At 43.8% G+C, this 144,179-nt stretch overlaps 1 protein-coding gene and 1 pseudogene across 6 annotated transcripts; one reads left to right on the top strand and one right to left on the bottom strand.

The window, feature by feature from the left end:
* Positions 1–52,762: 52,762 nt before the first annotated feature.
* Positions 52,763–73,216, top strand: LOC119821996 (annotated as a pseudogene).
* Positions 73,217–75,593: 2,377 nt separating this feature from the next.
* Ino80d (INO80 complex subunit D) lies at positions 75,594–132,006 on the bottom strand. 6 transcript variants are annotated; one of them, XM_038338777.1, is made up of 13 exons: positions 131,243–131,401; positions 123,544–123,645; positions 115,501–115,591; positions 115,146–115,301; positions 115,007–115,068; positions 107,863–108,593; positions 101,546–101,654; positions 93,092–93,316; positions 87,635–87,744; positions 85,466–85,599; positions 80,128–80,351; positions 79,310–79,467; positions 75,594–77,352 (listed from the first exon to the last, which is right to left on the bottom strand). In XM_038338777.1, the coding sequence occupies exons 6-13, from the start codon at positions 108,494–108,496 to the stop codon at positions 76,190–76,192; spliced, it is 2,757 nt and encodes a 918-aa protein (XP_038194705.1). In that variant the 5' UTR covers positions 108,497–108,593; positions 115,007–115,068; positions 115,146–115,301; positions 115,501–115,591; positions 123,544–123,645; positions 131,243–131,401; the 3' UTR covers positions 75,594–76,189. The 6 variants fall into 6 exon arrangements, with proteins under 6 accessions (XP_038194705.1, XP_038194701.1, XP_038194699.1 ...); XM_038338773.1 differs by lacking the exons at positions 115,007–115,068; positions 131,243–131,401 and adding an exon at positions 131,877–132,006 and having other exon boundaries at positions 115,146–115,392; XM_038338771.1 differs by lacking the exon at positions 115,007–115,068 and having other exon boundaries at positions 115,146–115,392.
* Between the last annotated feature and the right edge of the window lie 12,173 nt (positions 132,007–144,179).

Raw genomic sequence — 144,179 nt, 5'->3', positions numbered from 1 at the left:
TGTACGTATAGAGGACATAAGAAAGATGGTGGGCATTGGCAGACAATGTGTACGTATCAAAGCCCTGAAGAAAAAGTATGTTTTCTGTATGCTATCAACTCTCAGATAATCACTGATACACTGCATGCTATTTTATGCTTACCACTACCAAAGAAAATTGCAGCTAAAATATTAACCAAAGATCCATTATCCCTGACAATTTTTGTAATTCTTGAAACTTGACAGGATTTGGAATTACATAGGAAACACATACTTGAGAGTGTCTATGAGTGCACTCACAAAGAAGATTAACTGGGGGGAGAGGAAGGAGGTTGACCCCAAAGCGAGTGGCACCTTCCACTGAGCCAGCCAGATATGAAAAAGTTCACAAAAAAGCAGTGTGCACCTGGCTGCTTTCTCTTCCTCATGAGCGGATGTGTCTACTGCTGTTGCTGCCGCTGTTAAATTCCTGCTTCTCTACAACCTTCTGGTGTGGGCTCAACACCAGAGACTCGCCAGGAAGTTCCGGGTGTCCAGTGCCAGCATGGGACTGCCAAAACACCCAGCTCCACTGATGGAGCAGCTGCCGGATTCCTTGCCCCTCTAGAGTGTAAACAGCCACTGTTGAACTACCCAGACCCTATCATACAGGCCAGTATAATAGATGCCTTTGTGCTCTCTCTCTGTCTCTCTCTCTGTGTCTGTCTGTCTGTCTGTCTGTCTGTCTCTCTCTGTCTCTCTGTGTCTCTGTCTCTGTCTGTCTCTCTCTCTTTCTCTCTCTGTCTCTCTCTCTCCTCTCTCTCTCTCTCTCTCTCTCTCTCTCTCTCTCTCTCTCTCTCTCTCTCTCTCTCTCTCTCTCTCTCTCTCTGTTCTAGAAACGCTGTCTAGAGTACTCAAAGATTGACTATGGTATTCTTTAACACTTTTGGTTTGCCATTGGTTTGGTTTTTTTTGTAGATGTTTGTTTTGTTCACTTGTTGTTTTTTAAACAAAGCTTTATTATGCCCAACCTAGAATTCACTATGTAGCCCAAACTACCGTCAAGCTCCTACAATCCTCCTGCCTCAGTATCCTGAGTGCTGAAATGGCAGACACAGGCCATTATCATATTTGACGTCCTAAAACTTCTTAACATACAGAGCCCAGTTCATTATTCTCCTTCTAGAGTCATGGAATTCTGAATTTTCAATACTACATCTTCTTTCATGCTAACACAATTTCTTTGGTGGGTTGGGTGGGTAGATGGGTGGGTGGGTGGTTTTGAGGCAAAGTCTTACTCTGTAATCCAAGCAGTTCTTGAACCTCAGCCCTGTTCATGCTCTCCAGTGCACCATGCAACCTTTTGTAAGCGTACTCCCTAGCCAGGAGGTAGCAGTGCACACCTTTAACCCCACCAGAAGGCAGAGGCAGGCAGATCTCTGTGAGTTCAAGACCAGCCTGGTCTAGAGTGAATTCCAGGACAGGCTTCAAAGCTACATGGAGTGGCAAAGAGAGCACTCCCTAATCTTTCCAGACTCTCCCTTGCCCCTGCCACCACCCTACAGGTTTTCCTGCGGTCACTTTCTTTATCTGACAGGAAGTGTCAATGGAATATTTTCCAAGAACTTGTGTTCTTTCTACAGAGTCCTTATGGCTGTGTCTTTAAACAAGGAGGAGACAGGAGCTAGAGGGTGGGGTGTAGCCCAGAAGCAGAGTTTTTGGTGGGATATGCAAGGTCCTGGGTTCAACCCAGAATACTGTCAGAAGAGAAAAGCATTGAGAATATGCTGTGGACCAGTCCCACCACCAGGACAGCAGACTGCATTCCCAAAATGATAATGATAACCACATCTTGAATTTTGCTTAAAGACAGTGATTACAACACAAAGTCAATTCTAGAAAAGTTAATGTAAATGCAAAAAATATGTATGTTGGCATCCATGAAATGTTGTATATGTTTTGAATTACAGCAAATGTTTATGGCATGTGCATCACATTTTTGCTGTTTAGACTAGATTTTTTTTATTTACCTACTAGTCATTGTTACCTATACAATAATAATAATAAAACGATAAGAGAATGTTCTGGTTAGATTTTATATTGATTAGATCCAGGCAGAAGAGGGAACATCAACTGAAAAAATACCCTCCACCAGACTGGTCTGTAGGCAAGGGTGTGGTACAATTCTTACTTACTGATTGATGTGGGAAAGTCCAGTCCCTTGTGGGTGGTGCCGCCCCTGGGCAGGTAGTCCTGGACAGTATATGCACGGGAAAACAACTTTGACATTTCATCTTATCCCAGTCAGAACAGAAAAGATCAACAAAACAACCAACAACAAATGCTGGAGGGGGTGGAGGGAAAAGAACCCGTCATTTACTACTGGTTGGATCTCAAACTTATCCAGTCTCCCTAGCGAGCCACTGTGGATAATTCTTGAAGCTCAAAAACTAAATCTACCATATGGCCCAACTTTAGCACTCATTGATATATGCTCTGGTGTTTTGAAAGAAAATGGCCCTCAAAGGGAGTAGCAGTACTGGGAGGTGTGGCTTTATTGGCGTAGGTATGGCCTTGTTGGAAGAAGCGTGTCAATGTGGAAGTGGGCTTTGAGGTCTCCTATATATTCAAGCCATACTCAGTATCTCAGACCACTTCCTGCTGCCTTCCATGCTCGGCTACTTCTCCAGCACCGCGTCTGGCTGCATGCCACCATGCTGCACCATGATGATAATGAACTAAACCTCTGAAAATGTAAGCCACCCCATTAAATATTTTCCCTTTATAAGAGTTGCCATGGTCATGGTGTCTCCTCACAGCAACAGAAACCCTAACTGAGACATATGCCCAAGGGACTCAACACCCTACTCCGCAGATACTTGTTCACCGTGTTCCTCGCGGCTCTCGTCACAACAGCTGGGCAATGGAAACAACCTAAATGTCCTACAACCGACAAACAGATAATGAAAATGTGGTACATATATACTATGGAATACTGTTCAGCTGGAAGAGGAAAATGAAATCATGAAATTTGCAACCAAGGGCTGGAGAGATGGCTCAGTGGTTAAGAGCATTGCCTGCTCTTCCAAAGGTCCTGAGTTCAATTCCTGGCAACCACATGGTGGCTCACAGCCATCTGTAATGAAGTCTGGTGACCTCTTCTGGCCTGCAGACATACACACAGACAGAAAACTATATACATAATAAATAAATATTTAAAAAAAAAAAGAAAGAAAGAAAGAAATTTGCAACCAAATGAATGAAACAAAAAAGAAAAGTTCAACTGAGTGAGGCAACTGAGACCCGGAAAGACAGACATTGCGTGTTCTCTCATCGGGCGCTCCTAGCGCTGAATCTTTAGACCTGAGTACAGTTCCTGAAGTAACTGCAGGAGACATGAAAGTAAAAAGGGACCATTGCTAAGGTTGTGGTATGAGGGACCAAAAGAGCAGGGGTCAAGCGATATGATTCAAGAAATGGGGAAATGGGAAAAAAGAGGTCTGTAACTGGGGAGGAGAGAGGGATATAAATACAGAAGGAAGAGGGTAAAATAATAGTAATATATCTGAAAAAGTCATAAGGAATCACACTATTAGCTATCTACCTAAAGCTATCTATAATATATGTAAATCTGTGTATAAATATACATATAGAGTTTAAATGAAATATTCCCATCTGGACTGACAAGGCTCCTTCCAAGAGCCAAAGACCATCTAACAAAAAACCCAATACCAGGCCTGAGAAACCCTCTTTCAAGTTATTGATCAGAGTTCGTTCTCCAGGAGACTCTTCAAGTGTTACAGGATCGTGCTGCTACCCTTGGTTGCCTCCAAGAGTTGAAAGACAAGTACTGCTGGAAATACACTCTTCAGACGCAGGGCCTAGGGGCTCCAAAGTCTCCTACTTGAGGAAGAGCTTCCAGGTACCAACCAGAAGTCACCACAGAGACCTCCAAAGGAAAGAATCCAGCAGCTAGCCAGCTATGGCACCTACAAACTGCAACAACCAGCATAGAGGGCATCAGTGACTCATACACCTTGGTGGTAACTAACAGCTCTCTGTTTGGACTAATGACACATTCAACATGAGGGAAAACCATGCCTGCTACTGGAACCCTAGCCAGCTACTCAGGGCTAGTGACGTTATAGATCTTCAAGGAAAACCTACAATTGCCACTTTACTAAATCTGCATAATTCCTAGCTATATTCCAAACATTTGTCTCTATACCTACAGGATAAGTGTAGTCCTGTAGTAGGAAGCCTCTTGTTGGTTTCCCGGCCTCCCAGACTCCCCAACTAATCACACAGAAACTATATTATATAAATCACTGCTTGGCCAATCACTTAAGCATATTGCTAGCTAGCTCTTACATCTAGAATTAACCCATTTCCATTATTTTATATTTTACTATGAGGCTCGTGGCCTACTGGCAAGGTTCCAGCTAGCAGCTCACATCTTCCCTCTCTGGAGACTTCATGACGTCTCCCTGACTCTGCCTCCTTGCCTCCCCTCCCCACCATTCAGTTTACTCCCCCACCCCCAGCTCTACTCTGCCCTATCACAGGCCAAGGCAGTTTCCTTTTTCATTAACCAATAAAAGCAACACATACACAGAAGGACCTCCCACACCACACTCCTTAATTCCACACTGAGGAAACCTCTCTTTGCAACAGAAACCATTACAGAAAACCAAAATTCATCAAAATATACAGTTATGGGGCCCAATCCCAATGGCTACATCTACAGTACAGCCTGAGGCTCAGGAATCATTGCAGCGGAGTGTGCCGAAAGATCGCAAGAACAGGGAGTTTGTGTCTTCTAGGTACTTCAGAAACTGTACCTATGCAGTTTCACTAACATGGCTGCCGAAACAGGAACTGAACAAAGACAACAACAGATACCTACGCAAAGGTGGATGGGGGTGAGAGGGAAGCCCAGGAAGCCTCAGCCGTAGACAAAGAACTACAGACAACCAGGGAATGCTGAGAGCTGGAGAAACCGATTAGTAATCCAATACCAAATGGTCAGCCCTGAAAACACACACCATACACACAAGTAACAATATAGGGGCTTAGGAGATTGTACTTATATACATAGGTGTGTGTGTGTGTGTGTGTGTGTGGTGTGTGCGCGCGTGCGTGTGTGTGTGTACGTGCATGTGTGTGCATGTGTGTGTGTGCGTGTATGTGTGTGTGTGTGTATACGTGTGTTAGTGCATGTAATAACAACTAATAAATAGAGAGGCCGTGGATTTCAAAAATCTCAGATAGAGTCATATGGAAAGTCTCAGAGGGGGGGAAAGCGGGAATGATACAATTACATTCTCAAAAACAAATTTTTAAAAAGGGAGGAAGAATAAAAAGAGAGAGAGAAATAAAGTGGAGCCAGTTATCGAGGAGCAAATTGAGCAGCACCCCTCCCTGGCCTCTGCATCGGCTCCTGCCTTCAGGTTCCTGCCCTGCCTTGAGTTCCTGCTCTTATTTCCTTCAATGAGGGACTAGGATGTGGCAAGTAAGAGAATTTCCTTCCCCAACTGCTTATGAGAGTGGTGTTTTATCAAGGCTATAGAAAAAAGTGCCAGCCAGAAATTTGTCAAGAATTGTGTCAACCAGAGGCAGCTTTCAAAGAGAAGCCTCTCTTTTTAAGAGAGCCTGTCACCAGCATGTCACACCACCAGGACATTAGCTTGTCTTTGAGCACTCCATTTAGCAAGCTTAAAAATGAAAAGAAACTTATTTCCCACCCACCGGCATCAAGAAAACAAAAACAAACCAAAAAAAATTCTCTTCAACATATTTTTGTTCCCTTTGAAAAGACACAGTCATGATAACAAAACAATAGGAAGTAAGATTCTCAGACCAAATGCTTTTAGTTCAAAGATTATAATATGACCCGAAATAAATCAAGTCCTGTGTGAACCATGAGGCCCAACACAAAAGAGGCGCATGACTCAGAGGAAAGGGCCCACAAAGCCTGGGATGTGGTCAGCTTCTAAATTCAGCCTAGAAAGACACACACCACAGAGGGCACTGAGGCTCCTGCAGGACTCTCAGCTCTAGACAGGAAGCCTACCCTGGGTTGCTATTATTTGGGGAGGGGGGGTGTTGCACCCTCTGGAATTCAATGTTGTCGTGGCTGTTTGAAACAGGGCTGTGGTTTGGATGTGGAACAGCTCCCGCAGTGTGAAGCTGATGATGTTATTTGATGGGTTGTAGAATTGCTGGGTTGTGAAAGCTTGCTGGTAGAGGTAGGTCCGTGGGGTGGAACAGAGCCTCTGAAAGTTAGCCACACTTCTGCTTCTGCTGATTTCTCTTCTTTCTGGTTGGCCAGATGAGGGAAACTGAAATTCCTTAAAACCCTGTGCCAAAATCACCTGTTCCTCCTTTAAGTTGTTTCTGTTAGATACTTTTTCACAATGGCAGGGAAAAAGTAATAGAATCTTATTATGTAGCCCAGGTTAGCCTTGAACCTGTGATCTCCTTGCCTCAGCCTCCAGAGTGGTTTTCAGACATGCACTGTCACACCCCAGCTTATTGTAGACACTTTATAGTCATTGCAGAAGTGTTGGGGGTGGGACCTGGAAGCGTGATTCCATAGATGAAGGGCTTCCTGGTGGAAGCGAGTTTGCTTTCCATGGTACTGATTTATTTACCTAGTGTGGGGTTGTCTTGTCTCCTCCTCATTCACCCGTTTGTTGTTCCTCTATTCTACGATGTTACAACTGTGTCTGAAAGTTTCACCAGGGACTGGTGCCATGCTCCTGGGCTTCTCACCCTCCAGAACCCCAAACTTGCTCAATTTCTGTTTCATATGAATGATCTGGGCTTGCTGTGTTTGTTTACAGCAACAGAGGCAGATTTCGTTATTAGTTCAGCTGCTGAATACAGAGATGTGTGATGGAGGATTCTCATTGGCTAATAAACAAACTGCCTTGGCCAGCCCTTAGGTGGGTGGAGTAGACAGAACAGGAAGAAGGAAGTGAGGTAGATGGCTCAGTCAGATGCCACGCCTCTCCTAAGTGAGATAAATCATCATGCCTCTGCTCTCTGAGGCAGACCACCATGCCTCTCCTCAGAGAGAGAGATGCGATGAAGCCAGCTGCCAGGTCAGACATGCTGAAACTTTCCCGGTAAGACACCGCTCATGGTGTTACACAGATTATTAGATATGGGTTAGTCAAGATGTGAGTAAGAGGCTGGAAATAATGAGCCAGGAAGTGTTTAAATGAATACAGTTTCCGTGTAATTATTTCGGGTTAAGCTAGCCGGTGGCCAGGAGCCGGGCGGGATGAAAAGCAGACCTGCCCACAGCTCCTCACTACAGAATGGCGCCAACGTGGATGGCTGAATCCACAGAAGGCTTGGGAAAGCTTAGGAAAGAATAGAGTAAAGCATGTTTTCTTGTTAGCAGCAATTTCTCGGGTCTGCTCTGCTTGCTAGAGACAAGCGCTCTCATCTAAAAGAGGCTTCCTGACTCAGCTTCAGCTGCAAAACATTGCAGCTCTTTTAAGAGGTTCTGCTACCAAACACTTAAATGCTGTTGATAAAAGCTGACTGCATGCTTGTTTGTTTTCAGCCGCAGCAGGAAAAAAGTTGTGCTGTTTTAAAATGCCAGCTTTCTGGGCCGTTCTGCCAGGGCAAACTCTGACTCTTTCAAGCAGCCGGTCCTGACTCTGGAGCTTTTGAGTGTTGTTTAACACTGTTGCAGCTTGCTTGCTGGCAGGGACCTTGAACCGCCAAAGAGTTGTGGTACCTCTGCCATGAGGCTGGAAAGCTAGGGAATGGGCTGGATCTAGCCGCCAAAGTCACGGCTTTAGTCCTACTGATATTGTTTGGTAAAGACTCATGTAGTCAGAAAGAGAGATAGATATACAGTAAAAGAAAAATTCAAAGTCGAAGAAAATGTCTAAGTGGTTTACACTGTGTTAAAAATATATGCAGACTAAAGGTTAAAGTTCTTAAAAGTAAAAAAAAAAGAAAAAAAGGAAGTAGTTTGTTGTGGTGGACACACCTTTAATCCCAACACTTGGGAGGCAGAGGTAGATTGACCTCTGTGACTTCAAGGTGTGGCAGCACACACCTTTAATCCCAATGCCTGGGAGGAAGAGACAGACAGATCTCTGTGAGTTCTAGGTGTGGTAGCATACACCTTTAATCCCAGCACTTGGGATGCAAAGGCAAGTGGATCTCTGAGAGTTCAAGGACAGCCTGGTCTGGAGAGTTATTCCAGGACAAAGATATACAGAGAACTTGTCAAAAAATAAAAAAAAATAAAAGTAAAAGTAAACGAAATAGAGGTTAAAATAAAGCCGTACAAAGATGGAAAATACACAAAGAATCTTGATGCTGTATACTATTATGCTCTCTTTGAATTGTTTGAATGCTGAGGAAGGAGCAACAGCTGCTAAAAGAGATTTGTTTATAAATGCTGCTGAACTAATCCAAGAAAGATATTTTGAAAATACCTTGACTTCAGAATTTGGATCTAAGGATATGATACTTTGGAAAAGAGATTCTTCTTTTGTTTTTACAGATAATAAAACCCTGTGGATTGCTTCTATCCCAATATGGTATGATAGACCACGCCCTCCTGAAAGGTTGCTGTGAACAACTTCAGAAAATTACTTCACCCAACTGATGACTGAGATGAACCTGGCATACAGGTTACACCATGAAAGATCTGATTAACAGTGTCCCCATTCAGCAGGAAGCAGTTTGGAGAGAAATAACTGTGCCCATATTCCCAAATATTGTTTATAAATGTTCTTTTACATTTAAAGGGGGAGATGATATAGATATAAATAAGTTGGATTGTTGTGAATCTTGGTTAATGATATTAAGGTCAATCTTGTTATATGTATTTCTGATCTTGATTAAGGTATTGTGATTGTGTAGTTCTTTTAAAAATGTAATGTATAATTAGGAAATATAGGTTGTTAATGGATAATCGTCGATAATAGTAAAGCTTATAGTCATGTTAGTTAGATTTTCTAGATATATAGAGATATATATAGAGATTAGTTAGATAGGCATGCCTAATATCTTTCAAAGACTACAGAATATTCCACTTAAATGTTTTAATAACTTAAGGCTTTTCATGACAATGAGACATATCTGCTCCTGGTAGCACTAGCTACTTCAAGAGGAAAATGGGCATCAAAGAGGCTCCTAATGGAGTTTGATAGCCATTTGGGCAAGAAACTGCTCTTGCCTGGACTGATGCATAGACTGGACACAGAGAACCCTAAGAGAGAGGACTGCTGAACTTGCCTATAGGTGAGATGATCTTTCGGGGTTCCTGATTCATGAAAGAGTCTCCAAGACATTCTGCAGGACACAGCAGATACTGACTGAACTGCCTTTGAAATTTCCTGCTTTATGGAAATGTCTGCTGGAAACTATGGGCCTATAGGCTGAAGATGGATGCCCCAACTGTCCAGGCAGCGAGATGTCTCTGTCATTTCTAGAGTTTTGGAAGTAACTTACTTCTTATTTACTTAGGTAATATTATATCCTTCTGGAGTCTTTGATGGAGTTGAAGAATAGATAAATAGTTATAGTTTTCTTTAGTTATGATAAAAGATAAAGTAGATATAAATATTGTAACTGTAATTCTTACTTGATAACTGTTTTGTTATATGTAATTTTACTATGTTAAAGTTAAAGCCTTTCTTTTTTGTTTAAACAGAAAAGGGGGAAATGATGGAGAATTCTCATTGGCTAATAAACAAACTGCCTTGGCCAGCCCTTAGGTGGGTGGAGTAGACAGAACAGGAAGAAGGAAATGAGGTAGATGGCTCAGTCAGATGCCACGCCTCTCCTAAGTGAGATAAATCGTCATGCCTCTGCTCTCTGAGGCAGACCACCATGCCTCTCCTCAGAGAGAGAGATGGGATGAAGCCAGCTGCCAGGTCAGACATGCTGAAACTTTCCCGGTAAGACACCGCTCATGGTGTTACACAGATTATTAGATATGGGTTAGTCAAGATGTGAGTAAGAGGCTGGAAATAATGAGCCAGGCAGTGTTTAAATGAATACAGTTTGTGTGTTGTTATTTCGGGTAAAGCTAGCCAGGCGGCTAGGAGCCGGGCAGTGGGAAGCGGCCCGCAGCTCCTCACTACAGATGTGCTGCTTACATAGAGAATGAGAGCAACACCCACAGAGCCCAACCCCTCATGCTCCAGTCCAGAAGAGTAGAAAAAAAGGCGGTTTTCCTCTGGGACCACTTCCAGTCAAGGGTAACACACCCAGCCCTTAAGTCAATGTCCTACTGTCCATGCCTTGTAACCCTTGAGAGAAAGTAAGAGTGTTATCATTTATAAATCAAGGTGACCCAAGGCTGTGCCGGGTGGGCCACAGATGCCATGCAGAAAGAGTTTATTTAGTGGGCATTGAGAATGGTGTAAGAGTAAGGGGTAATGAATGGGGAGAGAGAGATAGGGGAACAGTGAAAGGAAAGAGAGGGGAGTGAGAAGAAAGAAGGGGAGAAGGGGAGGAAGAAGAGAGGCAGTAATTTTCTTCAGAAGAGGGCCAGACAGAGAGAGAGCAGGCTGGAAAGGATGGGGGGGGAGATCCATTTGCCTGGGGGCGGGGAAGGGGTGAGGGCGGGAATTGGGAATGGGAGGGGCTTGCCTCTTAAAAGGACAGGGTACCCAAGTGATTGACCATCCCGACAGATTACAACAAAGATCATCGGAGGTTATCAATGAAGTGCTACCTCCCAAAACTCCAGAACAGGAACTTCTGTTCTCTGAAGTCTGGATGATGGCAGTGTTGTCCCAGTTACCCACGTTGGGCAACGGTGTGGGAGGTCCCTCTGTCTATGTGCTTCTTTTATTGGTTAATGAATAAAGAAACTGGCTTGGCCTATAGCGTGGGAAAAGGAAGGTGGAGTCAGAGAGAAGCCATGGAGCCGCAGGAGACGGATACTGAGAATTTTACCCAGTAAGCCACAGCCACGTGGCGATATACAGATTAATAGAAATGGGTTAAATTAATATGTAAGAGTTAGCCAATAAGAAGCTAGAGCTAATGGGCCAAGCAGTGATTTAATTAATAAAGTTTCTGTGTCATTATTTCGGGTCTAAGCTAGCCGGGTGGCCGAAAACCAGTAAGCAGCTATCTCCTCCATTAAGATCACTGCTTTTAAGCTTTAAGTGGCATGACTTAAAACATATTTTGAAAGCTAACTACTACTGTCTTATATTTCTTAGAGTGTATAGGGCTGAGATTTTCAAATGAAAAGCTCTCTAACTAGAAGAGGAAGGCCAGGCAACATCTGGGTAGGGCCACAGATCTTCCAGGCTGCCGCTCAGCCACAGAAGTCCTCCTGACAAAACATACCAAGTGACCAACAAAAAGAGCCAGGCGCACCCTCTGCTGAATGCACCCCCTCATGCTGATCTGAAGGTGTGAGAGACCGAGAGCAACAGCAAGAGGAATGGGGAGGTGGGGTCACTTTTTCTGGTTTAGTTCGGCTGTAAATTTTCTGGGCTTTACGACCATGACAATTGATTTATTTTTCATTTAATACAGATTTATCCTGTGAAGCTTTGAATGCTCAGTGACTCGGGATGGAAAATTTTCAGGTTAGTAAAGCAAACACCCCATAAGTGTTATTGGGATGTGAAATCTGTTCATCTGCACGTCCCTTGTTTGGAAATAACCATATTTTCTGCTGCTCCATTTGACAGATCTCCAACCTTGAGTGGTTTCAGTGTTAACTTGAACTCATAAGTGATCAAAGCCTATATCCTGCTATATCCTGTTGTTTTCTTTTCAAACAAGACTGGCTTTTTTAAAAAAAAAAAAAAAAAAAAGTCATTTTCTTAAAACAGCCCAAAGACTAAGTCAAGAAGAGTCCCTGTGGAATCTAATCAGATCTACTATGCTAAGTAGGAAGACACCCCTCCCCCAGCCCCTTAAGACAAGATCTCAAGGAAGTAGAAATTAAATTGCCAAGTCTAATGGAGTCGATTCCCTGTGTGACTAACTTGAATTGTTTCTCGTGTTTGAGGAGATACGTGCATTTCACAGACAGGCTTAGTCACTCGTGCTTGAACAGCTGCTGCCCTGCTCCATGTCTAAGGTCAGGTTCATCCAAGGCAGGGCTCAGCAGCTCTCCCTCAAGAGGGATGAATGCATGAAAGAGTTTTCTGTTGACATTATTCTGATGCTTCCAGGGGACCAGTTCCTATCCTGGTTCAGGAAGATTCTGCCCCTTCGTGCTGGGAGGTGGATTCAATTAAAGGACCAAGGTAGATAAAAGCTTTCATCTGTGAGTTTGAATGCCAGAGAGCTTCTCAAGGTCAACCAGTTGTACCAAATACACCCTGACCATCATGGCTTCTAAACCTCCACCCTTATTTTCAACTATTTGTTTCTTTTGTGATCACCACATTTTGTGCAAAATCCAAAGAGAAAATAGAATGAACTGTCTTAAAACCTATTGGGGGAAGGTGGTGTAAATACATACCACAGATAACAATAGCAAGCCTTCAGCTTCACGCTTTCCTCAGAGTATGCTCTCTGGCTGCACGCTCAGCAGCCCATCAGATCATGTACATGATACTTAGCACCTCTACACTACAATTCTATTTGCTATATTTCCATTTATATATATATATACATATATACACGTGTGTGTGGTTTTTAGAAACTGTCTATTAAAATATATTAAAAGAAATAAAAATCATACCACTCCTAATTGTACATGTTTATGTGCATAATTCTAATACCTTAATGTGTAATTTAATTTTACAATGCGTTTCAAATAAGATTTTGAAAAAAGTAAGTAAATAATATTGGGAGTTGTTTGTTGGTTACAATAATGTAATTTCTTTGTCAGAATTCAGGGAGTGTCCCCTGGTTTGGGTTGTTTTTTAAATGACTCCTAAGCCTAATAACCACTCAATATAGTGTAATAGCTGACTTTTTTTTTACTTGTTTTTGTGACACTGGCAGCCGAGCCCAGAGCTCAGCTGTTTAATACTAAGCAACTGCTGCACCACTGGCTACACCCTGGATGGCCGTGTAGGACCATCCACGATAAGCTTAATAGGAACAGACCACCTGTTATTCTTCGTTCTTTTTTATAGATGTAGTATTGGGGGACTCATCCCACAAGGGGCATCCAGTCCCACAAGAGGCAGCTGGTCCTATGAGGGGTAGCAGCAGGTGATGCGAGGCCTTGAGGGGTCCCCCAGGCTTCGGCAAGTCTCCTGAGGCCTTGGCAGGTCACTTAGGTGGGTGGGAGACCGTGGAGGGTAAGAGACAGACAGATAGATACATCATAGAGAATAAGTATAGAGTTTATTCAGTGGGTTATGGAAGGGAAGGGGAAGAGGGAGAAGGAAAGGGGGGAAGAAGAGGTGGGGAGATAGAGCAGAAATTACCTCTTCAGGAGAGAGACAAAAAGAGGGAGAGCCCAAACTGGAGGAGCTCGGATATCCACTTCTTTGGTGAAAGGGAATGGGGTTGAGAGAGGGCTGGGCTTGTCTCTTAAAGGGACAGAGTACCCAGGTGACAGACCAGGTCAGCAGGTCATAGCATTCCCATCTCTTTCTTATAATAAAAAGGTGGGAAGTTAGGCACAACAGGTTAAAGGAATTTGACAGCAGATTCTCAAGACAGTTTCCTGCTTATTTGTGGGAGTCGTCTTCGGGGGGACCTGAGAAAGCAGGGTGCTGGTCACATCCTGGGGTATCTGGTCACTTTACTCCTGTCCAGGGTTTGTGATATGGAACTGTCCGGTGTCTCTTGGACCTGGCAAGGTGTTGGCTGAACAGAGGACAAAGTTAAGTTTAGGAAGAAAAAAATTTCAGGACCAGGGAATTGAGAAGGGTGTATCTGATCTGTTTAAGGTGGGTCCTTCAATTTGGCTCCCTGGAATTCACAAGAATTTTGAGTTTGTGAAAACGTAAGTTTTAAACAGCAGCATATTGTCTGCCCTATCCCTTTAAGAGACAATCCCCCCCCCCCTTCTGCCATTCTGCTTCCAGCCTGTGCTCTCTTTGCCCCATCTCTCTTCAGGAGAGGTGGCTGTCTGCTCTCCTCTCCCCACCTCTCTCTCCCTCTCTCTCTTTCTCTCTCTGTCTTTCTCTCTCTCTTTCTCCCCCTTCCTCTCCTCTTTCCCTTCCATAACCAACTGAATAAACTATATTAGACTCTCTCTACATGGTGTGCCTATCTATCTCTATTTCTCACCTGCCACAACTCCTCATGGGACGGATTTCCTGCTGACCTGCTGAGATCTCTCACCTGCCTAGGACCCACAGAGGTGGTGGGACCCAGCTGCCCCTTGCTCACCCCTCAGGGAATCACAGTGTTTTATCTAAACCATAACACCATCCAAAGGAAGTCCTTAACTTCCAGCCATTACCACCTGCCAGTGTAGGGCCCAGCCATGATAAGTTTAATGGAGACCTGAGTCTCAGTAGTTTACTCTGAGGCAATACCTGGATGCAGGAATGACCACAAACTGAGACCACCCAGGCACCACCCAGGAACAGACCATCTAAAGGAAATTCCTAAGGTTCCAACCCTTGTAGATAGGCTCACTGCCACCACACTCACCAGGACACCCCTAGACAAATGTCAGCCAATCAGGGGTCCTGAACTTTAGAAATCTCTCACCCCCACATTTGCTACTATAAACCCAACTCTAATACAATGCAATGCCCAGCAAAATCCCAGCAAAATTCTTCAAAGACCTTTAAAGAATGGTACTCAACTTCATTTGGAAAAGCAAAAAACCTAGGATAGCCAAAACAATCCTGTACTGTAAAAGAACTTCTGGAGGCATCACAATCCCTGACTTCAAACTCTACTACAGAGCTACAGTACTGAAAACAGCCTGGTACTGTCATAAGAACAGACAGGAGGACCAATGGAACTGAATAGAAGACCCAGATATCAATCCACACATCTTCAAACACCTGATCGTTGATAAAGAAGCAAAAAATATCAAATGGAAAAAAGAAAGCATATTTAACAAGTGGTGCTGGCATAACTGGATATCAACATACAGAAGAATGAAAATAGACCCATATCTATCACCATGCACAAAACTCAAGTTCAAATGGATCAAAGACTTCAACATAAACCCAGCCACACTGAACCTCATAGAAGAGAAAGTGGGAAGTACGCTTGAATGCATTGGCATAGAGAACCACTTCCTAAATATAACCCCAGCAGCATAGACACTGAAAGAAACAATTAATAAATGGGACCTCCTGAAACTGAAAAGCTTCTGTAAAGCAAAGGACACGGTCAACAAGACAAAATGACAGCCTACAGAATGGGAAAAGATCTTCACTAACCCCACATCAGACAGAGGTCTGATCTCCAAAATATACAAAGAACTCAAGAAATTGGACATCAAAAGATCCACATAATCAAATAAAAAAATGGAGTGCAGACCTAAACAGAGAACTCTCAATAGAGGAACCTAAAATGGCTTTAAGATACTTAAGGAAATGCTCAACATCCTTAGTCGTCAGAGAAAAATGCAAATCAAAACAACTCTGAGATTCCATCTTACACCTGTAAGAATGGCCAAGATCAAAACACTGATGACAACTTATGCCGGAGAGGTTGTAGGGTAAAGGGAACACTTCTGCATTGCTGGTGGGAGTGCAAACTGGTACAACCCCTCTTGATGTCAGTGTGGCAATTTATCAGAAAATTAGGAAACAACCTTCCTCAAGACCCACTAATACCACTTTTAGGTATATATCCAAAGAATGCTCAACTGTGACTCAAGGGCATGTGCTCAGCTATGTTCATAGCAGCTTTGTTTGTCATAGCCAGAACCTGGAAACAACCTAAATGCCCCTCGACAAAAGAATGAATAAGAAAAATGTGGTACATATACACAATGGAGTACTACATGGCAGAAAAAAATAACGACATCTTGAATTTTTCAGGAAAATGGATGGAACTAGAAAACATTATTTTGAGTGAGGTAACCCAGACACAGAAAGACAATTATCACATGTATTCACTCATAGGTGGTTTTTAAACATAAAACAAAAAAAGCCAGCCTACAAACCACAATTCCAGAGAACTTAGACAACAATGAGGACCCTAAGAGAGACTAACATAGATCTAATCTACATGGGAAGTAGAAAGTAGAAAAAGACAAGATCTCCTGAGTAAATTGGAAGCATGGGGACCTTGGGGGAGGGCAGAAGGGGGGAGGAGAAAGGCAAGGAGGGGAGCAGAGAAAAATGTAGAGCTCAATAAAAAAAAAAAAGATGATAAAGACTCAAAAAAAAACCCAACTCTAACGAGCTCTAGCTGAGCTCAGGCCTCTCCAATTATTCCAATACATTGGAAACATGAAGAGACCGAGTTTGCAAACTTGTATAAAATAAAGGCTTTGTGCTTTTACATGTGGGACTTGGTCTCCTTGTTGTTTTGGGGGGGGGACTTCATGGATCTGGGCATAACAGCTGAAGTCTGAGTCCCATAATCAGGGTCTACTGTTCTGATCACTCATCAGCAACTATCATATTATCTTCAGCACTAATTTTAGTTCTGTTTAAATAGAAATTGCTCACCAGGTAATTACAAACTTGTAATCCCAGAGCTCAAGAGATTCACTGAAGTTTGGGCTACAAAGAAAATACAAGGCTAGCCAGAGATACATAATAAAACCATGTCACACACACACACACACACACACACACACATATACACACACAAATTGTATATGTATAAAATATATATATATATATATATTAGAGAAAGAAGTCATAAAATTTAGATTGAACATTCCTAGTCCAAAATACAACTTTTTACAATTTCAGATTTTGTAGCCTTTCAACTGTTTAGATTAGGAAAGTTCGAATGGCAATCTATATTAACTATTTCAAAATCTGGGGTGTGGGGGGATCCTAAATCTGAAGCCACTCTGGTCCCAAGCACTTCAGATAAAGGATGTTCAACCTGTACTGGGACTTTGTTTTGAGCTCTCCCTGCTCTATCATGTTATCATTTGCAATGAGCAAGGAAGAGGGGTATCTTAGGGCTTAAATAGCTGTGAAGAGACTCTATGACCATGGGAACTCTTATAAAGGAAAACATTTGAGGCGGTGGCTCACAGTTCATAGGTTCAGTCCATAATCGTCATGGTAGGGAGCATGGTGGCATGCAGGCAGATATCATGCTAGAGTAATAGCTGAGGGTCCTACAGCTTACAGGCAACAGGAAGTCGACTGGAACGCTGGGTGGTATCCTAAGCCTAATAAATCTCAAAGCCCACCCCCGTTGTGACACACCTCCTCCAATAAGATCATACCCACTCCAGCAAAGCCACACCTCCAAATAGTGCCACTCCCTATGAGATTATGGGGGCAGTTACAGTCTAACTACCACAGGGGATGTCTTAGGTAGGGTTACTGTTGCTATGAAGAAACACCACGACCAAAAGCGATTTGGGGAGGAGAGTTTGTCTTATACTTCTACACCCACATCCATCACTGAAGGAAGTCAGGCAAGAACTCAAACTGGGCAGGAACCTGGAGGCCGGAGCTGATGCAGAGGACATGGAGGGGTACTACTTACTAGCTTGTTCCTCATGGCTTACAAAGCCTGCTTTCCTATAGAACCCAGAACAATGGGGGCTGGAAAGATGGCTCAGTGATTAAGAGCACTGACTGCTCTTTCAGAGGATCCAGATTCAATACCCAGCACCCACATGGCAGCTAACTACGTACGGTCTGTAACTCAAAGATCTGACACTCTCACACAGACATACATGCAGGCAAAACATCAATGCACATAACAAATCTTTAAAAAAAAAAAAAAGAATCCAAGACCACCAGCCTAGGGATGGTACCACCCACAGTGGGCTGGTGCCCCCCATATCAATCATTAATTAAGAAAATGCTCTACAGGCTTGCCTATAGCTCAGTCTCATGGAGGCATTTTCTCAATTGAGATTCCCTCCTCTCAGATGACTCCAGCCTGTGTCAAGTTAATATAAAATTAGCCAGCACGGGGGTACAGTTCTGGTCTGAAGAAGAGATGCATAGCAGGTCCAGAGGGTTTGCTACACTTGGCAATGTGAGATAGTCCCTAGAAGTCAGGAATTCCCAGCATGTGAAAGGCAGACCACTGGGAACATATCCAGATTTGGCCAGAGTCCACGAAAAAGGAGAGAATACCAAATAAACCTGGACAAGGAGAGGAAACTGATAGAACCTGGAAGAGGCGACAAGATCTCGCAAACTTCTACGCTTACGTTCATAGAAAGAAGGAAGGCATAGTGGGTTTGGAGCTCTCATTTGAAACGCTAGCATCCAGGAAGCTCGTGCATAAATATCTCAAGGACAAGCCCAGCTAGGACTACATAGAAAAACTGTCGTCGTCTTCATCATCACAATAGTAACAAAGACAGTAATACAGTAAGAGTAGATGTTAGGAGATGGGAGATACACAAAATGTGGAAAGCTCACCAGACTCAAAGTTGCCTACACTCTGGCCTTTGCTCTGCTTGTGTAGGATCTGTATCAACGGTGGTCTATACTGATGGCTTCCCTCTGCTTGCGTAGGTTCTGTATCAGCGGCGGTCCATACTGATGGCTTCCCTCTGCTTGCGCAGGTTCTGTATCAGCGGCGGTCTATACTGATGGCTTCCCTCTGCTTGCATAGGTTCTGTATCAGCGGCGATCTATACTGATGGCTTCCCTCTGCTTGCGTAGGTTCTGTATCAGCGGTGGTCCATACTGATGGCTTCCCTCTGCTTGCATAGGTTCTGTATCAACGGCGGTCTATACTGGTGGCCACAGCGAAACACCATAGTCTCTGGTAGCTTAAACTATAACATTCTTCTGTCATAGGTGTGGAAACTAGAAAGCTAAGATCAAATTGACAGCACGGATGGCCTCTGGTGAAGGTCATCTTTCTGGCTTCAGGACAATTGCCTCATCCCTGCGGCTTCACATGCCCCCATCAATGTGAGAGAATGGAGATGAGAGAAAGTCAGCTGTTTCATATCTCATTTTCCAAGGACACTGATCCCGAGGACCACTCTTGACCTCATCTAATCCTAAGTATCCCTCCAAAGCTCCTTTCTCAAATACACCATCTTGAGACTTCAAATATTGATCCGGAGAGATGCTCAGAGTATAATAGTATAACCTAAGACAGCAAATACTCGTCTCTCACACATCTACAGTTCACTAACTATGGGGGTGGGCTGCTTGCACAAGTTTGCAGGTACACGAGGAGAGCAGAGATCAACCTTGGGTATCATTCCTCAAGAGCCAGCCATCTCGTTTGGACTCTTCCTCATTCGGGACTTCATTCAGGTGGCTGAGTCCCAAGTCCATGCCTCCGTCCTCTGAACAAACTGTGCTATGGGCGGTGGGGTGGGGGGGACGGGAGAGAAGAACGTGGGGGAACCCTTTTCATTCATCTGCTTGTGTCACACCTGCTCATTTCTGTTGGGGAAAATCTGTTCACATGTAGCGCGATCCTAGTCACCCAGCACAGCCACTAAATAGGACACAAATGACCCCTCCCATCTCTGGAGGCTTTGAGAACTTTGTGTAAGATTATTACACTGTGCTCTGTGACAGCTGTCCTCATATAATATTTAATGTGCAAATTTCACCCTACTAGTGAAACAGTTTAATAATACTTTAGTTTTGAGGCAGCCTAGGTAGGCATAGGGACATTACAGACTGGCGAAATCACAGAACCTTCTGACAGAGTGACCAGTCAGAATTGGCTGAGGCCAACATGGCTGACCAAAATGACCATTAGCAATCTTCATGTCTGTGTAACCTCCAGATCTGAAGCCATGACCACATTTTAAAATCCCATGGAAGGGCAGAACAATGAAATCATCTCTCTTCCAAGAAAAATCCCTGTGGACTCACGGAATACCTTGCCTTCTCCCCATTTTAGTCCACGAACAATCCATCCTTCCACTAAATTTTGCCCATAAAACAAGCTGTCTAAAGTCCCACAATGCAACTCTTTCTTGAGAAACCTACACTCATGCTTTAATGAATTTTTTTGCCCTGTAATAAATTCCCTACTGTGTTTCCTTTCTGAGTTCTTTCCTCACAGAGTCAGGAACCTGGAAACAGAGAGTAGAGGCCTCATTCTGGTGTCTGTCTCTGAGATCTCCTCAGTCTTCAGATACTGGTAGCAGTTAGAGCCGTGTTATATCTTACTGAAAATGAGATTTATTTTTCTTAAGTTCATAGGACTCAATTCAATCAAGGTTTAGAAACTAGGTATTCAGTTCAGTAGCGAGTTTGCTTGTCTAGAATGCACAAGGCCCTGGATTCAATCACCAGAATTTTTAAAATAATCATAAACTCACACTCCAACAGGTTACCCTCTACCTGCCGGTCAATAGCCAGTCTTTCTCTGAGGGGGGCTGGAAGCGGCCTCAGGCAAAGAGAAAGAGCAGTACGCACAGGGTCTACCTGCAGTAATTCTCATTCTGGCTGGGGACATGGCTCAGCCGGTAAGGAATTTTCTGCCAAGCTGGAGAGCCTGAATTCAGTGACTGGATGTAGGGGGAGAGAAGTGGCTGCTGCAAGTTGTCCTCTGACCTACACACATACACACAAAAGACATGCACATGCATACACACACGCACACACACAATAAACATTTTTTAAAATTCGGATCATTCTATACCCTGGAGAGTTATAAGGTCCAGGGGAACCAGACAAGGAAAGCTTTTGTCCTGACTTCATGAAGACACTGGCATTCAGACAGACAGTCTAGCTGCGGCTGCTGCCTTCTAAGTTCTCAGGATAACTGAGACCAGGCAATTCTCTAAATGATAATGAATTAATGTAGAAGAAGTATATTTTTTAAGTACTAGAAACAGGTTGTACTGAAGTATCAAGTTTAGAGAGGTCCCGGAGGGACGGCGTGACACATGTCACACTGAGCGTGAAGAACATGTCAGCCCTGAAGAGCTCAGCACAATAACGCCTTCCTGGCTGTGGTCATCACCTCTGCAGAGGACAGTTGTCATAGGTACCACACTCTCTGCAGGGAGAGCCCACAGTCAGCCCAGAAGGAACCTCAGGAACAGAGCAGCGAAGGCCATGGAACTTGTCACTGGGAAGATGTTCCTTCTGGAGTCCCAGGTCGTACATATTCCCCTGCTGAGTCAAGCCTATGTCCTGTCGAGAGCACAGAGAAGCAATGCCTCGCAGAGCCCGCCTCTGCCTTGACAGAGGCGTCATGCTGACTGTGGACAGGCTGCGCATGGCAAGGAGTCACTACCGGCACCTTACCCTGCTTATCACCCACCTGCGGAGCATGGGCTAGCCCTCCCTGCCCACTGACGCTGAGATAGCACGTCAGAGTCTGAGTGTTGGGAGAACTCACAAGCAGGAGCCAGTCACACAACGACCATAAAACATTATTTGGGGATCTCTTTCCCTGGGGAGACTTAAACAAACAACCCTTTGTTATCAGTCACCAACGACAAATCAAAGTCCAACTTTTGGAACTAATGAGTTTATGTGCTCGCTTATAGAGCACGGTGAGCAGTGTGGGTGACCCCAAAGTAGCCGCACCACTGGGAAGCCTCATCCCAGCGTGTTTGCCGATTTTACCACGATCACACAGATGGAGTCCCACTTCAGACGACCTTCTACCGTCCGTATGCTCTAGCACCTTCCACACGCTAGCTAATAGGGTGGCTGCGAGGTGCAGAAGGCAGTGGCCAGATTCTTAGGTAAGGATCCACTGATCCCGCCCCCGCCACCTCCCTCCTTCTCTGAGGGAGTAACAGTCCACAGACAAAATCCCGAGGCGGGGAGGGGAGGCATCAAGTAGTCACAGCTCCTGTGAAGCAGATGGCAGCTGCTGTGGCAGAGGACAGTTCTCTACCTCGAAGACGAGCAGTAGGCTCAGCACTGGGGGGCCTAACAGGAGGATGCAGTACCCGGCCCACACCCCTGCCACCCCATGTTCCTGCCCTCCTATGGCAGAATGGGGCATGCTCACTGACAGGGCATTTGATTATATAACCACAGTGACTATAAGACCCGGTAGGGAGAAGCTGCCACACTGAGGCCTCTCCCAGCACCGTGGCTGTAATGACTGGATTCTCAGAGGTGGAAAACATGCTCAACAGGGACTGAGTGTGTCTGGGTGTTGCAGGAGATGGCCCTCAGAAAGCAACAGTGTCTAGTGCACACAGCCTGTTCTCTCCCCTCGGCGCTCACATGGAGTATTCCATCAGCAGATGGACACCATGCTGAATGCTACAAAATAAGAGTGAAATACGTAAAAGCCTGTGCTTATAGATTTTATTACGATTTTCTCCAACCAGGCTTTACCAATCTCTCAGATGCTTGTCTTTCAGGACAAGACAGGGTGTCAGGAAAACAAAGCTACCACGTCTACACCAAGACAACGCCTTCTGAAAACAAAAAGCCCACCTTTCAGAGGCGCTGCATGGGAGCTCACCCCCAGCGTCTTTGCCTGGGGACAACTTGCTTTATGTCAACCCCCGCCCCCCATGATGTCAGAGGCTGAGGAGGACGCCCCTGCAAGTTGCATCTCTTTATGAATCTTGCATGACAGCGCTTCTCTTCCTAAGCACTGGTAATCTGTTTGATGTTAGCAGAGATGGATGAGGGGCCTTGGGTGTCAGCCGAGAAGCCGACGGACGGCAATTGTAGCGATAAATAATCGTAATGCTTTCCAGTTGCATGGCCCTGACAATTCAAGGGTCTCAAAATATAGCTGAAAGCTCGAATTATCAAGAAAGGGCAACTCGTTCATCCTCCCAACGTCTCACACGAGAGCTGGGAAGAAGCAAGATCCCTCATAAACCCCTGGCCCTGCCTGGCGTGGGGACTGTTGGCTTCCTGGTGAGAACACACACTCGGGGTAAAGAGAGACAAGATAGAGCTTTTTCATTGTTCTGAGGGAGAGGGGAAGCTTTGAAAGTCAAGGGCAGAGGACCCTGTGAGCTCCAGAATCCTCCCGGAGAAATGAGAAGTTGACCGCAGGCTGGGCAGTCCAAGCACCAGGTTAGTAGTAAATGCCACTTCTGACCACCAGAGGGAGCAGTTGCCGGAGACTGACACAGACCGTTCCCAGCAGGAACAAGCTGGTGGCTTTCCTCTCTCCTAGAACCTACATTCTTAAATGTACACATTCTTAATTGTACACTTTCTTGATTGTCTTACAAGTCAGGCCAGGGCTTCTGAAACACCGACTTCTCCCTCATGAGCTGGGCATAAGGAATACAAGGCCGTGTCAGGCAGCAAAGCCTTCCTTTCAGGGGGACCCCACATAATCCATTTCTAATTCTCAGGCACGGGCTTGCATTCAGTTGCAACTACAAATGATACTTTCACTTTTCTCAAAATGATCTGGACTGCTGTACCAACACCCTGCTTTCTCCAGAGCCCTATAACCTTAACCTATTCCAGCCAAACCACACAGGGAGATTTCCGCTGTCTGTGAAGGTGATGAGTCCCCATTCTCTCTCTCTCCACAAGTAGAGTGTTTGGCTAGAAAAGCTTGAGCTACCCACTGTCCTGCCCATGGAGAGCCTTATTAGCATCTCTGCTCTAAGGAGGTAGGTGTTTCCATGTCCCCGGACATAGGACAGGTAAGCTGGAATGAAGTTTGTAAACCTGACAGTTTCCTTCACTTACTCCTTAAAAGTGAAAAAAAAATAAAAATTTTAAGAAGTAGCTGGATATGGTGATGGGAGCCTTTAATTTCAGCACTTGGGAGGCATAGGTATATCTCTATGAGTTCAAGCCCAGCCTGGTCTTAAAAAAAAAAAAGAGCCCTGGGGCAGCCAGGGCTATATAATAAGATCCTATCTCAAGTAAAATAAATAAATAAATAATAAAAATAAAGAAGAAAGGCTGATGTGGGATCCCCTCTGTATGCTGTGAATATGTTTTATTACCATTGGTTAATAAAGAAGCTGCTTTGGGTCTAAGACACACAGAATAGGACAAGGCAGGAATTCCAAGCAGGGATAGAGGAGGAAGGCGGAGTCAGGGAGACACCACATAGCCACGGAAGGGGACCGATGCCCAGGAACCTTACCGGTAAACCACAAGCCTCGTAGTAAAATATAAAATAATGGAAATAGGTTGATTTAAGATATAAGAGCTAGCTAACAATATGCTTACATGATTGGTCAAACAGTGCTGTAATTAGTTTCTGTGTGATTATTTCAGGCCTGGGCGGCCAGGAAAGAAACAAGCAGTCTCCGTATACAAAAGACGAGCTGAGGATACGGCTCTGTGGGTATAAACCATTAACCTGAGTTCAGATCCCCAGAATCCACGTGAGAAGCAGATTTTTAGCACACCTGTCCACAATCCAAGCAGGCCCTGAAGCATAGAAGGTGGAGATATGAAAATCACCAAAAGCGCAGCAATGCCAGCACAGCAGTGAGCAAGAGACCCTGCCTTCAACGATGCACAAGGCAAGGACTGACACCCAGCTGTCCTCCAGCCTCTGTTAAGGCACAAGCATGCACGCACCATGCGTGCGCACACAGACATACATACATACTACACACACACACACACACAGTTATGTAATCAGAAACTGATTTTCAAGCAACACACACCAACAGAGGTAGGCGGATCTCTGTGAGTTCAAGGTCAGCCTGGTCTACGGAGCCAGTTCCAGGACAGCCTGTGAGGCACAGAGAAAGCTTTCTACAAAAACCCAAAATAAATAAATAAGTGAGATCTTACATCAAAAAACACACATGCACAAAAAAATGAAAGAATCTCATGCACAAAGCTTTCCAAAATTATAACTATTTATAAGAATTCAAGGTGCTGGGTCTTCCAGTCATAAAAATTCACCAGGAAAAAAAAAAATCTCAAAACCATAGCACAGCAGCACCCTGCCATCTGGTGGTCAAAAGTGGAATAGCCCCTCAAGCTAAGCAAAACACTGAAAAGAATGAGTCCGGTGTACAAACACTGAAAACAGTTTTGTTGACTCTGAAGTCATTGGGCAGTGTGGATCAGAACGCTAAAACAGCAAGTCTGCTTACCGTTCTTCCAGAGGACCCCAGTTCGATTCCCTGCACACACAGACAAGCACCAGGAGACCCGATTCCTCTGGGCTCTACAGACGCCCACCCCATGTGCCCACACCCACACATAACATACAGATCTTGAAAAGAGAAAGCAATGGAGCTGTCTGTATGACAAAGGCAGGGGTATAAGTAAGGCACTGAGTGTGTGGAAACAGTCTATCCATACAGATGTCTGCTGATGGGGAAAGAGAAGCAAGACCAGTGTTCCCAGGACCACCGGTGAATGAATGTAAACACAGGTAGTCCTTCCTATGAAATTCTCTGAAACCAGTGGAAGTGTCATGGCGGAGGGTGTTAGAAAATCAGATTCCCCTTCCCTAGAGAATGTGGCTCTCAATTCTCACTCTTTGGAGAAGCAGAAGGCATATAAAAGCTTCCAATAAACGTTTTTACTTTTGAATCAGGGTCTCACATAGCCCAGGATGTCCTCAAACTCATTATGCTACCAAGGATAGCCTTGAACTCCTAAACTTCCCGCCTTCCCTCCCCCATGCTGACACTGCAGGGGTGCACCACCCCCACATCTGGATTATGAAGTGCCAAGACTAAACACAGGACTTGGTGCATACTAGGCTGGCAATCTGCCTAAATTGCAGGTTCATCTAATATCTGCAGGCAATAAGTATTTCTTTTATTTCTTCAAATTTTATTTATATATTTGTGTGTGTGTGTATGTGTGTGTGTGTGTGTGTGTGTGAGAGAGAGAGAGAGAGAGAGAGAGAGAGAGAAACAGAGACAGAGACAGAGACAGAGAGCGTGAGATCTCACACACAGAACGGCATGCATATGAAGACAGAAGGACAGCACGCAGGACTTGGCTCTCTTCTTCCACCACGTGAATCCTGAGGATCGAACCCCGGTCGTCAGACTTGGCATAAATCGCCTTTACCTGCTGAACCATCCCTTCCCACACCCAATAAACACTTTTATTTATATTATTTCAAAGTGAGTTTGAGACGGGGAACTCGCTCTATAGACCAGGCTGGCCTCAAATTCACAGGGATCCACCTGCCTCTGCCTCCTGAGTGCTGGGATTACAGGCCTGCGCCACGAAGCATCCCCACCACCCCCACGCCATTCCACCACCACATGTGTGGCCCAACCTCGAGATCCTCCTGCCTCCACCTCCTTTAGCAAATCCTACCAGCATGCACCAGCTGCATTTTTAAAGAATATACTTGTAAATATTTATGTTAATGTGAAAGCCCCTCAATGTCAGAAACATAAAAATTACCTGAGGAGTTTCTTAACGCGCAGAACTCCAGGCCTTGCCTGTCCAGATAAAGGACCCCTAGATATCAAAACATCACAGTGCTCCACTCCTCATATAATCAAAGTATAAAGTCATTCCAAGAAGAGAGTGCACTTTCTACCCTAGCCAATGTGTGAAACAGATCAATAGCTACGAAGCTTGCATGTTCCTCTTCCTGCGTTGGGCCATCTTCTAGTATGCAGAAATACATATGACTACGCATGTCTCCTCGTTGCTAGTGTGTTAAACAGAAGCCAAGCCTGTCTAGAGGAACATTATGCCTGGTCATGTGTGGAAACTATGCCTACAGGCCCCTATTCCACGAGTACCTTCCTCCACAGAACCCGAGGGCTGCTCTGCAAACACAGGGACAAGAGAGGTGGCTGGGGCTTGCTGGGAAATGTAGGGCACCATGAAGCTGCCCCACTAGTCAACTCAAGGGATGAAAAGAAAAAGTCAAAGAGACTGAAGCCTTTTGCACACCCTTCACTAATGGCTGCCACCACCAAGAGCATGGCAGAGCTTCCTCAGCCAGGAGGAGACTGCATGTCAGGGTTCCTTCTCATACTAGAATGCTGGGGGTCTACAGAGATTTTTACCACCAAACTTGTCCCCCTCAATTTCCAAAAATATTTAACAATGTTTGGGAACATTTTTGTTTATTTTCATTGGGGACCACAGGGTAAAATACCTCCGATGTCATCTCATAAAACATGGATGTTACCACCAAAACCCAGGGATGCTTGTCGAGATCTTCAAAAGCAAGCACAGTGTGGGATGCATGTGAGTTAGAACCATCCACTTTATTTTTGAAGCAGGGTCTCTCATTGGCCTGAAGCTCACTGACTAGGCTAGGGTGGCTGGTCATAGGGTCCCAGAGACCCTTCTGTTTCTGCCTCAACATTGAGATGGCCACACACACACCACCATGCCCCGGTTTTGCCTAAATGTTTTGATTAGCATAAATTAATTATACATGACAATGAACTTCATTGCAACAGTTTCATACACCTACATAATGAATTTTGAGCATATTCACGTCACCCTGCTGCTAAGATACTGCGCAAGAGGGACCTTTATGGCATCCCACAGCGGATTAGGCCCAAACTGCTGCAGATGACAGAACACACCATGCAGAGAGAGCTTGAGTATAGAGATTTATTAAAAGTGAGGGAAGAGAAAATAAGAGAGAGAGACAGAGAGACAGAGGGAGAAGGCGGGAGAGAGAGAGAGGTGGGGAGAGAGAGGGAGACTCAGACAGGCAAAGACCTACCTCTTCAGAAGAACAGTGGGGAAGGGGGGAAGGTTTCTTTTTGGGATGGTGATATGTTCTAAAACTGGTGGTGGTAGTGTTTGAAAACTCTATGAATGTAATTTTTTTAACTCGTTAAATTCTAGCTCTCGGGGAGGAAAAGGAAGAGGGCCATGAGTCTGATGTCAACCTAGGCTACATAGTAAGAACCTTTCTCAGAACTATAAAGGGTTAAACACACACATGTGCACATGCACACCACACACACACACACACACACACACAGAAAACTGTATATTGTGAAAAGATAAGCATTAAGGTATATGAATTATAATTCCCTCAAAAGCTGATAGTCCTTTTTAAGTCTAAAAGTCAAGCATAGTGATGCACATCTACAATCCCAGCACTAAGAAGGCTGAGATAAAAAGGATTGCCCAGAGTTTGAGGCCAGCCTGGGCTACACAGTGTGGTGGTTTGAAAGAAAATGGCCCCAAAGAAAGTAGTACTATTAGGATGTGTAACTTTGTTGGAGTAGGTATGGTCTTGTTGGAGGAAGGAAGTGTGCTTTGCAGTTGTATGTATGCTCATGATATCATCCAGAGTCTTAGATCACTTCCTGTTGCCTTCTGATCAAGATGTAGCCAGCAACATGTCTGCCTGCACAACACCATGCTCCCGACCATAATGATAATGGACTGAACCTCTGAATTTCAAGTTGCTGTGGTCATAGCAATAGAAACCCTAAGACATATCGTAAGTGCTGAACCAGCCAAATCTGGAAATTGAGACTCCTTCTCAGGAAAGGAAGCATTTGGGGATACCACCCTGAGGAGAAGGAAGATCACCACCTTGTGTCTGTGGTTCACACCCGGCACAGGCCAATCTCACGGGTCACTCTCATAGGTAACTAGGCCCACCCACAACTCCTCAGGCACAGAGTCTTGGTAGATCCAGACTTGGGGTCTGTCTTCTTCACAAGGCCCCAGGTGGCACTGATGGCAGAGACCACCAGATTTTAAGAACCCTGACTTTAGATAAACCAATCACCTGTTATCCAAGGTCATCTGGGCAAAAGGGTTCCGTGAGGCATACATACACAATAGGAAGGGCTCAGAGGTCAGTGGGCTGACAGGAAAGATAAGTAGAGAAATTTCCTTGAGAAACACGAGGTTATCAGCTAATGCTCATGTTGTACTTCGTGATTTATTTCATTTAAGCCGTACCACAGCCCAGACTTCAGGGGTCTAGAGGGTGGGAGAGAGAGGGAGTCCAGCTCAGATTGCACCAAGAGGGGACTGAAGTTGAGGAACAGGGCAGGAGGTGGAGGATGAAAACCACTAAAGAAACATCTGGATAAGAGGATTCTGGGTACCAGGCAAACCGTGTTTCTCGCTAAAGACAAGCTGAGTAAGGAGACAGTGGAAGACGAAGAATGACCCAATCAATAGTTAGGGTGGGCAGATACGAAGATTAGGGAGGTTTTGCTAAATTGACTTAGCAGGTGTTTTGTTGGGAAGAGGGAAGGACAAACAAGGAAACAGGTGACCCAGGAAGAAAGGTGCTGTCTTACACCACAGGTCCCTTCTGCGGGGTTTTCTCCTCAAAAAACAAAACAAAAACCCGTGTGGTTCTCGAGCCCCTTATCCATACTGCAATCTGAGTTGAACCCAATTTCTCACCCATCCCAGAAGACTCTGAAGTTAGTTCCTAGCCCTTTTTTTCCTTCACAAAGTCCGCTGCTCTGCTACAAGCAAGTCTCGTCCCTAGTTCTGTTTGTCTGTTTTTGAGACAGCATTAAGTATCCTTGGCTGGCCTAGAACTTGCTATGTATCCCAGGATGGCCTCAAACTTGCAATCATCCCCCCTCCTCTCCTCCCTAACCCCCCTGTAATTACAGGCATGTGCCACTCAATTTTTTTTCTTTAATATTTCCCTGTAGGCATCCCTGTCCTATGTTCACACTGTCTCTTTTTAGGACACCACTCACATTTGATGGAGAGGTCCAACTCTACTTCACTGCAATCTCATCTCAATCAATTATACCCATGACTTTATCTCTAAAAGGATCTCATTCTCAGTACTGAGAATTCAACACATCAATTTTGTGGGATTGGGGTCCAATCTAACCCCTAACAGGTCACAGGTTAATAGGTTAGTCTTCCTAAAACTGAAGACATGAAAAATGACCTCCTTGGGCAAGACCAGCCTGCCACATGATGTACACTAAATAAGAAGCTCCACTTTCATCCATGGCTTTGGACCTGGTTTTGGGAAAGTAAGAATAGCACCAGTCAGGAGCTTTCTCTGCTGGACTCTTCGCGTCCTCTTCCAGTTTATCTACCACTCAACTGTAAGGCAGGAATACGAAGCATTAGGAAAAAAGTCTTGTAGCCTGGTATTGGCCAGGCTGAAAACCTCTTCCATCTGAACAGCATTTGAATAAAAGGCTGAAGTAGGATGAACGTGAAACGTTCTCTGAAAAACAAAAGGTGCTCATTCCTGAATCCACCTGCCCAGCAGAGGCACAGAGTGTAATTGATTAATTAAAAATGCTGCAGGTCCCCAAGTGGTGATAGGCAGCAGCCATGTGGTAGCAGGCAGCAGCCATGTGGTGGCAGGCAGGGGGCAGCAGGTCCCAAGAGCAGCCATTACCAGGCAGGGATGGCACATGAGACCATGTAGTAGGTCTCCAAAGGTGGCTGGTCCCCAGCGGCAAGCCATGTGGCAGTGGCAGGCAAGAGACAGACAAGTAGGCACACCATGCAGAGTGAGGTTGGATATTTATTTAGTGGTTATGGAAGGGAGGGGAGAAGAGCAGAGAGAGAGAGAGAGAGAGAGAGAGAGAGAGAGAGAGAGAGAGAGAGAGGAGAGGAGAGGAGAAAGGAGAGAAGGGAGAGAAGGGAGAGACAGAAGCTGCCTCTCTGAGAGGGAGACAGAAAAGAGGAGGAACTCAGGCTGGAAGCTAAAGATCAGCCTGCCTCAGCAAACAGGAGAGGCAGTGGGTATGGCTTGTCTCTTAAAGACTCATCACTAGAAGTCTTCCAGCTCCTTCCATCTCTCTTTGTGGAACAGGCCACACATAGAAAGATGCAAGATCAGGATCATGCAACCAACAAGTGTGGCTACACACCCTGACCTAGGGTGTGGTTACTTGGTGTTTTGGACATTAAGATGGTCCATAGAAGTAGATATGCTCCACCCTGACCAAAGGTCAGAGAATTCAAGCAGATTTCTGCTCCTTCTTTGGAAATAGGAGGTTTGACCTAGGAAGTGACTGCCTTCAGGAGACTTGATCCAGGGAGGGTCCACTGCCTAAACAACACAAGGCTTTTCTCAAGAGATAGATAATGACTTGATGTCTCAAGTCTTGGGGTAAGTAACTGCTCCAGTCTCCTTTGTATCATGTTAAAGCAGTCTTTTGCCTTCTTTCCCATTTTGTATTGGGGTATAAAAGTGTATGGAAAATTAAACATGGGCAAACTCAGAACTCAGAAGAAGAATTTAGCATTCAATATTCCCTGAGTAGCTCTCCTGCTACTATCCTGTGTCTCTGTGTTTCTTTCTTATCTATGTTTCTTCTACCCAACTTTTCTAATCCTCATGCCCCTACCCTGGAACATGCAAACCTGCTGCGGCTAGGATCATGGCAGAAGTCACCCTAAGAAGGTGGTTCCTGACACTTGTTAACTGCAGGAACAACTGGGAACATCTGGAGAATGCCCCTTCACAGGCAGCACAGAACCCACTCTGGTAGGTACTTACCATGCTTGTTCAGAGGAGGGATAATGGAGAGTCTTAGCTCTGGACACCTCACTTCCTCCTTCCTTCAGTCGTGGTGTGTTGAACTCATGGGATGTGCCAGGCATTGTGAAAACAATGAGTTAGGAAGTTGAGTGTAGCACGCTCCTCTCATCGTGCAGTTCCGTGCCCTTCAACAAGTATACTTCTGTATGAGTAGATTTCTCACTTTAATAATATGAAAACAGGGGGCTGGAGAGATGGCTCAGCATTTAAGAACACCAGTTGCTCTTCCAGTGGTCCTGAGTTCAATTCCCAGCAACCACATGGTGACTCATAACCATTTATGGTTGATGCTAATGCCCTCTTCTGGTTCGCAGGTGTACATGCAAATAGAGTATTCAAACACATTAAGTAAATAAATAAACCTTTAAAAAAATATGGAAACAGCAAATTGAATTTTCCTGAAGAGTGCAGTTCAGTTCAGCTTAGATGTTTGGGGATAGAAGGATAAAGTGAAGAGAAAGGTGGTGATCTAAAGAACGGAAACAGACCAGGGAAGGCAGGCGTGTAAAGACAGGTCAGTGTTCAAAAAAGCACAGGCAGCATCAGAGTAGTGCACCTCATGCTGTGGATTATCCGGGGAAAGGGCCAAGGCAGTGGTGCGCACTGTCAATCCCCAGGCTTGAAGGAAGAAAGGCTTCTTAGGTAAAGAATTAAGAAATAGTAGTCCAGTGCCCAGTGTAAGGTCTGGTGGGCACCTGCTAGGATCCCCAGGTTCTTGTGTCCAGAACAAGAAATTAGACAGAAGAGAGAGCACTTCCAGTAAAGGAGGTGGGCCAGAATTCGCACAGAAAGAAGTTCAAAGGTGCTTGGTGCTCTGAAGATCGGGACCTTTGTGCACCATTTGTTCCACACACGTTTTCTGTAAGTGTTCTGTTCCTTGCTGGCCTGGCTGGGAGGGAATTTCCAAGGTGCTTTCTTTTATATTCTGATTTTGATTTCACTGTCCGCTCTCCTGCCATAGGACAGTCCTGGCCAAAGGTACAGCAGGAGAGGAGAACAGGACATGAAAGACAGGCTGGTAGGAAAGGCCGGTGGCAGCACTCCTCCCGGGCCAGTCTGCTATCTCCTCTCCTGTTTACCTTAGCAACTGTTGGCTGCAGTTCAGCAGGGTGTCTGAGAACGCTAAGCTCCCAGAGCCCACAGAACAACTCACAAAAGCCAGCAATTAAAAACTAATGGCCCAGGTCAATGTGTTACCAGAACTAAGCATCCTGGATGTCTGCTACTCAAAGGCAGCTGGCTATTCAGTTCACTGGAGCTGGAAGGAAGGAACCAGGCTTACCCAAGGCCATCTTAAAATGGTAGAGTACCTACTGCCTCAAAGCTGCACTGTAGGGAACTCATGAGTGCAAAGGTTTTCACAGGAAGAGAAAGGCAATGGACAGGAACAATGGGGGTGGGGCTCTGTACATATTTGGGGCAGACATAGTCATAGAGCTGAAGTGTAATGTTACCCAAGTCATTACATGTCTGAGTTCCATAAATCCACAGAAAAGACATAGTAACATCCTAACCATCAAGGTAGGGCTTCTCTTCAGAAAAAGGATTAAGGCAGGGTAAGAACCATACGGAGGGCTGAAGAGTTGGCTCTGCAGTTAAGAGCACTTGCTGCTCTTAGAGAAGACCTGGCTTTGGCTCCTAACCATGTGTAACTCCAGTCCCAGAGACCCGGCACCTTTTCTGACCTCCATGAACATCAGTCGCACACATAGTATACATACACGCAGGCAAAATATTCATACACATTAAAAAAATAATAAAATAAATCTAAAAAAGTTTTGGCTTTTTGTTATATTTGATATTTACTTATTTTTATGTGCATTGGTGTTTTGCCTGTATAAGGGTGTCAGGTCCTCTAGGACTGTAGTTACAGACAGTTGTGAACGGCCATGTGGATGCTGAGAAGTGAACGAACCCTGGTCCTCTGGAAGAGCAGGCAGTGTTCTTAATCATGAGCACCACCCTACCTCCGCAAAAAAAAAAAACAAAAAAACAAAAAAAAAACCAGTATTTAAAAAGAACCTTATGGAACCCTGTCAAGGACAGCTTCCATCAAAAGCTGCCTTGTTACAGGGGTGGGGACAAAACCACATCACCTGATAACAATGATAACAACTATTCATCTGAGCCCAAATCTTGCTTCCTAAGAAATTCACAGTAGCCAGATTTTGAAATTTTTCCATAGAAATTAGAAATATAAATAAATACACAGGAATATAAATATTTGTACATATAAATACACAAACATGTGTATACTCATACATTCTATTTCAGGTAAGTAGAAGATAGATGATGGATGGATAGACAGACAGACAGACAGACAGACAGATTAGCTTACAGACTTTTAAGAGTGTGATAAGTCCCTGGTTCAAATCTTGGGTTGTCGACTCCAAAGCTGAGTTTCTGAAAAGCCAGGTACAATAAGGGGAATTACACAGGATGTGGATAGCTTCAGAGGGAAAAGCAAGGAGAGCTGAGAAAGAACAAATAGAGAGAAGGGGTCAGCACTCTAAGGAGAAGACATGCTAGAAGAGCATTTTTAAGAGTTTGGGAAAGCCAATGCACACAGACGCAGTGACGTCTGAGAACTGGCAGGAACAGGTGGCAGGATCTGAAATGCTTTGGTACCAAATGAAACCAGAGAATAAAAAGGGATGATAATACTCAGAGCCACCACAACTGCTGATATTAAATTCTACTTAGTTCATAGCACTCACGTAAGCAAAATGAACAGTTAGTACCAACTAAAGAAGAACACTAACATACCCAAAATAAAGCCGAAATGAGAAAAGGAATCCAACTGGGTGTAACAGCGCAGCTCTCAGGAGGCTGACACAAGAGAGACTGCTTACTCTAAGCCACATGGTGAATTCTTAGTAGTGTAAATACACACACAGGCTGGGCTGCTGAGTGAGACCTGCCTTAAAAATCCAAAGAGAGTGAGGGCAAGAGCAAGGGAGAAAGAACAAGATAGAACCCATCTCCAGTTCTTTCTGCCAACCACAATTTCCTTCTTATCAATAATTGAAGCATCCTCCAGGCATATTAGAGAGCCCAGAAGTCAAGTCTTGCCCTAGGGCTGCCACAGGGGACCATTTGCATATGTCAAAGGAATCGGCTGTGTCCACCATTCCTATCTGCTTCCCCCTTCTCTAGAGAAAACCTCCGCTTTGAAACACACCTTGTGTGCCATTCTGCAGGTCAGATGGCAAACACAGGCCTGCAAGCAGTCTCTGTGTGCATGTATGTATGTAAATGGAGATCCAGCTGCCCAGGCCCAAATAATCACACAGAAGCTATATTAATTACAACACTGGCTAATGGTTCAGGTATATTCCCAACTAACTCTTATATCTTAAATTAACCCATTTCTATAATCTGTGTGTTGCCATGAGGCTGTGGCTTACAGGTAAGATTCTAACGTCTTTCTCCTTCGGCAGCAGCATGGCATCTGCCTGACCTCGCCTTCTTTCTCCCTGCATTCAGTTTAGTTTTCCTGCCTACCTATACCCTGCCCTGCCATAAGCCAAAACAGCTTCTTCATTAACCACTGGTAGTAAAACATAGTCACAGCATGCAGAGGGGATCCCACATCGCACGTGTATGTGCATCCGTGCACGCACAGAGGTCTGTGGCCAGGCTGCACACTACTGAGGAAGGAGAAAATCACGGGGTGCAGAGAGGACAAGGAACAGAGAGATGGTGCTGGATGTAACCAGTCAAGTACACTTCTTTCTTTCAAAGTCATCAGCCATTTGAGGGGGGGAAGAGTGGGGGTTCAAGATAGGGTCCCCCCTGTGTAGTCCTGAGTGGCCTGGAACTCACTCTGTAGACCAGGTTGACCTCAAACTCACAGAGATCCTCCTGCCTCTGACTCCCTTGTGCTGGAGTTAAACGCGTGCACTACCATGGTCACCAGGACCCATCCAGCTGTTTTAGAGTCACACCTTAAGAGAATTTTTAAACTACAAATATGTTTTCTTCTCAATAATCAATAGACTGCTGATTTAGATGTGCAATACAAAGTCGTTAAAGCTACAGACACAGCAGGACACCCTTTACTGTGTGTGAATATACCTCAACAAACCTTCACAGTAATTAGATATCCCCTACCATTTCAAAGGAAATGAAGCCCAGGGAATGGCTCACAAAAGCTACAGAATAAATCTGCCTGTATAGACCAGACCAGCAAGCATGAGCAGTATGGCTTCACTGAGCTTGATCCATGGGAAATAAAAGGGGAATCGGTCTAACTCATCTTTAGCACTGTGAAAGGGGAATCTCAGGAGTCGGCCAAGTCTGCCTAGAGTTTCCACTTCTTTTCTATCAGCTGCAGGAGGCAGTAAACGCAATCTTTATTCGCAGCAGTTCTTGGGAAGGAGAGGGTGGGAAGGAATGGAGCACTAGACACCTAGGAAAATACAAGGGTCTACAGTCTGGTGCCTGAGCCTGCCCACCATGGACAGCACCACGAATGTGCGTTCTCCTTAAGATTTCTGGGTGTTTTATCATCTCACTCTCCTGGGTGGAAAAAGTCTGTTAACCACTTTTAAAGGCTTTGTTTTCCTTTTTCTTACACATCCCATTCTTGGGTCAAAAGTTTCATTAAGCCCTCTTTCCAAACAGCTGTGTAGAACATCTATCTGCACACCTGGCAGGCGCTGTGCACTCGACTGTGCACCTGCCCAAGCTTACTTTGCATTGTTAAGGAGTGAACAGAAGTGATGACCAGCGAAGGCTCAGCCCAACAATAGATTTCTGACAAACAACCCAGTAGTCCAAGGCTAGGAATTTCTCAGCATTTCCAGCATCCATAGACCAAAGAGAGGAGCAAGGGTATAAATGTCTGAGCAGCGCCATCTCCAGAAGGCTCAATATCACTCACCTCTCCTGTATTCATTCTCCCCTCCCACCTTCCCTCTTTCTAATGGTTTTTAAAGGGTCTAAAAGGCCAGTCAACAGAGGCCACACCTTTAATACTAGCACTTGGAAGGCAGAGACAGACAAATCTCTGAGTTCAAGACCAGCCTGGTCTGCACAGTGAGTTCCAGAACAGGCAGGACAACACAGAGAAAGCCTGTCTTTAAAACTAGAGAGAAAGAAAGAGAGAAAAAGAGAGGGAGAGACAGAGACAGAGACAGAGACAGAGAACCAAATGAGAAGTACAAATCTTTATCTGGTCTAATCTTCTTGTCCATGAGGCTTTGGTATTAAAGATCTAAATCTTTTCCCATTGCCAGTAATTCTCCAAGAGGTGATTAAGCCACAACCAAAAATTTTTGAAAAAAGGTGTCAGAAGTCCACAGTCTGAACGGCTTCTGTGTCAACATGCAGTTAACCATTAACTGCAGTGCACAAACAGGAACTTTGTCTTTCCCTACACTCCTCTGTGTCCCATGATAAGTCCTCTCCTCTTCCACTCCCACCTCCTGCCCCAAGGAGAGTGCAAACAGCTGCAGTAGCTGCAGCAGCTGCATTTTGCAAACGCTTTGCCTGTTGTGCAGCTCGCCACAGTACAGAGGCCATGCTGGAGTGCAGTACTGTCAGCAGACAGAGCCCCCCACTAAGGTGCCTCTCACGGTTTCTGCATCGCTCCCCTCAGCAGCTGGTTAACATGCACATCTGGGAGTTGGGAGACGGCTCAGGCGGTCAAGGGCTTGCTGTGAGCGCGTGAGGACCTAACACTCGTGAAAAATCCAGGTCCGGCAATGCATCGCTGTAGTCCCAGTGCCGGGGAGACAATGACAACAGCAGGATCTCTGAGGCCCTCTGGCCAGTCTAGCCAAACCAGGAAGCTCCAGGTTCAGTCTGAGACTCTGCCACCAAAATAAATGGTGGAGACACGTGGTGGTCTGAATAAAAACGGCCCCCATAGGCTTATATGGAGTAGCACTATTAGGAGGTGTGGCCTTGCTGGAGTGGGTGTGGCCTTTTTGGAAAAAGTATGTCACTGGTGGTAACTCTTGGGGTTTCAAGTGCTTAAGTCAGGCACAGTGTTACTCTCTCTTTGTGCTGGATGGATGTAGAACTCTCAGCTACTTCCCTGGCACCATGTCTGCTTGCATGCCACTATATTTCCTACCCATGGTGATAATAAACTAAACCTCTGAACTGTAAGCAAGCTCCAATTAAATGTTTTCTAAGGGTTGCTGAAATCATGGTGTCTCTTCACAGAAATACAAACCCTAACTAAGACAAAAAGGATAAAGGAAGACATTCAGTGAGGACCTCTGACCTACACACACACACACACACACACACACAGACACACACAGAGATACACACACACAAACACATTCATAGTTCCAATTTGCATTGTGTGTGCATGTGTGTTGAGAGAAGGCCTTGCTAAAGCACAGGCTGGCCTCGAACTCACAGAGATCTTCCTGCCTTTGCCTCCTCACTGCTGGGATTAAAGGTGTGTGCCATCACCCTCCAGCATGAAGCAAGTTTTAATTAAGTGGATGGGCTCCGGCCAGGTCCATACCCAAGTTCCCAAGAAATGGCTAAGGTCAGGCACATGTCAAGGGTGTCCTTGAATGGAGGCCTAGATAGTCCACATGCGAAGCTGTGAAGGTGAAATCTGGAGACCCCAAGATGCTGGGGATTCCAAAGCCCTGGGATACTTGCTGAGGAAAGCTGCTAACAGGGAGTGGAACCAGCCCAAGAAAAAGAAGTGTATTGCAGTCAACAAAGCTGGATAGAGTTGGAGATGTGAAAGCATTTTAACATCAGACTTGGAGATGCAGTTTGGAGTTTGCCTCTCTGGCTTTCAGACTTGCTTTGGTCCAGTTTCCTCACTGTGCTACCTCTCCTATGTTTTGGAATGGTAATTTATGTCCTGTGCCATTATATGTTGGAAGTATATGATCTGTATATTAATTTTGATATTACAGAGGGATTACACTTAAGAGCTTACCATGAGTCTCAGAAGAGACGTTAAACTTTAGACTTTTAAATAAATTGGAACTGTTAAAGACTATGGGGACTTTTGAAGTTAAAGTAAGTACATTAGGATACTGTTACAAGTTTATGGGGGTCAGGAAGCAGGATATGGTAGTTTGAATGTAATTGGCCTCCATAATCCCAAAGGGAGTGGCACTATTAAGAGGTGTGGACTTGTTGAAGTAGGTAAGGCCTTTTTGGAGGAAGTGTGTCACTATGGGGGGTGGGCTTTGAGGTCTCTTCTGTTCAAACTTCACTCAGTGTTATAGACAGATCACATCCTGTTGCCTGCAAGATGTAGAACCCTCAGTTACTTCTTCAGCATCACGTCTACCTGCATGCTGCCATGTGTCACCATGATGACAATGGACTGAACCTCTGAACTGTAAGCTACCACCTCAATTAAAAGTTTTCATTTATGGGAGTTGCCACGGTCACGGTGTCTCTTCACAGCAAGAGGAACCCTAACTAAAACAGGCTTCAAGTGTATCAGGCATGTACTCTGCCACTGATCTGTGTCTTTCATTTAACCCAATAGTTCAAAATGTGATTCATGGCTTTTAATTATTTTTTTTATATTAACCATTTGAAATCTGGCATCTGTTTTGAAGTGAGACTCATTTCCAACTAAACATGTTTCATTACTCAATAGTCCCCTAAAGCCAGCGGCTCCCGACGGGACAGCCCAGGTCTAGGCTTCCTTGAGTGATCCGTATCCAGTCACACCCCAAACAGCCAATACACAGAGAATTAGGCTTGTTTTCCTGGTTCATTCTTGTTAATTCTACCAGAAAGGGTATGAAGGCCCAGGAAGGGATTGAGGCTTTCTACTTTCAAGGCATAATCGAAAAGGAGAAGGAAGGTTCCATTTGGAAATGGGGGATGGTTGATCTAGTTGAGAACAAGAGACCCCTGCAGCCACTTAAAGACTTCCCCAGGCCTGACCACTCACGGCAGTCCCTAGCCAAATTCACCAGTCATGTAGCCTGAATTTAGTGCCAACAATTAAGTCAGAGAGGGAAAGGATAAAAGTAATTAAAGTAAAAACACAAGAGGCAAAAGGATGCAGGGATCATTAATGTGTACCATAAATAAACATTAACCAAAAATAAGTTTTAAAAGGTAAAAATAATAAGAAAGGAAGGTCTGTGCTGACATTTAAGGTCTGATTTCTTACCATCTGGTTTCCCATCCTCAAGCCTTACAGGAGCCATAAAGTGTGAGGACTTGTGTCCCTTGCTTTAGCCTGGAGACAAGAGGAGACTTGAAGAGCAGAAGCCAGGAGCAAATCCAGTCCTGGAAGCCAACCCAGTCCTGGGACACTTGTGGACCAGGATTGAGCCAGCAACCTGACCTAGAGTCAGCAATCTCTACCAGAACCAGAGTGGGACAGAATGAGCTACCCAGGACAGAGAACAAATAGCTCCACTGGGAGCAGAAGCCAGGAGCAAATCCAGTCCCAGAAGCCAACCCAGTCCCAGGACACTGGACAATCAGGATAGACCCAGAGACCAGATCCAGAGTCAGCGATCTCCACCAGAACAGGTTCAACTTCAAACCAGGGACTTTTGCAGGAGGAGATCCAGATCAGGATTTACAGAAACAGGGCAAAGCCAGCAACCTAAGCCAAGTAGGCCTGAGACAGCAAACTACAAGTGAGCAGAGCAAGGCACAGGAGTGCTGAGCTATCTCCAGGAACACCGAGTAACCAACGGGGTAACTAGAACTGTGACACAGAGTGTACGACAAAGAACAACCATCTGAGCTTTGAATTCACTTGCAACTAGAAGATTATTCAACAGAATCTCAGACAGCCCCAACCATACCTAAGAGAGGAAAAGATGAATAGAAAAGGTAAGATCACACGCTGCACCACAAAGAGCAACACAACACCAGTAAAACCTAAAGACCCTACAACAGTAAGACGTGAACAACCAAAAATGGATGAGCCAGAAGAAAATGACCTAAAAAATAACTTCAAGAGAATGTTTGAAATTCTTAAAGATGAAATGAGAAATTCCCTTAAAGAAATTGAGAAAAGAACAAACAAAAAATTGAAAGATAAAAGCAAACCACTTAAAGAAAACCAACAAAAAGAAATCAAACATATAAAAGAAACTATTCAGGACTTGAAAACTGAAATAGAAACAATAAAGAAAACACAAGCCAAAGGAATTATAGAAACAGAAATCATGAGAAAAAGATCAGGAACCACAAATGCAAGCATGAACAGCAGAATACAAGAGATGGAAGAGAGAATCTCAAGCGCTGAAGATACAATAGAGGAAAAAGACTCATCAGTTAAAGAAAACATTAAATCTAACAAAAGCTTAACCCAAAGTATCCATGAAATATGGGACACCATTAAAAGGCCAACTTTTAGAATAATAGGTATAGAAGAAGAAGTTCAACTCAAAGGCACAGAAAAATTATTTAAAAAATCATAGAAGAAAACTTTCCCTACCTAAAGAAAGATATGCCTATGAAGATACAAGAAGCTTACAGAACACCAAATAGACTGGATCAAAAAAAATTCCTCTCACCACATAATAATCAAAACACAAAATATACAGAGTAAAGAAAGAATATTAAGAGCTGCATAGGAAAAGGGCCAAGTAACATATAAAGTCAGACCTATCAGAATTACACCTGACTTTTCATTGGAGACGATGAAAGCCAGAAGGTCATGGTCAAGCATTATGCAGACATTAAGAGAACACAGATGCCAGCCCAGACTCCTATACCCAGCAAAACTGTCCATCACCATAGAAGGACAAAACAAGATATTCCATGACAAATCTAGATTTCACCAATACCTAGCCACAAACCCAGTCCTATACAAAATACTAGAAGGAAAACTCCAACCAAAAAAAAAAAAGATGGCTACACCAACAAAAACACAGACAATTGATGATCTCATAACAGCAAAACCCAAAAAAGAAAAAATAAGGCACAAATTAACATCACCAACAATGAAAACTAAATTAACAGGCGATAGCAGTCACTGGTCATTAATATCCCTTAATGTAAATGGACTCAATTTACCTATAAAAAGGCAGGCTAACAGACTGGATATGAAAACAGAATCCATTCTTCTTCTGCATACAAGAAATACATCTTAACCTCAAAGACAGACATCATCACAGAGTAAAGAGTTGGGAAAAAACATACCAATCAAACAGACCTAAGAAACAAGTGGGTGCAGCTCCCCTAATATCTAACAAAATAGACTTCAAGCTAAAATCAGTCAAAAGAAACAAAGAAGGTCATTTCATATTAGTCACAAGAAAAACCCATCAAGAGGAAATTTCAGTATTGAACATCTATGCCCCAAATACAAGGGCACCCTCATATGTGAAAGAAACACTTCTAAAGCCTAAATCATACATTAAACCCCACGCACTAATGGTGGGAGACTTCAACACTCCCCTCTCACCACTGAACAGGTCAGTCAGACAAAAAAATGAACAGAGAAATAAGAGAACTAACAGATGTTATGACTCAAATGGACTTAACAGACAATAGAATATTCCATCCAAACAGAAAAGAATATACCTTCTTCTCAGCACCTCATGGAACCTTCTCAAAAATACTCAGTAACAAAACAAAATAAAACCTCAACAAATACAAAAAAAAATTGGAATAACCCAATGTATCTTATCAGATCACCATGCTTTAAAACTAGAAGTCAACAGCAATATTAATTCCAGAAAATCCACAAACACATGGAAATTAAACAATGATCACCTGAATCATCAATGGGTCAAGGAAGAAATAAAGGGAGAAATTAAAAATTTCCTAAAATTCAATGTATATGACCACACAACATACCCAAATTTATGGGACACAATGAAAGCAGTGTTAAGAGGCAAGTTCATAGCACTAAATGCGTACATAAAGAAGCTGGAAAAATCCCACTCTCATGAATTAACAGAACATTTGAAAACTTTAGAACAAAAAAAAAAAGCAAACTCACCTAAGAGAACTAAACAGCAGGAAATAATCAAAGTGAGAGCTGAAATCAACAAAATAGAAACAAAGAAAACAATACAAAGAATCAATGAGACAAAGAGTTGGTTTTTCGAGAAAATTAACAAAATAGACAAACCTTTATCCAAACTAACCAAAGGCAGAGAGAAAATATCCAAATTAATAAAATCAGAAATAAAAAGGGGGACATAACAGCAGACATAGAGGAAATACAGAGAATAATCAGATCATATTTTGAAAACCTGTACTCCACAAAATTGGAAAACTTAAAGGAAATGGATAAATATCACTTACCAAAATTAAATCAAGACCAGATAAGCAAATTAAACAGACCTATAACTGCTGAAGAAATAGAAACAGTCATCAAAAGTCTCCCAACCAAAAAAATCCCAAGACCAGATGGTTTCAGCTCAGAATTCTATAAGACTTTCAAAGAAGAACTAGTACCAATACTCCTCAAATTATTCCACACCATAGAAACAGAAGGAATATTGCCAAATTCTTTTTATGATGCCACAATTACCCTGATACCCAAACCACAGAAAGACATTACTAAGAAAGAAAATTACGGGCCAATCTCACTCATGAACATTGATGCAAAAATACTAAATAAAATACTAGCAAATCGAATCCAAGAACACATCAGAACCATCATCCACCATGATCAAGCCGGCTTCATCCCACAGATGCAGGGATGGTTAAACATACAAAAAAAATCTGTCAACGTAACCCACCATATAAACAAACTTAAAAATAAAAACCACATGATCATCTCATTAGATGCCAAAAAAGCTTTTAACAAAATAAAACATCCCTTCATGATAAAGGTCTTGGAGAGAGTAGGAATACAAGGAACATACCTAAACATAATTAAGGCAATATACAGCAAGCCAACAGTCAACATCAAACTAAATGGAGAGAAACTCCCAGCGATCCCATTGAAATCAGAAACAAGACAAGGTTGTCCACTCTCTCCATATCTATTCAATATAGTTCTTGAGGTCTTAGCTAGAGCAATAAGACAGAAAAAGGAGATCAAAAGGATACAAATTGGAAAAGAAGTCAAATTCTCACTGTTTGCTGATGATATGATAGTTTACATAAGTGATCCCAAAAATTCTACCAAGGAACTTCTACAACTCATAAACACTTTCATCAATGTAGCAGGATACAAGATTAACTCAAAAATATTCAGTAGCCCTCCTGTACACAAATGATAAAAGGGCTGGGGAAGAAATCAGAGAATCAACACCCTTCACAATAGGCACAAATAGCATAAACTATCTCAGAGTAACTCTAACCAAACAAGTGGAATACTTGTATGACAAGAACTTTAAGACTTTGAAGAAAGAAACTGAAGAAGACACCAGAAAGTTGAAAGATCTCCCATGCTCTTGGGTAGGCAGAATTAACATAGTAAAAATAGCAATCTTACCGAAAGCAATCTACAGACTGAATGCATCAAAATCCCAGCAAAATTCTTCAAAGACCTCGAAAGAATGATACTCAACTTCATATGGAAAAGCAAAAAAAAAAAAAAAAAAAACAGGATAGCCAAAAAAATCCTGTAAAATAAAAGAACTTCTGGAGGCATCACAATTCCTGACTTCAAACTCTACTACAGAGCTACAGTCCTGAAAACAGCCTGGTATTGGCAGAACAGACAGGAGGACCAATGGAACCAAATAGAAGACCTGGATATCAATGCACACATCTTCAAACACCTGATTTTTGGCAAGGAAGCAAAAAAATATCAAATGGAAAAAAGAAAGCATATTTAACAAGTGGTGCTGGCATAACTGGACATCAGCATGTAGAATAATGAAAATAGACCCATTATCTATCACCATGTACAAAACTCAAGTTCAAATGGATCAAAGACCTCAACATAAAGCCAAACTACTGAACCTTTTAGAACAGAAAATGGGAAGTATACTTGAACACATTGGCACACAGAACCACTTCCTAAATATAACTCCAGCAACACAGACACTAAGAGAAACAATTAATAAATGGGACCTCTTGAAACTGAAAAGCTCTGTAAAGCAAAGGACATAGTCAACAAGACAAGACGACGCCTATAGAATGGGAAAAGATCTTCACTAACCCCACATCAGACAGAGGTCTGATCTCCAAAATATACAAAGAACTCAAGAAATTGGATACCAAAAGAACACAAAATCCAATTTAAAAAAATGGAGTACAGACTTAAACAGAGAACTCTCAACAGAGGAATCTAAAATGGCTGAAAGACACTTAAGGAAATGTTCAACATCCTTAGTCACCAGAGAAATACAAATCAAAACAACTCTGAGATTCCATCTTACATCTGTAAGAATGGCCAAGATCAAAACACTGATGACAACTTATGCTGGAGAGGTTGTGGGGTAAAGGAAACACTTCTGAATTGCTGGTGGGAGTGCAAGCTGGTACAACCCCTTTCAGTGTCCGTGTAGTGATTTCTCAGAAAATTAGGAAACAACCTTCCTCAAGACCCAGCAATACCACTTTTGTGTATATATCCAAAGGATGCTCAATCGTGACTCAAGGGCATGTGCTCAACTATGTTCATAGCAGCTTTGTTTGTCATAGCCAGAACCTGGAAACAACCTAAATGCCCCTCTACCGAAGAATGGAAAAGGAAAATGTGGTACATTTACACAATGAAGTACTACACAACAGAAAAAAAAAAAACAACAGCTTGAATTTTGCAGGAAAATGGATAGAGTTAGCAAACATTATTTTGAGTGAGGTAACCCAGACACAGAAAGACAATTATCACACGTACTCACTCATAGGTAGTTTTAAAACATAAAGCATAGAAAGCCAGCCTACAAACCATAATTCCAGAGAACCTAGACAACAATGAGGACACTAAGAGAGACTTACATAGATCTAATCTACATGGGATGTAGAAAAAGAAAGATATCCTGAGTAAATTGGAAGCATGGAGACCTTGGGGGAGGAGAGTCAGGGAGGGGAACAGAGAAAAATATAGAGTTCAATAAATATCATGGGTTCTGAGGGATAAAAAAATAAATAAAAAGAAAGAGCAGGCTGAGCAAGGCATGAGAAGCGAGCCAGTACACGGCTCACGTCTTTGTCCTTGCTTCTTTCGATGATGGACTACTAAATGGAAGTGTAAGGCAAATACACAACCTTTCCTCTCAAGTTGCTCTGGTCGTGGTGTCGATCACAGCAACAGAAAGCCTAAAGAAGACAGCGCGAGTGTTGGAGATGCGGCTTAGTTGGTAGAAAGGCACAAAGCCCTGAGTCAGATCATTGGCTCTGCGTAAACCAGGCATAATGTTACTTTCCTATAATCCCAGCACTTGGGGGATGGAAGCAAAAGGATTAGAAATTCAAGGTTCTTGTGTTAAACGAGATCCTATCTGAAGGGAGGAATAAGTAATGATACAAGCCTGTGATACCAGAATTTAGGAGGCTGAGGCAGGAGGAAGAGGATTGCAAGTTCAAGGCTAGCCTGGGCTTCATAGCAAAAGCTGGGCTAGACAAATAACTCAGTAAACTTGTTTCTTTGTAAGCAGGAGGACCTGAATTCAACCTCTCCCTCCTTTATTAAAAGGTTGGGTGTGTTAAGGGAGGTGGGTGGGGGAAGACATGGAACAGAAGTGGAAGTGGGGGTCATGGAGACAAGAAGAAACAGTGGAGAAAGGAGAGGCAGGAAACAATGAAGACCCCATCTGGAAGCATGTGGCTTGTGAGCCGACGGCACACATACCTCTCAGGCTGGAAATGATGACACACTTTCTGCTTACTTAAAATTTTCTGGGAATGTCTTTCATATATGAGTACTATTCGCCTTTTTTCCACCCCTTACTCCTGTCACTAACTCCTCCCATCTCCTCCCTCTCTCAAATTCATGACCTGTGTGTGTGTGTGTGTACAACTTACTGAGTCCATTTAGTATTGCTCATATGTACAAGTATTTAGGGCTGACCATTTGGGATTTAATAACCTACTGGGTGATCATCCCTGGAAAAAAAGCTGATTTTCCCTCTCTCTCAGTAGTAATTGACTACCTGCACACACACACACACACTCACACACACACACACACACACGCAGAAATAAGTAAGAAATGGTAATGGGCTATGCTTGCTCAGAATATGCAAGGTCCTGGTTCCAATTCCTCACATGGAGAAAGGAGAACTAGAGGTGAGGGAAAGAAGCAGAAGCAGCAGGTGCACTAGAGCACATTAGTAGGGAAAATGGCAAGAAGAAGAGGAAGGGAAATGACAGGAGTAGTGAGGAAAGCTGAACAAAGTAAGTGAAGTTCCCAGAGTAGGCACACGGCCAAGACACACCTAGTCAGCACCGGAAAGAGCAGTCCAACCAGGGCATAACATAAAGACCCTAAGGCAGAAACATGACCCACATTCCAGAAATATCAGAGGCCTTCAAGGCCTGCTGTGCAGTGTGTGTGTGTGTGTGTGTGTGTGTGTGTGTGTGTGTGTGTGTGTGCTTCAGTGAGTAGACGCCTGAAGGAGACAAGATCAGAGGAGAAACGAGAACCACATACACACCACTCAAGGTGGGACACCCAAGCCCATGGGGCTCCTTAATCAAGGACTCACATGGTCTGATGGTCTGATGTGTGTCTTAGCAGAATCACTCTGACTGCCGTATTGGGAACAGACTGAATTGTGCCAAGGTCAAGAGAAAGGTGACCAGGTGGCCACTATGATTCATGTGAGAACTGACGGTGGCTTGGACTAACGTGAAGAAGTAGAGTGGACCAGTCACTGGTGATTAGAGCATTATGTGAGTGGGCACCAGTATGTGGGAGTGTGTGAGTATGCTGTTTGTTTGTCTTGTTTTTCTGATATAGGACCGACATGTAACTCATTATGTAGCTCAGACTGATCTCAAACACACGGCAATCCTACAGCCTCAGTTTCTCGAGTGTTGGCATTGTAGCTGGAGTATATTTTAAGAATTGAGTCTATGAACCAGAAGGAGTGCCTTAGCTCCCTTTTTATAATTGTGATAAAACTTTGAACACCAGCATTGGCCAATATGGTGGATGATGGTAAAATTCCCTTTGCTTTAGTTTTTAAGTGAAACAGGAATGAAGGGCATCTATCAAAGATTGGATAGGAGATGAGGGTCTAAGAAAGAGAAGAAAGTATGAGAGGAAAACACATACACCTTTTGTGGGGAGAATTGCTACTATCTGAGACAGGTCTCACTATGTAGCCTTGGCTGACCTGGAACTCACTATGAAGACTAGTCTGGCCCCAAACTCACAAAGATTCGCCTGTTTCTGCCTTCTTCCTCAGTTCTTCACCTGCCAATGCTGGAACTAAAAGTGTATACTATCACTGTTATGGAATACTGTATACTGAATATTGTATACTGTGATGATGTAGACAAAGATGTGTCTTTATCAAGGCACCTTCTGAACGGTTTAATAAAAGAGCTGGCTGGCCAGAAGCTAGGCAGAAGGTATAGAGGGGACAGTCAGACACAGAGGATAATGGGAAAGAGAGGGGCGGAATCTCAGGAGTCGCAAGCAGATGCAGAGAGAAGCGAGATGAACGTGTCACTTTAAAAGAGGGTAGCACCATATGGCAGAGAGTACATAAGAAATACGGGTTAATTTAAAATGTAAGAGTTAGATAGTAACAAGCCTGAGCTATCAGTTGGGCATTTACAATTGATATTAAGTCTCTGTGTGGTTACTGGGAAGCTGGTAGTCCTGACAAAATCTCCACCTACATACCACTCTTGGCTTGTTTGGTATTTTGTTTTTGTTCTCTTTCTAAGAAATTTTTGGCAATATTATCTAATAACAGTATTTCTTCCTTCCCTATCCCCCCTCCAGACTTTCTCATTTACCCCTCCCTGATCTCCTTCAAATTCATGGTCTTTTTTTCACTAATTATTATTTCATGTGTACTTACATGTATATATAGATATTCCTAAATGTGATCTATTTGAGTCTGTATAATGTTATGTATATGCATATTTTAGGGCTGACCATTTGGTACTGGAAAACTAGCTGGTTTGCACTTCTTTAGGGAGGACTAGCTCTTCCACACCCAGATTTCCTCAGGTGCCTACAGTTCTTTATGTAGGGTTGAGACCTCATGGGTTTTACCTCATCTATTGTGGCATGTTCATAGGTGTTATCCTTGTTCAACTCATGATAAGGTAATCATGTTGGTGAGACTGCATGGGTGTAGCATCTGACATTACTAGAAGACACAATCTCACAGCAAACTCTTGATCCTCAGACTCTTACGTGCTCTCCACCCCCTCTTCTGCCATGTTCCCTGAGCCTTAGGGGGTGTTTTGTAGATGTATCCATTGGGACTGGACTCCATAAGTCTGCATTTTATTTGGTTGTGTTTTTCTGTAGTGTTCATCATCTGTTACACAGAGAAGTTCTGTAGAGGCCCAAAAATGTGAGCCTATTTCCTCCTTGACCAAAGGTCAGAGAGTTGGAACTTACCTCTATTCCTTCAAGGTTATTGTGTTTCTACCTCAAAGGTCCCACCTAGATTTAGAACAGAGAGTTATTCTCTCTCAAGGTTATTGTCAACAGATGTGGCTAATAGCCAGACCTTGTATTTCAGGAATAGAGAAGTAGGTATGTTTCTATCTCAAACAAAAGTCTAAGGTTCTGACTAAGTTCCTTTATGAAAGCATTGGATTCCTCCCAGGGAGTGGTTTGCCTATGGAAATGTTTTGGTCTAGGGTGTGAGCATGGCTTGTTTTGTTCTAGCAACAGAATGTTTAACTGTGGATGTAGCCTGTGACCTTCAACTGTCTGTTCATTTCCTTGTACCATATTCATGCAGTTTTTTTATCTTACTCCTACCTCTTGGGGTTGGGGTATTTTAAGCAGTTGGAACTTAAACATGGGCAATTTCAGTATTCACTAGAACGCCTTCCCAGTACTATTTTACGTTTTCCTGTTTTATTATTTTTGTTTCTTCATATTCTTTACTTATATTTATAAATCCCCACGTCCCTACCCTGGCAGGAGGTGTTTTTGTCAAGACTGGTCCCTAACAAAGATTCCTTGAGAAAGAGTGAGGGCAACACTTATCTGTAGATATAAACCAAGACAAGGGCTTTCTGTGGGATGGAGACGGACCTCAGACTCAGGATCTTCCTGCTTCAGACTCCTTAGTGATAACAGATGTATCCATCTTACAGTTCCTTCCACTGACCACCCTTTCAAAAGCCAAACCAAAACACTTTAGTTTTTATAGTAAAAAAAAAAACAGTGCATATTAAAGAAAAAAATGGAAATCAACCACAAAGTCTCCTGAGTTCCTTAACAGACTTCTCTTCAACCCTGACTATCTAACTGAAATATATCTCTATATTGACTAATTGACTTAATAATAAATTTTCTATCTTTATCTCATAGAATGCCATTTTTAAAGAGTGACTAGGTATCAAGCTGGGTACAATGGCACAGAATCATAACCGTAGCACTGGTGTGACAGAGGCAAAAGGATCTGGAGTTCAAGACACAAACATACACATACATACACACATACATGCACACTTAGGAATTGATAAGTAATCACAGGGCCCGCTGGATGGTGGTGGCACACACCTTTAATCCCAGCATTTGAGAGGCAGAGATAGGTGGTGGATCTCTGTGAATTTGAGGCCAACCTGGTCTACAGAGTAAGTTTCAGGACAGCTAGGACTACACTGAGAAACTCTGTTTCAAAAAACCACAGACACAGAAAAGGTGATTCCCATAGTCTCATAGCTGGGTAATTCGGGGCTAACATTCCTGTCCAGTAAGTTCAAGGCCTGGGTTTGAATGCAAGCAGCATAAAATGAACAAAACAATACCAACTGAATTCTGCTATTCTATACTTCAAATCAAATAAAATTTTAAATATTTATTTTATGTTTAACTATATGGCTGTGTGGGGGTCAGCATGTAGGTGTATGTATGTGAACGCCAGTACCCATGAAGACCACGGGATCCACAGAGGTCAGAGGCATCTGATTCCCTGGAGCTGGAGTTACAGATGGCTAGGAGTTCCCCTACTCACGGTGTACTGGCTGCTTTTATGTCAATTTGACACAAGCTAGAGTCATCAGAGAAGAAGGAGCCTCAGTTGAGGAAATGCCTTCATGAAATCCAGCTTCAAGGCAATTTCCCAATTAGTGATCAATGTGGGAGGGCCCAGCCCATGGTGGGCAGTGCTAACCTTGGGCTGGTGATCCTGGGTTCTATAAGACAGCAGCCTGAGCAAGCCATATGGAGCAAGCCAGTAAGCAGCTCCCCTCCATGGCCTCTGCATCAGCTCCTGCCTTCAAGTCCCTGTCCTGGCTTCCTTTGGTGATGCGCTGTGATGTGGAAGTGTACGCTCAATGAACCCTTTCCTCCCCTTCTTGCTTTTTGGTCATGGTGTTGCATCCATAGAAACCCTAAGACAGTGGGTGCAGGACATTAAACTCAGGTCCTCTGCAAGTTCATTCTCCTAACAGCTGACCTGTCCCCTCAGCCTCTCAAATAGAACTGAATCTGAAGAATTGCCCTGGCTATCTAGAGCCTATCATATGGGCAGTGTCGGATGGCTGGAGTAATTCAGACTCAGCGCTATTGGGAACTTGCTCAGTAACACCATGTGAAGCATCAGAAGCTTCTGAAGGAAGAGAGCCCCCTTCCCACCATGTGAAGCATCAGAAGCGCCCGAAGGAAGGGAGCCCCCAACCCCACCATGTGAAGCATCAGAAGCACCCCAAGGAAGGGAGCCCCCCCACTCCATACACTGTGGTGCATGCACTTATACAGCATGCAAGTCCAGAAGATAAGTTGCCCATGGGAGGCATTAGAGAATCTGGGAGCTTGGATAATAAACAGAACTGGAAATTATCCTTGAATAATTGATTAACTTGGGCTACAAATGTTCTTCGTAATATTAGAAGCAATCCACACACTTTCCCAATGCCAACCAGTGGCCGAATTACAAGTTTGTGCCAAAGAAAACATTGTACGGAAGTGATGGATAATCTGAGGGCTGATTCAGAAAGCCCATTGCAGCAGAACAGGGGTCCGGAGGCTCCCAACATGTGGATCTGGAAACACGGCCTGAGCAATAAGACTGCAAGCAGAATGGGGAATGACTTAAGCTCTTCTAAACAAAGAAGTTTAAAGGGCATCAATGTGTTTTTTAATCTACTAAAATTATTGATATGAGCCATGCAGTAGTGGCACACACCTGTAATCCTAGCACTTGGGACACAGAGGCAGAAGGACCAGGAGTTCAAGGACATTCTCAGCTACACAGCAAGTTCGAGGCCGACCTGAGCTACAAGAGACCGTATCTCAGAACAATAAAAGGTAAAGGCCATCCTGGTCTACATCGAGAGTTCTAATTCATTCAGGTTACACAGTGAAGCACTGTCTTAAAATCAAAATCCACATTTGAGGATGTGGCTCAAATGATGGAGCGTTTGCCTTGCAAGCATAAGGACATGACTTTAATTTCTTGAACCCATGTTTTGTTTTTGTTTTCTTTTGTTTTTTGTTTGCTTGTTTGTTTAAAAAAAGCAGGCTTAGTGGTATACCCTTACAATCCTGGCACTGGAAGATAGAGACAGGCAGATTCCTGAGGCTCTGGCTAAACAGCTTAACCTACATGGTGAGCTCCAGTTGAATGGGAAACCCTCTCTCCAAACAGAAGGAGAGAAAGCTCAGAGGGAGAAGCACCAAACCTGAATATGATCCCCAGGATCCACATGGGAGAGGAAGAGAATAGACTTCTATAGGTTGTCCTGTGACCACCATATATGCATATGTGCATGATAACCTCCAAATAAAAAATAGCAATTACTAAAAAACAATTTAGAAACCAAGATGAATTACCTTTAAGGAACGACAACTGAGGTTGACATCTGCCTGCCACACAAATGAACATGCACCTACATGCATAACCATACACATGTGCCCCTGTACACAAACGTGCACACACGCGTGCACGCACACACACGCAGTAACTGATATGGTAGCTTTCACCTGCAATCCCAGTTCATAGGAAGACCACCAGTAGTTTGAGGCCATCCTGGGATAAGTTTTGTAATCAAACCTCTTAGCTACAGACTGTAGAAGAGTCTGTTTTTCTTTTTCTTTTTTCTTTCTTTCTTTCTTTCTTTCTTTCTTTTTTTTTTTTTTTTTTTTTGTTTGTTTGTTTGGCTGGTTAGTTTTGGTTTCTCTGGAAAGGAAAGAAGAGGAAGCAAGACAGTCCTGGCTGTCCTGGGGAACTCTCTCCGCTCCGTAGACCAGGCTGGCTGGCCTTGAACTCACAGATAGTAGGCCTGCCTCTGCCCTGTGAGTGCTGGGATTAAAGGAGTGCACCACCACCGCCCGATTTGTTTGCTTTTAATTCTGAAGCCGCAGAGATTTCCTTCCTTTCCACCCTAAGAACTACTGTGAGCCCAAGAGACTGGTGGGCTCAACCTCATGGACGGCAGTAAAATGTATGGAGACTGCTGGCTGCCCAGTCTGCCCACACAGCAGCAGAGAGAAGCCAGTGGGTGGACGTTCACAGCAGCACAAGCTCTGCTAACGGGAGAAAGATCTGTTCTGAATATTAGTATGTGCAGGGACCCCCAAGGATCTCAAACACTGATATATTCAGCCACATGTACAATTTACCAGCTAGGGTCAAGAGGGAATCTGATTGACAGGTACAGAGATGGGTCAATCTGAGCTATGAGGCTCAAGATTAATCATTCGGCATGAGTAATCTGACAGTAGCTGCTGAAAAGAAAGAGAAGATGGGTCCAGGCTGCAGTCATTTCTAGTCTAACTTGTTGGGTCTCCTGAGGGATAAGCATCCATACCACCCACACAGCAAGCTCCAAAAGATAAGCCTAGGGGGAAATGCAAGTTCTTCTCAGCCAGGAGCAAATGGAGACTTGAGGTTTTGTTGTTTAGCTTGGCTTTGGTTTTGGGGTTGTTATGTCCCTTGGACTATTAGCCTCTTCTCCCTCACTCTTGTCCCTGAAATGCCCATCCTAGTCCCTTCCTGTTATGTTGCTTCCTCTTCTTTCCTTTCCATGCACCCCTTTGGCTTATTTGGTTTGGTTGTCTGGTTTGCTTGTTTGTGTTTGAGACATTTTCCCCTATGTAGCGCACGCTGGCCTGTAATTTGCTTCAAAGCGGATGACAATCGTAGATGATGGGATCACAGGTAATGCACACTTCTACACCTGATGTCTTCCTCTTCTACATCTTAGCTCTACTGATTTCTAAAATCTTGTTTGTCCTAGGAATGTCCCAGCAACTTGCTTCCTGAACTTATTGAGGATGCAGCTGATGGTTTCAACTGAAGACACGGTTGATTATTTCAATTGCTTTGTGCTACACTTTATTATAATACCTTGTTTGTTGTCATATTGTACTTTTTGTTACTGTTGTCTGCTTCTTCCTCTTGAAGTGGTTTTGGGGATCATAAACCCAAGAAAAGCTGGCCCATAATGAAGACTCTCATAAAACAAGTGAAGAAAAAGGAAAACAAAATACATATTGAAAGATATATCCTGGGGCTGGAGAGATGGCTCAGTGGTTAAGAGCATTGCCTGCTCTTCCAAAGGTCCTGAGTTTAATTCCCAGCAACCACATGGTGGCTCACAACCATCTGTAATGGGGTCTGGTGCCCTCTTCTGGCCTGCAGGCATACACACAGACAGAATACTGTATACATAATAAATAAATAAATATTTGGAAGAAAAAAAATATATCCTTCACAAAACATCCTCAATTGCAATGCAGAAAAATGAGAACTTTGACAAACTAAGGCAATTGAACACCACCAGAAGCCAGAGTTCTTTAGTAAGTCTAGTCAAGGGCTGGAGAGATGGCTCAGTGGTAGAGCACTGACTACTCTTCCAGACTACCCAGGTTCAATTCCCAGCACCCACCCATGTGTTAGTTCATAAAGTCTATGACTCTGGTCCCAGGGTATCCAATGCCCTCTTCTGGGTTCGATAAGTACCAAACACGCAGGGGGTGCACAGACATACCTGCAGGCAAAGCACTCAAAACACACAAAATAAAATAATTTAAAAAACGATTAGTGACCTCATGTAGAGACTGCTGGTTCGTTTCCAGGCCATCTAGACCCAAATAATCATACAGAAACTATATTAACTACAACACTGTTTGGCTGATGACTCAGGCTTATTTATACCTAGCTTTTACATCTTAAATTAACCCATTTCTATTAATCTATGTATTACCACGAGGATGTGGCCTACGGGTCAGATTTAGGCATTTTTATCCTTCGGCAGCTACATGGCATCTCTCTAACTCCTATATCTATATCCATATCTATATCTATATCTATATATCTATCTATATCATATCTATATCTATATCATATCTATATCTATATCATCTATATCTATCTATCTATCTATCTATCTATCTATCTATCTATCTATCTATCTATTTGTGAGGATTTCCTGCCTGGCTATATTTTGCCCTGCCATAGGCCAAAGCAGCTTCTTTATTAACCAATGGTAATAAAACATATTCATAGCATGTAGAGGGGAATCCCACATCAACCTCAAGGGGAATTCAAATGAGCAGATGAATTAAATAAGGAATTCATTCAAAGACCTGCCTAAACCAGAAAGTCCAAAACATGAAAATTCAATAAAGAAACTGAAATTAGGTGGGGGCAAGGAGACTTAATAATACTGGAAATTAAAAGTTCAATAAGTCAAATTATAAAATCACAGTAGAAAGTGTCAACCAATAAACTGCATCAAGAAGAAAGACATACAGTGTGTATACACATACACTATACATAAGAAAATTAATACAAAACAATCATGACCTAAACTTTTTAAAGAAAAACCTCTAGGACATGATCAAAAGAGCAAACCTAAGAATTCTTGGGGTAGAGGAGGTAAGATACAAACTAAAGATACAGAAAATCTATTCAATAAGATAACAGCCTCAATTTCCCTAAATCCTGGAAAAGAATCCAAGTAGACATAACTAGAAAGAACACCCATGTCATATGACCTCCCAATGCATAGACTACACAACAAAGAAACAGCAATATTAAAAGTCCAGTTTGCCAGCATAACATTAGACCTCACTCAGCAGAAAACCTAAGAGCCATGAAGGTGCAGAATGATATATTTCAAGCTGTAAGAAGAAGTAACTGCCAACTGTCGTGGGAGGCTGCTCATTTGTTCCCAGCTGCCCAGACCTGAAATGTTCATTCAGAAACTATATTATTTGCAATAGTGTTTGGCCAATAGCTTAAGCGTATTTCTGGCTAACTCTTCTATCTTAAATTAACCCATTTCTATTAATCTGTGTAACTCCATGTGGCTGTGGCTTACTGGAAAGGTTCCAGTGTGTCTCTGGCAGCAGCTACATGGCTTCTCCCTGACCGCACCTACTCTCTCTATATATCTCTTCCAGTCTGGCTATATTCTGTTAAGCCATTGGCCTAAAAAAAGCAGCTTCTTTATTAACCAAGGGCAATAAAACATTCATACCATACAGAGGGGAATCTCACGTCAATCAACTAACCACCAAAAAAAAAAAAAAAAAAAAAAAAAAAAAAAAACCTTTTGAAATCAGTGAAGATAGATTTCATCTCACCCAATAAGAATAGTAATCATTAAGAAAGCAAAAGAAAACAACAAAGGGAAGGGGAAGAGAGAGCAGAAGGAAGGGTTTGGGGGGGGATACTAACCTTAAGAACATTTTTGAGTGAGTCATTTGGAAACCTATTATTTTATAGTCTGCATAGTTCAGAACACACACACACACGAGTTAAAGTGGAGTTATCTGCAGAGGGAATAATTGTCCTCCTAGAAGCCATAAAAAGCTCCAATTGCCATTGACCTGGAGAGATGGTTCAGAGGTTAGAAGCTGGCTGCTCTTCCAGACAACCTGGGTTTGTCTTACACCCACATGGACTCTTACAGTGGTCTGTAATTCCTGACTCAGAGGACTTGAGTTCCTGTACTGGCCTCTGTGGGCACTGTACACACGCTGCACAGAAATAAATGCAGATGAAACACCCAAACACATTAAAAAAAGCAAATAAAACAAAAAATCCCAGTGGCGGGTGTGGTTTGATAAAAGTCTAGTGCTAGGCATGAGACAATTCCCCTCAAATTGTTGGCCAGGGTGGTCCCAGAGACCCCCAAAACAATACAGGCTATTGCCATTACTCTTGGTTGCCCACTCTGTTGCCGAAGACAGCACAGACTTTGAAAAAAGCAGTTGGTACTGACTAGGAAGTCTCCTGTTTGTTGGCTAGTTTTTACAATATAGAGGTGGTAGGAAGATTTCTAAGGGAGAAAAATCACCAACAGTTTCACCCACCTGTGAACCCCGTGAGCTACAACAACAGCATGGAGAGATATGCCCAAGGGTGCATGGTGGCATGAATGTTATGGGAATAATCGGTTGCTTTCTTTGATTGATTTCAGGTTCACTATATAGGAAAATATCTGACCAAGAACTTATGCCTGGGGTGATCATAAGGTCTAGGGGCTTATGATCTGCTACTAGTATTTTGCTAAATGGATATAGTATTCAACTGCCCTATGAATACATATCTCTCTACCCACAGACTAGTGCAGCTCTGACTTCATTAGAGAAGTTTCTTTCTACCTTGGAAGGTGGTTAACACAAAAACTCACACTTGGTTCAAATGCATAGAATAAGTGTCTATGAACTAGTCAGCCATAAAAGGAATATCCGCACCATACTCTCTACCCCAAGACTCATTGAACATTGAGGAAGAGCCAGTGGTTGGGGAAGACCAAGACAAAACTGTCTTCTAAGCCAAGTGAAGATTGGCTCATACCTTTAATCCTAGCACTTGGGAGGCAGAGGCAGACAGTTCTCTATGAGTTTGAGGTGAGCCTGGTCTACAAAGCAAGTTCCAGGACAGTTAGAGCTACACAGAGAAACCCTGTCTCAAAAATCTCGAAAAACTAGAAAAAGATCCAGTGACTTCTGGATACAGTCACTGCACTTAAGAACTCTCGGCAGCTTTGTTGCTTATACAAAGCCTGTGTGAGATCAACCCAGTCAACAGTTAGCACGGAAGGAGAGGGGCTCACAAGCCCTATCTCAAGGTGAGGATTTACTGGCGGTTAATGGTTCGTAGAAGGAACCATCCTCTTTAAAGGTCTGGTAGGTTGACCATGCTCCATGGATGATCCCACACTAATGCGTATACAGATAACACAAACTGACTCAGAGGATTATGTTTTCAAATGAAGAGAAATATGTGGGGGTGGATCCCAGAGAAGCTGAGAGGAGGAGTGTGGAGTTGAGTATCAAAATATATTGTATGCATATAGGAAATTCTCCAAGAATTAAAAAAATCTTTTAAAAAACAAACCAACAAATGTTATGAAGATGTGAACAAAGGGAACTCTTGTACACCGCTGATGGGAGTATAAAGTAGCACAGCCACTACAGAAGTTAGTATGGAGGTGTTCTTAGAAATGGAAAATAGATCTACCATTTTAGCTATAGCACTTTTGGGCATTTACCAAAGGGCTCCAAGTAAACATTGCAGAGATGCTTGCTGCATAGTAAGTTGCAGGCCATCCTGAGCTACATGGGGATACTCTGCCTCAAAATAAAGAGTCATAAAAAAATAGAGTTATAGCATTTGCAGGAAAAAGGATTTAGCTAGAGATAAGAAATAGAGCAAATAGGTCCAGTCTCAGGAAAACAGATAACATGTATTTTCTGCCATTCTCATTTATGACTCCATGAAAGCAGAGATTCAGCTGTCTTGTTGGGACCCAAAAATGTGAGCCTATTCCACCTTGTCTGAAGATCAGAGAGTTTGAGTTTATTTTGCTCTCTCAAAGTTGTTGACAAGTGTGGCTACACACCCTGACCTAGGGTGTGGTTACTTGGTGTATTGGACATTAAGGTAGTTCATAAAGGTAGATCTGCTCCACCCTGACCAAAGGTTGGAGAATACAAGCATACTTCTGCTCCTTCTTTAGGAGTGGCTGCCTGCAGGATACTTGGTCTGGGGGGGGGGGGTTCACTGCCCAAACATCAAATACTTTTCTCAAGAATGGCTTGATGTCCCAAGTATTGGAGCAAATGACTGTTCTGGTTGTCCTTTGTATCATGTTAAAACAGTCTTTTGCCTTCTTCCTTCCTTTTGTATTGGGATATAAGTGTATAGAAAAATAAATGTGGTTAAACTCATTATGAGGAGGCATTGAGTTGTCTTCCCGATACTATCCTGTCTCCTGTCTCTGTGTTTCTTTCTTATCGCTGTTCCCCTACCTAACATTTCTAATCCTCATGCTCCTACTCACTGTGGCTAGGATCATGGCTGAAGCACCCCCAAAAGATGCCTCCCGATGCTGTCTAGAGGAATAAAGAAAACTAACTGGAGGAGTAGGAAGGAGGGAAGGAGGGGAATGGCTTTGGGGATATGCTCAATACACAATATATACTTGAATGAAAAACAGCTATAATACCTATACTTACCATAACCTAAAAACTACTATAATATTTAAAAAATCACTTATATTATACATTAAAAATGGGTGAATTTTATGGTATGTTAATTATGTCTAAACCTTTTACAAATTATGCTTTATTTCTTGAAATTGCCATATAATTACATAATTCCCCTTTCCCTTTCTTACCTCCAAGCCTTCCTTGCTCTCTTTCAAATTCATAGCCTTTTTTCATTACTTCTACATACATATATGTAGTATGCAAATTCATGTATATATTCTTAAATACATAAATGTATCCCGTTCAATCTGTATGTTACTTGTATATATGTTGTCTTAGGGTTCTATTGCTGTGAAGAGCCACCATGACCTCAGCAACTCTTATAAAGAAAGACATTTAATTGGGACTGGCTTACAGTTTCAGTGGTTAAGTTCATTTTCATCATATCAAGAAGCATGGCAGCCTGCCTGTAAGCAGGCATGGCGCTGGAGAAGATGCTGAGAATTCTACATCTTGATCTGCAGGCAACAGGAAGTAAACTGTCACACTGGGCATATGGTTTGAGCATATGAGACCTCAAAGCCTGCCTCCACAGTGACACATTTTCTCCAAGGCCACACATACTCCAACAAGGCCACACCTCCTAATGATGCCACTCTTTATGGACCAAGCATTCAAACACATGAGTCTATGGAAAGGGGCATTTCTTTTCAAATCATCACATATATTTTAAACGTTTTAAAAAGTCAGTGAGGAAATAAAGACCTTATAAGATAAACACAAGGTAAAGCAATTCATGTCCACTCAGCCAGCATTACAGGAGATACTTAAAGAATCTTACTACTACACAGAGAGAAGGAAAATAGTCACAAACATAAGCTCTCAAGAAAGAATAAATTGTAAGAGTAGATGCTGCTACAGAAATTGGCTAAGGACTTCTCTGGTGAAGGGAGTTTTTCTTACAGTAGGAAGACATAGACTTGAATAATGATGTCTCTGTTAAGTGCCAAGGAAGCTGTTCACAGGTCTTACCATCCCAGGTCCACAGAGCATAGCAGCTGTGGACTTGGATGTGCATGCAGAGGAGCATGACTGGAAGACAGGAGTGTGAGGGAAGCATGTTCGTGATGATGCTCATGCAAAGATGTGATAAGAGACATCTTATCAGGGTATGGTCCTTGAAAACCATACCATAGCCAGCTTTGGCAGTAGTGTCTTTAATCTCAGCACTTGGAAGGCAGAGGCTGGCAACCTGTGAGTTCAAGGAAAGAGCCAGAAAGAAAGAAGGGGGAGGGAAGGATGGAGAAAAAAATGAGGAAGAGAGGAAGGGGGAAGGGGGAAGGGGGAGAGAGAGAGAGAGAGAGAAAGAGAGAGAGAGAGAGAGAGAGAGACAGAGAGAGGAGAGAGAGAGAGAGAGAGAGAGAGAGAGAGAGAGAGAGAGAGAGGACCTTTTGATTGGGTAGCAGTAAGAGATAGATTAATGGATGCTCAGTTCCGAAATCACAAGATTCTTTTTGCCTCACTAAGGACTGTCTTGATGAGATCAATCTAATAGAGGATTCTTAAATCTAATCAACCTAAAAAAAACTGGAGGAAAGTGGCTGGAACTGGGAAAGCGGTGAAGCAAGAGTTGCACTGTTTATCAGCAGAAGGCATAAACCCAGACAGGAGAGAAATGATCCCAACATTATTCAAATGTCCAAACTCTCTTCTGAAATTCAAAGTCAACTCTTAGCTGTGAACCCCTGTAAAATTTTTTTAAAAAAAGTTCTATTATTTCCAAGATAACACAGCACAGGGCAAACATTCCCATTCTAAAAGCAAGGAGTAAGAGAATAGGGAGCAAGGACGAGCCAATGGCTATTCTTGGTTGTCAACTTGACTACAGCTGGAATGAACTACAATCCAGAAATGAGGGGCACACCTGTGAGATTTTTCTTCTTTTTTGCATGAAGTGTGTGAATCTACTTCTAGTTCACACCTTTGAAGTAGGAAGACACACACCTTTGATCCAGATCTTGATGTGGGGAGACATTGATTGGGACCATGCCTTCTGCTGGAAGCCTATATAAGTACCTGAAAGAAGGAAGTGTTCACTCTTTGCCCTTGCCTTGCTTGCACATCCATTTCTTCACTGGTATTAGATCCTGTTTCTTTGGGATTCTAATATATACTGAAGACCAGCTGAGACATTCAGCCTTGTAGACTGAGCAACTACTGGATTCTTGGACCTTTGATTCACAGCCAGCCACTTGGATTAGCTGGACTGCAGCCTGTAAGTCATTCCAATAAATCCCCACCCCTTCTCTCCACACACACACAGGAACTTACAGCATAAATCTGTGTGTGTGAGCAGAACAAAACTGGGACTGGGGGGCTAGATATAACCTTACAAGGCACCCCACTGACCTTCCTCTTACTGGGCTTTACCTCCTCAAGTTTCCACCACCTCTCAAATAGCATCACCAGCTGGGGACAAAGAAAAACACAAGCGTCTCTGGGGGATGTTTCATATTCAAACCCTAACACAGCTCTATGACCTCCTATGGATTCCCCTTCCCGTCTCTTCAAGTCTGCAGTCCTTGAACTTACCAACTTCCTCAGCACACTGCCTCCATCTAGTGACACTTACTGTGGCAGATGATAGACAAGCACACTGAGACTGGGGACAGACACTCAGCAGTGTCCAGAAGGGAAGTGGTCATTGCAGTGGAGTATGGGGAATAAGCAGCACATGTCCCCAGGTCCCCCAAAGCAAGGGTAAGAGGGGGGTGTTTTATTAAACACCTTCACTTCTATGAGAGTCTGGAGAAGGGAGACAGCCTGGTAGAATTTAATGCCAACTCCTTAACTTACAAGCCAGAAGACTTGAGGAGATATTCAAGTTATTTTCAGGACTGTAAATGAAATAAATGAAGTGCCATGTCTACTTTCTCATTGAGTCTTCTTGGTGCCTTATATGTTCTAGACATGAGTTCTGTAAGGTTTTTCCGTTCTGCAAGCTGCCTCTTCAGTTAATTAGCAATGTCCTTTGCAGTAAAGAAACTTTTAATTTCATCAAGTTCCATTTATTGGTTGCTTACTTTCTGAATGACTAGGGTCCCATTCAGAAACTCCTAAGTTACCTGAGCCTATATCTTGAAGTACATTCCCTGCTCTTCTAGGTTTGGGTCTAACATTGAGATCTTTGATCCATTGTTTTGCTAATTGAACAGTTTCAAACTGCCCTCCAAATCTGTAGTTTTCTCCTTACAGATTAACGCAGCTCCCAGACCTCATCAGAGACGTTTCTTGGCTCAGTGGACGGTGTCAAAGCAGGGACTCAGGTCTAGTCAAAAATGGAGGGTAAGAGCCAGTGTTCACCCACAAATGGAACGTCTTACACCCCTTCTCCAAAGCTCAGGGACCAATGCCAAAGAGATGGCATCGAGACTGTAAGAGGCAGGGGTCTGGGAAAACTAGGGGAACCCTGTCTTCTGGACAACACCCTGTACAGGATCAAGTCAGTTAACTTTCTAGCATGGAGTGGAAATGGGCTCATGAGCCACCACCCCTAACTAGGGAACTAAGAACAGTTGCTGGGTTCTAGGGGAGGAAAAGCCTTTTAAGGATGCAGTTCCTAGAAGTTGACCACATTCCAATGGATAGTTCCACACCTGTGAGTACATGGGCATCACAAATTAGAACCCAAGTGTTATTTAAAACAAAGTCATGTACTTGGGAAGGGGGGCAAAAGTTGGATCTATGAGGAGTTAGGAGTGAACATGAAGTGCTAGAAAAAAAAATTACTATTTTTAAAATGAAGTTAAATAAAACAGCTATCCTTACCTTCCACCCCTGATCTCTTACAGCCAACTTGAAGTCTATCGCCATTACTTTCCCATCTGTCTCCTTAACTCAGGCCTCTCATCTGAGCAAACTTCAGCCGTCACTTGACCACCCGCTCTATCAGTCCCAGCTCAAGGTCTGTGCGCTCTGGTTTTCTCAGGTGGGAAAGTCTTTCCATACTTTTCCTTTGTCCCTGGCATCATTATCATTACATCATTACATCTTTTTTAAAGATGAGTTCTCAGTGTCATTCAGGCTGGACCCAATCGGTCTCCGTCTCCTAAGTACTGCCACACCACCACCAAGTCTTGACTTCACTTGGAAATCCAAAGATCTCAACACTACCATCAGGCAATGGCCTCAACTCAGACACCACCCTACTGGCTTGCTTCCCATGGCTATAGCTCTCTTTAAATCTAAGCATCAGATCTCAAAGGTTAGTTCCAGGACTCAGAAGAGCAGCAGGTGGGCTGAAATACAGCTGGACGGGGAGGCATTGACCAGCCCAGGGGAAGTTCTGGGTTCAAAGCCCAGCAACACAGAGTAAAGCACCCTGAAGTAAAAAGCAAGTTTTATGTCAGCCGTACAGCTGAAGAAATGCACAGCTCACTGCTAAGCTAATTCCCTAGGCCACAGCAACTCCAAAAGCAGAGCAAACACGAGTTCCTTGCTCATGCTGGTTATTTCACAAACACCTTGAGCACTTCTGGTGCTTTTGATCTCAAAAGGTTACTATTTTTAGGGAAGTGAGATTTTAGAATGTCTTAAACATATATTAACTAGAAGCCAGATTTTAATTATACATGCAAACACACCTCCATGAAGTGAACATGTGAGTGGGTGGTCATTATTTCTTGCTTGGGACTTTGGTCTTAGCCTTCATGTGCCCCACAGAATAGCTCAGCTTCCCTCAGCATCAAAGGATGAAGCAAGCAGTGAAAAGTTCCAATTTACAAAAGCCTTGACTCCTCAGTTCTGTGATGGTACCAAGGCTGAGGAGTTTTTGGTGATACTGGGGACTGAGTCCAGCTGCTTCCACAAGCTACGTCTCCGTAGTAGTTACTTTTACATTTTGTTTTTAACTCTGGGCACACAACGTGAAATTGTTACTATATTTTCTGAAGTTGTGACCATGAAAAAAGAGACAGGCAAGTTGGTATAAGTCTGTGGTGGTAGCACTGGGAACTGAGTAAGGAAAACCGTTCTTTCATTTATCACCAGCCTGGGATACATAAAAGATGGGGGGGAGGGGCTGAGAGAAATGGTTTTGGGTTAAATGACACAGGTCTGGACTGCATCATACAACTTGTGGTTGGATTTCAAGCTTGAATAATATAGCTGAAGTCAATGTAGTTCTAACTTGTTAGGCTAGCCATAAAGATCATGAATACCTCCCTAGAACTGTTGATAGAAGATTGAAAACAGCATATTTAAGAAAGGGGAAACTGAGTATGATGGCATATGTCCGTTATTCCTGTCCTTGGCTGGCAGAGACAGAAGGGACCATGCACGAAATCCAAGGCCTCCTTAAACTACAGTGTGTTCCATACCAGCCTGAGGCACCTGATAAAATTTTGTCTCATAACAGTAAAGCTTAACTAGGCACAGTGGCTTATACCCCTGCAACCCCAGTGGCATGTGGGAGGTCGAGGCAAGAGAATGGCAACTCCAAGAACAGCCTGGCCCACACACTGAGATATAAGCCATCTGGGAAGCAGAAAAGACCTTGTCTCAGAGACCAGAAACAAAGAAGGAAAAGTACTTACCCTGCGCCAGGAGCTCCATCACAGGCAAAGGAAATGATTAGTAAAAGCGAGGCTACGTCACAGCAAGATTTATTAATACATCCAAAAGAAAGAAAGAAAAATCATTTTGTCACACTATATACAGATAATACATACAGTGTTTTATACACATATTACATCAGTTTTTACACAAGAAAAATATACATAAAAATGTAAACTTTTGTATACAAAAACCCTTAAACAAATTAAACAAGGACCAGATAACAAAAGGAGACCAATCCATTATTATTTCATCAAATTTTTAAAACAGTAATACAGTACATTCATTGAGATATATATATATGGAAAATGTGAACCATCTCTTCCTGTTTAAAGGGAAATCACAAACCAAAACTTCTCGTCTCCCCAAATGTGTCCTCCTCAGCAGAACCTCAGCCTTTTCCCAATCACCAGCCTCCTCTTCCACACTGTGCAGACACTAGCTGCTCCCAGTGTGCGTGCTGTGACAGACATGAGAAGATGCTTGGTTTGTGAGTCCCCTTTAAGCAGCCACCCTCCTGTCTATGCTCTGAATGTATGGCATATGAAGCACACTGTGTGCCAAGGTGATCGAGAACACCGAGGAGGAAGAGCTCTCGTACGGCTAGTCCTTGCTACCGTGCAGTTCCGTTGTTAAAAGACATGCCTGCCTGTCCTTCGCTGGTTTCCAATGGCTACTCCACCTTTGATTTCCCACTGCAACTTGGTTTTAATTTACACTTGGGCACTCTGGTTAGTAGCATACATCTGCCAAGAGGCTTTGTGTTAAAGGCTGATTCTGATATCAGTTCCAGTGAGCTACTCTGTGCAATCTGCTTCCTTAGGAGTACCCTTACTCCACTCCCCAGCTAACATAGCATTTAGGATTATCTATCCATCTACCTTTCTCTCCCCCTATTCTCAAGGTTTAATCTGCTGCCAGCTCATCACAAACAAAAACAGTATTTAACAGTTTCGTCTTAATGTTCTTGTATTCAATACAGAAAACTGAGAGACAAATGGGAAAAAAATACCTTGCGGGGAAAAGCAGTAAGAATTAAATATATGCCAAGTACATGCAACCTAAGAGTTAATTTTCAAAAAAATTAAGTAGTATCTTTAAAGAAATCAAACTTTGCAAAATAAACTACGCTTAGGACAGCATCCTGAGAAGCGTCTTCTTTCCAAGGTGAACTGTGAACAGGCAGAATGACAAGATGATCTATTTCCTTGCAGCAAGAGAGGGGTCAGCTTCCCCCAGCAACATGATCAAAATGATCGTTACTCATTAATGAAAGGAAGAGGCAAATTGGTGAATTAAGTTGATCAAGGAGATGGTAGATAACACACACAAATGGCAATGCTAGGATTGCTCTAAAACTGAAATAAACAAGCTGGGTTGTGGTATGTCGCTGTTTCAGAGAAGGGAGATGCGCAGAAGGCCCCGAGTGGATCTTGTCTCTGATATGCAGATGCTGTTTTCAAAATGACAGTCTCCCTTTCAGTCACACAGACACAACAATAAAATGAATAGGAAGCTAAATAAATAGTGTATGGCTGTCTTTAGATGAGACCTTTAAATGTTCTTTAAATAACTTTTTGATAATGTATTTTAAATCATTACATACAATTGCCATTGCAGTGGCAATATTCCAGTAGGGCAGCATTTTGCTAAATGTAAAAGATTGCCATTTAGAACTCATACATATACATGTGTATGTACAGTTATATCAACACTATTTATATACATATATATCTAGAGAGCAACATTTCATTGCCTTTGAATGTTTCTATGTCCACTCCCACAATGTATCTTGGAGACATACTGTGTGAGTATATATACCAAAGTATATGTACACATGCACCAACATGTGTATACACACTTTGATCTGTGTGTGCATAAGAGCTTTAAAGGCACGATATATAAGGGTGAAAGCTTTCTAGAGAGCTGTGGCAGAGTTAGAACTGAATGTCACAACTGTGAGCAAAGTCAAAAGGAAATCCAGCAGATCCAAGACACAAGAACTCATCAGAGCACTTCATCATGAGAAGCATGAGTCAGCTGTAGATTTAAGAGGCTTCCATGTGACTTTATATACTTTGTTAAACTTCAAAGGATAAATTTAGATTTAAAGGACAAAGTTAATCAAACTATTTAAATGATGATAGGTGTGGAAATGTACCTAACACTAATGTCAATCATAACATCATAATTGTAGTTTTTTTTTTCACTTTAAGTAAAACACTCCAAAGTTGCCTAGGAAATTTCAAAATTAACTGATTAATGTTGGCTTTTTATTTTTCACCACTACCTAATTCTCAAAGAAAATATTACTGAAAGCTGTATACTATGGGGGACTGTCAGTGATAGAGGAATATAAAAGCAACAGCCAAGGCAAGAGAACTAAGTCAGAAAGGGGAGAGGAGGGAGGGGGTGATGTGGCTCGCACATGCCCTGTCCAGGCCACCCTCGGAGTCCATCTCCAGCACTCGGACAACAGACAGCTCAGCGCAGGTGTGAGTGGTCGGCAGAGAAGCCAGCTAGCAGTCTGCGGACAGTGCAACCGGTGTGGCCAATGTCATCTGTCATCTGTGACTCTGAGCTAAAGGATTTCTATCTCAGTATGGTTGATGATGTACTCTAGACTGCTGTCACTTCCACAGGCTTGCAGAATAATCCAGAATTTCCCACAGATGCATAATCTTGCTTAGCAAAGGCTGTAAATCTATTACACACACACATTTTTAGGGAAATATATGTATATAGCTTTATCTATACACACACATATACATACGTGTATATATAGATTTATACAAATGTATAAATAAACATAATTCTTTTCAATATTCCCATTGACAAGGCAAGTTCACATTCAGCAAAGTGCCACCACGTCCCATATACACATCTCTGTACAGATATACACAAAGGGTCTGTTTTCACCCTTCAAGAAGGGGAAATTGATTCTAGCAAATTCTGTTAACCAGCAACTGAAGGGAGAAATGGCATCAGTACAAACTTCCTCCTCTCATTTGCATGCGTATGTACAAGAAGTATGCAGATTTTTCAAAACCCAAAAGTAAGAGTGAATGGAACAGGGAGATGTTACAAAAATACCATCTAAAAAACACAGAAAGCTTTCCCAGGTTTTGACTAAGATGAATTAAGTGAGGCCTCAAAGACAACTACCAACTCAAACATGGACTTAGGAATTGCTGTCCTGATATAGCCCCTAAGTATATGAGTTTTCTTTCTATCAGAATAAACATGATGGAGCACAGCAAAATGGCAAAGCTCAAAGTACAGGAATGTATCTTTCTTTTTAGCTCCACATCAATCAGGTAGGCATCAAAGGTAGCATGATTTTTCCTACAGCCAAAAGATTAGGGCTGCAGTGCTCTGTTCCATAACCAATGGTACGATTCAGTTTTTAAAAAATGTTTTAGAAATAACGAAAATCATACCAGCTTTGAAATATGCATAGTGAAATGAGCTCACTAACTCCTAAAACAAGCTTCAAAGGTTCTTTATCAAGGCCTAAGTTTTCTGATCTTGATCATGAAAACATCATAATACTTTTATTACTTGGAATATAAAGAACATTTATTAGACACAAAAGTGTTTCAACAAATCTGTGGTCCCATTACCTCAATATAAACAAGCTGTTATCTAGGTCTTGTCTTTCATCAGTATGAGGCTGGCCTTAGAATCTGCTTTTCCTATGCCACTTTAAAGACACCCTAAGTTAATTCAAAGGGTTAAAGAAAATGCACATGATATCAGAGCCAGCCTTTTGAACACAGCATAGCAAAGAATATGGCATGTTTATAAGAAAGAAACAATGGGAAAGTAACTGGAATACCCTCAGCTAGATAAAACATATTTCTATAATACATTCGGTTACCTTTCTATTTTTATACAAGCACACATTCACCTCACACACGTGCCCCCGATGTGTATTTTTGCATGTGTGTAAACACAGACAGATACACGCACACAAGTAATTTACTTCTATTTTTAAGTCACAGTGGGAATTCCTTAGTGAGGAGGGGAAAAACGTTCCTGAATGAGACACTGAGAACTAGATTTATTAATTTTACTTCTCAATTTACAGAATAAACTGTAAATTAAAGAATAAATCCATAGGAAATAACAGAGGTCTTAAAAACTTGGTTTACAAATTCCAGCTCCAGGAGTGGAGTTTCACCGGACCCTGTCACTAGGCGTCTAGCCACCGTAGTGTGAACCACAGTCACGCCCTACAGAGCAGGACTCTCAACAGCTCCAGGAAGGAAAGATGTGGTCCAGGGTGCTCTACACTGTGAGGCCCCAGGTCATCCTTTTCTTTACACATCTGCAAGGTAGCGAAGGACAGCTGTACACCTTGACACGGCAGAGATCCAGTGGAAAAAGGTGCGTCACTAGTTTGTTTTGTCAAAGATAAAAATAAAAATAAAAGAAGCTCATATATAATTTTTAAGCTATTAAAACACATAGGCAACATAATTCATTACACTCAATACAGCTTTAGTATAAAACTTATAATTTATGAGGTGATGTTAATAGCATAAATTAATATACCTTTTCTCTTAAAATCTACAATAAGTATTCTGAAAGCTCATGGGGAAGGAAGTTTTTAAATAAAAGTTTTAAAGCTGTGCATGATGGGAAAGGATTCTGTCCGCTGAAGCTGAGATGAGAGCCTGAAGTAGAAAGGAAAACGTCCTCGGTGAGCTACCACGGGCTATGAAACCAAATGCTTTCTCTTTCTTGAGCTCCCATCAATGATGAGTCACCTTTAGTTTCTCTTAAAACTATTTTCTTATTTTAAAAACTGCCCTAATTTCCGCAAGGAATCCCTGAGACATACTCAACACTATACAGTGAGAAGAGCTATCGCTGTTGAGAACTGATCCAACCCTTTGGAAGAGAGGCGCATGCTGTCAGCAGGCATCACTCTACCGCGTTAGCACTAACCCGCTGGAGATGCCTGAACCTTAATGACACAGGCTGGAGTCATTTGGGGGCAAATCCGTCTGTTCCCAGGAAAAGCAATGGTGTAGCCTTTAGTTATCCTGCTGCCTTCCGCTCTGCATGCTGAAGTGCTTTCCATGGGGAACTTGGGGTGCATATAGAGCTTAGGTCAGTGGTCCCCAGCTTAAAAAGCAAACAAACAAACACATAGAACAACAACAAAAACCAATGAAAAAAGATTCTACCCCTCGTGGGCCAAGGTGAGTGCGGCTCATGTGTGTGCATGTGCACACTGCAGCACCGGGGATGAGCGTGCAAAACAGGCAGAGGAGGAAGGAAAGAAACATGCTGCCCCACTGGCCTCCAGGACCGGCCAGCTTTTATCCTAGAGACGGCTCTGCACCCTAACTCAGACCAAAGACCATCCTGGATCTATACTTCAAGCCATTCAAAAATTACTGATACTCTGGAATATGGGTCAATACAGTTACAACACTTCTCTCTGAAACGCCACATCTCATTTTACTCGTTCCTTATCACAGCGCAGAGGGGAAAGCTAACTGAGAAAAGGAGCTGAGTAAAACAACGGACGGCTCCCTAACCTAACCCACAAGTGCAGTGTCAATGACGCTGGCTGTTGGAAAAGCCATGAACACCCAGAAGTTCCTCTTAACTCGCCGGCTAGGGAGACTGCTTAACAGACCTCCACCTATGCACTTCACAGAGACCGTATTATACACATGTGAAAGACAGCATTTAAAATACTACTCTAATTAAAGTGTGATTTTGGGTTCCCACCAGAATATAATAACATGGGGAAGCTTAAAGAAGCCAAAATATCAAGCAATCGTTATTTTTCTTTTCTACATAATTCCAGGGAAGATTTTCAAGTTACTGAAAGGGGGAGAAATACATAACTTTTCATGAGTGACTATCCCCATGAAATAATTTTAACAGAAGAAACCTTTAGGACAGTGTGGGAGAGCAGTAATAAAAGAAATACAAATGAGGAGTCACTCCAACTAAACTCAAAGGTGTTTCTAAATTTTCTCATTACACTGCAAAGTTGTATTGACCTTTCAACAACCCATTCTATTAATTATCCTATACAAGTCAGCCAAAGAACAGAATTTAATCTTTTTAAGTCTAAAAAGAAAAGATGAAAAGTCTAAAAAGTAAATACTTTTAAAATTCTAATGAATTCCAAGCCTGTCGAACAGTTTAGTGTTAACATCCTCACAGTCTGCACATCCATGCTCGGCACTCAGCGAGAGGGAGGCAGTGACTTCAGGGAGGTGAGCGTCCCACCGGCACGCGGCCCAGGATGCCAAGGTGCAGTGAAGACTCCAGGCCAGACTCGAGGGACACACAATAAGGGCTTCACCTCTGTGTTATGCAACTCTGACGCCAGTTTATAAGACGCCACGCAACAGGCCACCAGAAATCAGTTCCTTTGTACAGAAGGAACGACATGCCCAGGACACCTCTTTCCAGCGTGGACGTGGCTTCCTTCCTGCATAAAGAACTGACTGCTGTGTGGATTGTGAGCACGGACTGAGAATGAGCTTTGGAAAAGTTTTAGTGTGACCCACAGAGGGGGTGATCCCTAACCTTCAGATGAGAGTCTGGTTTACTTCAAGAGATTAATCTTAATAGTTATCTGGCAAAGATAAACTATTAGCTGTCCTTAGCCTTACACCAACTTTAAGGAATATAAAACAACCACTTTCCAACTCCATGTGCAATGACTACCTGACTCTCATGAAACCATCATCTTCTCAGAGGGCCGGTCACTAGACACACCACACGACCTGCCAACACGGAACTGCTCTCGCTTATGAAGCAGGAATGCCTCACTCGGTTCGCTCACTAGAAAACAACCCTTGCTTCTCAGCAGCTGTTTCCACTGCATAGTCTGTCACTTGGTGGTCTACCTGGAAGTGCTAGTCACCATCCTGGATTGTTTACTAGCTGTGTGCCCTACGCAGGTGTGGACATCGCTAAGCCATTCTTACAGAGGAAACAAGCAACATCTTAAGCACTTTACTAAAATAACACTAACAACTAAAGGAGAGAAAGCCCATTTTCTCTTCAGATACCAGAGATTACGGTTGCTGAATATCAGATTCTCAGAGCACAGAATGCATTCATTAATTGCAGCAACTTCAAAAATTAAATCACAGTAACACAATCTAACTGGCCTTTAGAAATGGTCCCAAAGAACTGCAGAGACAGACTGAGCCTCCACTGTCACTGTCTCTTATGTACTGAGCACTGCGGCAAAAGCTAGCGTTGATTCCAGTACTGCCTTACCACAGTACAAGTGCTGTTTTCATGTAAGCATGATAAAAGATGCTTTTTTTATTTGCATATATTAATGTCCCACCTACTATTGAGAGACTAGAACTGCTCCAAAAAACTAGAGAAGAAACAAAGTGGGTACCGCTTGGCTTGTGGATAAATACTTTTCCAACAGGAGATGCACAAGAAAAGCAAACTATAGGCCTGGATGTTAGTTCTGAAATATTAGAAATGTGTGCTTTTTGCTAATTATTCAATTCTATACCAGTACTTTCTAAGACTATCCTCTCTTCAGCTATCGTCATGGGCAGCTAAACAAAAGAGAGTTTACTCAAGATTTTTGGCGTGAAGCTTTAACTGGCAACATTCCTGATCACTTCATGCCTTCTTACTCAAAAGCAAAGAAGGGCTTTTAAATGCACATAAAACAGAAAACTGCGGAGCTCCTGGGATCGCTGAAGGCTTCAGTCAGAGGCAGGATCCTGCCCGTGGGTGACATGGACTCCTTCTCAGAACCTAGGACTGGCTAGCAGTGGCCAGGCCCAGAGGGTCCTGTGTCCTTCCAACTCCTCCCACTGTGTCCCTTCACAAGCACAGAAACTGGCCTCAAGTCAGAAGCCAGTGCCAAAGCAGTTGCCGCTGCCAGCGTTCCTCGACCTGTCTCCAGGCTCAGCAACCTCCAGAAGAGTGAGCAGCCACAGCCCACAGCCTCTGGAAATAATTCTGACAAGGAACAGGCATCAAAACAGAAAACTGAAGACTTGGGGAAAAAAAGGCAGTGGACTCTGGAGGATTTTGACATTGGCCGCCCCCTGGGTAAAGGAAAGTTTGGAAATGTTTACTTGACAAGGGAGAAGCAAAGCAAGTTTATCCGGGCCCTGAAGGTGCTGTTTAAAACCCAGCTGGAGAAAGCAGGGGTAGAGGGAGCACCAGCTTTGAAGAAGTGGAGATACAGTCGTACTTGCGGCACCCAACATCCTCAGGCTGTTTAGGTATTTCCACGATGCCACCCGAGTTTATCTAATCGGGCCGTCTACAGAGCGCTCCAGAAGCACTAAGTCTGAGACAGAGAACAGCTGCTTCCATCACTGAGCTGGCACACGCTCTGTCTACTGTCATTCAAAGAGTCATCCACAGAGACATTTAGCCAGAGAACCTGCTTCTTGGGCCAAATGGAGAGTCGAAGATCACAGACTTCGGTGGTCTGTGCATGCTCCATCTTCCAGGAGAACCACACTGTGTGGCACCCTGGACTACCTGCCCCGAGATGATTGAGGGCCGGATGCACGATGAGAAGGTGGACCTCTGGAGCCCGGGTGTCCTCTGCTATGAGTTCCTAGTTGGGATGCCCCCCTTTGAGGCACAGACCTACCAGGAGCTCTGCAGAAGGATATCACGGTTGAATTCACATTCCCCGACCTTGTGACTGAAGGAGCCAGGGACCTCATTTCAAGACTGTTAATGCACAATGCAAGCCAGAGGCTAACACTAGCGGAAGTCCTTGAGCACCCCTGGATCACAGCTAACTCCTCAAAGTCTTCCACCGGCCAAAAAAACAAAGAGCTAACTAGCAAATCATCTTAGAGAATTCGGAGCCATGGCCACTGTGCAACTGTGAGAAATGCTCCATCACTGCCCCCGGTGTACCCTGCTGAGCAGGCATTCCCTGGCCTTGCATCCAGGAAGCCCCACCTGAGCACATGTGACATTGCCCAAGCCCCAAGAACCATTCTGCTTCTCCTGGTTCAGTAATCTGGAGGAAGGTTCCACTGCAACAGTTCCCATGGCCTGTGACCCCAGAGTGTCCTTGTGGGGTCTCACTGTGGGAAAGTTCTAACTCTGGCCACCTCCCCAGTGATACCTATGTGCGTAGCCTTCAAGTGCCTGAGTGTGTGTGTAACTTACTGGGCCGCCAGGCCTGGCTGGAAAAGCTGTTGGAATGAATATGTAGTTTTCTTTTAAATGTTAAAATAAAGGTTTGTGTAGCCTTTTAAATGTTAGAATAAAGGTCTGTATAGCCTTTTCTTAAGTGGCAACCCTTCAGAACACTGGTTTTCAGCCTTAAGCCTGTATGGGATTCAGATCCTCCACCACCTCAACGGAGCCTGTGCTCAACCTGCTTTGGACTCGACTCAGATGTTTCTAGATGTTACGGGCTGTTACACTGGAGTTCTGTCAAGTATGCAAACTTGTTAAATATATAAATATATGTATAACATCTAAAAATTTGAGAAAAACACCCAGAAAACTGCAAACAATAAAAAGGTGCAACCTACTGCAAACTCAGTCTCGACAACTAGAGAATTTTCAGCGGTGAATGCAGGGACAAATAGCCACTGACAGTCCAAGCTGATTACCCATGACTTTCCTCTCGCGGTCAAACAGGGGCTTGATAAGGAAGTCCAGTGCTGCTCCGCTTCAGTCTTCAACTGAGACACAATGGAGACAAAATAATTTTCTGAGGATGCACAGTTAGTGATGATTATAACGGGATGTGAAAACAGCTTAGCAAACGAAGTGACACCCTGGAGGTGAGGTGGCCACTCCTAACCTTTCACTGCAGTGCACTGACACGAACAAGCTGCCGACAGAAGTTCACAGGCCAAACAGGCACAAAGCTGATCCTCACCATTTAGGAGAAGCTCATGGTGATATGCAACAGAATTTCTTTGTGACATAATTTATAATTTAGAAATTTCTCAATCTGAAAAATGGCAAAGCTAATACCTTAAATGTTGCAATTAACATAATTTTTAAAAGAAATACATTACAAAACATATTTTGCCCTCCCCAAATTCAATAAATATAAAATAGGGCATATCGTGATTTCATACAGACATGTGACTTTCCCTCCAAAAGCTCAGGCACACAGTATGTGCATAATGCCTGCTCACATCACTCCTTTATAAGGCAGAGAAAGAAAGCCTTCGGCAGAAGGGACTGGCTAGAATAGCATAGCATGAAGAAAACATACATAAGGAGAAAATATGTCCCAACCTTTACTTGTTAGGAAAGAAGGAATTAGGATCAAACAGTCCCTGACAAAAGAATTACTATACCACATCATTAACAGATATGTTGTCTTATTTTTAAAAATATACAGATGTAAATTAAATTGAACTCAGGTGTGAATACCCAATGGTATCCAAAGGGACAATGAAACCTCAGCAAACAGATCAGAAAGTGAAGTTCCACCCTTCTCTGGAGGGGAAGGCAAGCAAGAAGAAACCCCACATATCACTCCATAGTCACCAACTTACTGCACTAATCAACAAGATGTTCACCTTAAAACCTTGATACTTTAAAAGATTTCCAAATTTACTTCACCTTAAGTATTTAAATTATTTTAAAAGTACCTAAGGTAAGTCAAATTTATGTCTAATTTCCATATTCTGCTTTGAAAGAAATTTTAAAATGTGTGTCCTTCCAATATTACACATCACTTCACAACTGGTACACGGACTCTACACGTGTCCTCAACAGTTCACAAATCTCACCAAAGAATCACAACTGTAAACATGTAAGAACTAGGAGCGAATGACAGGCCAGGCAGGGCACGGATGTCGCCTTTCACGTTTACCTGGTCTAGCCTGCTTGTTCACATCAAAACATTTTTTAATTACAACTTGCAAATGTGTTCCATGAGTGAGGGATTTTGAGACAAATACGCATGGAAAAGGCAAAGTGACTGTGAGGCCCTAGACCTGAGCGCCCGAACCACGCGGGGGGGCGGGGCAGTTGTCATGACACTCCCTGTCACCGACGTGAACTCAGCCTTGCGTGGCTCCTCTCTTCATAGGCTGATCATTAGCGACAAAGGGCTGTGTTATCACCACCACGCCACCCCTCCTATTCAGATGCTTTAGTCAACTCAGTCAGAAACTATGCTAGGTATGAGACGGAAGGAGGGAAAAAAAGAGCCGTAAGCTTATTTGAGAGAAAAAGACAAAAAAAAAAAAAAAAAAAAAAAGCAACCATGACAGCTACTTCCTGCACTGCACGAAACACATACGGGGTGAACACGCATTCACAGGCAGTCAAGAGACAATGTTCTTTTCGGTTAACCATATCACAATTAGGAATGGCACCCAGGCCTCACTGTGGCGTTTGGCAGTCGGGGCTAAGTCAGCGTTTTGATTTGCCTCCACACACCGCCTGCTACACAGGATCTCAAAAGACCACTCCATCTACCACAGCCTATGTAAAAACCTGGCTAGAGAAGGGAAAGCACTGATCTCAACACTAGGAAATAGGAAAGGGCACTGGTAATCTGAGGTATCTTCCACTTCAATCCTATCCGGTCACTGTGCTGCGCCACCAGAGGAACCACCAGGCCGAGGACCCGCCAGGAGGGAGGAGCACCAGTGCTAAGGAGCACACGTGAACACTGACACAGGTCGCCGTGCGCGCACGGCCACTTGCTGATTGGGAAGGGGGTCCTGCTAATCCCCACTCTTGTTTCTAAATCTTCTGTAGGAAAAGAGGAGAGGGTGCAAAAGAGGAAACAAAGATAGAAAACACCAGGTCCCACCTGCCGGAAAGCACAGACGCGCTCGCTCAGTTGGGGGTGGGGAAAGGGGGAGATGCATTATTGGTACTTGTAGCCGTGGCACCTGTTACTGTGAAGCCTGTGGGGGGCGCTATGGAGCTGTGGCTGGGCTGCAGGTCCTTGGGAATGCCACTGTGAGCACTCAGCTGGTGGCCGAAGGCTGCACTGAACTGCGGGAGCTGCTGCTTGGGAGAGGAGGAGGCCATTAGTTCAGCGGAAGGCCCCATGCCACTAAAGCTGGTCTGTGGTAACCCCGGAAGCACACTGGAACTGCTCGGGGTAACGGTGGCGAAGGCAGGCTGTGTGGTCTCTGAGTTGGACGTGGTGGGTGGCGTGGAGAGGGAGGTGGAGAGAAGGTGTCCATCCGCGCCAAGGAGGTTGCTAAATGCAGAGGGATCGCCAAGGTTGACGGGGAGATTCCCCCAGTGAGTCCTGGGGTTGGCCACTCCTCCCAGTGGCACCTCAAGGTGGGCGGGGAGCAAGTGCTGCGCCATGGCGGGCATCTCTGCCGAGAAGGTAGCTGCCATATGATCGCCAGAGTAGGCCGTGTGGGGGGAGGTGATGCGGTCACTGTAGGGCGACGGCACGTGCTCGCTATCGTAATGGCTTCCATGGGGTGAGGAGTGTGAGTGATCACTGCTGTATTGCTGTCGTGAGGTGATTAGGTCATCTGCCTTGCTCAGCAGCTGGGCAGGGTGTGGCCTCTGGGAGGCATGGCTGCCATCGTGAAGTCCATGAAACTGTCCTGGGAAGGCTCTCTCCCCGAGTGCACTCTGGCTGAGCAGAGTGGCAGAAGTAAGGCCAACGCTGGCTGGGGCAGAGAACTGCCCCTGGATCTGCCCTGCCAGGGGCGTGGGTGGGTTAGACAGGCTAGCAGAACGGAGGAGGTTCTCGTCCAGCTCCAGACTAGAAAAGCTATCGTGCACTATGCGTCCATTCAGCAGCTCCCCTAGGTCCGGGTTCACTTCTCGACTCAAGGACTGGATTCCTGAAGCATCAGTACCCGCGGAGAACACCCCCATTCCTCTATCTGACAACCCCTGAACTGGCACACCGTCTGACTGGGTAAGTACCCCAATTGTACTCAGGCACTCGAGAGAAGTTACAGCTTGCAAGGCCCGCTCAAGTTCCTCAGCTTCTTCGGTGGTCGGGAGGAGGTCTCCATTCTTTCCTGCGTTAACCAAAGCCGGCAGCATCAGCAAAGCTCAGAGATGACTCACAAAGCACAAGTCACACGTCTGAGTATTTAACACTAACCTATCACAAAGGAGTCCCTGCCAGGCTTGGTGGTGCACACCTTTAATCCTAGAACTTAGGAGGCAGAGGCCAATGTATCTCTGTGAGTTCTAACTGAGCCAGGTCTACATAGCAAGTTCCCCGCCAGTTAGGGCTGCATAGTGAGACTGTCTCAGAGAAAGAAAAAACAAAGACTTCTGTGAAAAGAAAAAAGTTTCTTTTTAGAGACAGGGTTTCTCTTTGTAGCCCTGGCTGTCCTGAAACTCTCTCTTTAGACCAGGCTGGCCTTGAACTCACAGAGATCCACCTGCCTCTGTCTCCAGAGTGCTGAGACTAAAAGCCTGTTCTACCACCACCCAGAGGAAAAAAGCTTCTTTTTGGGATTAGAAAGAAAAAGAAAATATTGATGATCTGCAGCACAGGTCTCAAATGTCAGCTTTCTTGGAATTTCAATGACCATCTTTATTTTTCTCAGAAATCTACCATAAGAAATGGTTTTTATTTATTTACTTTTTGGTTCGTTTTCAGACATGATTTCACTTTGTAGCCTTGGCTGGCCAAAAAACTTACCATATAAACTAGGTAGACCTCAAACTCATAGAGATCTGCCTGTCTCTGCCCCCCAAGTGCTGAGATTAAAGGTGTGTATCATCAAGCCTGGCTCTGTTAAATTCTTTTTATGTTTATTTATGACTAAGTGTATCTGTGTGAACTTCCATCACATGAATGTGAGTGCCTGTGGAGGCCAGGGTGTTGGATTCTGGGTCTGAAGTTACAAGCAATAGTAAGTTGCCCAATAAAGGTACTGTACATTAAACTCAGGTCCTAACTGGGTGATGGTGGCGCACGCCTTTAATCTGAGCACTTGGGAGGCAGAGGCAGGAGGATCTCTGTGAGTCTGAGGCCAGCCTGGTCTACAGAGTGAGTGCCAGGACAGACTCCAAAGCTACACAGAGAAACTCTTGTCTCAGAAAAACCAATAAGTAGGGGAGGGAGTGGGAATTTGAATTTGGATTGGTATTTTTTTAAGGCAATAAAAAAAAAAAAAAACATGGTAATCTGAAAAGAAAAAGAAAAGCCAATAAAAAACAACAACAACAAAAAACAAAACAAACAAGCTCATGTCCTCTGGAAGAGTACAGCTGCTCTCATCACGGACACTGAGCATTCTCTCTCCTGACCAGGCATGGTGGTGCACACCTTGATCCCAGCACTTGCTAGGTCACAGAGAAACACCTCCATGCCTGGCTCCAAAGACAGGTCAAGCTGCAAACAATTTTAGTAAACTGATATGTTGATCGGCACTGTCAAAACATTAAGGAAAAGTACTCACTTTTATGGAACAAAATTACATAGTTATTAAAGTATAAATCTAATAAATATATAATATGATTAAATTAATTATGTATTTCTCACCTTCTGAAAGCAACTTTAGTGATGGTATTTTCCATTTATAGTGACAGACATTTTCTGTCAGGAAAAAACATTTCAGATAAACTGCAAAAGGTTATTTTATTTAAAAAATTCATAATAAACTGGCCAGGAAATGGCTCTGTGGGTAAGGGTACAGGCCCCACATGCCCAACAATCTGAGTCTAATCCCTGGAGATCATGGGAAAGCGGGAGAAAAGAATGCTCTCCCCAGCTAGCCTGTACCCTCCACATTCATGTGCGCCGTGCAAACATACACATAACGCATGTGCTCAGCAACAATAATAATCAAAGTTATTAGTATTTCCAAGATGAATTTGGTGACACTGGGCATAATCCCAGGACTCCAGAGCTGAGACAGGGACACTGTTAATTCAATATGGTTAAGGGCTTGTCTCAAAAGCCAAAAATAAAATAAAACTTATTTCCCTTCCTATGAACCATTTCAAAATCAATCATACCTTCAAAAAAATCAAAATCTTGTAAGTCATCAGGCAACCGTGGCAGGACATCCGCAAAGTCTTCATGGCTCAGTTCTAAGTCATGCGGAATGTCGCTCATCTCGTTGGCAATGTCATCCGGCAACTCCTCGGCACTCAGCTCTGGCGTGGACGGGCTACTACAAGGACAACACAGTTACCCAGGCTGCCCCACCTCCTCACTACACACTTCAGGGTCCCCAGACATTCAGTACAAACACGGCGGACGGAAACATACGTGAGATGAGGATGTCTAGGAATACATGAGACTCCTTCTCCAAACAAATAAAGAAATAAAAATGATTTCTCCTCACTTCACGAGAAAATGTGAAAGCAAAACGCTGCAGAAAGAGACTTCATGACAGTCACATTCCTACAGCCTTTACCCATCAAAGTGATCACTTCGAATCACTAGCAAAATTTCAAATCTGATCAAGATAATAACTTTAAAAATGAAATAAATGGGCAAGATTGAACTGAAATTCATCTGATCAAAAAGTCTGCCAAAGCTTTAAAAATCTTATTTCTAAATTACATACATCTATTATAACGTGTATAATTTCTGTTAAAACAGAAAACCCTGAGAATAAACAGAGTCTCAATTTCTACATCTATTTTCCTTGCCATAATAAAAAAATGACATCAATGAAAGTGTACTGTACTTAGCCAGCCACCGACAAATTTGTCAAAGACAATTGAAGGGTAGGGCTGTGGAGGTTGGGACAACCCTGAGAGAGCCCAAAAGACAGGTATTCTGAGGCCACACCCCAGAGTAAAGCAAACCCGCTGCCCCCACTGACCGGATCTGCATCTGCGAGGCTTCCACTGGCAGTGAGACGCTGGTGGGCATGCTGAGGTTCCCTTGGGGCACTGCAGGGGGAATTGGTTTCTGGGGTCGACGAGGTCCACGCCTTCTCTTCTTCTTGTGTTTTTTGGTTAGTGCAGGGGGCTTCGTTTTTTTCCTAGGTTTCCTCGGTTGCTGGTGCTGAACTTTCCGGGAGTTATCTCCTCTCAAGAAGTTATCCTTTGAAAGGAACAGAAGATTTTTCTTTAAAACGTACTCCACCCCTCACTCCTGGCACAATAGTGCACAACAAGGTGATTATGGGCTGGCAAGCCTCGTCCATCTCAAAACTAGAAGCTCAGTTTTCACCATAGAGTGGTGAGGAGCTGGGAATGTAGCTAAGTAGGTACTGTGCCCGCCTGGCATGTCCAGAGCCCTGAGTCGGCTCTCCAGTACCACCAAAAGCCAGCTGTGGTGTAGGCCCTATTTCTACATGGTATGGTGGCCAGCGTCTCAGGCCACAGTTTGCACCTGCCACAAAGGGGGTGGTCACCTCCCCAACAAAGGTCAGGATGTTATTCTGCTCCTTCCTTGTAATTTGGAGGCTGCCTGAAAAGAGATGCTAATTCAGCCTACGTGACCGAGCTGGCATACAGAGCAGGAAGACAGGTGAGAAAATGGGGATAGAAAGGTGTGGTCAAAGGTGTGGACCTGACCAAAGACATTTGCCTGGTTACCTAGGAAACAGAATGCTAATGAACTTCCCCCTCAGTTTATGTTTTGGTATAAAGGCTGTTTGGAGAATAAAACAGAGGCAGGATTTCAGGAGGGATCACTGAGACTCTCCCTCCCGATAGAGCCATGGGAGTAGTCTCCATTATTCCCACACCACCCCTCTGGTCCAGAGAAATAATTTAGGGTCTGGGCTGGCACAGGACGATGACAGTATGGTGGTGCACACCAGGAATCCAGGCACTTGGCCGGTGGTGGCTGGAGGGTCAGAAATTCAAAGTCAATACAAGACCCTGTCTCCAAAAGAAAAAGTTAAGTATTTGAAAGCTCTGTTTTATCCAGTTTAAATATTGTATAATATCGAAACATCACATTATTTCATTCATAATTTTTGTGTACAAGTTAAAATAAATTTGTCTAGAGCTGAAGAAAAGTCTCAGTGGTTAAGAGCACCTTCTGCTCTTCTAAAGGACTGGGGTCCCATTCCCAACACCCACATTGTCTGTAACTCCAGTCCCAAGGGACTTGACACCCTTTTCTAGCCTCTACAGACATATGTAATCCACATACACACAGGCAAACACCATATACATGAAAATATCTAAAAATCAGATGATCTGGAAAATCTTAACTATCACAAATTTCTCTTAATAATCTACATAGATGCCTAAAGCTATATACAAAAAGTACAAAAATTACCTTAATTCCTCTCTCTCTCTCATGCATGCATGCATATGAAGTAAAACATGTTAAATTCAGTTATGAAAGCTAGTGGAACAAGCATTCATAACTAATAGCAAGTCTCCCTGTCATGATCTGGGAGCTGGCTGGGGGCCCGCTAATGCCTTTCCAACAGGCCTGACAACTGGAGCTCAATCTCCGGACCCACGTGGTGGAAGAAGAATCGGCCCCTGCCAGCTGTGCTATGTGCCCACACGTGCACATATGCCAAGCAAAGAAAGAAATGTGAAGAAACCTCGTCTACATTTCCATCATTTAGTCTCTGCACTTTGTCCCTGGAGCCCCAGCATCGGCTAAGTGTGTGATAGAAGTTTCTGTTTATGAGGCAGCCACCCTGTGGTACTCGGTAAGAGCTTCCTGAACCGAGGCACTGATTCCAGAATCCCAAGATCTCTGCAACTGAGGAGCGTTTTATAATTGCTGTCAGCCAGATGATGGTCACGGGCAGCATTACCTACACACACATCAAACACAGTTACAGTTTATATTGCTTCAATTAAGTTATATACTCTGTTTGTATAGGTTAGGCAAAAACAACACAAAAATGTGTACTAGAAAGGCACCAGGAGTAACAGGGTAAAAATAGCAGGGCATGGGGGCTGGAGAGATGGCTCAGTGGTTAAGAGCATTGCCTGCCCTTCCAAAGGTCCTGAGTTCAATTCCCAGCAACCACATGGTGGCTCACAACCATCTGTAATGAGGTCTGGTGCCCTCTTCTGGCCTTCAGACATACACACAAACAGAATATTGTATATATAATAAATAAATAATTTTTTTTAAAAAAAATGGGTTGTGCATCCTGTTAAAAAAAATAGCAGGGCATAAAATTGATGTTAGTGAAACAAATACTCTCCCCCCACAGACCCCAAGCAGGGTTCCTCTGTGTAACAGCCCTAGCGTTCTGGAACTAGCTCTGTAGAACAGGCTAGCCTCAAACTCACAGAGAACTGCCTGCCTCTGCCTCTGCCTCTTTGTTGGGATTAAAGACGTGTGCCACCACCTCCCGGCTACAAATACTCATTATTGAAGAACAAATCACAAGCTTTCTTCTCAAAGCAACAACCCAGTGAGAAAGGAAAACAAAGAACAGAGTAGATTAAGTTGTATTATAGTTTCAGAACAAAGAAAGCACTGCCTTTTGAATGCCAAATAATACATCTGAGACTAGGAGGAAGATTAAAAATCTATATCTAAACAGTTCTTTTAATAGTTATAAAACAAAAATTCCAACTTATCAAAGCATTGCATTTACAACTAGAAACATTTTTTTCCTGATGACATATAAGACAGTGTTCAAACAGTTGATACACTCTTCATCCTACAAATCCTGGAACAGCTCTTGACTAAATAGCTAAGAAGCTGCAGACAGTAATGTTTGGCGATGAACACCATTAGCATCAAATCAGGGAAAAAGACAAGGAAATCAAAAATTCTGAAAGGAGTATTTCATGTAAACCTAAGCATAGACTCTTGTTTTCTGTTTTACTTTTTCTTTTCTTTTCAAAATAGAGTTTCTCTGGGTAGTCCTGGCTATCATGGAACTCTTGTAGACCAGGCTGGTCTGGAACTCACAGAAATCCACCTGCCTCTGCCTCCTGAGTGCAGGGTTAAAGGCGTGCGCCACCACTGCTCAGGGCTTAGGTATAGATTCTTAACTCACAGATTTATTTTTAAAAATAGTGCTGAAGATATGGCAGAGTGCTTGCTGATGCCAGAGGCCCAGGGGTGACGATGTGTGCCTGTCATCTCAGCACTTAGGAGGTGCAGGTTGGAAGATCAGAAGTTTGTCATCCTCAGCTGCATGCCAAGATCAAGGCTACTCTGGGATCTAGAAGATACTATCTCAAACCTCACCACCAGGGGAAAAAAAAAGAAAGAAAAAAAAAGCTCCCATTAACTCCTGCTAAGTCATTAACACAGATCCTGGTTTTGGATGTATGTGGGAATGACAACAACAGAGAGCTGGGTCCTCCTCACTGCTGTGAGAGCCTCAGAGCCCCATCAACAAGGATCTCTGGAATCATCAGCCAAGGTCCACAGGAGGGCTCAAAAGCAGAGGCTTAGGGAAATGTCTGCTTAGAGATGCTCAAGCACGAGGTCCTGTGTTCACGCGGCCAGCATCCCCAGACAGAGCTGGGTACAGCACCAGGCACCGATAATCCCAGCACTGGGGAGGCAGAGACACACCCATCTCTGGAGTTGGCCAACCAGCCAGGTAAGCCAATCAGTGAGCTCCAGGCTCAGTAAGAGAAGCTATCTCAAAAGATAAGTCAAGTGCACACACCCATGGACAGGCATGTACATACTCAAAAGCTTACAGGAAGCTGGGTGTGGCAGATCTCACACTTGTAATCTTAGTACTCAGGTGGCTGAGGCACATAATTCATAAGTTCTGGGTTGGTTTGAGTACAGAAATCCTGGCTCAAAAAAACAAAACAAAACAAAAAAACCCAGAAGAAACAGACACGCACACCACAAAAACACCCTTCATTCACATAAAGTCTAAATAAACTAAGAAAAAGTGCCCACACTTAGTCAGGCAGCAGTGAGTGGTGAATACCTTTAGGGAGGCAGAGGCAGGTGGATCTCTAAGTTCAGGGCCAACCTGGTATACAGAGTGAGTACCAAAACAGGTAGGACCATTTCACAGATAAAAACAAAAGCCCATACTTTAAATGTATTTTAAGTAGGGAAATGAACTCAATATTTCTATATGAAGTTTAATATTCAAATTTCTCAAAACATGATCCTAACAGGGAACTAAAAACAACAGAAGTTCTTGGTAAAGTCAATTTGCTAGCAAGGGGACATATCAGGAAGGTGGCTTCGCCACCTAACTGTACTAGTTAATGACAAAGCCAGAACCACAAACCCACCACCCAGTCCATGGTACTGAAGCACCCACGAAACTGCAAAGAACACAAGGCCCTTCCTCAGCCATGTGGTACAGCTGGTACCCGGCACAGCACCTCAAAACAGCTTGATGGGTGGGCACAAGGCAACTCCACTTTGAGGGGCTTGTTTTCTTTACACTGGCACCAACCCAGAATCGTGTTCCTGACAGGCAAGTATGCTAACTTTACTCCAAAACAAATCACTGTAAACAATTTCATAATTCAAATATTTGACTAATTCAAATGTTTCTCTCCTCCAAATTATTCTAAATTAATTAGGATTCATGATGCCAGCATTAACAAAAGCAATAATTAAGTTCAACAAATTATAGAAAAGCTTGGTATTTTGCCTGAATTTTACAAACCATCCAGATCATTCCCAGAACTGAATATAAAGAGGAAAAACTGAAGGCAAAGACAGAGCTCAAAAAACCTGCTTTGTGTGAGGAAGTCTATCTTTACTGCCTGTGGCTGTGGGCACGGAGAGTGCGGACTGACGGTCTAAGACCATTTTATCTCAGTAACTACAGCGGTAGTGTTCTTCATCTGAAGCACCGAGGGACCACGAGTGGTTGGAGTTTTTTGAATATTTGTGTGGAATTTGCACATTGGAATCTTTTCTCTAGAAATCTTAAAACCATAATCTGGAAGGCTCCAAAACCTGTATTTTTGGGGTGTAATATGTCTTCCTAGAACCTTAAGATTCGGGGTTTTTGAATTAGAGACATTCAAACTTTACTAAATACCTCCTCAAACTGTGGGGGGTTTGGTTTCGTTATAAAAAGGGCCTCAAATTCGAAACACAACATTTTGAAATTTTTTTAGTCAACACAGCACAGAGTAAAAAAAAAAAATCGCTGTTTTTATAGTACTTCCTTAATGATATCATTATCACATATATATCTCAATAGTTCTTATTTCCCAGTAGGCACAGTCATCAACAGTTTTGACAGCCCTGACTACAGAATTGAGGCAAACTAAACTTACCATTTTTTTGGCATGTTCTTCGCACAGGGGCGTCTGGTGTGTGACGTCGAACACTGGCACAGAGCACTGCTGTCCGTCTGCAAACCTGGCAGTGCAGCTGGAGAAGAGCTGCTGAGAGCGGTTCAAGAGGATGTCTGGTCTGCAGTCAGGGAAAGCACGCGCACTGTTCAGCCCAGCGTCTCAACTAAAACCTGCCACTTGCCGTACCTGCACTGTCTGTAAAGTTAATGTCCCCTTCACCCAGGGACGGGACAAGAGTGACAGGGGCCGTGTCATCATTATTTATGCTGAACTGACACAGCTGAAGGAGCCGCTTAGTGAGCAGGCTCAGGCAAGTCTCCTCTATGGCCGTTCTGAACTAATTTCTGTAACTTGAATGAACAAGATCATTTTCTTGTTAATATGCTCCTAAAATCCCCACTAAAAAGATTGTTCCGAAAGCAGCACTTAATTTTCTTAGGTATTTCATTTTATTTTCCTTATGTATGAGTGTTTTGATTGAATGTCTTTATGCCAACCACACTGGAATGGAAGGTTCTAAGCGACCATGTGGGTTCCGGGAACTGAAATCAGGTCCTGCAGAACTACAAGGACCATACAGAGACACCATTACAGATGAGTAATCCCAGGATCTGAGGGAGCCAATCAAATTTCAGGCCAGCCAGGCTTGGTTCTATAGTGACATGGCGGGGCTATAACCTAATTGATGGTATCGCAAATACATAAACACAAAAGGAAGATTGCAAACAAGAGCGGCTGCTAGTGCGGAGTGCTTTCAGCTGGGTGTGATGGTGCAAGACCGTGACGTCAGCACTCAGGTCAAGAAATGACCGCAAGTTCACCGCAATCGGGGACAGATAGCAAGACCCGGTCTGAAGAAAGCAAAAATAAGCATTTTAAATGCTACTCAGTTTTAAATATTTAATAAAAATATTTACTGACCAATAGAGTACTGATCAAGTGAGATGGCTCAGTGGGTTAGGGGAGTTTCTCTGCAAGACTGACATCCTCAGTTCAATCCACAGAAAACACATAAAGGTGAGAAGAAAGAAATAATGGGAGTTATACTGTGAATTCAAGGGCAACTGGGGCTACGGAAACCCTGTCCATAGATGATGGATGGATGGATGGATGGATGGATGGATGGATGGAGACAGAGAGCTAGATAGAGATAGATGGTAGATAGAGAGAGAGATAGACAGATAGAGATAGATAAGCAGACAAACAAACAATAAATAAATAAATAAATAGAAGTGCCAGGTGCACGCCCTTAATCTCAGCACTTAGGAGGCAGAGCCTCGGTTTGAGGCCAGCCTGGTCTACAGAGTGAGTTCCAGGATAGCCAGAACTACACAGAGAAACCCTGTCTTGAAAAACAAACAATAAAAGAAGTGATTTGACTTTCCATCAACAATCATTATAGTTTAGGGTGAATGTCCCTAAAGGCCCAGCATTCCATTCCATTCTAATAAGAAATCCTTCAACAGCAGCCTTGAAGAGAACCTGCTTTGCTTCTCTGCTTAGAAGGCAGACCTCTCAACTCTAGCCCAGACCCCAGTCCCTCCTTCTGGGAGACACGGAGTCTGTGCACTTTCGAGTCTCGCCTTTCCAAACAGTGTAATGAAAAGACGCTGAAGAATAGACAAATTTGAAGAGTAAGCACAATGACAGGACCAGAAAATTGTTCAGGACTATATGAAAACGAGAAATTATTCTAAATGTGGATTAGCTTTTATTTCACAAGGGTTTTTTGTTTGTTTTGTTTTCTGCCAGACAGGGTAGTTGTGGACACCTGGAATCTCAGTGAGGCAGGAGACTCCCGCATTCAAGACGAACCTCAACCAACAGTGAAACTACCTCACAAAGAAGCACGGCAGGGAGCACTTGCTTGACTTTAAAATGAAGTACAGTGGGAGAGCAGCTGTTTAGCATGTGGAAGACTCGACTTCAACTCCCAATACTACAGGGTTGAAAGCACGAAGCTCCAAGCAAGGCAGTGGTGGTGCACGCCTTTAATGGGGGCAGGGACAGCAAAGGCAGAGAGATCTTTGTGAGTTCCAGGCCAGCCTGTTCTAAGAATGAGTTCACAAACAAAACAAAACTAAAAAGCACATATCCCCAAAGGAGTTAGTAACGCCAATGCCTGCTTAATGTAGTTAAGAAGGATACGCTGGAGACAATGTCTGGTGAAGGGAAGGGCCTTGTTAGGGCACTGTTCACCCTTCAGTGTTCCGCTGCACGCTGCTGGCTCCACCTCCTTCAGCTCCGTCTGGCTGCAGCTAAAGAAGGAAAAATGCAAAATTCATTTTAAGTGCTCTAACAATCCAGGGTAATTTTTTTTCCTTTAAACGTTTATCTTATTATGTATATGTGTGTGCATGAACAAGCACAAGCCACAGCAAACCTGTGGAGGTCAGAGGAAAACTCCAGGGAGCTGGGTCTCTCTTTCTACCACGTAGGTTCTGGGGATCAAAGACAAGTCAGTAGGCTAGATGGCAAGCACCTGTACCCATTGCCCATCTCCTCTGGCCCCCAGGATGAGCATTCAACACTGTTTCTGCAACACCCATACTGAAACTATCTTTACTATACACAGTCATTAAATACAAGTGATGAATTGAAGAAAGCAGGTATCACAATTATTAAATGTGTTATTTAGCTGACCCACTAACATTCGAGGCAAGCAGCTACATCACAGTGGTTTTCAAATACACCTATCTGGTTGTTTGGTTTTATCTTGTTTTCTGAGACAGGCTTTCTGCCTTCACCTCATGAGTGCTAGGATTGTATATATGACCTAGACACTGTCCCTTGGTTTTTTGGTTTGACTGATTTTTATTTTTATGTTTTTGGTTTCTTTGGAGACAGGGTCTCTTTATGTAGCTCAGGCTAACATAAAAGGAACTATACAGCAGACTGGTCTCAAACTCACAGCAAAGATGCTTCAAATTCCCCAGTGTATAAATCACATCACAGCATAAACCACTATGCTCAGCTCGTGGGTTTTCTCTTGTCACTGAGTAAAGACATAAAGCTGACAGAGCCTCTTCGCTACGTGACATCTTACACAGATTCTCCTAAGCCTCATCAAAGCAGAGACCATTAGCTGCCAGGGCTGCCATGAGTAGAGAGATGTGACACACCTATAACACCCATGGAGACAGGGTGCACAGTAATCCACTGAGTTGGTTTTCAGTCTCTACTGTTATCATGACCACTGGGCCACCTAGTGCCAAAACACAGTAAGTCTACAAAGGCGCCTGAGCACCTAACTGGGAAAGGGAACGTGAACATGCAGAAATGGTTAAGCTACATATACATCCTTCAAAATATGCTTACTTGGAACCTATCCTAAAGCTTGCTACACTTTGTAACTCCATGCTTCCATATTATTCAAACGCTATCTTGGTTTGATCACTTGGCTATCCTCTATCAGGAGGCAATGTCTGCAGCAGGCCCTCCGTTCACTCATCAGCACTACATAAGCCAGGCACTGTGACGCAAGCCCGCAACGGCAGCACTAGGAAGGTGCCGGAGCAGGAGGCCTGGGAGCACTGGAGGAGCCTTGGCTATGAGGGTCTCTCAAAAAACAAAGAAAGAATTGTAAGCACCAGCAAGATGGCTTAGTAGGTAAAGATGCTTGCACCAAATCTGCAAAATCTGCTGAGTTCTATCCCCAAAACACACATGGTAAAAGGAGAGAACTGGCACCTTCAACTTACATTCGCACACAAGCACATAAAGACACACACACACATACACACACCAAAAAAAATTTTAAAAACAGAAAAAGACCTCACAAAGGTAGAAAAGGAAATCATTGGAATATTAAATATCTTGCTGGGATGAGTGGCATGGGCTTTTAATCCCAACAGTCAGGAGGTAGAGGCAGAAGATTCTCTGTAAATTTGAGGCCAGTCTAGTCTACATCAAGAATTCCAGACCAGCTGAAGCTACATAGTAAGACCCTGTCTCAAAACAAACAAACAGATAAAAAGAACATTCAGTTCCTTTTCTAGCGGTGCTGGGCCTGGCACCAAGGCCATACGCACGCAGACAAACTGTCGTGACCAGCCACACCTTCAGCTCATACTCAATATTTTTACACTGCCCCTAAAAGACTGCTGCACTATTAACTGCAGCCCGTAAAAACAATGTATTAATTTTTCATAAGGAAAGCTGTATTATATTAGCAGCTAAGCTATATAATCCAAGCTGCTTGGTCTAGATTTTTATACAACATGGTACTCAATATAAAACAGATAATTTCTCTACACACTTAAATAATCTGAGCTATCTATCAAGCCTAATGTACAATATATTTCATTTCTTTCTTTCTTTTTTGGAGTCTCATGTAGTCTAGGCTGCTTTTAAGTTCAAGTTCATTAAGTAGCTAAGAATGACCATGAATTCCTGAGGCCTACTTCCTAAATTCTAGGATTACAAGCCTCTCTCTCTCTCTCTCTCTCTCTCTCTCTCTCTCTCTCTCTCTCTCTCTCTCTCTCTCCCTCCCTCCCTCCCTCCCTCTCTCTCTCCCTCTCTCTGATCATAGGCTTGCGGGCACATGGCTCTCCCTGCAGGCCTGCCTCACTGGCACTAAAAGAGCAAAGAGAATTACTACTGTTTGATTAATCATAGGTGGCACGATTGACGCCGAATGACACCAAGTCAGTTTGAAAGCTGTTTGCTGGTTTGTTCGCCCGTACTGGGAACTGAACTCAGAACCTCATGCATCTGGTCAAGCACTCAACCACTGAGCCACATCCCCCAGCAGTCCAACTTGGTATTTTATCATTTGATAACACTTATCATTCATTAAAAAAAAATCACTAAAGTTGGTTTAGGAGGTGTTCTGAAAACTACTGCATTATCACACCTGGATTAAACTCACAGAACCACCAAAAAGAAAAAAAGTCATAAATGCAGTTTTCCACACCACCAAATTGCCTCAAACTCAATTTATAGACCCCCACACCTTTGACAAGATTATTATCATGTATCAGGACTGAGGTATACAATGCCTACGTACAGAAATCGCTTTCTGCTGGAGACAGAACTTCACTGATTATACAGGTGACAGCTTTGGTCATAAAGTGTTAGACACCATTATTTTACAAACTGCTGAAGTAGCAACAGTCTCCACAGACAGAGAATAGACCTGTGTGTGTTGCACTCTGCTCATCTGCTCACCAACTGGCGTCTCAGAACTACATACACTTGCTTCTGCATCCATGGGAATGACTGTCTACAGCAGAAGACTTAATTAAGAGCACATAAACTAATACTTTTAAACACCCAATAGTCCAATCAGTGACATATTTTTTGTATGTAAACTTACTTTTTCCTACACATATGCACGTAATGTGTCTTCTGGTATTATAAAAACTAAAAAGAATAAGCCTTTCTTTAAATCAGTGAGGAGCTACATAAATTTCAGAAGCAGTTCCCTGGCCGGTAAGCACTGGGGCACATGCCTGCGACTCTGGCACTCGGCAGTGAGCTGGTTTACGTAAGCTTAAGGCCAGACTGCTCGACATATCAAGCTCCAAGCCAGCCAAGGCTACATGACAAGACTGCCCCCCCCCAGAAGAAAAGGAAAAAAAAAACATTTCCTTAAAACAAGATGTTTAACTCAATTCAATGCTTTAAATGAGTATTTCAGATAAAACTAAAAAACAATTAAAACCACAATACATATACATATTTGAGAATTATGTATAAATAAGATCAGAAAATTTAATCTACTTTTTTGGGATTAAAAATAACATTGTTTTTTGAGATAGGGTTTCTCTGTGTAATCCTAGCTGTACTGAAACTCACTCTGTAGGCCAGGCTGGCCTCGAACTCAGGGATCCACCAGTCTCTGCCTCCCAAGTGCTGGTATTAAAGGTGTATGTCACTACCACCTGGCATATAAACTACTCTTAAAAGGTATTTAGCTGGGGCTGGAGAGATGGCTCAGTGGTTAAGAGCATTGCCTGCTCTTCCAAAGGTCCTGAGTTCAATTCCCAGAAACCACATGGTGGCTCACAACCATTTGAGATGAGGTCTGGTGCCCTCTTCTGACCTGCAGACATACACACAGACAGAATATTGTATACATAATAAATATTTTTTTAAAAAAAGGTATTTAGCCGATTTTTATTAAAATTTCTTTATAAAACTGATTTCTAATATGTAGATTTTTGATGTGGGGGGGTTTCTATCTATCTATCTGTTGCTTTCATTGGTTAATTAATAAAGAAAACTGCTTGGCTGATAGGTCAGAACATAGGTAGGTGGGGAAGACAGAACAGAATGCTGGAAGGAAGAAGGCAGTGAGACAGACACCATGAAGCCAGCCACCAGGTCAGACATGCTTAATCTTTCCTGGTAAGCCACCACGTTGTGGTGCTACACACATTATTAGAAATGGGTTAATCAAGATGTGAGAATTAGCCAGTAAGAGGCTAGAGCTAATGGGCCAAGCAGTATTTAAAAGAATACAATTTGTGTGTTGTTATTTCGGGTGTAAAGCTAGCTGTGTGGGAGCCAGGCGGGATGAAAAGCAGGCCTGCTCGTCTCATCACTACAGATTTTTATTTAACAAATTATGCAGGTACTATAAAACCATATTTCCAAATGAATCTTTAACAATGTAGGACAGTGGGCATGATATACTTTTAAAAGGAAAGACTGGACACAGATTTTTTTTGCTGTGTGATTTTTCTTTGGTTTGTTTATGATGTGGTCTGAACTAGAACTCAGGACCTTCTTGTCTCAGCCTACACAGTGCTGAAATTCCAAGTGTATGATACCATACCAGATTTTAAAAAAGTAACTTTTCAACAATACAGGTCAATTTTATTTTAAATATATAAAATTGAGAATGTCTAAGGGCGGATATCTATATTATACAATCACTAAAATCCCTGTTTTCCTGGATACAATGGCATATACCTGAAATCTCAATACTTAGGAGACTGAGAAAGGGGAGCATAAATGAGAGCCTGTCTCAATAAACAAATAAACAAAAGAAACATAGTTAACTATGTGAATATATAAGATAATATATACATTAAAAGAAAGCATTTAAAAAAAGGAAAAGGCATAACTAACATGAGTAAAAATATATTTTTATTATAAGATGAAAATACTGTTTACCTTTATGGTTAAAAAATATATAATTTTTTAAAAAAAACTACAATTATGTCTTTGAATAACAGGAAAAATGTTAAGTGTTCAATTTTGTTTTGTTTATAAGACAGCCAATGTTCTCAGCCAGATGAAGTGGTATCTGCTACATCCCAACACTCAGGAGGCTGAGACAGGAGGATCCAGGCTTTGAAGCTAGACTGGATAACACTGGTTCACAAAGTTGTTTGCAAGAGAAATAACGTTCTCAGATATCGTCAATGAAAAATTCTAATGCAACTCCAGGAAGAAAAGAAACAGTCAACGCTTCACTGCCTGCCAGCCAAGGAGTGCAGTCCTGCTACCCAGGCAGCAAACCAGACACAGTGCTCAACTACGTGGGACTTAGATGTTCACTCACATAGCCTAAACAATTCCGCAAAGCTTATATAAAAGAAAACAGAAGGAGACAAGGCCTGGGACGCACGGGAAGCTGGGAACTGTGGCTCTAACCTGGCTCGACCGCACGCAGCTCTCCGCAGTTCTTGGATCAACTGGCCGGTGCACTCGGGCTCCCTGCTGGCTGCCTGCAGCAGCGCTTTTCTGAAAGTGTGCCGGCATTTCTTTTGTCGAGACTCTGCCCGCTCCAGGCGGCAGAGGTGCTTGTATTTCTGCTGAAAATAAGTGCAAAGTTGGGTCACCCTGGAGCTCCTGCTCTCCACGTCATCGGCATCCGACCTGGAAGTGCAGAGAGAGGTGGAAACTGTTTACAGGGAAGTTCACGTAAGAAAGAGGAAGTGAAACGTATGTGGGCTGGTGCCTGCACAGGTTTAAAACTCCTGTGCATCTATCCGAACACCAACTTAGTAAGCCAGAGAGATCCCCATAGCCCTGAAACAAGCGGAAATTCAGTCGTCAGCTGGCAGCAGCACTCAGCTCAGCAGGCCTTCAGCAGGCACTGCGGCACCAGAGCAGGACAAACATTTCCTTATCTTTGCTCACTTCAAGGATACAGACGTAGTACCTTCACGAAAAACAGAGTCACCCCAGAAACACAGCAGTCCCCTCTACCAACACTTCGTGGTGTAAATCTCTTCAGAGAGCATGTGGTGCAAGGAACCACGGGACTGCCATTGCTGCTATAGAGGCATCTGGCCGGCTTTCACAGCTTCCAACCATGCTAATGGACTGCTGACGGACGGGACATCTACGCTCACAGTGCTGTGCTTTGTTTGCTCAGTATTGCCTACCACCACCAATGGCAAAAATGGCAACTTTTCTATAGGACAAATTTGACCTTCCTTATTCTTTATTGTCAGGAAGCCTGGTGTTAGTTGATCTTTCTCTTCTACTGTTAGTAAACATGAGCTAGGCACTCCCAGAGACTGAGCGTCAGGTCTGTTTGGGTTTGGTTTTAGGGCAGGGCTTTATCCCCACCAGCCCACAGCTACTCTGTGCACTTCCACTTAGAGTTCCACTAGAAACGTCCTTTACAGCACAGCCTCTACTAGAAATACACAAACTAAAGGCTCCTGCTTCGGCATCTACGGTGGTCTGTTATGCTAATCGCCAAAGGAGAGCAAAGTGAAGGGGGTTATGATGAGATTTACACACGATAAATACACTCCCAAATGGAATAATGCTGAAGAGGCAAGAATTAGTAACTAACACAGTGGGGCAGACAGACCGAGGCTTCCTATATCTAACACAGGGGAAACAATCGGAAGCGTGGGCTTGGAGACACACAGTGTACGCTCAATATCCAAGAGGCAGAAGCAGAAGGATTGCCTTGAATCCAAGCCTGGGCTGGGGGATTCGTGGTGAGCCTTGCCTCCAAAGAGGCACAGTGGCACAAGCTTGCAATCCCACATCCACCCAGTGCCTAGAGAGAGTACGTCTGGGAGGGAAAAATCTAAGAGCGTCTTAAAATTTCAGATTCCCAGGACTCACCCCAGATCTACTGGGTCAGGGTATTAATGAGGTAGAGTCTAAGAACAGCAAAGTTTTTAATTGTTTCTCGGAGTGTCATAGTAGGTCTATAATTCAGCATCTAGCCGGGCTAATTAGCGCTATAAACATCCTATGTATGAGCATGACAACTGTGAGCCCACGGTGAGGTAGAAAGTGTCACCGATGCTCACTGTTGGACAAAAGGCTCAGTCTGCAAAGGAGACAGCAGCAGAGATATCCTTGAAGGAAGTATCCATGTTAGGGATGGGAGTAGAAGAGCTCACAAACACCAAACACTACGGAGGCAGGACGGCATACACAAGGGTTAAGCAACTGGGCTAAGAGGGTATAGAGTAGAGAGACTGAGGACAGCGAAATTTTCCAAACCTAAATGCCAAGTTAAGAGTTTAATGCAGCTAGGCAGTGAGGGCACACACCTTCAATCCCAGCACTGAGGAGGAGAGGCAGGCAGATTTCTGAGAGGTGAGTTCGAGGACAGTCAGGGCTACACAGAGAAAGCCTATCTCAAAAAAGGGAGAGAGAGAGAGAGAGAGAGAGAGAGAGGGAGGGAGGGAGGAAGGGAGGGAGGGAAGAAGGCAGAGAGAAAAAAGTTAATTCGACGCCAAGGCTGATGGAGCAGGCCTACAATCCCAGCTGCCAAGGCTGACGGAACAGGCCTACAATCCCAGTGCTCAGGAGGCTGAAATGGGACGACCACAAGCTCAAGTCCAGCTTGACCTGCAGAGCAGATTCTGATCCAGGATGGGCAATTTAGCAAGACCCTGTCCCAAAATCAAGTAAAGAAAAGGTCTGACATATAGCTCAGCAGTAAAACTTTTGCCTAGTGTTTAAGAGGTTCGATTACCAGGAAAGGAGAGCATGGGGACAGTTAAACTTTTGGTGGTCCTTGCCTTTAATGCCAGCACTCAGCTTCTCAGGAGGCTGAGGCAGGAGGATCTCTCTGAGTTTGAGGCCAGTCTGGTCTACAGAGTGAGTTCCAGGACAGCCAGGGCTATGTAGAGAGACCCTGTCTCAACAAACAAACAAACAAACAAAGAAAATGGGTACTGATGGGCTAGAGAGACAGTCAGTGGTAAGAGCACTCACTGTGTACACAGGGGGACAAGTGTGGACTCTAGAACCCTTTGTGGGCAGTTGAGTAAGAGAATGTTTTGTTCTTGCAGAGGACCTGGTTTTCATTCCCAACACTCACATGGTAGCTCTCAACTAGTCATAGCTCCAGCTTCAGGGTACTCTTCAGGTACCAGGTATGTATGTGGTAGATATAGATACATATATGCAGGCAAAACACTCATACAACAAAATAAAGAAATCTTTTAAAAAAATGGTTAGGGGGCTGGGTGGTGGTGGTACACATCTTTAATCCCAGCACTGGGGAAAATCAGAGGCAGGCAGATCTCTGTGAATTTGAGGCCAATTTGGTCTACAAAGCAAGTTCCAGGACAGGCCCCAAAGCTACAAAGAAACCCTGTCTCAAAAAAACAAAAACAAACAAGAAACAAAAAGAAATAGTATGGTACATACCCATAACCTTATTGTGTGTAAACAGGTAACTGCTGGAACTTGCTGACAACCAGCCTTCCCAGGTACCACGAGAAACACAATCTCAAGGGAATAAGGCAGAGAGGTAAAGCAGGACACCCGACATGGAAGGTCAAAGCACACACATGCAACATGCACGTTCTCACACACGCATGAACATACTACACTAAAACTGGGCAAGTACTAAGATAACTATTTGTTAAAAGGAGGAAAGTATATCAAAGGAAAAGTAAAATACTAGAAAATCAGGGTCTTGTGGCCTTCGAGGTAGACTGAAGTGTGAACTAAGGAAGGCTGTGAGTCTCAAACAACAAAGGGCACCGTGACAATTCTGCAAGAATGGAAGGGAGAGGCAGAATGCAAGAACAAACAATTTCAGTACCCCTGACTATCTATACAGGCTGTTCTTAGGAATTTCACAAGCAATGACTTCTATCCATTACTCATCTGTCAGGTACTGGGCAGAGAATTCATTTAGGTTAACTCGGCATTTGCAGAATTAACCCCAAAACTTTGAAGTCAAGTTTCGTGGAGATGAAGCCTGACTGAGAGTAACTCAGTGTTAGTTGTCAGTAATAACACAGCTACACTTGACGAAAGCTACTGTGTTCTAGCTCAGAGCACAGGAGTTAAGGAAGCAGTCCTGAAGGACAGTGTTGGGCTATGCGAGGCAGGAGTGGTGCGAGAGCAAGCCCACTAGTGCAGCTTATCAACACTACCATCAACACAAGCCAACTGAGTCCCTCTGCTCCAGCTCCAAACTTTGGACTATAATTTGCTTCCATGTAGACTCAGTTTATAAGCAGTCTCTGTTGAACCATTTTTCACTTCCTGTTGTACTGTCTATCACATTTCCAATTCTACAAATTCAAGAAGCGAAAGATAAACGGAATGTCCATGCATGGAGGTTATGAGCGCCTAGGAGTGGATCTGGTGCCCAGTGTCCAGCCAGGTCTATTCACATAGGTCCGAGAAAAGCTTAAAGAGTTTCTAAACACGCAAAACTGAAGCCAAACGCAGCTTCCTAGTCTTATGTCTCTCCCAGCAGCTGCGGAACAGAGCTACATCTCCCAGTCTGCCTCTGGGCTGGAGCAGCCAGTATGCCATAAGCAGACAGAAAAGGTTACAGAGACACAGTAAAGCTGGTCCAGACAGAAAAACCTCCAAGCAGGTTACAGTGTGTTTAACAATGTGCACAGGCTTAAGGAAAACAAATGGGTATAAACAGCCATAGGAAAAAAATTAGTTTAAAAATGATAAAGTCTTCAAAAAAAGAGAAATGTAATTAAAAAAAAAGCCATTAAGGAAAAAAATACACAGGGAGTCTGGATCCTACATGGTGTCTTGGTAACTCTGAATTTTTTAAATGATAATGAACCAAAACAATAGCTGCTGAGAGACACTGGATTATAGAAACTACTAAGTTAAACTAACCTCTAAATTTTTAAAATGTCAACATCAAAATGGAAGTTAGACAATGTGTTGTGTTGGTGTAGAGATTATGCTTTTGTTTCCACAAGGAACAAAAGGCTATGTGGATTCCTTTCTGATTAACAGAGATCAGATTTGACAGAAGACCTCCTTCCAAGAATTATCTTGGTTATAGACATGGGAGAGGGGAGGAGCCAAAAGGACTACAGGACAGGTGACATGGGAACAGCTGAGACTGGACGAGACCTGATAAATCTTGTTGGCTGCAGAGTCCTCAGGATTTCTTATTAAATGCCATCTTTTCATATGGCATGGATAGAGATTTATATTACAGTTTGATTATACAGTCCAAAACAGATTTATAAAGTTCAGAGATACCTTTTACCTGCTCAAACATAGAGCAGAATATTTAACTGATTTGTACACACAACACATTCAATACTTGTGTTAATGCAGATATGTATGCTAGTTTTTATTTATTTATTTAGGTTTTTCAAGACAGGGTATCTTTGTGGCTTTGGAGCCTGTCCTGGAACTAGCTCTTGTAGACCAGGCTGGCCTCGAACTCACAGAGACCAGCCTGTCTCTGCTTCCTGAGTGATGGGATTAAAGGTTTGCACCACCACCGCCGCTGGGCTTCATGCTACTTTTGAAAGTTTATGTATTTTCAGAGCAAGGGGAACAGACACTGGTTGCCAGGTGATCCATCCTCTCAGTGTCTCTGTTGTACCTTCCTCAGAGTTCTTCATCCAAAACAGCTTCAAGGTTGCTGGCTGAGACGGTCCAGCCTCACAGACTACTCAAGCCAAGACTTCAGATAAGCCTTGCACTTTCCCATTGCACAAAGGCTGGACAACAAATAATACAACAGTTAACTCTCCTAGGACTTAACCATTATCCCATTCTTCCCAGGGTCTAAAGATGCCAGCACCACAGACAGACAACAGGAAGCAGTCTAGAGAAAACAATGTCCACATTCCTAAGGGGGGGGGGGTAGGTGGTCATTCGATGGGTTATAGATGTGTGTCATCTTTTAGGGAGGTTGGTTACAAGCTGTTATTGAGCATAATAAGGAAAAAAGCTAAACAAAGGAGTTAGATTTAAGAATTTCTTTTCTGAAGGAAAAAGGGAGGATACAGTATAAAAATGATGAGATGGATTATTGAGCCTACTTTTAAGTAACCACTAGTATCAAATATTTTACACTGGTATGGATTTTTGCATACTGATATAAATTTTAAGGTATTTTTGTTATACTGTATGCAAGTTTCTATTCTTGGAGTTTTTTGTTTTTTATTTTGTTTGTTCGTTTTTGGTTGGTTAGCTTGTTTGTTTGTTTTTTGAGACAGGGTTTCTCTGTGTAGTTTTGGAGCCTGTCCTGGAACTCACTCTGTATACCAGGCTGTCTATTCTTGTATAAGGTATTGTACCTATGCAGTTCACTTAAAAAGGTTACGTAAAATTTTAGTCTTCGAAAGCTATTTAGGATAATAAATACAGGTTAACAGTTATAACTATCAAATATAGTCATGTAAAGTATGTTTTCAAGGTCATGTAGAGATACATTTTAGGTCATCTTCAAACACTTCAAAGACCTCCAGAATATGACATTTAAAATGTTTTAATGGGCTAGAGAGGTTAAGAGCACTGGCTGCTCTGCCAGAGGTTCTGAGTTCAGTTCCCAGCAACCACATGGTGGCTCACAATCATCTGTAATGAGATCTGATGCCCTCTTCTGGCCTGCAGGTAAAACACTGTGTGTGTGTGTGTGTGTGTGTGTGTGTGTGTGTGTGTGTGTGCGTGTGTGTATAATAAATCTTAAAAATAATAAAATGTTTTAGTAACAAAGCTTTTCATGACAATGAGACACATATGCTCCTAGCAGCACCAATTTACTTCAGAAAGGATAATGGGCACTGAAGCCCTCCATATGGAGTTTGTGTGTGTGTGTGTGTGTGTGTGTGTGTGTGTGTGTGTGTGTGTGTGACAAAGCCAGCTACTGGGCAATGTTGACAGTATGCTGTGCAGACTGAACCAACAGAATGCCAAAGGTGACTGCTGAAGTTTGCCAAGACAAGGTCAGACAGTCCTTGAAAATTCCTGCTTCTCAAAATAGTCTGTCAGATATTCTAGGCCTCTAGGCCAAAAATGGATACCACAACATTGCAGAGGAACCCTGGGGTGACTGAACAGGCAGCCAGATGACTCTGTCATTTCTTTCAGTTTTGGAAGTTGTTTGCAGTGCACTTCCTCTTTACTAAGGTAACATCATATCCTTCTGGGGTCTTTGATTGAGTTGAAGACTAGATAGTCTTAGTTATAGATTTCCTTAGTTATGATAGAAGGTAAATTAGGTACAGAGCTTTGGACTCATCAAGATAGAATAAATAATGAAATATTTTCTTCAGATATGCCAAATACAAATAGACTGGATACCATAAATATAGTTCTTACCTGATAATTGTTCTTAGTATTTATAGTTTCATTATGTTAGAGTTAAAAAAAACCTTTCCTTTCTATTTGGACAAAAAGGAAGAAATGTTGTGGAACAATCTTTTTGTACACTAGATTTGTCACTAGGATTGGTTTTATGAAAAGCTGAACAGCTAATAGTCAGGATTTTGGAGGCAGAGAAGATGCAGGGGAATAGGATGGAGACATAGAGAGTCAACAGTCAGAGATACAGAAGAAACAGGATATGCAGATGAGATAACAAGCCATGAGCCACATGGCAGCATGTAAATTAATGGAAATGGGTTAAGTTTTAATCCCATAAATTAATAGAAATGGGTTACGTTATAAGGGCTAGTTAAAAAAATAAGACTAAGCTATTGGCAGAGCTTTCATAGTTAATAAAAGTCTCCATATCAGGATTTGGGAGCTGACAAGAAGGACAGAAAAATTCACCTACAGGATCAGTGTCTAATGTCAAATGAGGTGGCCTCTATTTTGTTGGGTATTTATGTAAATCCCAAATTTTTATTTTGTTTTGTATTTTGTTTTTCGAGACAGGGTTTCTCTGTAGCTTTGGAGCCTGTCCTGGAACTAGCTCTTGTAGACCAGGCTGGCCTGGAACTCACAGAGATTCACGTGCCTCTGACTCCCAAGTGTTGGGATTAAAGGCGTGTGCCACCACCACCCGACTAAATCCCAAATTTTTAACTAAATGATTAGCACAGCACAGGTCATGAGCAATATCTTCTGGCCCTGCCAAAGATGTCACGTGATTTACTCAGAATGCACCAACTGACCTCTTTATATTGCTAAAGTAGTCCCTAAATTTTTGTAATATTATTACAAAGAAAACGAACATTCATTATCCACAGACCCTTGACAAATACCTTCTTTATAAAACACACTGGGAAAACACTAAAGAGGACTATAAAAACACTGAGCCAGTTTTTGAGGAGGTGAGCTGAACTTACAAGAGTCACCTCCAGAAGCACTTAGTTACAGAAAAGCATCACACACCAGGCCAATCCTGCGGAAGACAGTGAAATACAAAAGCAGAACTTTGCAGGGCGTGTGCTCAGGACGCAGAAACAGGAAGTCAAGTTCAAGGCAACCTGGGCCGCGGAGAGCTCCAGGTCAGCCAAAGCTATGTACACGGTGAGACCCTGTCTCAAAACAAACAACCAAACAAATAACACTATTTCTAACTACCAGCTATGAAGCACAGTGAAACTCTACGTAGCCCTCAGCGATCAAGTTCTTTAGCCTCTGGGTATGTGGTCCGCTTTTATAAGATGAAATTGCATCAGATATTCTCTAAGATCCCTTTCAAATCTATTATATTAAACTGTATTCATCAGTGAATGGGAAAGACAGGGAAACGAATTTAGCAAGAAAACATCAAAATTAACTTTGTTCAAACAATATAATCCATTTCTTCCCAAACTGAACTAACTTTAACTTTGCCTGACTATACCTAATTACAGCATAGTAAAATTAAATAAAGACACTGGCACAGAAAGGATGAAAGGCGATCTGCTGCACACCCGCAGAAGACAAAGGGGAACTTACGTGTGTCTTTCATATCTGAGCGTTTCTCGGACAGACCATGCGACCTGGTACGGCGAGGCCTGATCTGAGTCTTCCGGCTCTTCTCCGCTCTCTTCAGACCAGTCCAGCCCTGCAGCAGACAGTGGGATGAAGATGGTGAGACAGCCCATCAATAGCAAGGCACTCGCTGCCACGTCTGACTACCTGAGGCCCACATGGCAGAAGAGCACCAGCTGCTACAAGTTGTCCCCCACCTCCACAGGAGAGTAATGGTACACACTACCACCATCAAAAATAAACAATGAAACTGAAAAATAGTAAAACCCTGACAAAAACACGGCCTAAAGCCCAGCAGTGGTGGCGCACGCCTTTAATGCCAGCACTTGGGAGGCAGAAGCAGGTGGATCTCTGTGAGTTCGAGGCCAGCTTGGTCTACAGAACAAGTTCCAGGAAAACCACGGCTACACAGAGAAACCCTGTCTTGAAAAACAAAACAAAACAAAAAAATATCTAAAATACATAAAGCCCTCCAAATGAATTTCCCTTCTATTCTTATTCTTACAAAGATCTACAACAAAACACACTGGGCTTTAAAAACATGCCATTTTAACAGTATGGCTGTGCTGAACTCCAAGAATAAACTTCATAATGTGCTTTGTTAATCATCTGGAAATAGCACAAGCAAAGAAATTGAGTGCCCAGTACATAAAAGGTAAAATTATTCAAATATCAAAATGTCATACATTAAATTTTAAAAATGTCATACATTAAAACAGTATTTTTAGAAAGAAAAGACCATCAAGGTCAAAGGTGGCAGCGCAGGTAACTGGGACAGTGCCTGACAAGAGCACACAGAAGCAGAGGTGTGAGGTCAGCCTCATCTCATGCTCACCTCCAGGTCACCCAGGGCTGCATGATCAAAGACTCTAACTCAAGAAAAAAGAGGAGTAGTGAGAAAAGTAATTTATATGCTCAGGCAAGAAAAAGTGCCAATGGAGTCACGCAGCAAAAGTGGCCCTGGGCAACATGAAGACAGGTGTGTTTCTCCACTGTAAAACTAACCGTCAGCAAAGCAAACCTTGATCTTGGCCTCATTATCTCCTGTTCTAACAGCTAACTGATAGAACCAGCCCAGGGGCCCATAAATGTGATCCCAGTCTGGTTTTCTCCAAGAGAAGTGCAGACATGGACAGTGGCCAGAGCACATTACAGTCTCCTCCTGAGTCTTAGGTCTCCAATACACTTAACTTTAAAAACACAAGAAAGGAAGCCGGTTGGCGGTGGCATGCACCTTTAATCCCAGTACTCAGGAGGCAGAGACACACGGATCTTTGAGTTGGAGACCAGCATGGTTTAAAGAGAGTTCTGGGACAGCCAAGGCAATTACGGAGAAACCCTTTCCCAAAACAACAACAAAAATAAGCAAACAAACAAACAAAAAAAAAACCCAAAAAAAAATTAGATTATTTTTGGTAAACTTTATTCAAAAAATGAAGAAAAACGAGTCATGCAGGCACAGTAGTGCAGTCATTCATGGGGCCCTGACGGCCTAAGCACTTCAGGGCCAAAACAGTCTACAAACAACAAACAAATCAGGAACTGGCAGCTCATCAGGGTACCTGCAGTCAAGACTAAGGACCAGAATTCAGTCCTCAGAAAGAACAAACTGTCTGACCTCAGCGTGTGCTCCACGACTCTCATACGCGCGCGCGCGCACACACACACACACACACACACACACACACTAAAGGCATCCGAAAAATCAGTCTTACAGATATTTGAAAACAAGTAACAGTGAGGAGCGGGGGGGGGGGGGGGAGGCTTTACAAAAATAATAACTATGTAAACAGTTCCAGTCATCAGTAAAAGCTTCAATAAAAAAAAATGCATGAAAAGGTAAAGAAATAAATACTGGTTCATAAAACATGCAGACAAATATTCAACTATATCATTAAATACTGTCTGCAAATGTCTCAGGGGTTCGGATGTCAGCACCACTCCCCAGCACGCGAGACACTGCGTGCACTCACACAACAGCGGTGCAGGGTGCAGGGTGCAGGGCAGAAGACTGCCGTTCTTCACCAGGAATCCAGGCAGCGGCACCAAACCCAAGTCGCCACCAGGTTCTTCACAAGGCGCCTCTTGGCATTGGAAGGCACACAAATGGCAGAGGTATAGGGAGTTTTAGGTAAAGTGCTCTTACCTGTTAAAAATTATCTACTTTATTACATCTCAGCCCCGTGTACTGTCTAGCATACCGTGTGACTAAGCATGAAATACCCACGAAGCTCCTCTGCTGTGAGAACAGACTGCTGACTGCTCAGCGCAGCCTGGGCCACCAGCTTTGGTTTCGCTGAGGTTAGATTTACTTTAGGGTGTCCTACTTTCAGTTTAGACTTTCTCAGTTTTGAGATAAAGTCTCCTGTAGCCTAGGCTGCCCAATAAGGTCAAAGATGGCCTTAAGCTTCTGATCCTCCTGTCTCAGGCATCTCTCCTCCACCAGGTCAAACCAAGTGTCTCGTGGTTCCTATGAGCACCTAGCAGATGAGCTACATCCACAATCCTCAGCGTCATTATTCTCTTTCTTTCAATGCCTTTCATTGACGCATGTGAATGAATGTCTGAGCAGAGAACATGGAGGAAGACGCCCTTTGGCTTCCACACTCACTTGTGCACATATGATCTTGCATGTACGTGTACACACATATATATACTTACTACACACAGAAAAAGGAAAAGGACCAGCGGGATGGCTCAGAGGCTAAAGATCCTCACGGCACAAGCTAGGTCCGTGTCACCTCTGAACCCAGGTGAAGGTTGAGAGAACTGGCACAAAGCTGTCCTCTGACCTCACACATCACCACACCACAGGCCCTGGCCCCGCCCCTCCACACCACAGGACCTGGCCCCGCCCCTCCACACACAGGCCCTGGCCCCACCCCTCCACACCATTCACGCAACTCTAGTTTTCATTATATAGTTTAAGGAAAAATTAAAGATGGGATACTAATTACTTTGCTGCGAATCTATGAATCTACAATAGTTTAAAGTAATATAAACTGGAAATAATTTAAATTCAGCCATGACAAATTATGCTATATATGAAAAAATATTAACTTAAAAATATATTATGCAAGATTTTTTAAAAGAGGTTCTGAATAAGTATGTATAAAAGGAACTCAATTTAACCTACTTTATAGAATTTACCAAGGTCATTTACAAATGGATATTTAATAGATTTGGGGATATCTTATTATTTTACTTACTATAATCCAGAAGTTTTATTCAGATAATACCAGGTAAAAAAGTTAAGAGGTCTGTAAGAAAGCCCACCACTCACATTTACAATAAAACCTCCCACCCCAATCCATTCTCCATGGGTAGGCAATGTCAACAGCCTGGGATCTGTATTCCACTTATACAGGCAAATATCTATGCACATACACGAGCAATGGATATGCCGATGCTCTTGCATACTTCCTTCTGTTTACCTACTTCTTACAAAAGAGAACATAATTCCTCTTGACTTTCTTCCACCAGTCAGACTCACTCTTCACAACAGCTGTGCCACAGTGTAGGAAACATGTATGTATGTGACTCACTCAGGTTAGCGTCAAACTGCTAATTCTGTAAGCAATTATACAATAAATGCTGCACATATATCATACATTTCAATATTTACAGCTAGGATAGAATCCCAAAAGTGAACTTAATAACTATGTATATAAAATACTATATCTATCCTATATATTATATATGAAATATGTATTGTATATGTGTAGTTTTGCGGGGTTTATTTTACTATTTTATGTGTATCAGTGTTTTGCCTGCATGTTATGTCTGTGTACTATGTACATGCTTGCTGCCCATGGAGGGCAGGGAAAAGCACCAGATCATCCATAACTAGAGTTTCAGGTGGCTGGAAGCCACAATGTGGGTACTGGGGATTGAACACAGGTTCTCTCCATACAGTTTTATTTCTTAACATTATTTTTTAAGAGTATATAAGAACTGGGTGGTGGTGGTGGTGCAAACCTTCAATCCCAGCACTCAGGAGGCAGAGACAGGTAGAACTCTTGCAAGTTGCAGGACAGGCTGCAAAGCTACACAGAGGAACCCTGTCTCAAAAAGAAGAGTATATAAGAGTATGCCACATATCTGTGGGTACCCTGGGAGTCCAGAAGAGGGGACTAGAATCTTTAGAGCTGGAGTTCCATGTGATTGTGAGTCCCCCAAACTCAGGTGCTATGGAAGAGAGGCAAGTGTTCTTAACTGCTGTGTCATCTCTTATTGATTTTTGAAACAGGGACTCATTCTAAAGCCAAGATAGGCTTTAAACTCAAGCTAATTTTCTTGCCTCAATCTCCAACGTGCTGGACTACAGCGAGGAGTCAGAAGCCCCAAACTACTTACTTTGTTATTAGCTGATAGTCACCCTGTTCACCAACAATGTATAAATATCACGTGTTCACCAAGAGGATTTTTCCAGTCTGGCAATTCACTGTTTTATTTCCCAGCCTGCTATGGGAATTGAGGTTTCCATTGACCTCAATTTCCTTTTTGCTTTTTCAAGATTAGGTTTCTCTAGGTAGCCCTGGTTGTCCTGGAACTCCCTCTGTAGACCAGGCTGGCCTTGAACTCTTAGCTCCCAAGTGCTGGGACTAAAGGTGCTCGTCATCACTGCCCGGCCTGCACTTCTATTCCTTCTGCTACTCATACTCTTTACTGGTATTTCTACTGCTACCATATCAAGCAAATAAAGAATTCTTCCTATAGGTAGAATTTTAGCTTATAACACATTCAAAACTATGTTCTAGGGGCTGAAGAGATGTCTCAGCAGTTAATAATACATAATGATCTTGCAGAAGACTTGAATTCGGTTCCCAGCAGCCAGGGAATCCAACATTCAATTTTGAACTCTGTGGGTACCTGCACTTGAGTGCTTGAGTGCAAACAAATCCACATACAGACAGGCATATCTAGAGGCAATTAAAACGTATCTTTAAAAATATGTATTCTCAGGGAAAGACAGTGGAGCACGCCTTTAATCCCAGCACTCGGGAAAGAGACGCAGGCAGATCTCCGTGAGTTCAAGACCAACCTAGTCTACAGAGTTCCAGAACAGCCAAGGCTACACAGAGAAACCCTGTTTTGAAAAACAAGTAAAGGGACTGGAGAGATGGCTCAGTGGTTAAGAGCATTGCCTGCTTTTCCAAAGGTTCTGAGTTCAATTCCCAGCAACCACATGGAGGCTCACAACCACCTGTAATGAGGTCTGCTGCCCTCTTCTGGCTAACTGTATACATAATAAATAAATAAATATTTTTTTAAAAAAAAGAAAGAAAAACAAGTAAAATAAATAAATAAATAATAAAACTTTTCTCTTGCTCAATGATAAAAGCATCTCTATGAAACAGTTCATCATGAATTCAATCCCCAGACTTCTCCACATGCACTTGGGCTCACAACACACAAGTGCACACAGACAACACACAAAGTAAAAAGTAGAATAATAAGTCTTATCTTCTCTTATTTTTCTAAGCATAAGCATGAGCTACCATGAGCACTAATATCATTTCTTCAATGATTTTTTAGGGGGTTGGGGTTCACTACAAAACCCTGACTGTCCTGGAACTTGCTAAGTAGACTAGGCTGGCCTCCAACTTGGAACAATCTTCCTGCTCTGCCTCCCAAGTGCCGAGTTAACAGTCATGTGGCACCGTGCCTGGCTTATTCGCAAAGTCTAAAGGAAAGAACTCTGAGCAGAGATGATGCCATTACCCACAGCAGACAGCGATACAGTGTCTGGTTCACGGACTGCAGTAAAGTCTCCCGAGGCTGAGGGAGAAACATCCTTTGAGCTAAGAACTGGCCAGAGTATGCAACCATCAAGGCCCTCCTAAGACACCCACAACTTCAGTGAATGCACAGATACTGATACACAGAGGACACAACCAAACACAACCATTTTTTATATATGGCTGTAAGTATTAATGAAGGCTATGATTATCTCCACGCTCGCGAAAGCAAAGCTAATCAAACAGTAGAGAAGAAATGGGCTCACTGGAAGAGGAGACACAAAAAGCAATGGGGGATTAAATATAATGACAATACATTATATGTTCACATGTAATTGTCAAAAAATCATTTTTAGAATTTCAAGAGTTTAATTTTCAAAAGTTATGACAGAAATTCTAAATGGTCAGTTCAGACCTGTGTCTATTCACCAGGTATCTCCCATGCAGAAGCATGCTTTATGTGTGTGGTCTGCTGAAACACACAACCATGACAGACAGATGTCATACAGAATAGATACAGTAAAAGAGAGGCCGACCCACCTAGGTGAGGGAACAGGTCTGCGTCCAGCTGATGCTTTTGGGTACACAGTTTCACCAGTCTCTGCAGTCGGCTTATACAGGACAAGTGTGGAGAGAAGGCGGTGGCTTTCATGAGGATTCGGTCAGTCCTGGGGGCATCTGAGATGGGAGCCCGACTGGATGGAAGGAGGGGCAAAGGCCTCTTGTTAGAGGCCTGCCTTGTTTGTGCTATAGAGTGTGTGGTGGGGGCCACTCCCTGCATTGGTAGGCTGGTGTTCTGAGGTTGAGGTGACTTGCAGACTGAACCCTGCGGTGGCGCTGGAGGCTTTACAGAAGTGGAGAGAGGTGACAAGTGGGCGTGCTGCTGTGGAGGCGCAGGAGGGGTGCTAAAGTGCTCTTGCCGAACTTTCAAAATCTCTGTCTCTCTCTGGCGCTGCCGGTTCTGAGCCAACTTGCTCTGCAACTTCTTTCTCACGGTCACCCCTTTCTTTAGGTCATCATCTTCCTCATTGAAAGCAAAGGGGTCTTCGAACTCAGTTTCCAGGTAGTGGAGAGGGACTCGTGACCCAGGTGGAGAGAGGGACATGCTATCCAGTCCATTGGGCATCTTCAAGGCCAGCGTAGGCACTGTCAGGCTAAACGCCATGGCATCCATCTGGTGCCTGACCTTCACCTCATCTACCGGATCATTCTTTTTCTTCCTCTCTTTTTTCGGGATAAAGCCAAGTACCTGCAAGTGGCTGTTGCAGTACCTGCAACAGTGGACACATGTGAGAGAATGCTCTTTATATACATATACATATATAAACACACATACTACAGAATCGAAATCCTAAAATACTACAGATCAGACGGCCCAGGCCAGGTGTGGTGGCACAGGCCTCTCGTCCTAGCACTTGGAAGGTGTAGGAGGATCAGGAGTTCAAAGCTAGTTTGTTACCCTTGTTCTTAATCCCAGCACTCCAGAGGCAGAGGCGGGTGAATCTCTGAGTTTGAGGCCTGGTCTACAGAGTGAGTTTCAGGGAAGCCAGGGCTACATAAAGAAACCCTGTCTTCAAAAATCAACAAAACAACAAAGTTCTAGCCAGAAATATGGTAGCACAGCCTGTAATACTAACACTTAGAAGAGTTAGGTAGGAGACCATAAGTTCAAAATTAGCCTGGGCTACGCAGCAAGACACTAACTCAAAAATAAAATGGAAAAGGCAACTCTCATTCCTCTCCAGCTATCTCCAACTGAGGTCCACGTCATTTTGATAACACGCAGTGTGGCCTGCTCAAGTGCAGAGGCCAGCAGACAACAGCAGGTGTGCCCCCTGGTGAGCAGCTGGACAGCTGTGCTCGTCTGTGCTTCCAGCACACTAAGAGCTCATCCAAGGTCTGACGATCACCTGAAAGTCTCTTGTGCAAAATCATTATATTCCAAAGCTACTTAAGTCCCTGAGTTACCAAGGTCGTGTAACATAACCCTGATGTGTGCCACCCACACTCACACCAAACACACCCCCACAGTCACATACACCAAACACACACACAGCACACACTCACACCCACCAGTCACACACAACACACACACACACACACACAAACACCAAACACACCCACACACAGCACACACCAAACACACCCAGTCACACACACACAGCACATTCACACCCACCAGAGACACACAGCATACTCACACCCACCAGTCACAAACACACCCACACACACACCAAACACACACATAGCACACTCACACCCACACACAAACACACCCACACACTCATACACATTGACACCACACAGTGATACACACCACACACACATCACACCCATACACGCATGCATGTGCGCACACGCGCGCGCGCGCGCGCGCGCACACACACACACACACACACACACACACACAAGGGAGCAGGGACTAAGCGTGGTTAGTGGAATGAGCATTTCAGTAGGCAGAGATGTAAGAACAGAGACTGCCCCCTGCAGCCCAGCCCTTGATTCAGATTACCCCACTACGTCTACAACATTGAATCTGCCCACTTCCCCAGGGGAAACTGACCAAGCTGGGGTTTGAAATAAAATTAAAGCTCATGATGACTTCACCAACGGGCAGACTACGTTTGTAACTTAGATACCATAAGTGATACAGCCCCTGTACATAATGAGAAAACAAAGACCTGTTATACCAATTAACCATACTGAAAATCTGTCAAGAGTCTGTGGAACAGAGTATTCTCTAATCCGTATTCTTCATGTTCCCACAGCACGTTAACAAGTGTGCCATCAAAATAGTACCCCATACTTAAGTCAATTTGGAAAATTATGGCTTAACCAAAATGACATAGTAATTTTGTTGCCTGCTTCTGCTGAAAAACTTCTCAAAGATTTATGGATAACAGCATGTAGCTCCAAGAGGGAGATACACCCTCCTGGAGTCTGTCAGTGTTCCCCAAAACTATCTGAAGAAGGAATGCATTACTGAAGCAAGCAAGTAACATCTTCACACGACACTGAGCAGACCCCACATATGTTCTACACTAAGCAGAGTCCTAAGACTGGACAGTGAGGGAAGCAGGGTTAGGAAAGACTAGTGACTAAGAAGTTAAAAAGAAGAAGAATGAACAATACCAGTATTGGTGTACCAGCCTTTAATCCAACTCTTGTGAGGGAGAGAGAGGCAAAAGGACCAGGAGTTCAGTCACTTTCCTCAATACCGGTAGTTCAAGCCCAGCCTGGGAGACTTGAACCATAGAATCAAAACGTAACAGTCAAAGAGGGAAAAACAGTAGTGACATACTAACAAGTCCAGCTACTCAGAACACCAAGGGAGGAGGACAACAAGTTCGAGGCCAGCTTGGGACACGAAGCAAGAATTTTATCTCAAAATAAAAAAGGGCTCAGTGATTAAGAGCACTAGCTATTCTTCCAGAGGACCCAGGTTCAATTCCCAGCACCCACATGGCAGCTCCAGGGGACCAGACAAAGAATGTTAAGGTGGGATTTTATATTCAGGGAGTTAAGAGTTAAGAGTGTTCACTACTCAGTCATGAGGAACAGGGTCCAGATCCAACACCAATGCTGAGCAGCTCACAAAAGCCTACCTAATCAGTTAGCCACTTCCCCAGGTAGAACGTCAAATCTGTGTTTGCATGTTTATTTTAAATGCTGTGCAGAACTAAACCTTCTAGTTCAGTTAGGAAAGATTTTCCCTCTTTAAGAGAAGCAGCTCAAGTCAGGTGGTGGTGGCGGCACACGCCTTCAATCCCAGAACTCAGGAGGAAGAGGCAGGTGGATCTCTGTGTGTTTGAGGCCAGCCTGGTCTAGAGTGAGTTCTAGGACAGCCAGGACTATACAAGAGAAGCCCTGTCTCAAAAGACAAAAAAAAAAAAAAAAAAAAAAAAAAAACCAACAACAACAACAACAGGGCTCTCTTCTGATCTCCCTAATAAGATAGTACTCGCTTTGCTCAAGTGAAAAGGAAGCCAAGAAGGGCAGGTGCCGTGAGTGACAACCGAGCACTGCAGCGAGGAATCTACAGCAGCGCCTGAGTGACCAGAGAGGGCTGGTACTGGAGATGGGGTGAGGGATTAGCCCTCGGTCCCTGAGAACCACACACACATTAAGGAGGTCAGTGTTTTCTTCCTTGCTGCGCTAAGCACCTGTTTCTGAATTTTAGGCTCTGCAATCTGAAATTCTAAAAGAAACCCCAAATCACCTCTCTATGAGCTCACTCTGGTGGATTCCTGCTGAAAATAAAAAATACTCATGACAGCAGGCGGATCTCTGTGAGTTCGAGGCCAGCCTGGTCCACAAAAGCTAGTTCTGTAACAGGCTCCAAAGCTACAGAGAAACCCTGTCTTGAGGCTGGGCGGTGGTGGCGCACGCCTTTAATCCCAGCACTCGGGAGGCAGAGGCAGGCGGATCTCTGAGTTCGAGGCCAGCCTGGTCTACAAGAGCTAGTTCCAGGACAGGCTCTAGAAACTACAGGGAAACCCTTTCTCGAAAAACCAAAAGAAACCCTGTCTTGAAAACCACCATAAACAACGTACGGGTTTTTTGGCCAGTTTATGCAGGTTAACATTTGTTTACTTTAAACAAGGACAACACATAAACACAGAGAGAGTGTGTGTTAAAAAGAGCATTAAATTTTCTACCCTAACAAAGTATCTAAAACCGTGTTCTAAAATGATCACTGTGACCTGGAGAATGGAAAGAAGCAGGAAGGACCATAAGTGAAAGTATTTTTCCTAAGACTGTAAAAGATAATCAACTACAACCCATTTCTTAAAAATAGCACAGTGTAGCCAGGCGGTGGTGGTGTACACCTTTAATCTCAGCCAAAGGCAGGCAGATCTCTGAGTTCAAGACCAGCCCAGCCTGGTCTACAGAGTTCCAGAACCGCCAGGGCTACATAGAAAAACCCTGTCTAGAAAAAAATAAAATTAAACAAACAAAAAGCACAATGTAAAGCAGAGAAAAAAATAGCACAATGTTCTTAATAAATTCACAAATTCTAGTGGCAAAAGTCTGCCCTTAAAGTGAAAATACAGTCAGCAAGGAGGGTGAGGTAGGGCTCCAGCAGAGCCCAGAGAGCCAGAGGCCGACCCTGGGCACAGGAGGGCAGCTTTGAGAGTTGCAGTTATCTGTCCCCTCCCGGCCTGACTTTCCTCAACTGTGGCGGCTTCCCTAAGGAGCCAGGGGAATGATCTGTCCTGTCCCTTTAAGAGGAGTCCCTCCCCCCACATCTGCTGAGGCAGGCAGATCTTCCTTCCTGCTTGCAGGAGTCTCTCTTTCTGGCTCCCTCTCTAAGAGGCAGCTTTGGTCCCACTTCTTCCCTTCCCTCCCTTCTGTTTCTCTCTGCCCCCCCTCTCCCTCTCTCTCTCCTCTTCTCCCCTTCCATAACCCACTAAATCTCTCTCTTCTCCCCTTCCATAACCCATTAATAAAAATCTCTCTCTCTCCTCTCTCTTCTCCCCTTCTGTAACCCATTAATAAATCTCTCTCCCCCCTCTCTTCTCCCCTTCCATAACCCATTAATAAATCTCTTCCCCTTCCCCTTCCACAACCCACTAAGTAAATATCCAACCTTACTCTGCATGGTGTGCTTATCCATGCATGACTCTGTCTCTCGTCTGCCATGTGACTCCTACCTGGGAGACCTGCAGCATGGTCTCATGGAGTGCCCATCTGTCTGTCTCTCCTGGTGGAACTGGCTGCCCCATTGAGGTTTCTCACCCACCACGTGGCTTCCTACCTGGGATTCGTGGCCTGCTGCAGCCACTCGGGGAACTGTACCGTCCCTGCCTATGACTGGCTGCTCTCGGACCTGCTGCCCGCTGTCGCCACTTAGGGACCTGCAGCATTTCTGCCACTGCAGCCACTCGGGGATGCGCAGCATTTTTACTTTTACAGTGACAGCCAGCCCGACCCTAAATGAAACTCTTTCCATTGTAGCTGATGCCAGTCCCTATGTCCTGCCTATGCCGATCTCCAGGGACTCCAGCGACCTAACGTGGGTCTCCGCTTCCAGGAGGACCATTGCTTTTGGGGTGACTCCAGCACTGCACCTCAGCCAGATTCCCGTCGCTATTCTGTAATAACGGTCTCAGGAATGGTATCCTGAAGCCAAACCCCTTCCTCCTAGTCTGGTGCTGCCTCCCACTCGGGGGACCTCTCCATTGCCACAGCATAAGTAGGGGCAAGGAGAAGAAAAAAATTGGGAATCTGACCTCCACCAAGGTAGAAAATGGTTCATTTGCTAAGACGCAAAGCAAACCAACCAAGACCCTTAATGGAAGGTGCAATAGGCCCTGCTCAGACTCAGTCCTTGATACCCCTGCTCCAGCGATCTGGATTAGTGAGGTGAGGGCAACAGAGCCCACAGCTGTCCTAGTCCCTGCCCCATCACGGAGTCTGGTGGACTGATCACTCCTCCCTCAGACGCAGAACTACTCACCAATGCTTCTTAAAGTCTCTCTTGAACCCTATGCTTAGCTCTGTGTGGTCAGTATCTGGGCCAAGAAGGTTCCACATACTGTATGTGGCAAATTATGAGTCTCCCTGAGACAGGAGACCCAGAAGGATACCAGTGTCTTGGTAAGAGTCTGAAGAACAGGGAACGGTATTCTTCCAGGGCTGAGGGACTGACTTTTGGTGACAGAACGGTTCTCCAACACTCCCATGCAGGACAGGGCCATAAACAACCATAGCTGTGGAGCGATTGGCTAAAGGTTCTAAGTGCTCAACTTTCAGTGTAAGCAACCACCTATAAGAAACATCTGCCACAGTAGACAGTGTTAGGCTAAAAATGAGATCCACCCCACCCCTGCATCCATGACCAGATTCTCCAGCGACTAAATGGCTTCCGAGCCTCCAGAGTGTTTTGTTCTCTGACACTCTGTGGCATTACCTTGTGACATTTAAGATAATAAGGATTAGCTTTTTTCTGATTCTAAAAATAATTGTTGGGGGCTGGAGAGATGGCTCAACGATTAAGAGCACTGACTCTTCTTCCAGAGGTCATGAGTTCAATTCCCAGCAACCACATGGTGGCTCACAACCATCTGTAATGAGATCTGGCGCCCTCTTCTGGGGTGCAGATACACATGCAGGCAGAATACTGTATACATAATAAATAAATGAATAAGTCTTTTTAAAAAGTAAATAATTGTTAAAATTCAAAAATGCTAGAAAAATATAAAGAGGATAATTAAATTATTTTTTTTTAAAAGTGAAAATCCAGTTTCAAAAATATAATGCACGTGGGACTCTTTAACCATAAAAGGCCACATTAGAAAACAATGTCAATCATGACTTCTATATCTGTTATGGAGCAAATCTAGTGAATGTTTCATTACTTTAAGTTCTTTTCCAACTATTACATCTTTTATTACCTTTCATGCAGGCACTTCTCCCCCAAAACCCAAATCAATACTGATGGCAGCACTTAGCCAGTTCCTACCCTGTGGCAGCCAGTGGGCAGAAAGACCAGCAGTTCCTTCAGTGGCCACCCACCAAACAGAGCAGCACTTCAAGAGTTAGCAGCAAGAGGAAGGGGGGAGGAGGACACTCTTAAATGTCTAGAAGTCTATGTTATCAATAAAAGAAGAAAATACCCAGACATACTTTAAAAGACCCTTAAAATGTACTGCTCCACTTAAAAGAAACTGTTCTTTCTTACCCCCAGAAGCACTCCACAGTTTCCTTGGGCAGTCCCAGGACTCAACACTGAAATTTAACGCACTGAAAAGAAACAGTATCAGAGAGACAAAATTCCAAGACTGCTAATGACCCACACCCAGCCCCAAGGTGGTTCTTACCTACGATCCTCTGATTTGGGAATGGGGTTGGTACAGCGCTGGCTGTTATACTTGGCCACATATTCACATTGCTTGAAGGGGGCAGTCTTGTCTTCCAGAACGTGTCTGATACAGAAAGCGTAACCGTTGAGTCGCCGCTGCTTGCACAGTTTGGGGCTATATGAGCACAAGGGCTTATTGTCAACCTCAGAGAAGTGTATATGTTTCCCTTCATACATCACGTGACTCTATTCCTTGTGAACATCAGCTAAAAGGCCACCACAAAAAAGAAACCCAAATGATAAACAAATCAGAGACTGTAAAGCCAACTCAAGGAGAGAATTTCACTGAGGGACTTGTGGCCTCTCAGCCATACCTGATTTTAAATCTTCTGCACCACAGCAATGTGAAGAGAGCCCAGGGGGACCAGAGTTTGGAATGCTCTCAATCAAAAGGAAGCAGATTGTCTACAAAACATCAAAGGCCTCATTAACACAGAGATAAACAAAGTGAGCTCATCCAAAACATTAAATATGTGCCCATCACCCTTCCTAATGTGATGGAATGACTAGAATCTAATATTCCAAGTATGAGATCCAACAGGAACCAAATCATATTTACTCTGTGACTAGCTCAAAGTGGCTCCGAGTTAGAGCCTCTTCCACCAGCTAACGCCACCAGAGTCTGTCTATACCTGTAATTCCAGCACTTGGTAGGTGGCAGAAGGACCAGGAGTTCCAGGGCATCCTCAGCTACACAGTAAATTTGAGTTAGTCTGGGCCACATAAGTGGGGGGAGGGTGGGCGATGGTAACACACACTTTTAATCCCAGCACTTGGGAAGCAGAGTTTCTTTGTGAGTTCGAGGCCAGTCTGGTCTACAGAGTGAGTTCTAGGATAGCCATAACTGTTACACAGAGAAACCCTGTCCCAAAAATCCAAAAAAGTGAGGGGATAGGGGAGAGTGGGAGCTGGAGAAATGGCTCAGCAGTTAAGAGCAACGGCTGTTTTCCCTGAGAACCTGGGTTCAATTCCCGGCACCCAAAGGATGGCTCACAGCCATCTCTAACTCCAGCCCCAGGTCTCCACTAGGCACCTATGTGGTGCACTAACATACATGCAATCAAAATACCAAACACATAAAACAAACGAAAATTTTCAAAAATGGCTTCTTTGCAAAGTACTACATTTTTTGCTACAATGACAAAATGTTTAGCAATTTGTTAAAAAATGTTTCTATGAAATACAAAACAGAGCTGTCTATGGCGTCACACACCTATAACCCCAGCATCTGGAAAGGAGAAGCAGGTTTACTCTGAGTTCAAGACCAGCCTGTTCTATGTGGAGCTCTAGCCGTGCCATCCAGCAAGAGCACATTTCAAAGAAACAAACTTGCTCTAGGTAAAGGCCACCAGGGTTGACGCCCTGGGTTCAGTCCTCCAGCTCAACACAGTGAAGGGAGAACTGACTCCTGCAAGTTCTCTTCTATCTCCACATACACGCTGTAGCATGCATGTCCACACATACATCATATACACAATGATAAAAGTGAATAAAACTTCTAAGTTAGGCATAATGGTATTCACCTGTGAGCTCTCAGCTCTTGTGGAGTAGAGGGCAGAAGAGCGGGAGTTCAAGACCAGCTTAGACTACACGAGAAACGGGTTGCAAAGTTGGCTCAGTGGATAGAGCACTGGCTATACAAATATGAGGAAGATATCTAGAAGCCAGACAGATACAAGGTGAGTGTGACAACCTACAATTGGATGGCAGGCACGGTATCGCTGGGCAAGCTGGCTAGTGAGACTAGCAATAGAGGTGAGCTCTAGGTTCAGCTGAGAGTCTGCCGCAGTATATAAGGTGGAGATCAACGGAAGAGGACACCTGATATCAGCCTAGCACACACACACACACCACAGGCCCAAAAGAAAAATTAAACACACACACACACACATACGTACCTAAAATAGAACAAATTCTGCTTTTAAAAGATGTTATTTGGAGCTGGGCGGCAGTGGCGCACGCCTTTAATCCCAGCACTCAGGAGGCAGAGGCAGGCGGATCTCTGTGAGTTTGAGACCAGTCTAGTCTACAAGAGCTAGCTCCAGGACAGGCTCTAAAGCTGCAGAGAAACCCTGTCTTGAAAAAAAAAAAATGGAAAATAAAAGATGTTATTTGGGGGCTGACAAGGTGACTTGACAAGATGATTTGAGTTCAGTTCCAAGGACCCACATGGTGGGAGGAGAGAACCAGTTCCTGAAAATGACCCCTGACCTCCACACACCCACCATGGCACTCACACATGAACACACACACACACACACAATGTAACACTACTTCCTTTCTAATGTTCTGTCCGCCACACCTGTTCCATCCAAACCTGAATTTCTTGAGGCTAAGTATAGTTACTCAACCACATTTACACCATGCATTTCACTGCTCCCAACAGTCACAAGTACCAATCACAGCTGGATCTTTTGATCCAAGACTCCCTAAGAAAACAAAGAGAGAAATTATATAGTGTCTGCTACACAAGCACCTACAAAGACCCAATGGAACAACCTCACCAGGGGGTAGAGTGCTAGCTGAGCTCTGGTTCAATCCCCTGCACTAGGTAAAAATAAGTATGGTGAGATACGCCTGCAAACCCCCGGGCCTATGCCTAAAATCTCAGCACTCTGGAGTTGAAGGTTATGAGAGCCTATCTCAAAAGAAAAAAGAAACAAACAAGCTCCCAGGCTGCCAGAGCAGTTCAGTGGCCGTCAAACAAATGTTCACCATGTGCAAGTCCAGGGTTAACTCCCCAGAAACTGGAAAAGAAGGAGGCTGGAGGAGGGAAGAGAGGAGAGAGAACAGAGTACGGGAGAGGCACACTAGTGAACAGGCACTACACAGATGTCTGAGGCTTGAGTCCGAGCTCTACCATGTGCCACGCTATCGTGAACAAAGCATTTCCACTCCTCTGTGAGACAGGGGAAACAGTAGTTGTAACATCACTAGGTCCTAAGGATCTAAGGATCACATGGGCTGAGCTTAGGACCATCGCTAGTACACGGTAAGTTCTGGAGAAACACAAGTTATTCATGGATGTTAACTGTATGGCATTTTTTCTCCTGCCAGCGATAGTAAGAGATGCTCTATGATCCTGGAGAAGAACGTTCGCCACACAGAAGGATCAAATGCAGATTATAAAGTCCTGTACAGTCTATAACAATGAAGTGGACCTATTTTGCTGAGTCATGGTCTCAGACTTCACAAAGACAAAGAAAAGCCCAAAGTATTGCTATAGTTAATAAAACTGTATGCACTAATAGATACAACCACACACAAATGCACAGAAAAAATAAGAGCTTTTTTCTTTTCACCTTATTAGGGCAAAACAAAGAAGAACTGAAGTAAAATATATTTAGTTGCCCCTAAAATGAGGATGCAAACCAGCAGAACAGGAATGGCTGCCCAGGAAAAAGGCTCTGGAGTCAATCCCTAACACAGTGAAAGAAAAGAAAGAGGGGGCGGGGAGCCAATCAATCAGTCTCAGGGGCTGGCACACACCTGGAATCCCAGCACGCAGAAGGCAGAGGCAGAAGGATCACAAGTTCAATGTCATTCTCAACTATACAGTCAGTCACAGGCCAGCCTGGCATACAGAAGACTCTGCCCTAAAGGTCTGGGCACTTAAGACAGAACACATATGAAAACAAATCTTTGAGTGTTTACATTCTGTGCCACTCATCCATCAATGGATCGTTGATGAAATTAATTCAAGTCTATTTGAAGATCGGTTGATTTTTTTTTAAGTTACCCTTGGGTGAGATGGTTCAACGGGTAAAAGAATGAAATCTTGTAAGGCGGCCTCTGGCATTCACATTTTTGCAGTGGCATGAATGCATGCACACGTGTTTCCACTCGCAAATACACACACAATAAGTGTAATTTTTATTTTAATTTTTAAAAAAATATCTTGGACTGGAGAGATGGCTCAGAGGTTAAGAGCACTGGCTGTTTTTCCAGAGGTCCTGAGTTCCATTTCCAGCAACCACATGGTGGTTCACAACCATCTGTAATGAGATCTGGTGTCCTCTTCTATTGTGCAGGCATACATGGAGACAGGACACTGTATATATAATAAATAAATAAATCTTTAAAAGAAAGTATCTTAGCTGGGCAGCAGTGGCGCACACCTTTAATCCCAGTACTCAGGAGGCAGAGGTAGGTAGATCTCTGTGAGTTTGAGGCTAGCCTTGTCTACAAGAGCTAGTTCCAAGACAGCCAGAGCTACACACAGAAATCCAACCTCAAAATCCAATGTTTGTGTATGTGTGTGTATACATATACATGTATGTATTATGTATCTTACATATAAGTTAGGGAGGGGGGAGGGAAGGGGGGGGAGAGCACACTTCTGTAATCCCAGCACTGATCAGGAGATGAGAGTGGAGTCCTCCCTCTGGGCTGCCCTGAAACTATACAGGCCACAACAGTGGCTTCACATTCATGCAATCCTCCTGCCTCAGCCTCCAAAGTACTAGGATTATAGGATGAACTACCACCTGGATCTCTAGTCTTCCTCAGAGACTTTTTTGTGCCCACCATCCACTGCTTTGAGAGGAACTCTTATGGGACCTTCAGTCCCAAGTACTTTGCAGGCAAAGGCAGGTTTGTGGCCGCCAGGTCTCCACAGTGAGTTCTACGACAGCACTTACTAACACCTGTCTTGGGAAAAACAACAACAAAGTGACGTTCAATTCTCCAATGATGCCAGCCCACCCTGTTGCCTGCTGCCTTATCATTTCTTGAGTTTTCAATCTCATCTTTTCTCCACTGCAGAGCAGAGCCTCACTTCCACCCCAGCACAGGGAACTATTTGGTCACAGTTTTCAGCTTCTGCTGTCTCGGAAGTGCTCATCACAAACCCTCTTCCCTGGAGGCACACTAGTTCCCACAAGCCCCCACATGACAGAGGCTGGGGAAAGGGAACTTAGGCTCGATTCTTCTCAGCGGTTGGCTCCTTGCTGCCATTCTGAATGTGCTGCAAATGGAGGAGCTGCAGCACATCGCCAAGCCTCGCCCTTCGCCCTCTCCACCAGTCTGAGAGCCCAGCGTACAGGCCCTGGTGGAGAGCGGCCCCCTCATCACTGGACCCTGCTCATCTGGTTCAGGACCACTGCATGCAAACGCTAACTCACTGCCTAGCTACGATCAGCGCTGGTCAACACACTGTGGGCTTCTTGCAGGTTTCTTCAGTTGCTTAAAAGAATAGAAAGCCAAATATAAGTGCACTACCATAGTTAATCAGAAATAGCTTTAGAAAAAAAAATCTGCATAGGCCAGAAGTGGTAGTACATGCTGACCTAGCACTTGGGAGGCAGAGGCAATCTGTGAATCTGAGGCCTGCCTAGTCTACACAGCAAGTTCCGGGCCAGTCAGGGCTATACAAAGGCAGGCAGAGCTCTGTGAACCAGGGCTACACAGAAAAACCCTGCCTTGAAAAACCAAAAGTAAATAAAAATAAATAAATAAAATCTGTGTAGTAAAATATACCTTAATGGAACAGTGAGCTGAGTGGGCTCACAGGGAAAAGCTCTTGCGGCTGCCAAGCCCGACCACCTGACTTTAATCCCCAGGACCACACACATTCAAACACACAAACATAGTTACAAGAATATTTTAATACCCCATAACAATAAAAATCATAAAATATTTATAATGTAAACAAATCTGTTTATAACACAATTACTTTATAATAAATATCTATTTTCTAATTTCATCTTGTTTCGTTTTTATTTTTGAGAGAGGGTCACAGACAGCCCATTCTGGTGTGGTAACTCTCAGTGATGAAGGATGGCCTTGAACTTCTGACCCCAAGTGTTGGGACTACAATGTGTGACGTCGTGACTGGCTAAGGTTTTCAAAAACTCTCCTTACCACCCCCCCCCATGTGTATGTATGTCTGCATGTTTGTATAGACACATGAGTGCAGGTGGAGTGTAGAAACCCAGCATAAGCACAAAAACCTAAGCTCGGTCCTCTGCAAGATCAGCGCACAACCTTAACTGCTGAGCCATCTCTCCAATCCCACTAACCCATCTTGAAAAACACAGTTCAGGCACCAGATGTGGTGTCACAGCCTTTAACCTCAGCACTCAGGAGGCAGAGCCAAAACCATTTCTGGAGTTCAAGGCCAGCTTGGTCTACATTAGGATTTCTAGACCAGTCTAAGGACGCTACCTCAAAAACAAACAAACTAACCTCAGCACACAATGGTTGGAGGAGCTGTAATTTGGCAGCATATACTTGCCTGGGTTATTCAGAGCCCTAGGTTCAATCCCAGACTCACAAAGGGGGTGGGAGTAGAAAATCTATTAGATTTTCTAATTCATGATGACAGAAAGTTAAAACTAAGCTCTACTGTTTCATATAAAACAAACAAACAAACAAAAAAAACTTCTTAAAAAAGATGGGGGAAGTGGGGACAGGGGTGGTTCATGTCTTTGATCCTAACACCTAGGAGGCAGAGGTAGAAGGATCTCCAAGTTCAAGGCCAGCCTGATCTACAAAGCCAGTTCCAGCACAGCCAGGGCTACAGAGAAACCCTGCCTTGAAAAAACAAAAACAAAAAAAAGAACAAACAAACAAATTGGGCATGGTGGCATGTACCTGTCTCCACAGCAGCGGGAAGGTGGCGGCGGGAGGGTCCAGGGTTTATAGCAGCCTGTGCACAGCAGGTCGGAGGTACTCAGTCAACCGATCGCCGACAGGTCTGACGGCCATCGTCTTTAGCTATGGATAATTTGCTTCGTATTTAAAGAGATCCTGTGGGTTCCAGGCCAGCCTGGTCTACATAGCCAGTTCAAGGACACCTGAGGTTACATGCTGAGACCATGCCTCAAAAATAAATAACTTAAATTCTAAAAGTGAAGAAGAATATAAAGGGACCTCAGAATGTAAGGTAACGAAGAATCAACACTGAAAATGGACTCTTAGTTATTGTCCAGATGCACAAAGAGCTGCCACGGAGAACAGATAACAGTCACCTTCCACAACAAAAACATCAAAATACTGGAATTCAGAAGTGAGAAATAGGGGCTACATGTAAAATTTTTTTTTCTTCGAGTTGCCAGGCATGGTTGTACTACCTGAATCAAAGCAGGAGGGTCACAAATTCACATGCCAACCTGGGCTATTCAGTTGAGTTCGAGGCCAGCCAGGACTATTTATGTCTCAAAACAACATAAAAAGTCCTTCTTGATGCTATATTATGATATTAATTATATCTAGATACAGACATTATCTATATAAACCATAGCTGACTGTCAGAGTTCTTTCTTGGAAACACAGAAGAAAGCACACATAGCAGTTAGGAGGTGGCCAGGCATTTATGGAATACAGCCACAAAACAGGACAAGAGTTCCAGGCCAGCCTGGGATACAGAGTGAGCTCCAGAACACTATTTACTCTCTTCGGGACACATGCCCCCCACATGGCCCTCTCCAGTCACTGCCATTCTTTTAATTCTGCTTCAAAAATGTGCTTTCTTCAGGGCCCCAGCACCTTTCTCCAGTTGCCACGGTAGTTCTATATTCTACCTCCTTTAAAGCACAGAGACCTGCCAACGTACACTATTCTTTTACACCGGAATGAATGCGAACTCTCGAAATATCGGTTTTCTTTTCTTTTCTATTTTTTTGGGAGGGAAGGGTTTGAGACAGGGTTTTTCTGTAGCTTTGGTGCCTGTCCTGGAACTAGCTCTTATAGACCAGGCTGGCCTCGAACTCACAGAGATGCACCTGCCTCTGCCTCCCGAGTGCTGGGATTCCCGGCTGGAATGTCAGTTTTCTAACGAATGAATGCAGATGAGAATATTTACTTATCCAGGAGTAGACACCGCTAAACTCAGTCTCCACTCAAACTTCAGGGTTTTCTTTTACTTCATCTTTTAGAAATAAATGTAAAGGGCTGGAGAGATGGTTCAGCAGTTAAGAGCACTGGCTGTTTTCCTAGAGGACCCAGGTTCAATTCCCAGCACTGACATGGCAGCTCGCAACTGCAACTCCAGTTCCAGGGGATCTGACATCTTCACACAGACACAGATGTAAAATACCAATGCACATTAAAACAATTTAAAAAGTAATAAAATAAAATGAATGAGTGTAATAGGAACAAGAAAAAATAAAATAAATCTAGCTAATTTAAAATATACTAATTTTTAAAACCTAAAGTCCACGCATCAGTGTAAAATGTAGTACAATTTGACTGAAGATGAAAACATATCAGCTGATATGACTGAAAGAGAAAACTGTCCTTCTCTCATAAATAGTCATAAGCAAGTGCAAGCCAAAATAACCCAGCATGTGCCCAACTCCTCAAAAGGCAAGTGCACAAATAAATTCACATTATGAGTTTAAAGTAAATGGCCTTACCTGACTTATGAGAAATGTTAAGGGCAGTTTATGCAGCAGAGAAATCACTCATTGCCTCTGGAAGGACCAGGGATGGGGCTCAAATCTGGTCAATTTTCTCATCTGTAAAGGAAAGATAATTGTATGTACCCATTGAGTTGCTTAGCAGAATTAAATTAGGTATTTCAAGAACCCTTGCTTAGCATGGTACCCAGCACATAGCAATCACTTAATGCTAACTGCTATTAGAAGCAGTAAGTGGTAGTTTATTAGTATTATCATTTTCATCTCCAGTCTGCAGGGCGAGAATGCCCTCTTCCAGCTGCTAGTGGTTTTCTGAATGGTACAGTGTAATTCTCCAACTAATTCAGGCCCTCCTGCCTCCTTGGGCTACAGTTTCAGAATACACCGAGAACTTACTCCTGTGATCCACAGTAGAAACCTATACCCAAAACTGCTTTCTACATCCGTGAAGAGCACTTAGGGGTTGATTTTCTTCAGATAGAAAACACTTAACAGAGGCCAGGCCTGGCGGCGCTTAAGAGGCAGAGGCAGGTGCCTCTCTGTGAATTTAAGGCCAGCCTAGTCTACATGGTAATTTCTAGGGCAGTCAGGGCTACACAGTGAAACTGTCTCAAAAAAAGAAAACTAGCAAGTGGAACGGTGTCTGGGGCTTGGGGCACTGCTTCTTCCCTACACGTGGAGAGCTCAGGTTTGATTCCCTAGTAACTCTGGAGAACGCGCACGCACACACACTGCTGATTTGATTAGAATAGTCATCAGCACCAGTTAATTCCTTACAACAAATGCTTACTGGATCCTGGGGCCCCCGTCACGACTGCTGCAGGACCAGAAAGGAGAAAAACTAAGTTGTGGCTGAACTCAGACCCTTTTTTCTAAGAATCCGAGACTAATGGCTCTTCCACTGCTGAGTCGACCACTCTCCCCTTCCTTCTCTTACTAGAATTCTCCGGAGCATGTGACACTGGAGACCACTGTCTCTTGGAAATCGCTCTCTCCTGGCCTCAAAGTCAGTAGTCTAGTGTCCCCTGCAGTCGCACCCAGCAGGCACTGCTGGCCAAGCTTCTTTATTTACTTTATAGCGCCCTTGATGAAAGGCCTACGGGGCAGACGTGGGCTACAAGCAGACTTCAGCAAACTGCTCTTCTGAAGGCTCCAAGTCAAACAAGCTTCAGCAAGTTACTGAAAAAAAAAAAAAAAAAAAAAAAAAAAAAAAAAAAAAAACAGACCTCACAGGGTGTGGTGGCTCACAACTGTAATCTACATCATTAGAGAGGTTGAGGCAGGAGGATTGCTGTAAATTCAAGTCTGTGAATTCCAGGTCATCTAGAGCTTGTGTGAAATACTGTCTCAAAAAAGAAAACAAGCTGGGTAGGAGAACGGCTACAAGTTCAAGGCCACCCTGAACTCCGGGAGACACTTTCTCCTTCCTTCCTTAATTCTTTCTTTTTTCTTTCCTTTTTTCCTTCTTTCGATTTTTCGAGACAAGGTTTCTCAGAAGTTATGGAGTCAGTCTGTGGACCAGGCTGGCCTTGAACTCAAGAGATCCACCTGCCTCTGCCTCCTGAGTGTTGGGATTAAAAGCGTGCGCCACCACTGCCCAACTGAGACCTTTTCTTAATACAACAAAGAAACTAAAAACTGAAATCCAGTCCTACATCCAGACCTTCCAAGTTCTCAGGATTTAAATTTCTCACAGATTTTAACATTTTCAGGCCAGCAGTGGTTGAAATTTCTAAACATTCAAGACTAAATTACCTTATAATCTGTTCTATCTATAAAGTCACCAAGTTACACACAAAAGTGTAAGTCACACAGAGCATTTCCAGGGCACTGACTGCCATTTTTAATGTGTATCTGACTCCAGGATTTCAAACCCATGTACAGACTGTCCATGTACACAAATCTGTTTTCATTTCCCGACAGTCACTATCAAAGCTGCCTACTCCTACCATCCCACCCCGTCAGCACCTCCACACAGCCACACTTCTGAGGCCTCTTACCCTCTAAGTGGCCTTTGCCACAGCCTGTTCTCTGGCTCACAGCCACCTTGGTTCAAACCCTGTCTTCTGGGGAGCGCCGTACTGGAATTCCACAGTCTGCCCCCTTTATTTCACCTACTCTTTCTACTGCTCCAATCTACTGTATTTTAAGTAATACACTTGACCAAAGACCCTGAGGACTTATAAGTTTTAAAGAAACCCATACTCCTTACCCCAGCAGAGTCTCCATAAAAAGTCTGCACTCCTCTGGTCCAAGGCCACAAAGAGCCACAATTTGCAACACACAGAACGCTCTATTGTCCCTAGGCATTTATTCATACTTGCAGGTCCCACCTCCTGAAATACCTAACTCCTCCCATTTGCTTGGGGCAGAAACCTCTGGTGCAAAGCCCTCCCAGGGCCTACCAATGCCAGAGTAGAAAAATAGGTTTCCTTCCTCCAGTTTTACCCATTTTGTATCATTCAGTGTTGTAAATGTCGGTTTTCTAGGTTTTCTAGGTTTTCTTCTCCGCCAGACTAAAATTCTACGGTGAGGAGGAAGAGCTACCTAGAGCTAGGGCTTGGCTGCTTGGCAGAGTCGCTCACCAACAGTGCCAGAGTCCTGGGTTCAATAACCAATAAACAGCACCTCAGAAACAATGGTACGTGCCTAAAATCTCTATCTGCAGGTTCCAAAGTTCAAGGTTATACTTCCTGCAGGAGACTCTGTCTTTCTTTTAAACTGAAACAAGCAACCAAACAAACAGAAAGTTTTTGTACCGTCTGGCTAGTGCTGACAAGACAGTTGACCTGTTAAAGGAATAAATGACACAGCAGTCAATGACGCCGTCACCTTCTCAGGTCAGGTCACTACAGAACAAGCCTACCAAGGCCACAAACTGCCCAGGCCCTCAAAGCCACTAAAGGAACAGGGCAGACAGGCAGGAATGGAGGATGTCTAGTTCAAATTCACTTCAGTCGTAGAGGCTGCAAGGCCCTGGGTTCAGTGGCCAGTACCACGGGAAAATGAAAAGAAATTATCCAGGCCATGGCGGTGCACACCTTGAGTCCAGCACTCGGGAAGCAGAGAATCCGTGAGCTCGAGGCCAGCCTGGTCTACAGCGCTCTATAGTTCCAGCATAGGCTCCAAAGCTACAGTGAAACCCTGTCTTGGAAAAAAAAGAAGCAAACCAGCCTCACGCCCGCTCCTTCACCATTCTAAGGGCCAGAGCTTTGTTTTCCACAGCCATACAACAAAGCAGGTGACATCAGTGCTTAGCTCACCGATGGAGAGAAACTGAGACTAGCTTTATTCCTTTGAGACAAAACCTCACTCTGGCCCTAAACACAGCTCTGGTTGACATTAAACTCATGATCCTCCTGTCTCAGCCTCCGAAGTTTACAGGTAAGCTACAAGTTCCAGCCTGAAGCTAAGATTATTAATAAAGTCACTTTTAGGGAGCTGGAGAGATGGCTCAGCAGTTGAGAGCACATGCTGTCCTTTCAGAGAGACCCAGGTTCAATTCCTAGCACCCATATGGCAGCTCACAACTGCCTGTAACTCTAAGATCTGACACCTTCATACAGACACACATGCAGGCAAAACACCATATGCACATAAAATAAAAACTAAATAAAATTTTAAAAATAAAATCAACTTTTAATTTTTAAAATATTTTTATTTCTAATCATGAGAGTATGTATGGTCTGTGAGGGTTTGCACACCTCAGGAGTGTCTGAGCCCAGAATCTGAAGTTACAGTCATGAGCAATCAAATGTCATGCTGAGAATAGAACCCGGGTCCCTAGGAGAGCAGCACACACTCTTAAGCACTGAGCCATCTCTGCAGCCCCCGCTTTATTTTAATATGTCTACGTGTGTGGATATACGAATACGTGAGTGTTGGTGCTCGGGAGTCCAGGAGGGCATGGGGTCACCTGCAGCAGACCAGCAGGCCATTGAGAGCCACCCGGTGTGGGTGCTGGGAAGCAAACAGTTCTCTGCTAGAGCAGCAAACGCTCTTAAACACTGAACAATCTCTCTAGCCTGCCTTTAAAATAACAGTAGTAATTATTGCTATTATTATTATTATAAAAAGAAAGTTCTCCCCATGGACCCTAGAACTCACTATATACACTAGACTGGGCTCAACTGCAGAGATCCACCTGCCTCTGCCTTCCTAGGATTAAAAGTGTGTGCCACCATTGTCCAGCTTAGTGATTCTTTTGATTTGAATAATAAGATTAGTTTGAGAGGTTGGCTCAGCTGGTGAAGGCACTTGTTGCCAATCCTGACGGTCTGAGTTCAGTCCGAGGGACCCACTTTGTAGAATCAGAAAACTTGACTCCTGTAAACTGTCTTCTGACCCCCACATGCATAAACACATAAACACAAACACAAACACACACACACACAAAATACATTACATTAAAATATACATTTTATTAAAAGGTTTCATACCACTAGGATTAAAGACCAATTTGATTCTAAAGCCCAAACTTTGAGCCGATACAAAAGTACGTAACTGTTACCTGCAGGGGCCTAAGCTTAAGCTGTCTGCACCCTCACACACCAGAAGGCACTAAGATGCTACCATCCTACTCTCCAAATCTGTATGAGTACGTACTATGTTTACTTAGATGGTGTAACTAAAGAACACAGGGGAGGCTACAAGAAGCATCTAATCCTTATAGCAGGGAATTTTATTTCCCTGTTCTGTTAAAGAAACCAAAGATTAAGAAGCAATGGGACCAGAGCAGAGCACAGCCCAAAGCCCGCTCCAACCACAGACAACTGGACGATGGCATGGTACACCGAGCCCACCAAAAAGGTTTCCAGAGAGGGATGGGGTGTGCTGTTAGCTATACAGCCAGGCTGGCCTTGAACCTGAGGTCCTCTGGTCCTGGAACACAAGCGTGCAAGTGTCAGGTTGTGAGACCCTGTCTCCAAAATAAATATAAATAAATAAAATAAATCACATTATGTGAAAGAATTAGAACCAAGTGGTCTGTCATCTTAAATCAGGGGGGGAAAAACAGGAGGCATAACATTTTAACTTATGTTTCTCCCAAATCTCAAAATGGCCAGGAACACTGTCTAAAACCAGCCTACAGCGCCTCTGGGATACACTCATGGCTGATGCAGTGAGAAGCCGACTCTTGGGTCACTTTGAGAACACAGCTGTCTTCACCCTACACTACAGCCCTGAGCCATTCTCACCTACTGCTTCACAACAGATCAAGTGTGGAAAGAAGCTGTCTTTAGACACAAATGGCCAGGCTGTCTAAAATCCCCAAACTGAGACACTGGGAGCTAGCCCAAAAGATCTTAGCGAAAGTGTTTGGTTGAACTAACACTCTAAGAGCTCACCCTTCAGGCTGTCTATCTAAAGACAAATTTTCTCTCCTCCAAACTTAGCAGCCATGGAGCCAGACTGAGGGCTCAGAAGTCAAGAGCGTGGGTCGCCCTGTCGGGTGACCCAGGGTTCACCCCTCAGCACAAGCATCTGGGGCTCCAGTTCCAGGGGGGTCTGGCGCCCTCTTCTGGCCTCCTCAAGCACAACACCCACATGGTGCACAGGCACACCTGCAGGCAAAACACCCTAACACAAAAATAAAATAAAAATTTAAAAATAGCAGCAATATGATTTTCTGGAAAGAAAAAAATGGAGATGGGCTCCTCAAATTTCTTTATGAAATCTTTCAGAGAAAAGAAAAGTTGAGTTATAAATTAAACATCTACTTTTTAAACAAAACTCAGTGAAAAAGACAGTCCTCTTCAATTAAAATAATTCAGCATGTTCCCAGAAAGTCTCTTATTAGTTTGAAATAAAATTAACTTTGAAGACAACAAATCTACCATTTCTTTAGGATTAAAACAGCCCATGAATGGGTTACAACAAGGAATTAAAATGTTTGGGACAGGATGTGGGGGAAAAAACATCAAACTTTCAGTATTTGTACACATACAGTTTCTGAAACTCTGGAGAATACGAAGCTGAAGATAAGCACTAAATACATGGATCTCTAAGTTTGAGGCCAGTCGGGTGTAAGAGTGAGTTCTAGTACTACAGAGACACCCTGTCTCGAGAAACAAACAGCACAACAAATGAACACAAAAACATATTGCAAAATAGGAAGATTTCCTTCGACTTTTAAAATATCCTGGCAAAGGGGGAGTGAGAATGAGTTTTTTCTATATGGTTTGCTCTAAAAGTAAGGGTCATAACAGGCCATAATGGCTTTGCTATACACATACATGAAATGCCCTCGTCAATAAGCAATTTCAATTAATCAATAATGCAAAACGACCATTACATGTAATTTGCATTTTAATACCAAATCCATACCATCTTCAAATATCAAGACTTCCTTAGGCACAAGTCTAACACTGTGAGAAAGCAGAGCTCTATTTCAGCCAGACAGAAGCCAAGGATCCTTGGTAAGAGCCATGTAAGGAGCCTCACTGTGATGCCTGAGACAAGTCAGACCAAGTCATGAATTACCCCGGGGTTCTACAATTGACAGGGAGATTTTCTCTTCCACTGAGTGATCAGAACATGGATTGCCTCTGCCAGCAATCTCCAACCTACACACACACACACACACACACACACACACACACACACTGACCCAAGCTCTAAGAAGAGAAGAGTGAAGAGAAAAAAAAAAAGAACTAATAAAGGGGTCAAATGAACTCTCCACACATGCCCACGATGGGGCTGGAGGTGGCCGGGCCATGCACGCTGTAATTTCAACACTAAACAACCAGAAGGCAGTCAGCTGTAGCCCAGCCTATCCTTGAAAAGAAGGAAATCTAGATTTTGAAATTTAAGTTTACTACATGAAAGAAAAAAGGGAAAAAAAAAAGTTTCAGAGTTGATGGCACCAAAACCAGAACCAAAATCGAGTTCGTTTATAGGGTAGGCCAAAGCCAAAGTCTATGTCCAGTGCACGGGGCTCCTCCGCAGACCCCTGTGCTGTAGCAATCACAACTTTCAGCGTCTTAAAAACCCCTCTTCTGTCATTGTAGACAGACATCTAAGGGTATCACACAAGGCTTAACAGTTACTATCAGAACAAACCAATCACGGCTCCTTAAACTGCAGGTAGACCTTGCTTCAAAAGCCGCCCTGCCCTCCAGTTCCTTCCTCCCAATTTTGAATGCTCTGCAACGCCTGTCAGCGAGGTCCCCCCATGGCTTCAGTTTCTGAGTCGGTTTTACCGGACGGTGACCAAATCAGAAGGGGAAAATCTCCTACAACTGGGGGGCCGGGGGCTGCTCCGAAGCCTGCCTGGTCCTGCCCCTCGCCCTGACAGTTTGCTCTCTGCCCCTACTTACTATCTTTCGGCCCGGAGCTGTCCAGAAAGGGGGAAATTGGGAGACCCAGAGGAGTCCGGGGGGTTGGGGGGGGAAGGTGGGAGTGATAAACGAACAAGTAACACCCCACGGCTGCTCCGTGGGGTGCGGGGGAGGCCGACGGGCACGGACCGTGCAGTGGAAACCGCACCTGAACCGACCTCCTCCCTTCCTACCCCCCAGAGCCCGGTCTCCAACTAATAACGCTACGAAAAACCCCTTGAAAACTTTTCCAAACCGGAAGAGAAGGCTTCTCCCCGGGCCTGCGAGCTCGTGGGGAGCGGGCTGGAGTTGGCAGCCCCGAGGGGGACCGCGGGGAGCGGGGTGGGGCGCGGGCGAGGGGTGCAGGGGCGGAGTACCTGGAATGGACGGGAACCGGCGGAGAGTTCCGAGCCCGCCGAGCGCTCTCCCGCACGGCCTCGGGGGGTCCCCGGCGCTAGGACCGGGGCTCCCCGGAGAGCAGGCAACCCCCGATTCGGGCCTACGAGGAAACTTTCCGGGCCGCGGCTGCACCTGACTTCTCGCCGCCCCTCCACCCCGCGCCCGCCAGGCCGCCCGCCCCGCCCCGCCCCGGCCAGGCCGTCCGGAGCGCCGCCGAGGGGCGGTGGAGATAAATAAACCGCACGGTTACCGGGATCCCGGGCCCGTCCGTCCGCCGCCTGCGTGGTGCTCGGGGCCGGGGCTGCCGCACACTCCCCCCGCCGCCCGGGTCCCCGCCGCCCGGCCTTCCGCCCCGCGGGAGAGCCCGGGGCCGGCGCAGGAGGCAGCCCCGGGGGACCCCAGGGGCGCGGGAGGCCTGTGGCGCGGGGGCAGGGCGCGGCCGCCGCGGGGCCCGAGGCCTAGGGCGCCCCCCCAGCTCCGCGGCGCTCCCCAGGCCCGGCCCGCGCAGGCCGCGCTCCGTCCGCCGCCGGAACCCCCGCCGTAGCCGCCCGCGGGCGTCCCCGAGGCCCCCGGTCCCCGGGCCCCCGCCACCCTAGCGCCGGCCGCACTCACCCTTTCATTCTCCGCCCGCGGCCTGGCGTGGGCCGGCGAATCCCCGGCCTCACGTAAGCGCGCTCGCCGCCCGCCCTGCCTGCGCGGCCCAGCCCGCCGCCCTACGGGAGCCCGGGGATGTGGGCCGGGCCTGGGGCCGCCTCTGCTTACCTTTCACCATCCTTTTTTTTTTTCTTGTTTTTTTTTTTTTTTTCCTCCTCCTCCTTCCCCCCCCCCTCCCCCGCCCTTCCCGCGACTGGGCTGACAGCTCCGAGAGGCGCTGGCGGTGCACTAGGAAGCTCGGCGGCTCCGGCTCTCCCCCTGGGCTCCAGTGGGAGCCTTTCCCTGTCGAACCCGAGGGGTGAGGATCATATTTTTATTTTGGGTAGGCGATCATTAGGGGGAAATCCCTGAATGTACTCTCCAGCCGAGAAGGCAGGGCTGCCCGGCTGCGCTGGCAGGGGCAGCAGCCCCCTACAGCACCACTACCGGCACCGCGGGGACATGACACCACAGAGCGGCTCCTCTGCCCTGCCAAACGACAACTTTCCTACCATCTTGGAGGCAGAGCAAAGAGGAGCCAGGGCGAAAAAGTGCAACCGGCTTCGGATAAAGTACACATCTCTACCTCTCCTCGCTGGAAGAAGTCCACACTCGCGGTCTACACCGGCGCCTAGGGGGTCTGAAAAGCGGGGAAGAAAACAAGCAAGTTCATTTGCTCCGTGGGGGGAGGGGGGATGTTTCTGCACCTCTGATGGAAAGAAATCTTTACAAGACACAGGCTTTACGATATTATTGTTTTCCATTTTAAGTTTTCCCCCCGGTGGTGACAGTGGTAGCTTAATTTTTTTTTCAGACTAATTATGATTTTTCTCTGTGGCAGGACCAAGTTCCGTATGTGGTGGTTAGTCTGTAAATTGGCACCTCAGAGACTTAAAGGTCACTTTATCGCATTTATTTTGTTGCCCGTTTATATTGTATGTATGCGTGCTTATGTTTTCATGTTACAGTTAAGATTGTGTGTTCTTGGTATCCACGAAACTGAGGGTGCTGCAAGTCAATTGTAAAGAGATGTCTTTTGTCTTCTCTCAAAGCGAAGTAAGTAAAATCTATTGACTGTCCAGAAAGACCTAAGATAGCTAGCTGTTTATTTTTCACAGTGCAAATAAAAGTGTCGTGTATCTAAAGCGTCCTACAGCAGACCAAGCCTGTGATGGTCTGTCTGCCCAAGAAGAAAGATTACTCCAGTAAACCTAGCTGTAGATTGAAAGATGCTTTGGATTTTCTTTAAGTAAAATTATTTATTAAGAATTACATCTAGGATTTCATTTGTGTTACTTTCAGTTTGTATAGATAATTTAATGTACAGTTCTGTCTGCCTCTCTCTCACAGAATTGAAGGGTGCGTTTGTCTTCCTAGTGTTGAAATGTTCAGACCGTCTAGTGTAGTGCCAGCTTGTTGAGTAACTTTATAGACTGCAGAGATGTCGAATCTACTTTTGGTTTTTTGAGTCCGGGTTTCTCTGTAGCTTTGGAACCTGTCCTGGAACTAGCTCTTGTAGACCAGGCTGACCCTGAGCTCACAGAGATCCACTACCAGGCTATGAATTTACTCCTTTTTTTTTTTTTTTTTTGGTGCTGGGACTCATCACAAAACGAGGTAGACCTGGTCCATGACCTCATATTCTAATATCTCTGTCTCTGTCCCCCACCCCCCACCCCTGCCCGTCTGGTGACCAGCTGATTTCAATGAGCTGGAATGGCAGGAAGGCAATGACAAAGCAGGTGTGACTAGGTCAGACTGACAAGGGCCAGAGATGTCTTTTTTTTATTATTGATATTTATTGAACTCTACATTTTTCTCTGCTCCCCTCCCTGCCTCTCCTCCCCCAAGGTCCCCATGCTCCCAATTTACTCAGGAGATCTTGTCTTTTTCTACTTTCTACTTCCCATGTAGATTAGATCTATGTAAGTCTCTCTTAGTGTCCGCATTGTTGTCTAAGTTCTCTGGGACTGTGGTTTGTAGGCTGGCTTTCTTTGCTTTATGTTTAAAAACCACCTATGAGTGAGTACATGTGATAATTGTCTTTCTGTGTCTGAGTTACCTCACTCAAAATAATGTTTTCTAGCTCCATCCATTTTCCTGCAAAATTCAAGCTGTCGTTACTTTTTTCTGCTGTGTAGTACTCCATTGTGTAAATATACTACATTTTCCTTATCCTTTTGAGGGGCATTTAAGTTGTTTCCAGTTTCTGGCTATGACAAACAATGCTGCTATGAACATAGCTGAGCACATGTCCTTGTGGCACGATTGAGCATCCTTTGGATATATACCCAAAAGTGGTATTACTGGGTCTTGAGGAAGGTTGTTTCCTAATTTTCTGAGAAATCGCCACACTAACATCCAAAGGGGCTATACCAGCTTGCATTCCCACCAGCAATGCAGAAGTGTTCCCTTTTCCCTACAACCTCTCCAGCATAAGTTGTCATCAGTGTTTTTGATCTTGGCCATTCTTACAGGTGTTAGATGGAATCTCAGAGTTGTTTTGATTTGCATTTCTCTGATGACTAAGGATGTTGAACATTTCCTTAAGTGTCTTAAAGCCATTTTAGATTCCTCTGTTGAGAGTTCTCTGTTTAGGTCACTACTCCATTTTTGGATTATGTGTTCTTTTGGTGTCCAATTTCTTGAGTTCTTTGTATATTTTGGAGATCAGACCTCTGTCTGATGTGTGGTTAGTGAAGATCTTTTCCCATTCTGTAGGCTGTCATTTTGTCTTGTTGAGCTTGTCCTTTGCTTTACAGAAGCTTTTCAGTTTCAGGAGGTCCCATTTATTAATTGTTTCTCTCAGTGTCTGTGCTGCTGGGGTTATATTTAGGAAGTGGTCTCCTGTGCCAATGCATTCAAGTGTACTTCCCACTTTCTCTTCTATAAGGTTCAGTGTGGCTGGCTTTATGTTGAGGTCTTTGATCCATTTGGACTTGAGTTTTGTGCATGGTGATAGATATGGGTCTATTTCCATTCTTCTACATGTTGATATCCAGTTATGCCAGCACCACTTGTTATATATGCTTTCTTTTTTTCCATTTAATATTTTTTTGCTTCTTTATCAAAAATCGGGTGTTCAAAGATGTGTGGATTGATATCTGGGTCTTCTGTTTGGTTCCATTGGTCCTAATGTCTATTCTTATGCCAATACCAGGCTGTTTTCAGTACTGTAGCTCTGTAGTAGAGTTTGAAGTCAGGGATTGAATTTACTTTTTTAAAAAATGATTTATTTATTTTTATTTTATGTGCATTGGTGTTTTACCTGCACGTGTGTCTGTGTGAAAGTGTGGAATCCCCTGGAACTGGAGTTACAGACAGGTGTGAGCTGCCTTGTGGGTGCTGGGAATTGAACCTGGGTCCTCTGGGAGAGAAGCCAGTGCTCTTAGCCACTAAGTCATCTCTCCAGCCCCAGAATTTCCTTTTTTTTTTTTTCTTTTTCTTTTTCCTTAAGAGCAAACTTTAGTACATAAAGAGTATCAGAGTTAAACTGTCCTGTGTGGAGGTGACATTGAGGTGCTGCATGCTGGCTTTTACTCCTCCACTTGCTGAGGCATGAAAAGTGCAATAGGAAATGACCAGGCTGTTCATGTGTTCGAAGGGAATGAGGAATTTTCATTTAAATTCATTATAAATCATTTAGGAGTAACTGATAACTCAAGTTTAAAATGCCTACTTCTGAGTTACCACTTTAAGATTAATTCAGATACTTTTTGTAGAACTTTATTATCTAAATTTGCATGTAATATCTTCTGAGAGTTTTACCTCCCTTTGATGGGAAAACACTATAGGCATTAAAATTAGCCAGTTTCTCACAGCTTGGAAACCTTACTTGTGAAGTTGTGTTATATTTACAATTTTATTGTTTCTTTTGCTTTGTTTTGAGATAGGATCTTGCTGTATAACCCAAGCTGGCCCTGGACTCAGTGTGTAGTTCAGACCTGCATAGAACTCCTAGCAATCCTCCTGCCTCTCAAGTGCATTCAGCCTTCCTGTCACCGCAGACCTGTTTGTGTGACCAGCAAAGGCCGTGGCGCCTGGCTTTAAAAGGATTTCGTTGCTTTTTTGTGCATAACCCATTTTACTTTACATTGTCATAACCCATGTTTACCTCATCATACCAGCTAGCCAAAATTTGGGGAATTACAGTTCAGCCAAGAAGGAAGAAATCCCACTAAATCTACTTGGAATTGTGAAGATTTGTTAGATTTAGCATGTGGAAAGGCCCTGAGTTCCTCAAGTGGAGGTCAGAAGACAGTCTGGGAGTCTCGCCTTCCACCATTGATCCCTCTCAGGGATCAAACTCAGGCCATCAGGTTTGGCAGAGAGACTTTACCCCGTGAACCACCTTACCAGCTCAGGATTTGTTTAGGCTGACAGTTAAAAGCATTCCAATGCCATCTGTGATTCCTAGGAACTGTGGGTGCTAATACAAATTTATAACAGTTTAGGAACCCTTGTTTTCCCCAGTGAAATCCTCTACTCAAATTTAGCTGATATTGCTGAGTACTTGATAGACTTTGGGAACCTTTCTAGATGCTTCATTTCTGTTTATTTATTTTATTTTATTGATTTTTCGAGACAGGGTTTCTCTGTGTATCCCTGACTGTGCTGGAACTCATGCTGTAGACCAGGCTGGTCTCGAACTCAGAGATCCACCTGCCTCTGTCTCCAGAATGCTGGGATCTGTGTGCACCACTGCCACCTGGCTAGACACTTTATTTTTTTTTAAAGATTTATTTATTTATTATGTATACAACATTCTGCCTCCATGTATGCCCGCACGCCAGAGGAGCGCGCTAGATCTCAGTACAGATGGTTGTGAGCCACCATGTGGTTGCTGGGAATTGAACTCAGGACCTCCGGAAGAGCAGCCTTAACCTCTGAGCCATCTCTCCAGCCCATGGCTAGACACTTTAATGTATGCGTTATTTATTTGCCGTTTTGGGTTTGGCTTAGTTTGAGACTGTTCCACCATGTTACCCGGGCTGGTCTAGAACTCACTCTGTAGACCACACTGGTCTTGAATTCACAGAGATCCCCTTTACCTCTGCCTCATAAGTGCTGGAATTAAAAGTATATACCACTGTCTTCTCCCCTTTTTGAGAAAGGGTCTTTCCCTGTAGTCCAGGATGGCCTTGAACTCTCTTTGTGGCCCAAGGTAGTCTTGAATTCATAATCCTTTTACTACAGCCTTTAGTGTTAAAATTATATACACCAAGATATCTTGCTGGATCTGCCTTTTGCTACTAACGATTTTAGTTTCGTAAAAATTGAGTACTTGGCTGAAGAGGTGCCTTAGTGGCTAAGAGCAGCTACAGCTCCTTCAGAGGACCCAGGCTCAGTTCCTCACACCCACACCCACACAGTCGGCCCCAAACGTGTGTCTCAAGTTCTGGGGAATCCAGTGTCCTCTTCTGACCTCAGTGGGCACCAGAAATGCATGTAGTGTATATACATACATGCAGGCAAAACACACACATAAACCTGAAATTTGAGTACCTCATTGTGAATATTATAATGAAGTTATTAAGAAAATGACAACTGGATCCTGTCCTTAAAAGTTCTCCTTTATATGGTGGATATATATGTATGGAAATACAACAATATCCACTATTTTGTTTGCTTACTAAAAAATTAGTTTCAAAAATACCATTTAGAGATTGTAGATTTAAAGTAAAGGATTCATTGTGTCATAAATAAAAAAGCCACCCCTTTCCTGGCAAATGTTTGATGACAGAATAATCAATTCTGTTTTTTTTTCTTTAAAGAAAGAATCTGCTGACAATAGACATTGTTACTCCGTTTTAGTAAGACTTTTGTTTGATATGGAGGGAGCTTGTTTTGTGGATCACTTGGGTTTTATTCTTTTTTGAGAAAGGGTCTCATGTGCCCTAGGCTAGCCTCAAACTGTATATAGCTGATTCTCCTCTCCCTACCTTTGAAGTGCTGGGATCACGGACATATATACCACATCCAGCATATTTAAACACTGAGGGCAGGCTCCATACCAGACACTGGCTTGGTAGCTAATGCCAGGCAGGAGGATGGACAGACAGACCCAGAGACCTTGCTTGCATGGATGAATGAGTGTCGCAACACAGTGTTGCAGTTATTGCCGAGGCTGGCTGGGCAGCAGTAAGCCAAGCCAGCTCCTGGCTGCTGTGGGCACCACACAGACCTGGTGTGACAGTCATCCCATCACAGCTGCAGTTGCGGGTTGTGACTCAATATCTACTACAGATAATCCATATCTACTGGGCAGCGGCAGGCACCGTGTGCCTAACAGTGACCACAGACAAGTATTTTTTTTTCATTCTAAGCCTGTTTTAGAAACAGCCATTGATAGTATTTCTACCTAAAACAAAAGACTGTGTTTTACTGTGGTTACTGGGTCTTGCAAGAAACTATCTCATTCATTGATGTATATCAAGATATTCTATATAGAATAAATATATTCTTTATATTATATAGTCTATATAGAATATAAAAATACAATCTGTTTTGAGGTGTGTGTGTGTGTACTCAATGAGAGTAGTAAACGGAAAGAAAAAAACTCAGGTACACATTGTATAGAGTAGACACAAAGCTTTAGATTATTTCAGTGTGAAATTTCTGTAAATATGTAAATGTGTGTATGTATGTATATATGTTTAAACTAGGCATGGTGACACATACCTTTTAATCTCAGCAACTTGGTAGGCAGAGGCAAGAAGATCTCTTCAAATTCAAAGCCAGCCTGGTCTACATAGTTCCAGGACAGCCAGGACAATTTAGTGAATCTCTCTTGCTCTCTCTCTCGCTCTCTCTCTTATGTATATGTATATGTGTGTGTGTGTGTGTATATATCTATATATATATATATATCCATTCAAACATTGTCAAAGTACACATAAGCATTAACTAGATAATCTAAATTCTAACCCTTACCCAGGACCACTCAGGCCTGAAAACTGTTATCTCATTTTATGCACAAATCGAGAAAGGAGTTTGAGAGTTCTGTAGGGAGGAGGCTGTTCATTTTGTGGGTCTCGTCTCAAAGCCGAAAGATACCCTTCAAGACCTAGGTAGTCAGTGGCTGTGCTGATAGCAGGCCAAGACCTGTGGCCCTCTTCAAGCTATAGGCAGAGAACGTAGGTGACAGTGTAGCCTCAACTGTAGACATTGGGGGACAGGAAAATAACTCCACCATAAGTCACAATGTAAGGGATCATTAGTTCAAAAAATAAAAATAAAAGCTTCAAAGCAAGATTGGAGATTAGATCTAGGTAGAATTAGCAATGATAGCCAACATTTTCTGTAATTTACCATGGGGAAAAAGAAGTGTCCCCAAAGTGATAGTTAGTAAAATGTAGTAAAGAGAGAAATCCCTAGAGACCTCAGGATAATAAGCATGGTTTAGCACAAGGTGACAGTGTTCATTTCTGTGGCATCCTTGCTAAACAAGCTTTTGTAGATCCGCTAGGAATGTAACCACGATTTCCATGGGACGTTGTCAACGCAGCCACTAATCAGTTTAGACCTGCTCTCCCGAGTCCTCAGCACGCCATTCCGATAGACTGCCAGAGTTCAGGGTAAGGCGGGGGCAGTGCAGGAGCAGACCCACTGGCTCAGGATAAAAGGAAGGAGGGGGCTGTGCTCGATGGAGAAGACTGTCAGAAGAAAAGGGAAACCTCTGCGACTCAAATTAGGCTGCTTGTCTTTACTCTGTATGCTTTGCAGCTCCTGGGTGTCACGTGATCTTATAGACATTTGCATTTTGTTTTATTCTTGGTTGTTCTCTATTGAGAGACACTGTCTCTCAAACTAGCCTGGGATTAACCGTGTAAACCAGACTGGCCAGGAAACTGGCCACCTTTCAGTGCCAGCCTTCGAAGCGCAATGACATAGGCATTGCCCACCATTCCTCACTGTGTTTTAGACATAAAAACACAAGGAGAGCCAGCACAATGGCTCAGCAGAGAAAGATACTGGGCAGCCTAGCTTCTCTCCCTCTGGCCGCACCGTGAGGTGGGAGGAGTGAACAGGCTCCACAGAGCTTTCCCCTGGCTTCAGACCTGCACAGTCAGCTTCCTCCACCACCACACAGATAGCTAATAATCCCTTTCATCAGAATAAGCCAGTTGTGGTGGCACACACCGGTAGGATTTGCTGAAGGAGGCAGAGGCAGGAGGATCACAAGTTCGAGGCCAGCCTGGTCTACACACTGGAGGCTGGAGAGATGGCTCAGAGGTTAAAAGCATTGCCTGCTCTTCCAAAGGTCCTGAGTTCAATTCCCAGCAACCACATGGTGGCTCACAGCCATCTGTAATGGGGTCTGGTACCCTCTTCTGGCCTGCAGGCATACACACAGACAGAATGTTGTATACATAATAATTAAATAAATATTTTAAAAATAAAAAAAATCAGAATAAGACATGAGCAGAGGTTGGAGAGAGGCCTCAGTGGTTAAGAATACTGACTGCTCTTCCAGAGGACCTGGGTTCAATTCCCCCCACGGGGCAGCTCACAATGGTCTGTACCTCCAAGATCTGCTGTCCTCACACAGATAGTTATACAGGCAAAATACCAATGCACATAAAATAAAAATAAAGTATAATTTAAAAAAGAAATGAGACAAAAGCAGGTAAAACTCGCCTTGCCCTCCTATTTGCTGGTACTTTTTTGCCCCTTATTGTGGTGTCTTCGTCTCTGGCGTGAGGCCCCGTGGCAGAATGTCACCCGGCATAACCAAGGCCTAGAGGTTGGTCCCCAGCATTGGAGGGGGAAAAAGTATTAACATATCACATGTATGGGTGTGTCCCTGGACTGGGACCAAAAAAATGTGAAGTGAAACACTGTCACTGTTTAAAGGAGAAATGTGTGGATCTTCTGTTACTGAACAGTGCGCAAGAAAGGTGGGTGGGTGGACGGACGGACGGACAGAAGGACAGACAGACATGATAGATAATAGATGGGTGGATGGATAAACAGAGAGAGAGAGAGAGAGAGAGAGAGAGAGAGAGAGAGAGAGAGAGAGAGAGAGAGAGAGATAATAGATGGGTGGGTGAATGGACGGATGGGTAGATGGATAGACTGACAGGTAGATAGATAGAGATAATAGATGGGTGGATGGATAGACAGACAGATAGAGATAATAGATGGGTGGGTGGATGGATGGACAGAGATAATGGGTGGGTGGACGGACGGACGGACAGAGATAATAGAAGGTGGGTGGATGGATGGACAGATGGATAGACAGATGAGATAATAAATGGGTGGGTGGATGGATGGACAGATGATAGATGGGTGGGTGTTGGGGACTGCAGACCATCAGACCCTGAATTTCCTGTAAACAACTTGTTTTCCTCTGCTCTGAGCAGCCTGCAGCTGCTCTGAGCACGAGACCCTCATGGCAGGGGAGTGGTTTCTGGTGGCCCTTCAGCTGAAAGATCCCGAGAGCTGGGGCATGGCCAGAGCACTATATAAGCTGCCCCTGAACACAATAAAGGGGGAATTCTTGTTTCAAGGATGACCTGTGTCTCTGTGTCTTTGTGTGTTTAAAGCTCCAGGCCCTTGCCCAGCTCACAAACATAGTGTAGGCGTAGTACTATGGTATACGTAGTAACATGGACGGTACAGGTGGGTGGGTGGGTAGATGGATAGATAGATGTGCCCCATTCTTAACTTACATTTAAATCCACAGGAATGATGGAATCTAAGGAAAAACTTGAGATTACCAGTTTTAAATTATGCACCCCCTTCACACACACACACACAGTCACTGGCAGAGCTAAACACACATCCATGGGAAATTTGTTGACTAACGTGTCACCCTGGCTAGAGCATCTCATCAAAATGTAGTGTGTCCGTGCAATAGGTCACCCTGCTTCACAGACACAAAGATGCATGGAATCATTGTGTTGTCAATAAAAAACAAAACTGGCAATGTGAAGGCTTCTCTTGTGGAAAAGGAAGTAAAATGGGGTTTAGGATTTGAATGGGAATGCCACCCTTATCATGTACACTGGGTTTATTTCCCAACTGATGAGCTTGTGTGTGGTGATATTTTGTTTGTGCTGTAACAAATAAAGCCTGCCTGAAGATCAGAGTGTGGAGCTAAGCCACTAGTCAGCCGTAGAGGCCAGGGAGTGCTGGCGCATACCTCTAATCCCAGCACTAGTCAGCCGTAGAGGCCCGGCAGTGCTGGCGCACACCTCTAATCCCAGCACTAGGGAGGTGGAGACAGGCAGGGATATGGCTGGGCAGAGAGAGGAATATAAAGCAAAGGAGACAAGAGCTCAGGGCTTTTAGTCAGGACTTGTAGAGACAGCATCTTGCCTATTTGGTCTAAGCATTCAGAGAGGGAAGAACTAGTGACTGGCTCCTCTGCTTCTCTGATTTTTCAGCTTTCACCCCCTAATATCTGACTCTGGGTTTTTATTAATTAGAATTTGCACTACACTTGTAGGAAAGGGTTAGATCCTTGAGGGAGCTCTGACTTTGTGAATGAATTGGGCCGCTGAGGGTGTGCCTTTGAGAGACCTCTCTTGTCCCCAGCTGCCCTTCTCGGTAAGCAACTTGACTCCTGCCTACTAGTCCACCATGATGCTCTGCCAAACCGAGGCCTCGAAACAGTAAATAAATAAACCAGAATAAATCTGCCCACCCTTTAAGTTGTTTCTTTCAGATCTGTGGCCTTTCAATGGAAGTCTTAACACAGCTGCATTATGATTCCCTGAACGTTGTTTACCTATGAGTCAGAAAGATACTTGGATCTAAAGAGAATGGTGTAAGAAAGAAAGGACCAGGGAAGGGAGGGGAGGGGGACAAAGGTGTGGAGTTTTTGGCTTTGTTTTATTTGAGCCAGGGGTTCATATAGCCCACCCCAAAACGGCTTCTTTGTAGCTAAGGATAGCCTTGAACTTTTGATTCTTTTGCCTTGACTTCTAGCATCCTGGCATTGCAGACATAAACCAGCATCCTCAGTTTATACAGGACTGGTGATAGAACCTAAGACTTCATACCTGCTAGAAGAGAGCTTTGCCAACAGAGCCATAGCCCCAGTCCAAAATAAAGCATTTTTCATGCAGCAAGTTCCAATCCTACATATCTTGTGTGTGTGTGTGTGTGTGTGTGTGTGTGTGTGTGTGTTCCAGACAGGGTTTCTCTGTGTAACAGCTCTGGTTGTCCTGGAACTCACAGAGATCCACCTGCCTCTGCCTCCTGAGTGCTGGGATTAAAGGCACAACAGCACACCCGGCCCCATACATAGTTTATTTTAAAAATTGGCATAAATGGAAATTAATTTAAACATTAACTTTTTATTTTTCTTTTTTTCCCTGAGTTTTTCTGTCAACATAGATGGTTCTATACCCTAACAAAATATTTGTAAGAATATCTTTCATTATACAACTTTCCTTTAAACCATTGTGGCGGAGGGGGGCGGGGGGAACAACCAATCTTTCAACTAGGAAAAAAAAATAAATATCCTCATAGTTATAAACCATTTCTATTTTCACAGAAGTTGTGTGTCTATTTTAAATGTATTAAGAGCAATTATGTAGACTAATGCGGACAGAATTTATCCTTCAAATGTTGCAGTAATGGTTTACCTCCGTTTGTGGGCGGATGTACAGATGCTTCCTGTCGCCTGTACAGGATGGTGTTGACATCAGTGTCAGGGAAGGCCGTTAGGCAGCCTTCAGCCAAATGGTAGCCACTGTGTGTAACACAACTTCTAATTGTTCTTAGTAATAAAAGCTTGGAGTCAGATATCAGGGGCTGAAAGCTGAGAGATCAGAGAAGCAGAGCAGCCAGCCACTAGAGTGCTCACCCCATCCTCAGACTGACTGTTTCATGGTGCTGCCTCAGACTGCAGACTGCACTGAGATTCTGTCTCCTCCTGCCTTACAGTCCTCTCTCCACCCAGCCTGTCTCCACCTCCCTAGTACTGGGATCACCTTTGTGTGAGCTGTTTCTCTTTTAGACAGAGTCAATCTCGTGTAGCTCAGGGTGGCCTTAAACTAACACTGATCCGTCTGCCTAGGATTAAAGGTGTGTGCCACCACTGCCTGGCCTCTAGTAGCTTAGCTCTGCACTCTGATCTTCAGGCAAGTTTTATTTGTTAAAACATAAAATATATATCAGCACAATTACTGTCTATATTGAGGAGGGAGGGAGAACTGTTACTTAAATGTTACTTACTTGTTTCTGCTTATGACACAAGATCATATTCTCTGTATTGCTCTGGAGCCTCATACACACTATGCAGTCCAGGCTGACCTCACAATCAGAGTA

This window comes from Arvicola amphibius, chromosome 8, assembly GCF_903992535.2.
Source record: "Arvicola amphibius chromosome 8, mArvAmp1.2, whole genome shotgun sequence".
Classification (NCBI taxonomy): domain Eukaryota; kingdom Metazoa; phylum Chordata; class Mammalia; order Rodentia; family Cricetidae; genus Arvicola; species Arvicola amphibius.
Note: the sequence above shows the minus strand (reverse complement) of the source record. Positions and strands in the feature narration are given on the sequence as shown.

Bases quoted from the DNA above. Each gene is read 5' to 3' on its own strand.
- Ino80d (XM_038338773.1), bottom strand. From the start codon at position 115,363: ATGTATGAAGGGAAACATATACACTTCTCTGAGGTTGACAATAAGCCC. The intron at 101,655-107,862 runs GTGGGTCGGCCT...TGTCTGCTGCAG, and splicing joins AGACCTGTTCCCTCACCTAG to GGCTGGACTGGTCTGAAGAG. The intron at 77,353-79,309 runs GTATGATTGATT...TGGTTAACGCAG, and splicing joins AGATTTTGATTTTTTTGAAG to GAAAGAATGGAGACCTCCTC.